The 121,896-nt window shown below is 35.5% G+C and overlaps 1 protein-coding gene and 1 long non-coding RNA gene across 2 annotated transcripts; both read left to right on the top strand.

Moving 5' to 3' along the window:
• The first annotated feature begins 519 nt into the window (after window positions 1-519).
• On the top strand, window positions 520-33,670 carry LOC144253513 (uncharacterized). Its single transcript, XR_013343297.1, has 3 exons — window positions 520-649; window positions 22,611-22,737; window positions 32,619-33,670. It is a non-coding gene; the product is annotated as an uncharacterized LOC144253513 (long non-coding RNA).
• Window positions 33,671-37,001: 3,331 nt separating this feature from the next.
• Window positions 37,002-57,282, top strand: LOC113189194 (uncharacterized). The gene is given in 5 exon segments (XM_077796471.1): window positions 37,002-38,586; window positions 38,589-38,681; window positions 55,084-55,204; window positions 55,271-56,573; window positions 56,575-57,282. Coding segments are annotated over 5 exon segments (3,228 nt in total). The 3' UTR covers window positions 56,701-57,282.
• The last annotated feature ends 64,614 nt before the right edge of the window (window positions 57,283-121,896 follow it).

Genomic DNA, 121,896 nt, shown 5'->3' with positions numbered 1-121,896 from the left:
TGCCTTACATGCTGTTTTCATTGGATGTTGTCGCTTTAGGAGGTTGCTTCCCAGTTCAATCTGCCTCCTAACAAGAGCAGAAAAGTTAAATGAAATTTCATAGTAATTGTCACTATATGACTTTCAACCATGAATAATATACAGGCATATGTAATCCATAAACGGAAATTACATTATATGCAAAGTTAAATAAAAATGTTATCCTGTTTGGAGGCTCTGGGGTCCAATTCCCAGACCTCGGAAAAAAAAATCCAAAAAACCAAACAACAACAACAACAACAACAACAACAACAACAACAAAACCAGGATGCAACCAAGAACCTGCCATTCTGGCCCTATTCATGCAAGGATTGGACATAATTCCCTGTCACTCAAAAAGAAGGCTTACTGGGCTCATATTGGGGGTGGGTGGGCACCCTCCGAACCCCTGTCCAATTAGGAGCACTTCCTGACAACTGTCCAATCCTGTGTGCAGCCAGCGAGAAGGGGGCGGGCTTCCTCGATCTCGTGGGGTCCTTTTCTCCCATGTCTGCCATTCCTACTGTTCAGCTGTAGGATCGTCTGTCACGTTTGGAGTCCCCGGTTGCGGTGCTGTGCGGGTGCTGAAGATCCCTGGGTCGTAGGCTTGGCTTCTGAGCACGAGGAAATGGTGAGTGTGGCGTGGCATCCGGATCCTGAGAGGGAGGCGGGCGGCGGCGGCGGGCGGCAGGGGGAGGGGAAGCAGAGACTGTTGGAGCCGTGGATGTGGCCTGAACGGGAGCCGGCGGACGCGACTCCAGGCAATCTCGCTCTGCTCGGCAGGCTTGAGCTTCGTGGCAGAACCGCGAACAGCTTTCCCCACCCAGGGGCACCCTCAGCCCCGACTCTAACCCTATCTGGCCGCCGTGTGCCTGCAGCCAGTGTCTTCCCAGATGTGGTGGCTGACTGGGGGCAGGATTATCTTCATCCAGTCTCCACCTGCGGGTTTCCCGCGGAAGAGGAGGTGTAGGATATAGGGAACTCGCTTCTTCCTGAGCTAGCTTGTTTGCATTTTTACTTCATTTTTTTTTCTTTACTTTCTTTTTGTAAGTATAGGTATAGTTTCATAATATGCATGGATGTCAAGTAAGGCGAAGTACTTCTTTTGCTCAAATCATTAAGTTTCTTGGCTAAATTCATATTTATTTTAAGTTTGTGGATGAATGTCAGAACTTTATGCATCTTTATTTAAAATTTATTTATTTTTGCATTATGATTTTTTATTTGTTTTGATTAGTTACACATGACAGTACAATGATCTTGACATATCATACATTTGAATCAGATGGTGTATAAATCTTGGTAATGATTTTCCTAACATGATTGTACAAGCATTCTGTTTGGATTTGCATTTATTTCCCTGTTTGCTAAAGATGTTGAAAGTTTTTCACATAATTGTTGGCCATTTGGACTTTTTTTTTGAGAGGTTTCTGTTTCCTTTATTTGCAAAAATAATGAATGGATAATTTGGTTTTCTTTTCATGTTGAGATTTTAAAATTCATCATATATTTAATGTTAAACATTTGCCAGATTAAAAAATGACAAAGAATTTCTCTCATTCAGTGTGTTGTGTCTTAATGCTGTTAATTTTTTTTCTTTGCCAAGCAGAAGCATTTTTATTTTGATGCCATATGTTTGTTCTTGATATTATTTCTTGAGATATAGGAATAGTTTTGAGGAGGTTGCTCCTACTGCTAAATGTTTTGAGGTTATCCTTAGGTTTTTTTTTTTTTTTTTTTTTTTAAGGAGAGAAAGAGAATCTTAAAATATTTATTTATTTATTTATTTTTAGTTTTCTGCAGACACAACATCTTTATTTATATGTGGTGCTGAGGATCAAACCCAGGCCACAAGCATGCCAGGCAAGCTTGCTACCACTTGAACCACATCCCCAGCCCCACCCTTAGGTTTTCTTATAGAAGTTTTTAAATAGTTGGGCTCATTTTCAAGCCTTAAATAGATTTTGGGTTGATATTTACATATTGTGTAAAAAGGACTTCTCTCCAAAGCATATTTGGGGATCTTTATTATTAATTAGATGGTGAAACATTTCTAGGTCTCTGTAGCTCCTGTTTTGCTTAATTGTCTCTGTTTTTGTTCCAGAAACACACTGCTTTTGCTATTATGGCTCTGTGGCATAAATTGAAGTCAGATGTTTTGAGGTTTTCAGGTTTACAGTTTACAAATTGCTTGCTATTCTGGGTGTTTCATTATTCCATATGAGACTGAGGGTTTTTTTTTTCTTCTAGTTATGAGAATAATATCATTGTTATTTTGATCAAGATTATATAGAATCTGTTGGTGACTTTAAGTAATCTGATGGCTTTATTCAGTCTATAGATGACTTTAGTTTACTTAGTTTATTTAATGTAGATGGCTTTAGTTTATATGTAGATGGTTTTAATGTTTTCAGTGTTTTGTAATTTTTCTCATGGAAATTTCTTCTTTCTTTTGTTAGACTTATTGCTAAGCATTTTTAAGTTATTTGCAATAAAATGAATTCTTTATTTCTCAACAGATTCATTATTGTAGGAAAAGTTATTGATTTTCATACATTTCTTTATTCTGTAACTTTGGTGCATTTTTTTATCACCAGTAGGAATCTTCTGGTGGAAACATTAGGATTTTCTAAGTTTAACCTTATGTCATCTGTAGACATATAATTTGAGTTCTTTCTTTCCTATTTGTAACCCTTTAATTTTTGCCTCTTTCCAAAAGCTCCAGCTAAATTTGAGTATTGTACAGGAGTGGTGGGGGTGGGTGTCCTTTCTATTTTTCATCATTTAAAGGCACCGCATTCAGCTCTTCCCTATTCAGTAGAAAGTTGGCATTAGATTTGTTATTTTTAGCCTTTGATGTTGAAACAAATTCCTTCTCTTCACAGTTTCTTCAGGTTGTATATCCGGATGTGATATTGAATTTATGTCAAAGGCTTTTTTTTTTTTTTTGCATCTATTGAGATGATCATGTGAATTTTATATTTGGTTGTATTTATGTGGTGTATTATATGTATATTGATTTGAGTTTGTTGCAGTTCTGCAATAAAAACAACTTTATCATGCGGTATGATCTTTGTAATGTGTATTAAATATGGTTTGGTTTGCTATCACATTGAGGGGGTTTTCATCTAAGTTCATTAGTTATATCGGTTTGACATTTTCTTCCTTCAAGAAGTGTTCTTATTGGGGCTGGAGATGTGACTCAGCGGTAGCGCGCTCGCCTGGCATGCGTGCGGCCCGGGTTCGATCCTCAGCACCACATACCAACAAAGATGTTGTGTCCGCCGAGAACTAAAAAATAAATACTAAAAATTCTCTCTCTCTCTCTCTCTCTCTCTCTCCTCTCTCACTCTCTCTTTAAAAAAAAAAAAAAAAAGAAGTGTTCTTATTTTGCTTTGGTTTTTATCTGGTAGTACTGGGGATTAAACACAGGACCATTCAACTCCGAGATTCAATCCCAGTTCTTTTAATTTTATTTTGAGACTTGGTATTAAGGTTTTGATGTGAGGTGTTCCCCAAATGCTCATATGTGAGACAATGCAAGAAGGTTCAGAGAGGAACTGATTGGATTGTGAAAGCCTTAACCCTATCACAGTGAATTAATTCTTGCATGGGATTAACTGAGTTGTCACTGGAGGGAATAGTGCATTGGGATCAGGGATTTGGGGTATATATTTGTGTCTGGTAAGTGGAGTTTTTCTCTCTGCTTTCTCATCACCATGTGAGCTGTTTTCCTCTGCCACACTCTTTCTTTCACCATGATGCTCTGCTTCATCTTAAGCCCTGAGGAATGAAACTGGCCTTCTTTGGATTAAAACCTCTAAGACTGTTGGCCCTCAAATAAACTCTTCATCCTGTATAAATGTGCTCATTCTTTTAGTCACAGTGGTTAAATAGCTACTAACTAAAACACAAGGTCTTTCTAAATTACTGAGGCTGGCTTTGAACTTGTGATCTTCCTGGCTCAGCCTCCCAAATTTTTGGGATTATACGTATGCAACACAGTTTGGGATTATAGGCATGCAACACAGCTGGTCTCCTGCCTGGTTTTTAAAATCATGATGATACTGGCTTCATAGAATGAATTGGGGAGTGTTCCTTATTTTTCTAGTTCGAGGAATAACTTGAGGAGCATTGTGTTAATTCCTCCTAATGTTCTGGTAAAAGTTAGTATTGAAGTCATCTTGTCCAGGAGATTCTTTGTTGAAAAGCTTGGTATTATTGCTTTATTTGCATTAGTTTTTTTTTTTTTTTTTTTTGCGGGGTGGGGACGTACTGGGGATTGAACTCAGGGGCACTCAACCACTGAGCCATATCCGTAGCCCTCTTTTGTATTTTATTAGAGACAGGGTCTCACTGAGTTTCTTGCTAAATTGCTGAGGCTGCCTTTGAACTCATGATCCTCCTGCTTCTGCCTCCCTAGCTGCTGGGATTACAGGCATATGCCATTGTGCCCAGCTGCATTGAATTTTATTGTTATTTTATGTTTTCAATATGCACTTGTTAAATTTTGGTAAGTCATGCATACCTTGAAATTTAACCATTTCTTCCAGTTTTTCCAATGTATTAGAATATGAGTTTTCTAAATAGTCCCTGATAATCCTTTCAATTGCATTGGCCTCTGTAGTGATATTGCTTCTTTCATCTCTAATTTTATGAATTTCTCTTTCCTATGATTTGTTTGTCTAAGGGTTTATTCATTTCATTAATGTTTTTCAAAGAACCAATTAGTTTCTTCATCAATCCTTTGTACTCTTTTTATTCTCTATTTCATCTCTTATCTTTATTCTTTCCTTATACTCAGTTGGAGAATAATTTGATTTTTGTCTTTATAAGACTAACAGATGTATTACTAGGTTATTTTGTTTGTGTCTTTCTGGTATTTTATGTAGGAACTCATAACTGCATTTTCTTTTTTTAGAACTTCCTTCATGGTGTCCCAGAAATTCTGGTATATAGTATTTCTATTGTTTGAATCTAAGATTTTAAAAATTTCTCTCCTTATTTATTTTATGACATACACTCAAAAGTATTTTATTCAGTCGCCATGTGATTGTATAGTATCTTTAATTTTTCTTGCTACTGATTTCAGGCAATAATGACCTGACAAGATACAAAGCATTGGTTGCACGTTTTTCTCTGTTAGGACTTCCTTTGTGGCCTTCAATATGACCTATTTTGGAGAGAGTTCCATGAGCAGGTTAAAATAAAGTGTGGTCACCTACTGTAAATTGAAATATTTTATAAGTACTTGTTAAGTCAATTTTGTATGTAGTATGCTTTAGCTGCAGGCCATATTTTTTCTTCAAAAATTAGGTCTGATTTTGTAATTGAAAGGTAAATTTGGTCATGTTTAATCAGTTTCATATGATCGTAGTGAACTTGGAATAAAAGCTGTGGCAAACCTGTGAGAGTTGGACTTCGAAAAAGTGGAGTTGGTAATAAAATTATAGACAGAAAGAAGGCTATCTAAATTGGATTTTGTCATGAGCATATATCTGCATATTTGTAAGGACAATCTAAAAATAAGTTGTCAAATATTTTCTTTGTTCTCTACTTATTTGTCAGGGTTGTGTTTTCCTATTATTGTTTGTCAGTGTGGCTTATTCCTCATAGAGGTGACTTGTATAATTGCTTCTGTATGAATATGGGAATGTCAGATGACAGCATTTTTTGTTCGTTTATCCTGGCACAAGTTTTTGTGTAGTGCGTGGTAGATACAAATGAAGGCCTATGTTCTAGTGTAGATTAGAGTATTATCAACCCTAAGCTGGAGCCAATGCAAGAATGAGGAGACAGTAAAGCCCAGAGAACTGAATATTTGGTGAGATTGATGACATTGATCATTAGAGAAACAAGGTTTGATTTTGGATTAGATATGCAAGCGATTATACAAGACATAAATGCAAAATAGTACAAAGTTTTGGCTGAACAATGGAATTCTTAACATGTGTCAAGAAAATAATAATAATTATGATAATAATAGAATATTACTTGAGATATGAGAAGATTATTTTAATAATAACAAATGGCTTAAAACAATAAAACAATAAATATGAGAAAGAGTGACAAGAGATGATCTTCCAAAAATAAAGATTTGAAACATACATTTGTGTCGGGTTTATGACTCTGTGGTATAGAAATTTCCTTGCTTATGAGGTAACCTTAGTGTAATTCCTACCACTTCCAAAATAACAACAAATAAAAAAGGAAATTTTCTAATTACAACATTTAGTTATACATATTGTGTTTATTTTGCCAAAATTATACATGGTTCAATTTTATTTTCTCCCTTTTAATCCTCATTACCTTCTTTTCTCTTCCATCTTTCCTCCTCATATTCTCCTTAGTCTAATCTACTAATCTTTCTCTCATTTATTTCTTTTTCATTGGTACTTTATATATACAAAAATATGTAATTGACAGTGTTATATTCATGTATGCAAATAATATTTTGTTCAATTCTGTCCACATTTTTCTCCATTCCTGTCCCTTCTTTTCTCAATCTCTAATCTCCCCTGTATATTTATGATATCCAATCACATTTTCCTAGTTTTGCTCTAGCTGACACATATGAGATAAAACATTTTACCTTTGATTTTTTTAATCTGTTTTACTTAGTATAATATTCTCTATTTCCATCCATTTACTGGCAAATGCTAATATTTAAAATTTCTTTATGATCGTGTAAAACTCTGTGTGTGTGTGTGTGTGTGTGTGTGTGAGAGAGAGAGAGAGAGAGAGAGATGGATGAAGAGAGAGATTTCTTGATGCATTCTTCTGTTGATGGGCATCTGAACTGCTTCAACAATTTGGCCATTGTGAATTGTGCTACTATTGTGCTACTATGTGAATATATGAAAATATAGTTTAAGTTACATTTAGTTATGTATATAGGGAAAATTGACAGATATCCAATATTCATGACTATTCAGACATGTTTTTCTCATACAAATATAAATGAGTCATAAGAAGAAAATAACACTTCCTAATGATTTTATATATATATATATATATATATATATATATATATATATATAGCGCCATGGCATAGTAATGCAAATGTTTTTTTATTATGAAAAATAATTTTTATTCAGAAACTATCACTTGCATTTTTGTGTGTCTCTTCACAATACATGACTGTAGAATTCATTTTAGAATTGACACATTGTACAAAAATGGAGCACAAGTTTTCATTCCTCTGGCTATACATGATGCAGAGTCACAAAAGTAGGGTAATCATACATGTGTATAGGGTAATAATGTTTGTCTAATTTTATCATCCTTCCCATACCCACAGCATTTTGCCTCCCCTAACTCCCCTCTGCACAATCCAAAATTTATTCATCACCCCCCACCTCCCTTGATGGATCATCATTGGCTTATCAGAGAAAACATTTGGCTTTTGGGTTTTGGGGGGTTTGGCTTATTTCACTTAAATTATATTATCTGTAAATGCCATAATTTCATTCTTCTTTAAGGCTGAGTAATATTCCAGTGTGTATGTGCACTGATTTTTTTTTTTTTTTACCCATTCATCTATTGAGGGGCATCTAGGTTGTTTCCATAGTTTAACTATTGTGAATTGAGTTTCTCTAAACATTGATGTGGCTGTTTCACTGTAGTATCGTGATTTAAAGTCCTTTGGGTAGCTTGGTCAAATGGTGGTTCCATTCCAAGTTTTCTGAGAAATCTCCATTCTGCTTTCCGTAGTGGTTAGCCAATTTGCAGTCCCACCAGCAATGTATAAGTGTACCCTTTCCTCCCCATCCTCACCAACACTTATTATTGCTTGTATTCTTCATAATTGCCATTCTGACTGGAGTACGAGGAGATCTTAGAATAGTTTTTATTTGCATTTCTCTAATTGCTACAGATGTTGAACCTTTTCCCCTATGTTTGTTGACTGGTGATATTTCTTCTATGAAGTGTCTGTTCAGTTCGTTAGCCCATTTATTGATTGTTTTTCTTTTTTTTGGTGTTAAGTTTTTTGAGTTCTTTATATATCCTGGAGATTAATTTCTTTTGCTGAGAAGCAGTTTTTAGTTTGAATGTATTCCATTTATTTATTTATTATTATTATTATTTTTTTTAAAGAGAGTGAGAGAGGCAGAGAGAGAGAGAGAATTTTTAATATTTATTATTTATTGGTAGACACAACATCTTTGTTTGTATGTGATGCTGAGACTCGAACCCGGGCCGCACACATGCCAGGCGAGTGCGCTACTGCTTGAGCCACATCCCCAGCCCTGTATTCCATTTATTGATTGTTGGTTTTACTTTTTGCACTTTAGGGGTCTTGTTAAGGAAGTCAGTTCCTAAGCTAACCTGGTGAAGAGTTGAACCTCGTTTTTCTTCTATTAGGTGCATGCATGGTCTCTGTTCTAGTGCCTAGGTCTTGGATACACTCTGAGTTGATCTTTGTGCAGAGTAGGACATAAAGGTAGAATTTCATTTTGCTACATATGGATTTCCAGTTTTCCTTTCACCATTTGTTGAGTAGCTGTGTTTGTCTAGTATGAGATAAGGTGTTTATGTGGGATTCTCTCTGTGTCTTCTATTCTGTACCATTGGTCTACATGTCTTATTTTGGTGCCAATACCATGTCATTTTTGTTACTATTGCTATGTAGTATAGTTAAGGTCTGGTATTGTGATGCCTTCTTCTTCACTCTTTTTGCTAAGTATTGTTGTAACTACTCTGGGCCTCTTAATTTTCAAAACGAATTTCATGATTGCTTTTTCTTGTTCTATGAAGAATGCCACTGGGATTTTAGTAGGAAAAAATTTTGGTAGTATTTTTTGCCCTTTTTTATTGGCAGTGGATATGACTGTTCTCTGCCTCCTGTACAAACTTATGTCTTCTACTTTCTGGTAAAATATGCATAAAATTAAATTTACCTTTATAACTCTTTTTAAGGGTAAAATTCAGTACCATTTGGTATATTCACAGTGTTGGAAAACAATCAGAACTATCTAGTTCCTGACATACACACACACACACACACATACACACACACACACAACAACCAGTGCCTTCCAACACCCATTTCCATTTTCTTCCTCCCTCATGTCCTGAAATGACTGACACACATTTTTTTTCGATGCATTTACTTTGTCATAAAATCAAAATAATTTGACCTATGTAGTATGTGGCAAGTTCCTCTAATTTATTTTCCTTAACATGATACTTTCAAGGCTATTTTTGCTATATATTTTAGCATATTCTAATTAACGTATTGATGAATAAAATTGTTTGTGGACATACTAAATTTTAGTTATCAGTTGTGGTTTTTATTGTGTCATTTGCAGTACTTTGGATAAATCCAGGTGCACTCTACTACTGTACTGACCAACATTTCCAGACCTCTTTTTTTTTTTTCTTTCTTTCCCATTTTGAGGCAGGGATTCCCTAAACTGGCTTAAACTTGTGATTTCCACTTTTTACCCTCTAGAGTTCCTGGGATTCTAGGTTGCACCACCATAAGTGACAGTTATCAGTGAATCTGCTATTAGATATTTGGGTTGTTTGCACCTTTGGTTATTATTATTACATTTTGTGTGTGTGAGTGTGTGTGTGTGTGTGTGTGTGTGTGTGTGTGTGTGTTCGCATGCGTGTGGTGCTAGGGATTGAACACAGGCCCTTGTTCATGTAAATTAAGCACTCTAGCACCTGAACATGGCCCCAGCCCAGTATCTTTGGTTATTTTGAATAATTGAACTATAAATTTTCATATACAAATTGTTTTCTAACTATGTTTTGAGTTATTTTTGCACATATCTGAGGTGAATTCTGATTTATTTTGCAATTCATTATTTATTATTTTATAATTATTTATATATTTATTACTTATAATACATGAAGGTGCTTTCCATTCTACTTGTACCATTTTACATCCTCCCAAAGGTGTATGGAATTTTCAATTTTCCATAGTTTTGATTTTGTTTTGTTTTGCTTATTCCCAGTTTTAGGTTTTGGTAAATTTTAATATTTTTTGTTTATAGCACAAAACAACAACATTTAGACAGGTAAAAGATCAAAGAATCTGTTACATATGGCTCTGAAGAGAAATGTCATGATACAAAGGAACACAGAGGGTTTATGCAGTCCATGGTTATCAAAGACTAGTTCCCTAAGACACAGTTTGTACATTTCAGTTTATATCAGATCAACAAAAGTTTATGGAACCTCATTGATCGAATAAGTGAAAAAATTTGGGTGACTCTGGAATGTGCAAGTTGTCCCTAACAGTATGGTCTCTGGCATTTGTGTTTATATGGAGTATGCATATGGGCACTGCAGTGTGAAAGCCTGAAACAGAAGTGTTGTGTGCGTGGCTCTAATCATATTTTCAAAAAGGGGAAATAACTGGCCTTCAGCTCAGCCTACAAATTTGTTGACACAACTTTTCAAAAACAAGAAAACTGTGTTAAAATTGTCTTTTTACTTCCCTGGTAATATAATATTATGCACAGGACTTTTATTTTAGTAGAGATTAAACATTTTTGTTGAATTTATTTTTGCAGCCAAAGGCTCCATTGCCAAATCTAAATTCATGAATATTTAATTTGGCTTTTGTATAAATTTTTATTATTTTGGCATTAAAATTAGGTCTGTGGTTCACTTTGCTATAATTATTGTACAACAATCTCACTTTTTGCTTGTAAATAAGCATCCATCTTAACCTTATTTGTGGAAGAAACTGTTCTTTATTAAATTATCTTGACAGCCCTGTCAAAAATAAATTGTCCTCAGGTGTATGGCTAATTTCTAGACTTCAAGATTTTTCTCTTGCTCTATTTTTAAATTGTATTCTGTTAATCTCTTAAGCATGATATTTATTTGAAGCTTTGTTAAGGTTATCAGATTCACTGTGATCACTAAGGGATATAAGACCTGTTTTAAATGAATGATATTAGAAATTAATAAGAATTTTTAATGAGAATAATGCCAATAGAACCTTCACATTTTAAAGAACATAGTTTCTGCTACACGTGGCAAAAAGAGAAACTCATTGAATTTTTGTTTTTTCCATAAAGATGACATAGATTAAATTCCCCAGATATCGTATAGAATGTCAGTACATTATTATGGTCTCACTGCAAACTGTTGCATTTATTTTTGTGTTTTTGGTAATCAAACAGGGTCTTTCACATACCAAACAAGTGCTGCACTATTTACCTACAACCATAGCCCCACAAATGTTCTTTTTTAAACTTTTTTATAAGTGAAAAGCTTATAGAATATTCTATATTAATGCACATATTATTCATATTACAAATAATTATACTCATAACTATTGTAGCCTGTATTCACTGAGTATAAAAGTTGTGGGTGTAATAAATGAAAATAGTACATTGCCTAGCTCAATTTGAGTTCTTTTAAATATCCATTATATATTTTCTCTTTGTTTTTTTTAAAAACCTATAATTATTTAAAGCAAAGATGATAACACTGTATTGTGAAAATTATAATGCACAAATACAAAACATTTCTTGAAAAAAATAAAAACAGTCCAAATTGTTCATATATTTCCCTTATTTTGATAGTGTAGTAGTTATGCAAATTGTAATATGTTAAGATGCATATTGTAATCCTTAGAACATCTAGTAAAAATCAAAATCTACCACATTTAAATCCTGAGTAAAGAAATTAAAAAGTTTACAACAGGTATTTGTTTAAGAATGTACGTAGGCCATGTAATCCTAATAGTGCAAAATGGGAAATAACTCAGATGTTTTTCAATACTGGTGTAGATGAACAAATTGCCATGCATTTACCCAATAAAACACTGCTGAGAAATACAAAGGAGGATATTACTGAAGCACACACTCTTGCTTAATGTCCCAAATATTGTGTACTGAAACAGATGTACCAAAACTCATGTATTTTGAATGATTTTCTTGGAATATTGTAAATATTCTATGCTTAACAGCAATAAAATTTTTTTGGTGTACTTGTCAAAACTGCACAGTTAATATTTGTTACATTAAATATGTGTCCATCTGAACATACCCAAAACTTAATAAAGTGGGGTTTGGATGGGAAGCAGGTAGGGACATAGAAAAAGTAAAAATAGCAGATAATTAGCAGATGTTGAATCTAGATGCATATTATACTATTTACTTTATTTTACATATTTTTAAAATTTTATGTAATAAAACATTTGTATCAATGTAATTAGTTGATGTATACTAGTTCTTATAATCTTGGTTGCTTATTGGATTATTATAGAAGGAACTGATTATTGGTGTATTCTGATCAAGACTGATTTTATTCCTTTGTTATGCAAAAGTGTTTACTGTGTGAAAATTTATGAATCTTCATATGAATACTTAAGTCTCTGTGTATTTTTTGTGTGCACATCATATTTCAATGCAAATGACAAATGTGATTGATTTGCCCAAAGTAAAGTATCTTAGAATAACAGCAACAATTTGGTTTTTTCTTTAAAGTAGGACATGTTTACTCTTCTTATGGATTTTAATATTCTAAGGCATTTATATATGGCCTAACCCTGGTGGAGGAAGAAATGTTATCTATTCATTTCATTTTGGCCCCCATTTGGTAAGTGGCCTTGTTACCTCGGGACTGGGGTTGTGGCTTAGCAGTAGAACACTTGCCTCTCATCTGCAAGGCCCTGGGTTTGATCCTCAGCACCACATACAAATAAATAAATAAAAGCTATTGTGTCCAACTACAACTAAAAACAAACAAATACGTGCATACATACATACATACAAGTTACCTCATATTAGACAAAGGTATTGAAAATGCACACTGGAGAAAAGATAGCCTCTTCAGCAAATGGTCTTGGGAAAAGTGGGAATCTATATGCAATAGAATTCAAGTTAATTCCTGTTTCTCACCCAGCACAAAAATCAACTCTTAGTGGATCAAAGACTTAGAAATTATACTAGAAGACTTGCACCTACTAGAAGAAAAGGTAGGTCCAGTGCTTCAACACCTTGGCACAGGAACTGACTTCCTGAACAAGACTCTAAAATAAAAAAATGAATAAATAGGGGCTGGGGTTGTGACTCAGAGCACCTGCCTGACACATGTGAGGCACTGGGTTCAATCCTCAGCACCACATAAAAATAAACAAACAAAATAAAGATATTGTGTCCATGTATAACTAAAAAATATTAAAAAATGAATAAATGAGGTGGCATCAAACTAAATATCTTCTTCACAGCAAAAGAAACAATAACACTGAGATTAGCTCAGTGGCAAAGCATCTGTCTTGCATTTGTCAAGTCCTGGGTTTTACACTGAGTTCCAAAAAAAAAAAAAAAAAAGAAAAAAAAGAGCATGAAGACATAATCTACAAAATGGGAGAAAATATTTGCCACCTGGACATGTTGTTAATTTCTAGGATATACAAAGAATTCAAAAAGCTTAACACTCCCCTCAAGGAGGGGCAGGAATTATGTTTCATACTTAAACTTAACCATGACTTCTCCACCAGTGGTGCCAAAGGTGTTTACACAAATAGGAACAAGATGCACATCTGAAGGAAAGCAGATGTGTGCAGTCAAGGGTCTTATGCAAAGTGAAGGAGATTATCAAGTGGCTAGTTGTCATGACTTTACTGCATTCATTTTCCTTTTCCCCAAAGTAAACCAATGGTGGAGCAATTCATACCATAAAGGTAGAGAAGACAGAAATTCCCTGAAGCAAAAGGAGCCTTGGTAGTTTCTGGGAAGGTATCTTTCTTTTTCCCCTTTACTTAGAGGAAAAGCACCTCCAGTTCAACTTGAGGCAATCTTACCCCATCTCCTAATTTTCCAGTGATTAGGCTTCAACAGGCTTATCAACCAACCACTTGGTATCCTCTATAACGGAAGCAAAATTACACAAGAGTTCCAGGCCTGCTTATGAAGATTGAAGCAGGTGCACTCTCAGATCCCCTGCTAGACACCAAATTTGATACAGATGTTTTGGTCCTTGTTCCGATACATCAGTAATGAGTACAAAGTTTAGAGAAAAAGGAAAATTGAGGTTTTATTGCTTTGCTACCAAAGGAGGAAATTCAGTGGATTTCTGTTTTAGTATCTGTGTTTTTAACTTTTAGGGGAAAAGGGGACCAGGCGATTTCAATGGGTACACTCCAGGTGGCCCTTTCAGAATACATAATTTACTTGTAGTCCTGAGAGAGTGGGTGTCATTTCTTAGATCTTTATTTTTTAGTTCTATTTGTTACTTTGGTTATACATGACAGTGATTTTTGACATTTATACCAATTTGGAGTACATGGATTTCTTCATTTCTGTGGTACAGGCTCTGAAGGATGGAGAGCTTGTTTAATGACAGGAAGGTCAATCTCATTTTCTTTATGGCTATAAAGATATAGTGGATATAGAGACAAAGGGAAAAAAGTTAGTTTTAAAATAAGCCACAGTGATAGAACAGCAGGGGTTATGATCAAAGCATGAAGTGGACTTATTTCCCCCCGCCCCATAGGAAGGAGCAAATAAAACACAAGGAAGTTCAGAATTGGAGGCACTGATGAAAATTGGAGAATTTAGATTGAGCTAGACATAGTGGCACATGCCATTAATGCTGAGTACTTGGAGTAGGGCAAGAAAGTCACAAGTTCAAGAAAAGCTACATACTTAAGACAGGGCATAAAAAGAGTACATTTTGGCTTAGGCTGAAGCAGGTCAATTTTAATGGGATAGAAGGAGGGAAATTAAAGCCATGTTTTGTTAAAATTATCTTGTTCTTGCCACTGGGTAAAACGCTGTCCAGTAAACTGTTTAGGAAAGAATAATTGGGAATATGCAAAATCAGTGCCTTGGTTGTTACAGATAAAATTGGGAGCACCATATATGTGATAATAGGGGGTTACTCTTTGCAGTAAACGTCTGTAGAGCTTATTCACCCATTGCACTGCTTATGGAGTTTGAATTGTGATGTTTTTTCTTTTGATTATATGGACAGTGTTATTTTTATTTGTCTCCAAATAGTGTTTCATAAATATTTTACACTTTACATGAAACAGTGTATTGTACAAAATAGATTGACACAAATTGACTGGTAAGTATTAGTGAAACATATCATCCATGGTGCCATGCATGCATGTGTGTTTATTCCTTAGGAACATTTACCCTTACTTTTCATGTGAATATATATTACTTTGTATTGATAACCTACAGCGTTGAGTAAACCTACATCATTGAGCACTTTCCTATGTGATCTTATTTTGCTTAATCATTTTGTATGTTTATTACTGTTATCATTTTTTACATATTTCACTAATAATTCATTTCTATTTATACTCTTTTCACATACATATTTTCTCTCAGGTAGCATTATCTCTTTTCAACTCCTCTTATCTTTTTATGGACTTTTAAATTTTAGTGGAGTTTAATTTATCAGTTTCTTCTTTGGGCTTGCTTAATTTTCTAAAAAAAAAAAAAATCTTCAGGGACCAGAGGGGATATTAAGCTCCGAAAATTAAAGCATATTATTCCCATGCCTCATCTCCAGAGAATGGCTTTTTCTGGAGCTACTCTTCATCAATTAGAATCTGGAATGTATAAATGTATATTCTTCTGCCAGTAGGTTTTCTTTTTGAAATGTGTTTCAAACAGACTCCTTATCTAAGTGAGCTAATAAGTTATTTTATTTAATTTAAAAATAGTGCTTCTGTCCAACTCCCATTTTTATGTGTTTAATAATTGTTTTCCTTTTGTGAAATCTTTGGTTTTCTTTGATGAAAATAGACTGAGATAACAATTGTTAGAAGCCTTGATTGTACAGCCACCGGCCTCTACTACCTCCTTCCTTTATATGGTAGCCAGTTCTTTCTTGTGCAGTTCTGTCCAGAGTCCAGATTTTTCTTGTTTGAATATTATCTCTGTAATATGACATAGAGACAATGGTGATTCCATGTCTGAAAGAAAAATAAAGGAGTAGCCCACTAAAGGAACGGTAAGAAATCTCCCAGTTCTTGAAAGCCAAGATAAAGCTCTGATAAAATGCAAAGGTCCCTTGAAAAGAAGAAACAGGTTTAAAAGAGCTTCAGCTGAGGATGTATTATTCTGCCATCATTCAGGCGGATTTGAAGTGCATCTACTGTTATTCTATGTCTGTGTGGGGCCTGGAACTCTGTCTAGTAATGAATTCTTGGTGTGAACTGTTAAACTGGGTCAGGAGTCATAAATGAGGGGTCGTCCTTCTAAAGCCTCACAGCACTTTGTCTATCATGCCTCTGGACCTCTGGAGTGTTCTCTGCTTGTGAGGTCCATGTAACTCTGTAGAGGCCTCTTCTGAAGTGCAGGTCATGCAGAACTCTAGAAAGCATGCTGAAATACCTAGAATGCCAGATAGTTAAGAATATGTTTAGCTGGGAATACTGAAATGATGAGGGTAGCTCATTGAAGTAAGGGTGAATCAGCTGTGGAGAGACTGTGTCCTGCCTAAAATTATTGTTACATTCATCTGATCAAGGACCACTGCTTTGACCTCATGACCCTATGACCCTTCTGGGACATGCTGTGGCAGGTGAGCCAGCAGCTAAAACTTCTGGACAGTGTCTGCCAGGAGCTATTACTGGATATTTCTATGTCTCCACAGTTTGTGTTGAGTACACAAAGAGTAGCTTTGTTGACTGAGGACATTAGTTCTTCCTTTCTCCTCAGGGTTCATTCATTTTCTCGGATTCTTTCACAATATGAGAAGCAGGATTTCAATTTGAAGACTCCCATTCCCTCATTCTGACTGCTCACTGAGCTGACATTGAAGCCTTCAATTTTGAACTCTTTCCACAAGTCCTCAAATATCTTTTTTCCTTTCCCTGCACTTTTTGAAACTGGCATAGTGTTTTAATTGTTATTTCCCCACGAATAATGGATGATCCTTTCAAAAATAATTGTTTTAAAGAGGGTAATGTTTCTCATGGTAAGAAAGGAGAGAACGAACATTCACTGGATTCTGCCTTTCCCACTTTTGACTTTCTTGGGCACGGTCACTTTATCAGAATATCTTTGACAACTGTTATGCATTCATCTAGGATGTCTCCCAAATCACACATGTTGTAATCATGGTCCCCAGTTGCCTGAAGGTTAAAAGATAGACTTTACATTGTTTCACGAGTGCTCTGTATCTTCAGTATATTAGCCTTACTAGACTTGTGGAAAGACAGAACTGGTTGGAGGAAGTAGGTCACAAGTGTAGCCCTGAATCTGATTACCTTCTCTCAGTAATTTGGTCTTCCTTTGCTGCCTGGTTCCCTAAAGCTGAACACCTTTTCTCCATGTCCTTCTTCCATGATGTTTATGCCCTGGTAGGAATGAGCCTACCACGGACTGCATTCTCTAAAACTATGATGTAAAATAAATGTTTTCACCTCTAAGTTATTAGTTTTAGTTGTTTAGGTCGTAGGAACTGAAAAGCTTACTGAAAGAGAAACTTTACTAAGTGGAATGCCCTGATCCACTGTACCTGGTCATGGATTTGAGAACTGTTTGCTGCATAGCCTTGGTACCCACAGGGGCCATTCACTTGGATTGTCAATAGACTATCAGCCTCCTTATAAAATCTTCCTAGAAGACATCCTGAGGGTTGCAGTGGAGACACAGGAAAAATTAGTTGTCCTGTGGCTTAGAAGCATCTCCCATTATTCAATTAATCTACTTATGTAACTGCTCCATATGTATTCTTTCCTTAGCCTCAATTCACTGCAGATAGAATGTATTCTCCTGTCTTAATTTTCTCTGAGTTGTGAATGCAAGAAGTTTATCCCAAAGTTCCAACAAAACCCACACACAGTTGTGCATATAAAAGTTCCACAATGTATTTCAGTGAGTAAAAAAAGGGATGGGAGAATATCTTAGATGCCAGGATTTTCTTGACTATACCCTTGGATCCTGCATGTGTGTTATATTCAGCACTGTTTCCCTTGGCTTGTCACCTTAAGACAAAATGAAATACTAAGGAAGACAAAGACAGACAAAAACAAACAAAGGACCAAAAAAACAACAACAAAAAAACTTGTTTCATGTTTAACTTTTTTCTAACTGTAAAGTATATTTTGTTTCTGTAGCTTCAAATGTAAAAGATATAACCAAAACAACTGGATATAACTTGAGTTTTAGAAAATAAGTTGCCCTTACATTATATAAGAATATTATTTGGCCTTCTTCTACCCAAAAGTGTTTTTAGTGGTTTCTCATGTGTGCTCTATTTGGTAGCTTATTTTAGATAAAATTCCATGGTTTATCTATAAGTAGAAAAAATCTCTCTTCCATTTTGGCTCAAGAAAAACAAACTGGATTCTTTGAAATTGTGTTGTAATTAAATCAGTGAATTCCAGATATATTAAATAATCTGTTCCTTTTCTTTGAACCCTTGTAAGAGTCAAGCGTATATATTATTATCTGGACATTTTAAGCTAACATTAAATCATGTGAGATATGGTTTGGGAAATCCTAGAATTATTCACATATGATTTCTATTAATGATTTGTTATTGTGGAGATAGCACCAAAATTATATATTTTCTGGGAAAATGGGTGCTTTTGTTTGTTGATGTTTTGAAATATAAAATCAGCCCTGACAAGTTATGGAGTCCCTGTTTTAAACAAACAAATAAATGAAAAATACATAATATTTCAGTGGATATTTTTCGGTAGTAAATCTGTAAATTGACACTAGTTTCAACCCCTAATAGAAAACAAAACAAAACTCACTAAATGTGAATATTTTTATGTATTTACTCATTTAATGGGGTCTTTTCTCCTTTAAAACTATATGAATAAAATTTGGAATCAGGGAGGTCTGAGCTAAATGACTTCTAGTTAAATTAATCTTGAACCTACAAATAAGGTCTTTGAAGACCCACATGTTTTGTTTCTTTAGAGGCCTATTTTCAAGATGTGGGTTTGAATTGTGGGCAGTCACCTCTGAGAAAGAAGCCTCTGGAAGGACAAGGGAAGAAGACATGCTTGGTCTCCAGTTGTGTAGCCCAGGTCAGAGGCTGCATCAAATTTACCTCCTAAAGTACTTCATGTTTAGAACTTGCAGTCTTCCTTTTCTATCTTTCACATCTGTGTTTAGCATATTTACCTACTTTACTTCCTTTGCTTCTCACAATAGTCAAATTTAACTCTATATTATATATACCCACATATATCCCCTATATTGAGAGCCTTCCTTCCATCTCTTACACTTTTGTAAATTCATGCCATGACTGCATGACCTGCAAGCTTGAAAAAGTTTTCTTTTTGAAAAAGGAGCATAAAAAATCTTGGTATTCTAGACTTCTGTTGGGGATGTTTTGGGCTCACTGAACATTGCTGAAGAAATGAAACATGCTTTGTTTACTTTATGTTTAGATGTTCCATTGTCTTTAAGTACTTGAGAAATGCACATCCATTGTCCCTAACAACTTAGCTAGCCCTGAAAGGATGCAGTAATTAGGACAGATTCATTCCTTAGAATGCCAAAGAAAGCCTACTGACATATCCTTTAGAGCATAAGAGTTGTGTAAAGCTAAAAAATTGCATAAAATTAATGTATTTTATGAGTAGACTGACATTGGGCTTTACATTTTATTATATTTTGACTTGTCCACTGATATCATGGCAGTGATATGTCCTTCTATGTCAATTGAGACTTCATACCAATCTGCTCTTGCACAGATTTAGCCTTATTTGCTTGGCCCAAATCCTCTCAGATTTTCTCTTTAAAGATAAACATTTTCTTGTTTTCATTAAGAACATTGTCAAGAGTTTTCTAAATAACCTTTGGAAACCATCATATTTGATACAGAATCTCTTCTTTATAACTTTTTTTTTGTGCTTCTCTCTGGACAGTGAATGTTCTGCCTGTTTTTTACCAGAGGTGTTTGCTTTATTATTGGAGGTCATGAAGCCGACCACAACCTGTAGGCTTTCTTTTTATTTTGCTTCCAGTTCCCAGACACAAACCACAAAAGTTCCATGCATTGTCAGTTAAGTAAACAACAATCATATGATTGAAATGTCTGAAAATTATGAAATACATCTCAAAACAAATTATAAATAACAAGGGAAATTGAAGAATGTTCAAGACTCACAAATGTAATTCTTGTTTATTTTTATGTTTAAATGTGATTATCTCTATAGTGTCTTTTAAAAAAGGCTCAATCCCCATAGATTTATAACTTTTTTAAAAACCAAATTTATTATTTTACATGAAAATGTATCCATTTTTATGTATACAAAGTTAAAATTTTTCGTATGTTCCCATAAAATAAATATCATTTCCTTGACTTGATTATGTCTTCTTAACATGTTTCTATGACTCTTCTTATTTATAATAACTCTTGCTCTGAAAATTGTTTCAATTTATTTTGAACTTAATGTTTATCCCCCCCCCCCATTACAGGACAAATAAATTTTGGTAAATATCAGGTTGTACCATTTAGTGTATATTTCAGAAAATGTCATAAAAGATAAATACTATTATTACTATCAGACCATTTTGGTTGTTATGAATCAATATGTGAAAAATTCTTAAGAGTAATATGTGTAAATGTTAAATGGTAAAAAAGGATTGTCATTGTTGCTTGTTATTTTAATAACATTTATGAATCCCATAATATATTTTAAACTCACATTCATCAATGAATGTTCCCCTTAGGTCTACCTAAAAGTTTCTTATATCATTGTTATTGAAACAAACTGTCAGATACAAATATGAGCACAATGCAGGAGAGGTTACACACCATGCAATGGATTCTGTCATCAGTGTTGGTATAACTGCCTATAATACTGACAACATTGGTATCAACACAGTGGTAAAGAAACCTGCAAAACAAATAGGGGGAAAAAAACTCCTTGAGGACTATCAGATAACTGATTCTTCTTTGAGAGAAAAGGGAGCAGCAAATGCAAGTATGGGAAGAGAGAAGGATGAATAGAAGAGGAAGTAGAAAATAAAGAAGCAAAAAGGAAAAAAAATAAATGATTGAAATGGTAGGAGTCACCTATACGAAAACCTTACCAGGTGGAGAAAATTTTGTTAAATGTACCTATGTGGAATTCCCTGCATATTTATCAGTATTTTTAAAATGTACACAATCCTACAAAGTGACTGTCATACATTTTATGACAAATATTTCACTTCTAAGGAAAATAATCAGTATCCTTGCCCCCTTTAGAAATATGTTGTTATATTCTCAGTAAATTTATATTTTCCCCAAAATATGGCCAGCACGTTTTTTTTTTTTTTGAGAGAGAGAGAGAGAGAGAGAGAGAGAGAGAATGAATTTTTTAATATGTATTTATTTATTTTTTTTAGTTTTGGGCGCACACAACATCTTTGTTTGTATGTGGTGCTGAGGATTGAACTCGGGCCGCATGCTCGCATGCATGCCAGGGAGCATGCTACCACTTGAGCCACATCCCCAGCCCCCAAAACATTTTTGTAGGAAAAATCAAGCTTACAATTCATGTGCTATGCCTCTGATTAAACTGTTGTAAAACTAGTTTGATATCTGTCATCTTTCAGAAAGAAGGTTACTTATCTACATAATATTTGGTGTTTACTAACCTTAGTTCTATTTATAGTGTGAAAGAATGACTTAATATACGGCCTCCTTTTTGTGCACCAATTGTCGATATTTTTAGACACTTCTCATATTTTCCGTGTGTAAGCTAAACAAAAACTATAATTCTAAACTAAAAGAATAGTCAGATAATATTTTAAGTGTTTCAGAAAACAAGAATGAAGTTGATCATGGAAATGAGGTTCTATAAAAATTATTTTGTACCTTATGTGTTGGTTCTGAAATGAGATTTTTGAAACATTTGAAAGAAAAACAAATTCATCCGCAAATCTTTTGCACTGAAAATGGTATTTATTAATTAAAGGCCTAGGCATTTTTTTTCAGTATGATTGTTACTGCATTAAAATTTGAAGTGACTATTTTCAGCTTAATTGGATGAAAAGTACCTAAGAAATTATTTTACCCTATGTTCTTATGTTTTTCTGAAAGGCTAACACCTTGTAAAAAATTTAAAAAAAGAGAGAGATTGAATTTACTGATGGCTAATATACTTTTAATTTTGGCTTCAGCCATTGCAATTTATCAAAAAGCCAATAAATTCTTAAAAGGGAAGGTACTATTTGTAATCAAGCCAAATAATATGAAAAATTTAGGCACAGCCCAGGGTGTGTAGACAGGATAGTTTCCACTTTGGTAGAAGCTAAGTTTAAGGCACATATACATATAAATAACTAATACCTAATGGCATTTTGTTTTTGCTTACTGATTTTTAAAAAATCGTATTTTTTATAAATATAGTCTATTGTAATCCTTCCTGAACCTTCATTGGCTAGTTTATCGGACTTTATAAAAAAATATCTAAAGAAAGATCTTTGTGTATGAATTGGCCTTGAATGTTTTCATTGGGCTTGTTGTTTAGGATTGTAGATTTGTGGAGATTTTCATAAGGCCAAAGGTAATGCACTAGTTGATAAAATAGAAATAAAACTGAATAGGTCAATTAACAAAAACTATGAATAATCATATGGTCAGTGTGTTCTTTACTTTCCTTATTTATTAATTAGTCTCTGTATTTATTATTTATCTTATTTCAGGAACTAGTGACATTCAGGGATGTGACCATTGATTTCTCTGAAGAGGAATGGGAATGCCTGGAACCTGCTCAGAAGAATTTATACAGAGATGTGATGTTAGAGAACTATAGAAACCTGGTCTTCCTGGGTGAGGATAACTTTCTTCTGGATTTCTAAATAAGTATTAATATTTAATTTTCTTTACTTGAAGAATACTTTTTTACATCTAAAACCTAGTTTTATTTATTTGTTCTTTTTTAAACTTAAATTTTTTTTCTAATTAGTTTTATATGAGAGTAAAACACATTTTGACACATCATACATAAATAATTTGAGTATAACTTCTCATTCTTCTATTTGTACCTGATGTAGAAATACAGTAGTCATGTAATCATATATTCACCTAGGATAAAACTGATTCATTCTACTATCCTTTCTATACCTTTCTTCACTCTCCTCCATCTAATCTAAAGTACCTCTGTTTTTCCCTACCTACCCCCTTAATGTGAATTAATTAGCGTTTGCATTCTAGAGAAAATATTTGGCCTTTGGTTCTTTGGGATTGGCTTATTTCACTTAACATAATTTTTCCCAGTTGTATCCTTTTACCAGCAAAGCCATATATCACTCTTGTTTTTGGCTGAGTAATATTTCACTGTGTAAATGTACCATTTTTTTTTTTATCCATTCATCTATTGAAGAGCACCTAGGTTGGTTCCATAATTGAGCTGTTGTGAATTGAGCTCCTATATACATTGATGTGGCTATGTCACTATAGAATGCCAATTTTAAGTTCTTTGAGTATAAACTGAGGAGTGGGATAACTGGGTCAAATTGTGTTTTCATTACAAGTTTTATTTTAAGGAATCTCCACACAGCATTCCAGAATGGTTGCACCAATTTGCAGTCCTACTCCCCACATCTTTGCCACATTCATGTTGCTTGTGCTCTTAATAGTTTTTATTCTGACAAATGAGAGGAAGTCTAAATGTAGTTCTGATTTGCATTTGTCTAATTGCTGGAGATGTTGAACATTTTTTCAAATATTTGTTGATCAATTGCAATTCTTCTGTGAAATTTCTTAGTTCCATTTATTGATTGGGTTATTTGTTCTTTTGGTGTTAAGTGTTTGATTCTTTATATTTCCTGAAGACAATGCTCATTCTGAAGTACATGTGGCAAAGATTGCTCCCAATTTGTAGTCTGTCTATTCATGTTCTCATTTTTTTTTTCTGTAAAGAAGCTTATTAGTTTGGTGCCATTCTATTTATTGATTCTTGATTTTACTTCTTGCAGTTTAGGAGTCTTGTTAAGGAAATCAGTTCCTAAACTGACATGGTGAAGATTTGGTGCTATTTTTTCTTCTATTAGGTGATGGATCTCAATTCTATTGCCTAAGTATTTGATCCACTTTGAGTTGATTTTTGTGCAGGATGAGAGATCGGGGTTTAATCTCATTTTGTTACATATGGATTTCCAGTTTTTCCAGCACAGTTGTTGAAGAGGCTATCTTTTCTCCAATGAATGCTTTCAGTGCTTTCTTTCTAATATAAGATAATTGTAATTCTGTGAGTTTATGTGTCTTTTATTTTATACCATTTTTCTACATGTTTGTTTTGGTTCAATTGCATTCTGTTTTTGTTACTATATCTCTGTAATATCATTTAAGTTCTGGTATTGTGATGCCTCCTGCTTCACTTAGCTTTCTAAAGGCTGCTTTGGCTATTCTGAGCCTCTTAATTTTCCAAATAAATTTTATGATTGCTTTTTCTGTTTCTATGAAAACTGTAATTGGCATTTTAATAGGAATTTTGTTAAATCTTTATAATGCTTTTAATGGTATGGCCATTTTGACAGTGTGAATTCTGCCTTTCCAAGAGCATGGGAGAATGGGAGATCTTTCCATCTTTCACGGTCTTCTTCAATTTCTTTCTTTAGTATTGTGTAGTTTTAATTGTAGGGGTCTTTCACCTCTTTTGTTAGATTGATTCCCAAATATATATATACACACACTTTTTTTTTTTTTTTTAATTTGAGGGTTCTTGTGAATGTGGTAGTTTTTCTAGTTTCTCTTTCATGTGATTCATCAGTGATGTAGAAGAACATGTTTGATTTGTGGGTGTTGATTCTGCATCCTGCTGCTTTGCTGAATTCATTTATTAGTTCTAAATTTTCCAGTGATAATTTTTGGGTCTTCTGAAAATAGAAATGTATTGTTAGGAAATTGTGATAGTTTGAGTTATTTTTCTGTTAGTTTCCATTTAATTTATTTCTTTTGTCTTTGTTCTCTGGAAGGGTTTTCAAGGATGATGTTAAATAAAAGTGGTGAAAGGGGGCATCCTTGTCTTGTTCCAGTTCTTAAGAGAATTCGTTCATTTTTTGTTTTAACCATTTAGAATGATGTTGTCCTTGGGTATAGCATATGTAGCATTTATAATGTTGAAGTATATAACTACTATTATACGTTTTTTTTTTGAACATATGTTGATGCTATATTTTGTGAAATGCTTTTTATGCATCAATTGAGATAATTACTATTCTCCTCTTTATATTGTTGTGATGAATTATGCTTATTGATTTCTTATGTTGAACCAGCCTTGCATCCCTGGAGTGAACTCCACTTATTTTAAATATGTTTTTGTTTGTGATTTGCCATGATTTTATTGAGAAGTTTTTCATCTATGTTCATCAAGAATATTGGTCTGCAGTTTTCTTTCCTTTATGTGTCTTTTTCTGCTGTTTGTTATCAGGATGAGCTTCATGAGATGAGTTTGGACGGTTCTCTTGTTTTCATGAAATGATTTGAGGACTGTTGGTGTTAATTCTTTGAATTTCTGCTAGAATTTGGCTTAGAATCCACTTGGTTTGTAGAACTTGGCTGATGATCCGTTTGGTCCTTGGCTTTTTTTTTTTTTTGATAGCTCCTTCTATCTTTTTAGTTGAAATTGATGTGTTTAAATTGTATGTGTCCTCCTGATTCAATTTGGTTCTGTCATATGTCTCCAAAAATTTGCCAACCTCTTCAAGATTTTCTATTTTATTGTAGTATAAATTTTTGAAGTAGTTTCTGATTATCATCTGTGTTTCAGTAGTGTCCATGATGATATTTCCTTTTTCATCACAAATTTTAGTAATTTGACTTGTTCTCTTTCTCTTAATTAGTGTGGCTGTGTTTATCTATTTTATTTATTTTTTCAAAGCAAAATCATTTACCTGCAAATGCTGTGATTTTATTCTCTCTTATTGCTGAGTAATATTTTATTGGGTGCATATACTACGTTTTCTTTATCTATTCATCAACCGAGAGACATCTAGGTTATTTCCATACTTTAGCTATTGTGAATCTTGCTGCTGTAAACATGGATATGGATGTGTCCCTGTAGTATGCTGTTTTTAAGTCCTTTGGATATAGACCAAGGAGTGGGAAACCTTGGTCAAATGTTGGTTCTATTCCCAGTTTTCCAAGGAGTCTCCATACTGCATTCCATATTGGCTGCACCAATTTGCAGTCCCACCAGCAATGCATGAGTGTGCCTTTTTCACCACATCGTCATCAACTTGTTTTTTGCCTTTGATTTCTTCTGCTATGCATTGGTTGTTCAGTGTTAGATTAGCTTCTGTTTTTTTTTTGTTGTTGTTGTTTGTTTGTTTGTTTTACTTTATCATTGATTTCTAATTGTTTTTTCCATTATGATCTGTTAGAATGCAGTGTATATTCTCTATTTTTTAAAAATTTTCATAGAATTTTTTTGTGGCCTAATATATCTTCTATTTGGTGTTGGGGTTGTTGTTCAGTGTTAGATTGCTTGTTTAGCATGTGTGAGGCACTGGCTTAAAATGTTAAGCACCAGTTATAAATAAAATGGATAATATAAAAATTGAAAAAAAAATCTACAGTCTATTTTAGAGATGCAACCATGTGCTGCTAAGAAGAAAGTGTAATCACTTGTTAATGAATGAAATACTCAATATATTTCTTTTAAATCTAAATTGTTGATTGTACTTTTTAGTTTTTTGTATTATTCTTTGGAGGATATATCCTCTGGTGAGAGAGGTCTGCTAAAATTACCCAGTATTATTATGCTATGGTCTATTTCATTCTTGAAATTGAGAAGGGTTTGTCTGGTGTGTGTAGATGCTCCATAAATATTAACAAGTGTTATGTCTTGTCGATGTATTATTTGTTTATACAGTATGAGATGTATTTCTTAGTCTCTCCTGATTAATTTTGGCTTGAAGTTAACTTTATCTGTTATGAGGACAGAAACTCCTGCCTGTGTAGGAAATCCATGTGAGTGATATATTCTTTTTCATCCCTTTGCTTTTATTCTGTGGATGTCTTTGCTTATGAGGGGAATCTCTTGGAGACAGCATATCGTTTGATCTTCATTTTTAATCCATTCTGCCAGTGTATGTCTTTTAATTGATGACTTTAGTCTGCTTACATTCAAGGTTTTGATTTAGATATTATATGTATTCTCAGCCACTTGGGTTTATTTCTGTTTTTTAAGTTGAAGTAATTTCTCCTTTGATTGATTACTCCTGTAGTATAATTCCTTCCATTGCTGATTTTTGCTTTGTTTTTCATTTTATCTTCATGGGATATTTTGTTGAGAATGTTGTGTAGTGCGGGCTTTTGAGTTGTGATTTTTTTTTAACTTTTGTTTGTCATGGAAGTTTTTTATTTTATCATCTGATCTGAAGCTTAATTTTTCTGGATATAGTATTCTTCATTGAAATCCATTTTTTCCCTAAGAATGTGGTATTAATATCCTAGGACCTCTTATCTTTGAATGTCTGGCTTGAAGTCAGCTGAGATCCCAATTTCCCCCCACTCCATATGTAATCTGATATTTTTCTCTCCCAGTCCTTAAAATTCTATCCTGATTCTGTAAGTCATTTTCATTATAATGTCTTGGTGTGGGCCTATTCTAATTATAAGCATTTAGTGTCCTATAAACCTCTTCTATATGATCTTCCATTTCATTCTTTAGGGTTGGGAAATTTTCTGATAGTATTTTATTGAAAAAATTGTGCATTCTTTTGGTTTATATCTCTGCTCTTTCATTTATTTCAATAAATCTCCATTCTGCTTTTCATGCCATCCCATATGTTTTGGATGTTCTGGTCATGGTTTCTTAACATCTTCTCTGCATAGTTAGCTTTATTTACAAGATTATGTATTTTGTCTCATTGCCTGAGTTTATGTCTTCCAAGTGGTCTAGTCTTTTGCTGATTCTTCTATTGAGTTTTTATTTGATTTATTGATTCCTTCACTTTGAGGATTTCTACTTTATTTATTTTTATTTATTTTTTTATTATTTTTCCTTCAGAATCTCTGCCTTTTGAAGTGATCTGGAGGGTTGTCTTGAGCATAATGCTCCAACCTCTAGATTGCTGGAGTGCAAGAGGTAATATAATTGTCAGAATTCCTGGAGGCAGTGTTTAGGTTGAAGTAGGCTCCAGACTCTTCACTGAACCCCATTGTTTTGGAGATTTTAAATAAGCACACTTCCAGAGTCTAAGACTTACTGGTCCAGGCTGAAAGACTATACCCCAAGGATTTCACTTGGATTCCCTTTTTGTGGTGGGGAGCCAACTGTTAGTCCCATACCTCACATGCAGACCCTATAAATCCCGGTCTTGGATTCAGTCTCCAATTTCTTCCCCCTTGTTCTTCCAAAGTCCTTACCAGAAGCATCTCTCTCACTAGTATTGTAAGGAGCCAGATTGGAGAGGGAGGTGTCTGGAGGCTGAACATGACCAGTAATCTGTTAAGAGACTACCTCTCTCCATGTTTGATTTTCTGCTGGTCAGGTAAGAACACTATGTGTCATTCAGTGTGTATTTATTTATTGGGCCTGTATTTCAGGCCAAACTTGGATTTACTAGGCATTGGTTCTCTCTGCTGCTAGCCTCTTTGCTGTGGCTGCAGAATGTTTCCTTATGATGTCCTCTGCATGCTTCTTGGAGGGATGGTAGCTACTCTTCCTCAGCAGGATATTGGATACTACATCTTTCAGGTTTGTTGTATAATGTCGTTGATATCTAAATGCTGTTTCCAGATATGCTTTGGGTCTCCCAAGAACCCATACAGGCTTCTTTAATTCCCTTATCCCTCCATTGTGCTCATGGGGGAACAACTCTGGCTGGTGTTTCTAGCCTGGCTGTGGCAGCAGCTATGTTGCCTGGGATTTTTTTATTTTATTTTTTAAAATATCCAACCCCCTGACTCTCCAAGTCACTCTTCACTTTTTTTTTTTTTTTAAACCCATCTTGGAAAAGCTGCGTGTCTGCTTTTTTGTTTTCCCACCACAGAGCAGCCAGGAAGGCAACCTCTCTATCTGCCATCTTGGAAACCTCCACCACAATAATTCTTTTTATTTGTTATTTTTAGTTATGCATAAAAGTAAAACTATTTGATCCTTTATACAACCATGGAATACACCTTATTCTAATTGGGAAACCAATCTTGTGGATGTACACAATGTTGAAATTCACCATGTTGTATCCATATATGTACATAGGAATGTAATCAGATTCATTCTCCTTTCTTTCTATCCTACTTTTGTGTGTGTGTGTGTGTGTGTGTGTGTGTGTGTGCGTGCGCATGCGGGTTGGGGATTGAACCCAGGGCCTTGTGTGTGTAAGAAAAGCACTCTACCAACTTAGCTGTTTCCCCAGCCCTCTGTCTTCCTTTCTTCATTCTTTTTCTAATCCAATAAACTTCTATTTTTCCCCTCCTCACCCTCCCTTGTTATGGGTTAGCATTCACATATCAGAGAACATCAATCTTTATTTTTTTAATTGGCTCTTTAATTTAGATGATGTTCTCCAGATGTATCCACTTAAAGCAAATGTCACAAAGTTATTCTTCTTTATGGTCAAGATATATTTCATTGTTTATATATATATATATATATTACAGTTTCTTCATCTGTTCATCTTTCATTGGACATCTAGGTTGGCTCTGTAGCTTATCTATTTTGAATTGTGTTGCTATAAATATTGGTGTGTCTGTGTCAATGTGATAGCTGATTTTTAACTCCTTTGTATATATACCACATAGTGATATAACCAGGTTAAATTCCATTCCAAGTTTTTTTTTTTTTTTTCAGAATCTCTATACTACTTTCTAGAGTGGTTGCACCAATGTGCAAAATTTTGAAAGCTACCTTTAAAATGCTTTATGCTACACTACACATTAGAACAAATTCATAAATATATAGATAATAAACATTCATGTAATTCCATCTACTAGGAATTCTGATGCAGGAAGATTGCAAATTAAAGACTATCCTTAATAACTTAGGTTTCAATTCTTGCTTTTTAGGAAAAAATGGCATTTTTTTGTACAGAAAAGAAAATGTTTTATCTTTTGTATAGTGTTTGAAATTTTAATTGTGATCAAAACCACAAATAAAACTTGCTGTTTCCAACATCTCAAATATACTTAGTTCAAATTGTTATATAATATGTCTTTAGAAATTTTACATCTCAAAACAAATGAAATCTCATAAAACAAGGTTTATTTATATTCCCTCATCTCAAACACCATTCTCCATTTTGTTAAGAATTTTTTTTTAAGTTTAGCTGTCTTATTTATATTAGTAGAATAGTTCAGTATTTTTCTTTTAAAAAATTGTTTATTTTTAGTTTTAAGTGGACATAATATCTTTATTTTATTTTTATTTGGTGCTGAAGATTGGACGCTGTGCCTCTCACATGCTTGGTGAACGCTCTTTTACTGAGCCACAACCCCAGACCTACTTCAGTAGCTTCTAGTGACTTATTTCTTTTAACACAATCTGCTATGTTTTTCCTTATTATAGATTTTACAAAATTTTCTCCCTTTTTGGACTTGAAAAATATTCTATAGTTATATATTCTAAATTTTCTTATTTACTCATTTCAAGGAGTATTTGGTTTGCTTTGACATGATGTCTCTTTTGAATAATATTTTAACAATTGCAAATGTCTTAATCTGCCATAAACTTTTGGGTTTACTACCATACTCACTTAGAATTCTATATTAACTATTGAATATTGTAGCTTTGTAAGTCAGAAAAGAGCATTGTTCGGATTTGTTTGTGTTTTGAATATTTTTGAGTTATTCATAACAATTTGTAGAATATCTTTTTTATCTTTTTGGGAAAAATAACATTTGGAGTTTAATAGATATTGCATGAACTCCCAGATAACTTTGAGGAGAAGAAATCTTTTAATTTTGTCCTTCAATTCATGAAAAAGACCAAATCAACTAATTGCGAAATATTTATGCATTTTCTAACATCACTTTCACTTTTTAAAAAAATACTTTTTAGTTGTAGTTGGACATAATATCTTTATTTATTTCTATGTGGTGCTGAGGATTGAACCCAGTGCCTCACAGGTTCAAGGTGGGTACTCTACCACTGAGCTACAATCCCAGTCTCACTTTCAATTTTGATTTTAATTTTATTCCATAACATATAGGAAATGTTAATACTTTCATATTTTTTAACTTTTTATAACTGGAGTTGTTCTATCCAGTATAATATTTCATTTGCTATTGAGAACATTACTTTTGTAAATGTAATTTGTTTAAAATAGTTTTTCTGAGTCTTTCTTTTTTTCTGTTTGGTGATTCCCATTTTGTTTGACTTTCAAGAAGCTAAAGTGTTATTTTGTACTACAATGTTATTTCCTATTTTTTTTTCCAATTTTTCAATGTTTGCTTTCTATATTAGGGAAGTATGATGTGAGTTCCAAGTGTTCATATTGTTATTGTAGTAATGTAGGGGGGAAAAAGTTTCCATTTTTCAGTTTAATTAATGTATTTTGGTAATGGGGATTGAGGCCAAGGGTGCTGAACCACTGCTCCACATCTCTGGTCCTTTTTATATTTTATTTTGAGACATAATTTCCCTAACTTGCTTGGGGCTTTTCTCAGTTGGCGAGACTGGTTTGAACTTTCAATCCTGTGTCAGCTTCCTTAGCTGCTGGGTTTACATGTGTGCCATGGCACCTAGCTACTTTCATCTTCATATAATTTTCTAGTTTACCTGTCACAGTTTTCTATATTAAAAATCTGTTTTATCCCATGTAACTGTTATTTCAAACTATGTTTTGCATGTTATAATTTTGTTATTCTCTTTTCTTTTGGTTAATGTTGTATGCAGTATTCTCATTTTTTTGCATTTTATTTGTGTTTTTACCCTTAAAGCATTGTATACACTACATACAATAGTATTTTTTAGATTAAATTCTATTAGTCAAGCTTTGTGATTTGATTGGTGTTTTATAATACTGCAGGTACAATTAAGCAATTTTCTAAAAGTGAAGAACTTATTACACCTGACAGAGTTTTCTACATTTCTTATAATTGATTATTCTACTTTTCTTAATCAGTTAATTTGAGGTTCATTGATTTTCAGACTGACATGCTTTGATTTCTTTCCCATATGCCTTTGCATATTATATGGCTATTTGTTTTGTAACTCACATGAGATTTTATAAAGATTACATTATGGGGCTGGGGTTATGGCTCAATGGTAGAGTGCTTGCCTCACATGTGTGAGGCACTGGGTTCAATTCTCAGCACTGCATATAAATAAATGAATAAAATATAGTCTGTTAACACTAAAAAATGTTTTAAAAAAGATTACATTAAATACATTAAATTTACACTGTATTTTGAGCTAGTAATAAATTTAATTTGATTTATTATAAAATTTTGTTTTATCTAGTATACTTTCACAATTTTGATAATTTTACAGTTATTTTAATATTGCATATACATTAACAAGTTCATATTGATTTTTATGCTTTTATCTTTCAAATTGTTTTGCAGATTAAGTGTTTTGTCTTTGAAAGTGATGTTTTTTCCCCAAGAGAACTTTAAAATTTCATATAATTTGTGTTGCTGTGCAGATTTATTTTTCATTATAGTGGATTATTTTAGTATTTTTGGAGGCTAGAACTAGTGGTGATGCTCTTTGTAGGTATTTATATATGTTAAAAGTGTTCATTTTTCCTTGCTTTTTACAGATCAAATATTGTCAAAGGGGTAAAAGAGAAAAAAATGCCAACCAAGAACATATATTCAGAAATCCGTTCTGTATTGTAAATCTTCCTAAGGAATTGCATAATAATTATATAGAAATACCTTTCTAGGATTTACATGTTTTTTTTTTTGTTTGTTTGTTTGTTTTTCTGACCTCAAGTATTTCTCTTTTTGAAGTTTATGGAGGAACTAGAGATTGAACCCTGGAGTACTTAACCACTGAGCAACATATATAAACCTTTTTGTGCCCCCCCCCACTAATTGGAGATAATTGGACTTCTTAGGTTTTGATTTTGGTTTTATACCTCATATTTATAAATTCTGATTTTTTAAAAAAATGGTATTGGGGATGGAATTTTTTTGGTATTTTACAACTAAATTGTGTTCTCAGCTCCTGTCATTAAAAAAACAAAAGAAAACAAAAAAACAACTTTTTTTTTTTGTCGTGATGTCATAAAATTGGGGTTGCCTCAAATTTAAGAAGCTCCTGCCTCAGTCTCCCACATTGCTGGGATTATAGCTGTGCACATTAATCCTTGATCTTGAAATATAAAATTCTTCAAATGTAAAATTTTATATTTTTCAAATATAAAACTTCTGCTTGTATCAACATTTTTTCTCTGATTTTTGTTCAGTTTTCTGTATTCTGTTTTAGCTCATTAAACTTATTTTAAATTTTTATTTTCTATACTTCAGGTAATCCATAACTCTCAGTTTTTTAATGTTCAATTCCTGCTGGTTTAGTTTGTTACATTGGTTAAGCCTTGTTTTCATTTTTTTTGGTGTGTGTGTATGGTGTATTATTTTTAATTGGTTTGTCCATTTGAAAATCAGCCAGTAATGGATTTTATGGTCATTTTGGTAAATAGTTTGGATGTTATTAAAAAACAGACAAAGTGATGCATACTGTCAATCCCAGCTAATTTAGAAGCTATACTATTGTTTCAAGTTTGGGACAAGTCACAACAATGTAGTGACAACATGTTTAAAAATAAACAACTTTAAAAGGACTTGTGTCATAACTCAGTGGTACAGTATCTTTGGGCTTAATCTCAAGAATCATATATAATAAAAGTCAAAAGTAGACGTTTTTGTGAACTCGAAATGCAAATCTTAATTATGTGTCCACAGGAGATTTGATCAAGATGTTCAAGCGATATCTCCACTGTTTATTGCATTCATCATTTACAATAGTAAAGTTATGGACTCAATCTATATTCGCATTAATCACTGAATGAGAAAAATATGGAATTGTTCTTATTAGTTGTAAAAAATCTTGTCATTTATTGTGAAATAAAGCAGATCAAAAAAATTTAGTTGCAGGAGCATCTGAATTTGGAACCAACTCAGATGAGTAAATTGATGTTCCCAGGCACTGTGTTTGGTGTAGTGTTGTTCTACATCTGCAGTATTTTATTTTAATGGGCATAAGAAGGTTGAGAGTTGTGTTGGACCACATGAGTGTAGGGAGTGTATTGTCCTGTATTCCAAATAAATGCTAATAGAATGAACAAGTGTTTTCTAAGCACAAAACTGATTATTATAAGAAATAATACAGCTTTCCATTCACTTGGTGTATATATATATAAAATTTTATATATATATATATATTCAAAAATACCATGATATATCTAGTAATATATAAAGTTTAATTTGTCAATGAAATAAATCAGTATATAACAAAAATTTTTAAAATCCAAAGCAAGTCATTTACCTTGATCATCATGTGAGGGGTGTCATCTGTGTAATACAGACATAGGCTATGCCATGTTTTGAATTCTCTCTCAAACTTGTTTTTAGTGTGAATCTTCTCAAGACATGTATTTTTCCAATTAAAAATTTTGTCCATATATAGTTTTAAACAATCCATAGACCTCTGTTGAATATGTTTTATTGTCATCTAAATATCTATTTTCTCCAGGACCCTTATCATGAAAGATAGAAACCAGTTTTTAGAGTCTTCAAGAAAGTCACATATGTTTCCATATTTTGCATTTCTTTTTTTTTTTCACTGAGAGAAGAGAGTAAGTAGATTTTTTTCATAGTTGTACAGTGGTATATTACAAAGAAGGAAAGATCATGCTTGTGTTTTCCCAGAAAGTTCATTTTTTCCGAAATATTTGGGTACTGAAACGTGCCATCAAACATGGACCTAGAGCCAACATTCAAATGACTAAAATTTAAACCAGAGATGTCAGTCCTCACCCCGTCAGGAACAGGAAGCTAATATGGAGGAAAAGGATGAGTATGGATGGCCCTGCCCTGCAAACACTCAAACTGCCAGTGTGTAAGCAACTGAAGAATCTTATCCAAAAGACTGAGCAGATGGTTCAACAAAAAGGAGATATTAAATCTCCAACCACAATGTTTGTGGTCATGATAACTCTATTGAACTGTGAAGGTGTGTGGGGTCCATGTAGAAATTCATTGGACCTATTTTGCATATCCACTTATAGTACATATGATAGTGTGGACTGAAGAATCCATCCCAATATTTACTAATGATCCTGATATGATGGGATGTTTTACGGATATTCACATTACACCTATCCATGTTACTGGATTTCATTATATTGGCTTCAATGAGCAATTACCTATATGCTGGTTCCATGATAAACATGCTGGCTGTTTAAAAGTATCTTTTGAGGGAAAGAGAGTATATGGGGGACCTAGACTAGCCAATCATGCTTGCCCATGACTTAAGATTATGTGTCAGGACAGTTATTAAAATGGTACATTCTCATAACAAGCCAGTCATTTCCAAGGAACATTTACCAATACCTTACTGCTCCACTTGTTCTGCAATAGAATTTTGTACCTTTCTTAAATGGATGAAATGTGCAAATGTCATGCCAGTACGACATAAAGTTTCTAGAAATAGTGGTTATATTTTGGATCAGTCTCCAAGAATTAGTAAAGGACAAACCTGTAAGGATGCCATGACTCCTGGCAGTTTTATTGGTAATGATCTAACTTCCAGTGGAGTTGCTATTTTAAAAGATCTCTGGTGTTTAATTGCAGCCCAAGATTTTCTACATTATATAAATGGCCCTCTGCCTGACTTTGTAGGCTAGAACTGCAAATAGGTTTTCTGCTATGGCTGCTGTATTCAATCTCCTTATGCTTTAAATCTCGAAATATGTTGAAACATTATGCATGGTATATTATTGGAATGATGTGTTTGCTACTTGTTCTTTTTTGTATCATGATAATAGGTTGTTGTGCCCTCAGAACAAGGATATAGGAACCTGAGATAACTTCCCATTGTTTGCATTTAAAAAATATATACGGGGGATACACAGAAAACCACCTGTGAGCTGTGTGGGAACTAAAACAATGTTGAAGCCATTAGGCAGGAAAGTCTGGTGTCTGGAAATCCCAGCAGAAATCCTGCTGGTTTGAGAATGTGTGGCTTATGTGGCTTCTTACCTATCTCCATTACAGTTCAGAACAGCATCAGAGATGGGCATGACCCATTAAGAGCGAAACAAACTGCCTACCCTCACCCATAACCTATTATTTTGTGAAGAAGAAAGTACAGAGACAAGAATCTTCCCACACTGAAATCTTATACCTATGGATTCCCCTCGATCTATACTGCTATAAGTACAGCAAGTGCAGGCTCTATCTTTGTTGGATGCCACCCCCTTCTGATTGGCTTAACATGTCATTGCACCAACTTTGTAAAACATTTCTTCTCTTTTGTGTGTATTTCATGGTTTTAGTTTCATAGGTTTTATTTCGCAGCCCACCCATCCTTCCAACAGAAACGCCCATGTGGCATGTTTGCAAGAACATGTACTCTAATTATGGTTTTGGTAGTTCTCACAATGTAATTTTGTCTGTACATTTTTACTTAGTTTATGTATTTTTGGAGTAATGATGGCTTTGCATTTATTAAACTGTTCTCCTGCTGATGTCCTGACAGTGCTATAATTTCATATGGTACATTTGCAAAATATATTCACCTCAGTCTATTAAGTAATACCAATTTTATTTATATTTATTTTAGCCATGACTTCTCATCATACTGAAGAATTTTCATCAGAGCAGGGCATAATATATTTATTACAAAAAGTAATAAAGTAATAAATGGAAGATATGGGAAATGTGACCTTGACTATTTACCACCAAGAATATTAGCAGAAGTTTTAAGTGAGAGTGAATTTCAGAAATCATATTATAAGGAACAAAACCAATTATCAGTGACTGTTCATAATGAAAATTTTACTGGTAACAGATATCAAGAACAATTAATATCTCAGAAAATACTTCCATTTATGCTTGTTACTTTTGAAGAACTCTGTATGTTGTTAAGAATAAATCCACAGCAATTTTGGAAGCACATATTTTCTCTGAAAGGAAATATGAAAAATCTGAGAAGAGATCTAGTCCCTGTCAAGCATCAGAGCATCCATGCCAAAGAGAAGCCCTGTAATTGTAAAGAAAGTCTTAAGTTTAACAATTTCTCAACCATTTCTCAATCCCTGAAATGTCATAGCAGTGACAAATTTGGCAAATGTAAAGAATGTGTCCAAGCTTTTAATCAAAGCTCAGTTGTTCTATCCCAGAAAAATGATGTTAATGAGAGCTCCGAGAAATGTAAAGAAAGTTCCAAAGCCTTACGACAAAATTCAACCCTTACACAAAACCAAAGGTATCATTCTAGAGAGAAGACTTACAAATGTGAAGTATGTGGCAAAGCTTTTAATCGAAGATCTCTTTTTATTCAACACCAGAAAATTCGTACTGGAGAGAATCCATACAGATGTAAAGAAATTGAAAGATTACTGCTAACTGAACATCACAGAATACATATTGGAGGGAAGCCCTACAAATGTAAAGAATGTAACAGTGCTTTTAATCCAAAATCAGATCTTACTAAACACCAGAAAATTCATACTGAAAAGAAACCCTACAAATGTAAAGAATGTAGCAAAGGTTTTAATCGAAAATCAGACCTTAATAAACACCAGAAAGTTCATACTGGAGAGAAGCCCTACAAATGTAAAGAATGTGGCAAAACTTTCAGCCACTGTTCAAGTTTTATCAAACACTGGAGGATTCCTACTGGAGAGAAGCCCTACAAATGTGAACAGTGCGGCAAAACATTTAATCTAAAACATAATCTTGTTCAACACCAGATAATCCATCCTGGAAAGAAACCATATGAATGTAAAGAATGTGGCAAAGGTTTTAATTATAGATCAGTGCTTGTTGAACACTATAGAATTCATACTGGAAAGAATCCCTACAAACGTAAAGAATGTTGCAAAGCTTTTAGCCATCATGCTGGCATTATCAAACACCTGAGAACTCATAGTGGAAGGAAGCCCTACAAATGTGAATAATGTGGCAAATGTTTTAGTCAGAAATCAAATCTGGTCCAACACCAGAGAATTCATAATGGCCAGAAACCCTACAAATGTGAAGAATGTGCCAAAGTTTTTAGTCAAAGATCACTACTTAACAATCACCATAGAATTCATACTAGAGAAAATCCCTACAAATGTAAAGACTGTGGCAAGGCTTTTAGGCAATATTCATGCATTTTCCAACACCAGAAAATTCATACTGGAGAGAAGCCCTACAAATGTAAAGAATGTGGCAAAGGTTTTAAGCAAAATTCAGCATTAACTAAGCACCAGAGAATCCACACTGGAGAGAAGCCCTACAAATGTAAAGAATGTGGCAAGGCTTTTACCCAAAGATCAGCACTTACTGGATACCACAGAGTTCATACTGCAGAGAAGCCCTACAAATGTAAAGAATGTGGCAAAGCTTTTAGGCATCATACAAGCATTTTCAAACACCAGAGAATGCATACTGGAGAGACGCCCTACAAATGTGAACAATGTGGCAAAACATTTCATGAGAAATCAAACCTTGTTCGACACTCGAAAATTCATACTAGACAGAAGCCATGCAACTGTAAAGAATGTGGCAAATCTTTCAAAGATCAGTGCTTGTGGAACATCATAGAATTCATACTGGAGAGAATTCCTACAAATGTAAAGAATGTGGTAAAACTTTTAGGCATTGTTCAAGCTTTATCATACACCAGATAATTCATACTGGAGAGAAGCTGCACAAATGGCAACTTTTTAAATGAAAGGTTCTTGCTTACTGACCATAGGAGAATTTATACTGGACAGAAGATCTATGAATGAAAAAAATTTGGATGAACTTTTAACAAAATATTAGACTTTCAATATCTCTAATGAAAATAGATGCAAAAATTTTCAATAAAATTCTTTGAAATCGAATACAAAAACATCAAAAAGATTGTGCACCATGATCAAGTGGGATTCATTCCAGGGATGCAAGGTTGGTTCAACATATGGGAATCAATAAGTGTAATTCACCACATCAATAGACTTAAAGATAAGAATCATATGAACATCTCTATAGATGCAGAAAAATATTTGACAAAATTCAACATCCCTTTAGGTTCAAACACGTTTGTAAAGGCTATCTACGCTAAGCCTCAGGCCAACGTCATTCCAACGGAGAATATTTGACGGCATTCCCTCTAAAATCTGGAAGAAGACAGGTTGCCCTCTCTCACCACTTCCATTCAACATAGTTCTTGAAACACTGACCAGAGCAATTAGACAGACAAAAGAAATTAAAGGAATAACTAAAGGAAAAGAACTTAAACCAGCACTATTTGCTGATGACATGATTATATACCTTGAAGACCCCAAAAACTCCACCAGAAAACTTCTAGAACTAGTAAGTGAATTCAGAAATGTATCAGGATATAAAATCAACACCCACAAATAAAAGGCATTCATGTATATCAGAGACAAATCCTTTGAGAAGGACATGAGGGAAACTACCCCATTCACAATAGCCTCAAATAAAATAAGATAATTGGGAATAAAAAAAAAAGAGGTGAAAGATGTATACAATGAAAACTACAGAACCCTAAACAGAGAAATAGAAGAAGACCTTAGATGGAAAGATCTTCCTTGCTCATGGATAGGAAGAATTAGTGTTATCAAAATGACCATTCTAACAAAAGCACTATAAAGGTTCAATACAATTCTGATCAAAATCCCAATGGCATTCCTCATAGAAATAGAAAACACAATCCTGAAACTCAGAATAAGCAGGTGGTATCGCTATACCAGACCTTAACTTAAACTACAGAGCAATAGTAACAAAAATAGCTTAGTACTGGCTCCAAAACAGGCAGGTAGACCAATGGTACAGAATAGAGGACACAGAGACTAACCCACAAAATTACAATTATCTTATATTAGACAAAGGTGCCAAAAATGCACTGTACAAATGGTAGCATCTTGAACAAATGGTGCTGGGAAAACTTGAAATCCATATGCAACAAAATGAAATTGAATCCCTGTCTCTCACTATGCACAAAACTTAACTCATAATGGAACAAGGACCTAGGAATTAAACCAGAGAGTCTGCATCTAATAGAAGAAAAAGTAAATCCTAATCTTCATCACGTGGGATTAGGCCCCATCTTTCTTAATGAGACTTCTATAACAAAAGAATGAAAATTAAGAATCAATAAATGGGATGGATTCAAACTAAAAAGGTTTTTCTCAGCAAAAGAAACAATCTGTGAGGTGAACAGAGAGCCTACATTCTGGGAAAAATTTTTACCCCTCACACTTCAGATAGAGCATTAATCTCTAGGGTATAATAAAGAATTCAGGAAGATAAGGAACAAAACAAAACAACCCATTGATAAATTGGCCAAGGACCTGAAGAGACACTTCTAGGAAGAGGATATGCAATCAATCAACAAATATAGGAAAAGATGCTCATCATCTCTAGCAATCAGAGAAATACAAATCAAACTAAAAAAAAAATAAGAAATGTCACCTCACCTCAGTCAGAATTGCACCTATCATGAAGACAACAAAAAGTGTTGGTGAGGATTAGGGAAAAAGGTACACTCATACACTGCTGGTGGGACTGAAAATTGATGCAGCCAATTTGGAAAGCAGTATGGAGATTCTTTGGAAATCTGGGAATGGAACCACAATTTGATCCAGCTGTTTCTCTTCTTGGACTATACCCAAATGACATAAAAATTGCATACTACAGGGACACAGCCACTTCAGTGTTTATAGCAGCAGAATTCACAACAGCTAAACTGTGGAGCCAACCTAGATGTCCTTCAGGGGATGAATGGTTAAAAAAAATGTGGCATTTATTTACAATGGAATATTACTCAGCATTAAAAAAGAATAAAATCATGGCATTTGCAGGTAAATGGATGGCATTGGAGAAGATTATGCTAAGTGAAGTCAGGCAGTCCCCTCCCCAGGAAAAACAAATGCTGAATGTTTTCTCTGATATAAGGGGGGTGGTTCATAGTAGACTATTGAGGCAGAACATGTGAGGATTAGATTCTAGATAGGGAAGAGTGGTGGAAGGGATTATCAAGGATGGTGGAATATGATTGTCATCACTATACATAGTACATGTATGAAGACTTGAATTGGGTATCAACATACCTTTTATACAAACGGAGATATGAAAAATTTTGGTATATATATGTGTATTAAGAATTGTAATGCAAGTTAAAAGTACATGTATATTGGCATAAATTGGTGAGAACATACGTTGTATAGAGATACGAAAAATTGTGCCATGTATGTCATAAGGAGTATAATGCAAAAAAAAGTCAGTTTTTATTAATCTCTGGAGAATTCATACTGCAGAAAAGCCCTACAAATGTAAAGAAGATTGCAAAGCTTTTAGAAGTTGTTCAAACATTATCAAACTCCTGAAATGTCATACTGCAGAGAAGCACTACACATATAGCAAAAATTGGATTATCACTTATTAAACATCAAGGAATTTGTAGGGGAGATAAGCTCTATAAATGAGAACATTGTTCAAATACATTTTGAATGGTTCAACCATATACCACATCAGAGGAATCAGCAGAGAAATTTTACCTTTACTAATTAAAAAATAAATAAAAATAATAAAGACAAAAATCTTTAACAGATGTTCATATCTTACTCAAACCCTGAGAATTCATACTGGTGAGTTGGTACAAGTGGAAAGAATGAAACAAATTTTTCTCCATTTCCAAAACTTTACTAAACACGAGGGACTTCATAGTGCATAGAAACTCTAAAAAAAAAAAATTTAAAAATATCCAACCCCATATTTAAATTGAAACTTTCTTCATCTAAAACCTCATTCTTTATCAAATTTGGAAGACATTTTTTTCCAAAATATATGCCTATATATAGATAACAGGAAAATATTCACCATAAATACTAAAACCTTGAAAAATGTTAAAAGTAAAGTCTTATCAAGTTCTTATATTTTGATTTCCTTAAGAATTCGTAAGAGAAAGCATTGAAGCATAGAAAATGGGAAATTGCATTTAACTTTTGCTGAAAATTTATAAATAGCATTAGCTAATGTGGTAGAAATAATGAAATCCTCACAGATTTCATACTATACTGCAGATATTTCATTTCTGATTGAGAATAAATTAATTATAAGTTAAAGATGATTAAGTGTCTTCACTTCTGGAAATTGGAGTAAACCTATTTTTTTATGCTCTATTACATCAGAGGAAGACCTATCCTTATAATTTTTAACCTGTAATTTTTTTTTTGAGATTTTATAATGTTATTTTTTTTCTTTTTTGTAGTGTGGACAGAATTCATGGTAGCTTAGCCATTAAGTGATGTCCCCAGTCTTTAATTTTTTTTTTTTTGAGACACATTTCCTTATGGCCTTGGTAAGTTGCTGAGGCTGCTCTTGAAACTTCGACTATCTTTCCTGAAGCCTCCTTGATCACTGCGTAATAGGCCTCTGCCATCATACCTTGCTAATTATGAATTTTTAGTATATCCATGTTATTGTGGAATTTGTTACTAAATAAAAGTGAATGTTAGCTTGCTTATCCCTGTCATGTATTGAATCATGTTACTATCAAGGCATTCCATTTTACCAAAGATTCTACATAACAGTAAAGCATACTAAATAGTGATATAACATCTCTACTAATTCTCGATAACTTAAACTCACTTATTTGGGGAATACAATTTGTATAAGTCAGATTGCCATGCATTTCTACTCCTTGTAGTTATGGAGAAATTAAGGATATAGAGGCCACTGCATGTCTGGAGAGTCACAATTCTCCTGGGATTATGAAAACCCCAGAAACTAGGAGTCACCAATTCATATTCTGTGGCAAGGAGGGTCACTGATGCTTTCACTGGTATCCATGTACTCTGTAGTGCACTAGCCCATTCTGGCAATAGGAATGTCTGGTAACCAAAAATACTGAATAAAGTGTGCAGTTTTTCATGAAGTCTATAAGAATAAACTCAGAAGATTGACTAGATTGACTTTAGAACGAGAGCCCAATATGATACTACCTGTTTGGTCTTAGGCACAAAGGAAGGAACTCTACCAATAACATGTAAAATAATGATTGTAACACAAGAGTCTCATATCCATAGAGTAATTGAAACTCCTACATAATTCATTTCACTGGATTTTTTTATATTTAGATATCTTATATTCTACTTACAATTTGTAATGCTTATTTTGTTTTTTAGAGTATAAGATACATGGCATGACATGAGCTCACAAAGCTATACAATTTAATCCTAATAGGTCTGAATTATTATTGTTGTTACTTTCAGGTCTTAGAGGCAAAGGAAAACATGCTACCACACAAAAACAAAATTCTTATTCAAATAATCCACTAGACTATGTATGAGTCTTGGTCAAAAAATTTATCCTGTATTTTCACCATGTGTTAATCCTTTGGTCAATAAAACCCTCAGGAATATTAATTAAATTTAAATTGATTGAGAAATAAAAATAATGCAAAAAATATTGAGAACCTTTGAAACAGAAATAGTGTTTATGGTTCTTGATTATTATTTTCATCTACATAATTGTCACAGCTATGTTTCTCTACCTTTTTTGTTAATCTCTACTCCTTGTCAACCTGGACAGGAAACTTTAAAAAAATGATTTACATGTAAGAAGCCAAGCATTAAAGAAGCCAATCCCAAGAAACCAAAGGCTAAATATTCTCTGTGATAAGTGGATGCTGATCTGTATTGAGGGTTGGCTGGTGAGAATGAGAGAACTTTGGGTAAAGGGGAGGGAGAAATGGAGAGGAGTATGGAGACAGGAACGATGGTGGAATGAGATGATCATCATTACCCTAGGTATATGTATGACTACATATTTGGTTCGACTCTACATTCTGTAACAAAGAAATGAAAATTTGTGCTCTATTTGTGTACAATGAATTGAAACAGATTTTGCTACGATGTGTAACTAATTAGAACAAATAAAGAATCAAAACAGATGTATTCTAAATATGATAAGTATGTGATTTCAGAGAGAGTTACTATAACTTCCAGAAACCATAATAAGATGTTTAGTTTGAAGGAACATTGCATTATATTGCCTTGATTTATTAGAGGCATTTTCCCAGGAGTGAAGAAAAAGCAAAAAACATATTTATCATTATCAGTTTAAATATATCCCATTCTATTTAGTTAATAACCACCTTAATTTAAAAAAATTAAAAATAGATTCCAAGAAAAAATAAAAATAGAGAAAAGAAAACATGAAAGATTTTCGTAGTCCATGTACCTTTGCACATCCTTGATGAAACATCTTAATAGTGCTGTGAAGTGTACTTGAGGGCATCTCTAGATTACACAGGTTTTTAGAATAGAGTTCTCTGAATTCTATCTTTTATTTAAGTATCCTTATTGGGAAGATTTCAAAGTCACGGCCATGGAGAGGATGATGTGGCTGGCACTTCCCAGTTAGGGCTCTGAAAATCTACCTTGATAGCAGCTAGTTGACTTCAGGTGTTGATGTTTCCCTGATTTGTAAGTGTATTTTCTTCTCTTGTATGCCTATCAATTTCACCTTTTTTTCTTCATTCCATAGTATCACTAAATTAAATTGTATCTCATGTTAAGTTAGTGTCTTTAAGTTTCTCTTGCATCTGATCTTCCAAATTGAGCATGTCCACATGTATGTACTTACATACACATGCTTGTATTATACAATTAAAACAGTATTTTTATCATGTTTGTCACCTCAAATATTTTTTATTTGTATGAGGAGAAAATTTAGAATGCTTTCTTTCCTTTGAATGCGTAATACATTATCAATAGCTATAGACACCCTACTATATATTTGCCCCTCTCTCACCTCTGGTTTCATGTCTTTCCATATGATTTTTTTCTCCTTTCTGTTATCAACATGATTCCATACACTATGATATGATATGTAGCAAAGTTTGTAGTCACATCAGACTGATGGCACCCATTGATTTTGGACTTTCAGCCTCCAAAATTCTGAGTAAATTAACTTTTTTTTTTCATTATAAATTATGCACTCTTGGGTGTTTCTTATAGCAATAGAAAATGGATATTTACAGTGTCATTCAACATCATAAGAATTGTTTTATACTTATTTGTAAGATCAGACTGTATATTTACCTGCCTAGCTGTATACGGGTTAAGATACTCTATTTAACCATTTTATTTAAGCTTGATGGCTCTATTAGCATTTCATAAGGAGTTTTTTTTTACTTACCCTAAACTTTTCAATGTAGAAATATGAAGCAAATTTTTCCAAATATAAAATTATTGGTTGATAGATTTTGTTTAAAAAGTTTAATCATGTCTCTTTTGAGATTTAAGGAATACTCTTTCATGTTTGTGCCTATTTTATAAAAAAAAAGTTCCATACTTCTAAAATATGATGATACAGGACAAGCATTCCTATTTCAAAATGAAGAAATAAAGAAGTGAAAGAAAGGAGCCAGTCTCAAGAAAGAAAGAAAGTCAGAGTGGTAGAGATTAAATCCCAAATCCCCATGACCACTGTCGAGTGTATATTCTGGTGAGGTGTACTCTCCCAAGTCCTTGGAGAACTCAAGTCTTGGAACTTTGCTAGTTTCAATGGCTGAAATCTAGGGCCTTATGCTAATATCAGTGATTTTCAAACATGGTGCAGAAAATTGATACCAAGGCAATGTTTTTCTGGTAACTTCACTACAGCCTCTTTAGGAATTTTCCCATGTGGGGTTCCTGAAGGAGCAAGTGTTTGTTCTTTACTCCCATGCTTTCCTTTGTAATTCAAACAGAAGCTGCCATGCCTTGAAACTCTTGAATTCTGTGCACCTCCAAACCCAACTCTACCTGAGCAGCATGATCCAGCACTTGCACATCATGCATCTGGATCTACTTCAACCCTAGTTTCAGCTGTATCAGTGAGCAGAAAAATCCTTCCAGAGGTGATTCCAAGTGAAGGGGTTTATGGAAGGTCCCTCTGGAACTTACCATGAAAAGAATTCCTCCCTGATACATTTCTGGTTATATGATGCGGTAGGATGCAACGAAAACTTTCTGAAATATCTGAAGGCCTGTGTTTCATTTTCTTTTCAAATTACATGTTTCCTTGCATCTACGTTGATCTCTACATTCTCATATAAAAGTCAACTTTATAATTCTAAAGTTTCATTACAGAAACATCTTTATACTTAGAGATATATTTAAATTTCCCTCCTACTCATTGTTTCTCTTTTCTTTATTATTATTATTATTATTATTATTATTATTATTATTATTTCTATTTATTTATTTTTGGTACCAGGGATTGAACTCAGGGGCACTTGACCACTAATACACATCCCCAGTCTTATTATTTTATTTTTGTTTTTTCTATTTTATTCATAGACAGGGTCTCACTGAGTTGCTTAGTGCCTTGCCAACTGCTGAGACCACCATGCCTGGCTGTTTAATATTTTTTTTTTCATCCACATTATGGAAAGCTAAACTGTTTACTATTTTTGTCCATAAGTCATGAGTTAATCTTTCTAATAAATGTTTTAAAATAAAATCTTTAATAAATGTTTTACCATAACACCTGTGATTTTTTATATAATTAGTATGTGAAATTATATATGCCTTAAGAAATTTTGATTCATCAACTCTATGGTGAAAATGTATAAAATTGGCAATATTTAAAGTATTTGACTTATACCAACAATTGAATACATATATGAATTAGAGAAATATTAGAAATATATGAATTAGGTCAATTTTTTTAATGTGAAAGAGAACATGTATGCTGGGGAAATCACATTCAGCAAGAGCACAAGCACAACTGAGATGGTAGGAAAACTCAGGTTTATTACATCAGAAGACCCAGATGAGCTCTGAAATTTTGGGTCCCAAGCTGAGGTTACATAGGGCTTTTATAGAAAAAATTGATATCCTTTCTTAACCATTACAACATTGGTGGGTTTGAATTCATGACCAAAAACCATGAGTGGACGTTCCTGCAATAAACAGTTTACAGCAGCAGAACAAAGGCAGAGAAAAATCTGCAAGTGATATCTGGAAGTAGTCATTACCACGTGGAGGAATTTCTCAAGATATCTGCAAGCTTACATTCCTAGAAGCCATATTTCAAAGAAGCCATGCTTAAAAAGTTATAGTTCAAACAGCAGTGAAGTGACATTAATCTATACTCACACTAGCAATTAAGTGTTACAGCTACAATCCTACAAGGCTCAGAAATTTATAAGGTGTCATTTCATTGTCTATTGTAATAATAAAATAAAATATATTTTTATAAAAATTTTAAAAAGTCAATATTAGGTGATTTTATCTTCATTTTTAACAATTAAAACTCGGTATTTTAACACAGAAATAACTTATATAAGTTTCAATTACTTGTTGTAACACAAGGGTAAGTTAATTATGTAACTTGTAAACATTTATATTCACCTAATTAAATTCTTACAATATACCTAGATTACTTAAAAAGTATGACCTTGTTTTAGTTAGATTTTTCACTACTGTGACTAAAGGACCCATCCAGTCCAATCATGGAAGAGGCAAGTTTATTTCAGGGTTCATGGTTTCAGAGGTCTTGGTCCATAGAAGGCTGGCTCCATTCCATGAGGCTTGAGGTGAGGCTAAACATCATGGTGGGAGAGTGTGGTAGAGCAAAGCAGCTTACATCATGATGATCAAAAAGCAGATAGAAAAATCTATATAGCCAAAGCCATTCCCCAATTTCTACCTCCTCCAGTTGTACCATACCACTTCAGGTACCACTCAGTTAATCCCTATCAGAGGATTAAATCACTGGGCTAAGATTCTTAAAACCAAATCATTTCATTTCTGAACCTTCTTGTATTGTCTCACATGTGATTTTTTGGGGGACACATCACATCCAAACCAAAGCATTCCACTCCTGGCCCCCAAGAGCTTAAAACCATGACATAATGCAAAATACATTTTATCCCTTTCCACAAGTCTCCACAATCTCAACAGTTCCATGATTGCTCAGAGTTCAAATCCAAAGTCTTCTCTGAGGCTCAAGAAAATCTTGCATTGAGAGCTCCTACAAAAGTAATAGCAATGTACTACAGCCCTCCTTTCCTGAACCCTCTTGAGCACTGTCTTCACTGACTGTGGTCTTATTGGCATTCTGGTCTTATTAGCTCCCACCAGAATTTGCCTTTAAGCTCCACTTACAAGAACCTAAAGCATTTCCAGCATGCATTGCTAAGCTTCTCAAAATTCCTCCCACCAATTCCACAAGCTCAAAAATCTTCTGAACCACATAGTCAGGTTAATCACAGCAATGACCCCACCTCTCAGTGCCAATTTTTGTTTTAGTCAGCTTTTCCCCTACTGTGCTAAAAGGCCCCACCAGAACAATTGTAGAGGAGAAACATTTATTTGAGAGCTCATAGTTTAAGAGGTCTTAGTCCATAAAAGGTCGGCTTTATTCCACAGGGGAATTTGATGCACTAGACAATGACATCAAGCTGGATATATTTCCTAAAGTATTTGATTTTGTAAATAAATGTTATTCTAGACTGGGGATACAGATCAATTTGTTGAATGTTTGCCTCACATGCCCAAGGCCCTGGGTTCAATCCCTAGTGCTCACACATGTGTGTGTAAATGCGTGCACTAACACACACACACACACACAAATGCTAATCTTACCAAGGTTTCTGAAGACTTCCTGCATCACATCTCTGCGTGGATTTTATTGGGCAGGATCCAGCAAAGTCTAATCCTCCAGAATGAAGTTAATAGACATTTCCTTTTTGGTCTCTGAATTTTAAAGCATTGCACAAATATGTAGTAGAGGCTGTGTGAGTTTTATATAAGTAGAATATATACTCAAAATGTCCAAGATATATATATATATATATAAAATCTCTAAGTTTCTCTCACACACACACATACATACATATATGTGTGTATGTTTGTGTGTGTGTGTGTGTATTCTATTATTTGGTCATCAAAACTTATAAGTAGAATATATACTCAAAATGTCCAAGATAGATCTATCTATCTATCTCTAAATCTCTCTCTTTCTCTCTCTAATACATATATATGTGTGTGTGTGTGTGTGTGTGTGTGTGTGTGTATGTGTGTGTGTGTGTATTCTATAATTTGGTCATCGAAACTTATACTGTGTGCAGTTTGTCATACTCCAGCATTTCAATACTAGAACTAAACTACTCAGAAAAGCAACAGCAGAGCACACCATTCTTATTGGTAAGTACAGGGAGTAAGATGTACTCCTTGGTCATCCCTAACTTTTTTTTTATATGTTGTAACAATGCTGTACACTTCCTGTGAAGAAGAAAGATAATATTAGGCTTCCCCATAATACCTATCCTTAGAAAGGCCTATTGAAAATTTGTCCCTTTGCTCAGAATTTTAGAACAGTCTCAACAATCAAAGCAATAAGAGACTCATGGTGCCTAAGTAGTTTTATGCATTTTCTGAACGGCTTTTCTTATGAACATCTATATTTTGTTCAACTCTTATGGCAGAACATAGAGGATTAGCTGTCATCCTTCCTCAGAAAGAAACCTTTGAACATGTATTTAATAAACACCCCTCACACAAAATTTTTCACTTAGATTGTCACAATGTGTTAGTTGGAGATTAAGCTCATGCTACATGAGTAGATCAAGAGAACAATTGGAAGTTTGAAAGTGGTTTACTCCAGACCAGATTAAACCAAATGATAAGCAAGAATAATAATTAATAAACATGATTTGATAATGCATATTATTTAATGCCAAACCAGAAGTTTGAATGGTATTCTTATCAAATTTCAAAAATCTACAAGACTTTATAGTAGTCAGCAGAAACTATTCTCCCAAGCCTAATGTTGAATGTATAATAATTTTCTTAACAACAGACTATTAGATTATCTGATATATATTAATGTGCCACACAATAATGCTTCACTTAAGGATATTTTGTTCAATAGCAGGATACACATACATTAGCTCATGTGCTCTAAACAGATGAGTAAACTGTTATGTATTCATGTGTATGTCAGTTTATATAGTATCCTGAACTGAGTTCTCTGCATTCTTGCCAATCCACAATATTAAAAATGTTCCTTACATGTCTGTTATTTGTTATATTAACTTCCCTAAATGTACTGAGGGACAGAAAACTTCTTGTTAACGTGTGGCAGAGAATAGATATATCAGATTGGTTCTGTGTGTTTTTAAGAAATTGACAGAAATTATGAGCAAGGAATATTCCACTCACCAAGGAACTTAATTGTCTAACATGAAACTATTTTGGTGAGTATACACTAGCAAAAGTAGCTATGTATGTTGAATACACCCCCAGGAAAATTATACATTTTGATAGGAACAAGACCATCAAGGGTTCTGAGGCAAGAGAAGGACTTTGACATTGACAGTCATAAGTATGTCCTTTGGAATACTCTGTAATTGTTTTTCTTACTCCTTTTCAGAAACTTCATATGGAAGAAATACATCTGTGCATTTTCCATTTATCTAAGTCTGATTATAATTTATACCATAAGTTTCTGGCCTTGCAGCTCAAGTTTTTCCAGTATAAGAATTTTTTTTAATTTTATTTTTTTAAATACATGACAGCAGAATGCAGTAGAATTCTTATTACACATATAGAGCATAATTTTTCATATCTTTGTATGTAACGTATGTTCATACCAATTCATGCCTCTGTACATGTACTTTTTTGCTTTATAATTCTTATTACACATATAAACCACAAACATTCATATATCTGTTTTTATATAAAGTATGTTGACACCCAATTCAAGTCTTCATACATGTACTTTGGATAATGATGTCCATCACATTTTACCATCCTTGCTAATCTCCTGCCCCCTCCTTTTCCCTCCCACCCGTCTTCCCTATCTAGAATTCATCTAATAACAATAATTTTTGATGTCACAATGATTTAGCTAAAGGTGGAAACCCTGAATTTGGGGAATGGTCAAATCATCCAGGGCATGAATATAATTTAATGGGTTTGTGTGGGTATTGAATCTCACAATTTTTTTTATCTATTCATCTGTTGAAGAACACCTCAATTAGTTGAGCTGCTGTATACATTGATGTGGTTCTGTCATTGTTAATGCTGATTTTAAGTTCTTTGAGTACATACCAAGAAGGGCAATAATTGGGTAAAATGATGGTTCATTCCACGTTTTTTTGACGAATCTCCATATAACTTTCCAAAGTTTGCATTGCACCAGCAATGTATGAGTGTACCTTTTACCGCACATCTTTGCCAAATTTATTGTTGCTTGTATTCCTAAAAATTGCCATTCTGACTGGGGTGAGATGAAATCTCAGTGTATTTTTGATTTGCATTTCTTTAATTGATAAAGATATTGTACATATATTTATATATTTGTTGATTAATTGTATTTCTTCTTCTGTGAAGTGTCTTGTTCAGCTCCTTAGTCGTTTTAATGACTGGATTATATAGTTTTTTGGTGTTAAGTTTTTTGAGTTCTTTATATATCCTGGAGATTAGTGCTATACCAGAGTTTCAAGTGGATATATTTTCTCCCATTGTGTCATCATTCTGTTCATGTTCTTTTCTCCTTTGCTATGAAATAAATATTTTTAGTTTGATTCCATCTCATTTACTGATTCTTGATAATATTTCTTGTGCTTTAGGAGTCTTGATAAGAAGTTAGTTCCTAAGCTGACAGGATGTAGATCTGGGACTACTTTTTTTTCCTATTAGACACTGTGTTCTAGTGCCTATGTCTTTGATCCACTTTGAGTTGATTTTTGTGCAGGGTGAGAGATAGAGGTTAAATTCATTTTGCTACATATGGATTTTCAGTTTTCCCAGTACCATTTGTTGAAGAGGTTATCTTTTGTCCAATGTACGTTTCTAACACCTTTGTCCAGTATAAGGTAACTGTATTTATGTGGATTTTTCTCTGTGTCTTCTATTCTTTGTATGTATCTGTTTTGCTGCCAGTGCCATTCTGGTGTTTGTTACTATGGCCCTGTAGTATAATTTTAAGGTCTGGTTTTGAGATGCCTTCTGCTTCACTTTTCTTTTATATATATATATATATATATATAATTTAAAAAATATATATATATTTTAGTCTTTTAAGTGGTCACAATATCTTTATTTTATTTTTTTATGTGGTGCTGAGGATAGAACCCAGTGCATCATGCATGCCAAGTGAGCACCACTTGAGCCACATCTCCAGCCCTAGCTTCACTTTTCTTGCTAAAGATTGTTTTGGCCATTCTAGGTCTCTTATTTTTCCAAATAAAAAAAAAATGAAGTAACTTTTTATAGCTTTATTTTATTCATTTATTTTTAATGTGGTAATGTGGATTGAACAGAGGGCCTCACATGCACTAGGCAAGCACTCTACCATTAAGCTACATCTCCAGGCTCCAAATGAATTTTATAGTTGCTGTTTCTATGAAGAATGTCATTAAGATTTTAATAGGAAATTCATCAATTATGTTATAATATATTTAGTAGTATGGCCATTTTGACAATGCGAATTTTGCCTATGCAGAAGCATGGGAAGTCTTCCCATCTTTGAAGTTCTTCTTTAATTTCTTTCTTTAGTTGTGAAGTTTCATTGTAAAGATCTTTCACTTCTTTTGTTAAATTGTGCATCTTGGTTCTTACCTCAGGGCTAAGTTGTACTACACAGACCTAATAAGCTCTCATGAATGTCTGCATATAAATATTCATGATTCTTTCAAGACCCATGGTAACCCAAGATGAATCCTCTAAATTTATGCCAATGTACAATTTAAAATAGATTTATTGCATGATGATTATCTGCCAGACTGTGTTTCTTGAATATACTGATGGGAAAAAAATGTTCTTCATGAAGAGCTGCGAAGCAGCACATATATTCAACCAGGTAATTTTGTGTACTTTTTGGAAAATGAGAGTAATTCTGGGTAAGATACATTCAATCAGCCAGGAACTGGATAATTATAATAATATAAATCTCCTTAGGAGAATAAAAAAGTCAGAGTAGATAATTACAATTAAAAGTCCACATAGAAGCATGTATGTTGTGACACACAGAAACTCACTGTGTATAATGAGGCAGAAAGAATACCTTGACAAAAACAGTGTTATGATTTAGATGTGAGGTGTTCCCCAAAAACTCATGCATGACAGAATGCAAGAAAGTTTATATTTGAAAAGATTGGGATATGAGATTTTTAACATAATTAGTGCATTAATATTAATATTAATATTGTAATAGGGATTAATTAATATTAATTAATAATATTAATAAAATTAATATTAATTAATAATTAATATTAATATTTTAATAGGGATTAGCTGGGTAGTAATTGTAGGCATTTAAGATGTGGCTAGAGAAGGGGGGTCATTGAGGGCATGATTTTGGAATTTATATTTTGTCTGTGGTAAGAAATGCTCTCTCCTCCCCTCTTCCTTGTGGTTATGTCCTGAGGCAATTTTTTGTACCCCTTCTGTTTATTATGATCTTCTGGCATACTTTGGGCAAAGAGTAATCAAACAAGCTGTCTATGGACTGAGGCTTAATCCCAAGCACCACACATAAAAAAAAATTTAAAGTTGGATGACCTAAAGATCCAGAAATGCCAGCACTAAATATGTATCCATGAACAATTAAATCAGCCAATTGAAGAGATACCTCTGCTTTTGTGTTCAGTGCAAACATTGTTTTTAATATTTAAGACAGGGACTGAATATATGTGCCTATCAATGATTAAATGAGTATAAATATTATACTTATATACTATTATTATTTAGTTATATAAAATATTTTGTCAAAGTGTTATAAGTTATATATGCAGGACTTTGCATTAAGTAAAATATGGCAGGCATAGAGTCAGTTGCAGGAGCTTTTGATTCACATGCAGAAGTCAAAAATTTAATCAGTAAAATTTTACTCACCAGGGACTGTGTTTTGTGTAGGGCTGACATTGTTAGTCAAAATCTCCATATTTTTTATTTTAGTGGGCATAAGAGGGTCAATAGCTTTATATACCACATGGTGAGTGTAGTGTGTATTATGTTTTTCCTAAATACTAATAGAAGGAATACAATAGCTTTTAAGTGCAAAACTGATAATTATATAAAATAATGCATGTGTTGAATCATTTTAGTCATTTTACCTTGTATAAATAGTATAGGATACCATAATATATGTAGTAAATACATAACGTTGTATTTTCATTAAAAGAAATCATCATATCACACAAATTTCAAACTATAAAAATTAATTTATTATTGTTGATTGCCATTTTTTTATTTCATTCAAATATTATGGCCATAGGCTATGCAAGGTTTTTATAGTCTTTTAAATATGTTTTTAGGGAAAATTTTATAGACATATGTGTGTATATTTGTTAATAAAATTTTTGTTCATATTTCTTTTTAAGAGTCCATAACCACTCTATCCTTGTTGAATATTTATGGTATTATCACCCAAAATCTATCAGTTATTTTTATGTCTCTATGTCATGGTAGATAAAAACCAGTTTTCAGACACTCTTTAAAAAAGCCACAGATGTTTATATATGTTTTACATTTTCCTTATTCTCCTGAGAGTGACGGTAACTGGTAGATATTTACTCAATACAGAATGCTACCTTATGGAGGACAAAAGTCTGTGGATGATAAAAGTAACATACTTTCCCTCTCTCTATTGTATTCCTCTACTTACTCTTGGATACTGTGGTCTCTTCAAAAATTTGAGTAATATTCGCAAGGTAATTTTTTTTCTATACATTTTTATTGAACTGACAGATTTCTGGATTAATGATAACTTTGGATTTACTAATCTGCTACACTCCTGATGTACTTATTTTACCTTATCTTCATGTTGTGTATGCAAATATATTTATCCCAGTCTAGTATGTAATTTTTTAAATGTTTTTGTTTACTTCAGCCATGACTCCTCATCACACCGAAGAATATTCACCAGAAAAGAGCATAAAACATATATTTCACAAAGTGATAAGTGGGAAATACAGACATTTTCATCTTGACTATTTACAAGAAAAGAAAATATGGAAAACTATAAGTGAGAGTAACCATCAGGAATTGTATGAAAAATCAGGCCTTGTTCACCTCCAAAGAATTTATACTGGAGAGAAGCCCTACAAATATAAACAATGTGGCAAAGCTTTTAGTACAAAAAAAAGTCTTATTTACCACAGAAGAACCCATGCTGGAGAGATGTTCTACCAATGGGCAGAATGTGATAAAGTTTTTAAAGAAAAATCAATCTTTATTAAGCAAAGCAGAATTCATACTGAAAAGAAGACCTACAAATGTAAAGTATGTGGTAAAGCTTTTACTCAAATATCAACCCTTATTTGCCACAACAGAACTCACACTGGAGAGAAGCCCTACAAATGTAAAGAATGTGAAAAAGCTTTTAGTCAAAAAACACACCTTATTTGTCACAATAGAACTCACACTGGAGAGAAGCCCTACAAATGTAAAGAATGTGAAAAAGCTTTTAGTCAAAAAACACACCTTATTTGCCACAACAGAACTCACACTGGAGAGAAGCCCTACAAATGTAAAGAATGTGGAAAAGCTTTTAATAAAAAAGCAGGGCTTATTTGCCACAACAGAACTCATACTGGAGTGAAGCCCTATAAATGTAAAGAATGTGGAAAAGCTTTTAGTGAAAAAGCCAGCCTTATTTGCCACAACGGAACTCACACTGGAGAGAAGGCCTACAAATGTAAAGAGTGTGGCAAAGCTTTCAGCCACAAAACAAGCCTTATTTGTCACAAAAGAACTCACACTGAAGAGAAGGCCTACAAATGCAAAGTATGTGACAAAGTTTTTACTCAAATATCACACCTTATTTGCCATAGCAGAACTCACACAGGAGAGAAGCCCTACAAATGCAATGAATGTGGGAAAGCTTTTACTCAAAAAACACACCTTATTCACCACAACAGAACTCACACTGGAGAGAAGCCCTATAAATGTAAAGAATGTGGAAAAGCTTTTAGTCAAAAAACTGGCCTTATTCGCCATAGCAGAACTCACACTGGAGAGAAGCCCTACAAATGTAAGGAATGTGGAAAAGCTTTTAGTCAAAAAACAGGCCTCATTTACCACAATAGAACTCACACTGGAGAGAAGCTCTACAAATGTAAAGAGTGTGGCAAAGCTTTTAATCAAAAATCTGGCCTTATTTGCCACAACGGAACTCACACTAGAGAGAAGGCCTACAAATGTAAAGAATGTGGCAAAACTTTTAGTCAAAAAACAAGCCTTATTTGTCACAATAGAACTCACACTGAAGAGAAGGCCTACAAATGCAAAGTATGTGACAAAGTTTTTAATCAAATATCAAATCTTATTTGTCACAGCAGAACTCACACGGGAGAGAAGCCCTACAAATGTAATGAATGTGGCAAAGCTTTTACTCAAAAAATTCACCTTGTTTACCACAGCAGAACTCACACTGGAGAGAAGCCCTATAAATGTAAAGAATGTGGAAAAGCTTTTAGTCAAAAAACACACCTTATTCGCCACAGAAGAACTCACACTGAAGAGAAACCCTACAAATGTAAAGAATGTGGAAAAAGCTTTTAGTCAAAAAGCAGGCCTTATTTGCCACAATAGAGGTCACACTGGAGAGAAGCCCTACAAAAGTAAAAAATGTGGCAAAGCTTTTAATCAAAAATCCTGCCTTATTTGCCACAACTGAACTCAAACTAGAGAGAAGGCCTACAAATGTAAAGAATGTGGCAAAGCTTTTAGTCAAAAATAAGTCTTCCTTGCCACAGGAGAACTCACACTGGAGAGTAGCCCTCCAAATGTAAATAATGTGTCTATGCTTTTAATCAAAAATAAAACTTTATTTACCACAGCAGAAGACACTCTGGTGAGAGACCTTAAAAATATGAAGAAAGTGATAATGCTTTTAAAGAAAAATCAAACCTTATTAACCACAAAATTTATACAGAAAGAACCCCTTCAAATGGAAACAATGTAGCAAAGCTTTTAATAAGAAATCAAAACCTTTTCACCACTACTAAGCTATTTATTCTGCAAAGAAGACTACAAATGTAGAGAATGTAGAAACATTTTTAATTATATATCACACATTACTAGACATTCAAGAAAACACACTGGAGAGAAGCTCTACAAATAAGACCTTTGTACCACTTTTTTAAGGATGGGTCAACATTTAATCCTCTCCACTATCATCACAGCAGAGAGAAATTTTTGAAATGTGAAAATTGACAATGTGACAATGCCTCCATAATTGATTCACCAATACTCAGCATCTGAGGAAACATATTGGTTAGAGAGAATACAAATTGGATAAAAAAATGTTTCAAAGCCACATGTTTCTTAAACACTACAGATTTTTGGAGAATTCATTGTGCCCAGAAATCCTAAATAGTTAAATAATATTTCCAAAACTTATTCAAATTTTCAATTCATTGAACATTTTCAAATGCATACCAGAGTGAACATTGAACATATTTTGTCCAAAATGAATGCCTTATATAACAACAAAACATTTACAATAAACACCTTGACAAATGTGAGAGTATAGTAAAGTCATTACCTATACATTACACCTTGATGTATATGAGGATCAGTGAAAGAACTAATTTAAATATAGAAAATGAGTAGTTAACTTTAACTTTTTCTTAAATTTATTAAACATTATCCAGTTATTTGGTAGAAATAACAATCTAAAATAAATATTAAAAAATTCTCTCTCTCTCTCTAAAAAAGTAAATCATAACAAATTTTAAAAAAGCTATTTTTGATATTTTATACTGAATTTTAACGTTTTAAACTTTACTTTTTTGTACTGAAGTTTAAATTTAGGGATTTTTAAATACTGGGCCACATTCCTAAGCCCTCTCCCCACTTTTTCAAATTTTGAGACTGGTCTTGCTAAGTTGCTTGAAACAACACTCAGTTGGTGAGGCTGAATTTAAACTTCTAAAACTTCTCACCTTCCCAATTTACTTGTATGCAAGCATGGACCATCATGCCAGTTTACAGTGCATTTTTCACCTATAGTTGTATGCAGTATGTTATTATAACTAAATAGTTCCTTATATGTTAACAATCATGTATTGTATCCTGTCATTAAATGACAGACATCACAGTGTTCCACTTGACTAAATGTTCTATGTAAGAGTAAAACATACTATTGAGTAAATAATATTCTAGCATCTCTTAATAATGGATAATATAATTTGCTTAAATCAGATAATTAAAGGTTTTTTTCTTTTAGTATTTATGGTAAAATTAGAAGACTTATAAGAAGGTCATAGAGATTTAAAAATAAACCCTAGATTTTCATATATTGAATTAGAAATTTTAATATTTTATCTTCCACTGAAGTTTAACTTTATACTTTAGGTATCTCTCATCCCACTTTACAGTGAGAACCTGGGTTGTAAATGTTATTTATATATATATATATATATATATATATATATATATATATATATATATATATATTGTAGTTAGACACAAGAACATTATTTTATTTCATTTATTTTTATGTGGTGCTGAGGATCAAACCCAGAGCCTTGCACATGCGAGGGGAGTGCTCTACCACTGAGCCATAACCCCAGGTCCACTGAAGGTCAACTTTATTAGATTACCTCATGCCTGATCCTAGCAAGAAATAGATTCATCAAGATAAGTTAGTTCATAATTTTCGTGACATAATATTTATTTAGTCCAGACATGAAGACTTTATTTGATTAAACAAGCATTCTCTTTGATAAGATACCTATTTTCTATGAGAAATCCTGTGATATTTATTTAGCTAAAGAACTTTTGTTAAACTAACAAATGTACCTTGAATGGCCTGCCAATTCTTAATTCCAATAAGGAGCAATGAACACCTTTCTTAGGTGTTTACCAGTGTTAATTTCATTTTAAAGTAGATCAAAATGAATAACAATTGACCTTAAGTTCAAAGATTGTTATTGTTATAAGAAGCGGAGGTGACATACTTAAAGTTTCAGAGAAGGCCAGAGAAAGCAAAGACAAAAATTGGAATGGTGAAACAACAAGCCAGGAAACATGAATAACTGCTGGAAGTAACCCGAAGGTAGAAGAGAGGCTTGGGACAGATACACCCTCAGGAAATCCAGAAAGAACTACTCTGGCCTAACACCTTTCTTCTCTACTTTTGTTCAATTGAAATGTTAAAAAATAAACTTCTGTTGTTTTGAGCCATCTTGTTTGTGGTCTTCTGTTATGTCAGTTCCAGGAAAACAATACAACATATATTACCCTATTGCTATGATTCAGTTTATAATTTGGTGCTTTTATGAATCAATGTGACTATGTTAAGAAATGTCCTAATATATTGCAAGGTACTATTTTAGAAAGTGTCTGTGAGGGTGTTTGCAGAAGCGATTAACAATTGAATGTGTAGTCTTAATAAAATCCATGTGCTTAAATAAAAATGGAAACAGAGAAGTCAGTTAAAAGATAATGTACATTGTCATAAAAATGATGATGGGAAAGACTCATTTGTTTGTTAAGGGATGGGAGAGAGTATGAGGATTGAAAGGATAGTAGAATCAATAAGACATTATTACCCTGTGTGTACATATGATTACATGACCAGTGCAATTCTTCATCATGTACGACTTAAAAAATGAGAAGTTATACTCCACTTGTGTATGATGTGTCAAAGTGCTTTCTACTGTCATGTATATCTAATTTGAACAAATAGAAAACTAAATAAAATGATTAATTTGTTTGAACTCCTATTAAAGTCTGTCTTAAAATTTCATCTGAATCAGGTAGTGTTGTTAAGGGAGCAATATCAAACCACAAGATAAAAGAATAGTTTCCCTGTTTTTACAACATGGCAGACCTATCTGAAGTGTAATAAATCATATTTTCCTCAATAACTGAAGAAAAGTGGTAGAAGAAAACAGAAAAAGCCTTAAAGTCTCCTGAGAAAGGCTTAAGCCCTCCTGTGTCTGACTACTCTAATTAGCCTGGGCAAGCTTTAGGTGGATGGTTCCAAATATAATGGATCTATTTGGTGTTTGGCAATAACTCATTTCATGTTTTCTAGACTTGGAAAAGTAATTCCTGAAGTGTTTGGCTAAAATAAAAATGGTAACAATGAAGAAGACTGTAATAGTTTTTTGAAAGAAAAATCTAAACCTTTTAACGTTTGCTGTCCTTTTATTTTGAAAATCAGAACATGTACCCCAAATGAGTAAGAGATGTAAATAAGGTGGCTTTAAAATGATTTGCTGCATAAGCAGGAACTTAGATGTAGTGCGAGAATGAGGAAATCAATGTCTCTAGGACAATCAAATCATGGACATATTGTAAATGATATCACCACTTTGGCTTTTCAGTTGTAGCTTATTGTTGCTAGACATCAACCTCAGGGATATGTATGTGCAGTCATGGTAGGCAATCACTCTACCATGACTCTAATAATAATTTGAAATATGTTCACACTCATTGTGTATAACAGATTTTGGACTATAGCCACCAAAATTCATTGCTCCCCTATCCCTAATATGAATAAAGTTATTGTTCTCCACATTTAACTTTTATTGATATCTCATTGCAATTTTAAGATATTGATATTTTCCCCCCAATATCTCTGGTTTTCTAAGTGAATAATTTCAAAATTGATAATAAAGTACTTTTCATCATTTCTAGTAAATATGTAATTTATCTTTTCCTTTCTTAAATATTTCTGTATTCTATTTAAGTAGAGTTGAATAGTGAATTTTAATTTAATTACATTTGAATATAAACAGGAATAGCTGGCATGCTTCAGGTTTATGATTTTAATTGAAAAATAAGTGTTGTGCCATCCAAAAACAGTTCTGTCTCCTGTTTTGCAGAAGTGGTACTCATTCTTTCAACTTTCATTGCTGTTTTAATTAGAAATACTTACTAAAGTGTTCCTTCATCTACATTACTCTTTAAACTATTTATTAGACATGAATTCTCTGAAAGGGATATCTTTAACTTCTGGATTTGTACATCTAGAATGTATTTTTTCTTATTTGTTGATTCTTTTTACAAACTTTGTAATTAGTTTTTTTCACTTCCATTCATTTTTGCTATTTTTGTGCCATTTTTGAGATTTTAGTATTCATTTTTTATAATTAATAGAATGAAACCTTAAGACATTCATGTTAGGTTCCTGTAGTCCAGAATATTTTTAAAATCTTAGAATCTAATGATCTGGTTTGTAAAGTTAGCTAGGACCCAGCTATTAACCTATGTAATATGCTTGTATTTCTAATAGTAGCTGATAGTACACTTGCTGATATGATAATCCATTCATTCATATTTGTCACCTACTGAGTTACTTTTAGCAGTATGAAATTTATTTAAAGAATAGTCCTTCTTCTTGGTTCTCAAATGAAGTGCTATTAATCACTGATGTCATCTTTTCTGATTTTTTTTTATTAATTTATTTATTAGTATAGGACATTGAACTGAGGGGTACTTTTCTGCCAACTTCCATCCTGATGTTTTTTCATATTTCATTGTGACACAGAATCTCATTAGGTTGCTTAGGGTCCTCTTACCTTACTGCAATTGGCCTTGAATTTGCCATCCTTCTGATTCAGTCTTCCAAGTGAAGTCTCTTGGAGAAAATGCACATGTCAATTCTCTGGCCTTTTTGTTTGATATATTTTTTTTAACTGGGCCATGGTTATTATTCTTTCTTATTACTAGTATTATAGTTTCACTTGCCTTCTTTTTTTCCCTTGATTTGATATTGAGAAGCTGGGCAAAATGGCTCTTGCTCATAATTCCAGCACTTTGGAAGTGGAAGGCAGCAGGAGAATCCCACATTTGAAGACAGCCTGGGTACTTTAGCTTCTCAAAATTAAAACTTTTCATTTAAAAAAGACAGTATGTACAGCTCGGTGGTGGAAAAACCCTAGATTATATTCCCAGTACTGTGAGTAAGGGTGATTGACATCCACAAATTTAATAATCACTTGTATTTTCAATTATATGTTTGATAGATTTATCCCCAATAATTAGATTTACTAAGTCATTTTTTGTGGTGAGCCATTTCTGTGGACTGTGGCCGCCATTACAAGATGGCGCTGGTTTTCCCTGTAGTCTGTGACAAACAACTCCTTATCAGAATGAGTTGGCACGCTGTGACTTGGCACCCTATGAGAAAAGTCCACGTGGCAGTTGTGCATTGGGGCTTTATCTGCTTTATTAAGGCTGGGGCACACTGGAGGAGTGTTCGAGAGAGAAACAAGCTAAAAGACATGTCTAAACAAAGGCCTGAATAAACTGCTGAAGGAAGAATCCTGTGTAGTGTTTCCTTTGCTGGCGAGGGGATGCGGCAATTTTTCTTTCATTATTATTAGTATTTCAGAATACTTTTAAAACTGCAGTGTTTTTGTTATAAGAAAAATAAAGGGAGACACTGAGACAAGATGCAGAGGCAGGAAAGGAAAGAAAGAATGGCTGGCTCTTCAAGCAGCTTCATTTATTTATCCCAAAAAATTACATTGGATCATTGGTTCAATGATTACATTGTTTTACTTTAATCCCAGGTGCTCAGAGTTCTGGGTGATAAAACACAGAACCTCTTCTTGAAGGGCATTACCATAGTAAATAGATATTGAACATGTTTTAGTTATCTTACTAGCTTCACAGAGAAACTGCTGAGCATTCCAAGCATGGGAAACAGAGTGTCAGTTACCCCCCAATGAGTTTGACCTTTCTGTGGATTTATTTTCTCTGGACACTTAGCTTTCCAGGCAGAGAGCTTTGTGTTTCTCTCAGAAGTGTATAACTTCTTCCTCCACCTGGTATTCAATGGTTCTTCTTCTTTCTCAGTGTGCCTAATTATCCAAAGTAAAATCCAGAATGTTGGAGTTGCAATCTACTCTTTTCTCTGACCACCCCCCCCCCCAAAAAAAAAAAACTGAGAATCGGGCAGTTTCTTCTGATCATACAATAGTGTTTCAACTTTGGGGAATAGCTCATCTGCAGGAAAGACAACAGCTTTTCTTCCTCATTCAGTGAGGCTCTTCTTTGTTTTGCTCTCTATTCCCAGTTTTCATTAGTTTTACTACAACTAATTAGATAAATTTGGGAGCTATGTGTATATTTAAGTGAGGTTGTGGGAAAGAGAGCCATTTTGTATAATTGTTTGTGCAGAGTCTAAACTCTCTTCAGCAGGTTGGACCTTCTTGTTTTTAAAGTGGAAATATTTCATTGCTCAATGAGTAATTGTAAAATTCAGTGCATGAAATTACATTTAGATGTGCTATTTTGAAAATTAGTGGTAATTTTGGGAATAACAATTCTTTAAGGTGTGTAGGAAAAAAATCATGAGTGATTTTCAGGAATAAGTGTAGGGCCTGGGATATGACTTAATGATAGAGCATTACCTGTGTTAGATCCATATCACCTAAAAGAAAAGGAGAATGTATTTTTAAGGGAGAACAGACCATGCTTTGAAGGACATGATATCTAAGTGACATAATGGAGAATGTTGTGCCTTTGTTCTTTTTTCGTTCATTTTTCAATTTTTACAAAATGATCATAGGTTTAGAGCATTTTGAAATTGCATATGTAGAACAAAAAAACTAAAAAAAAAAATAATAAATTTTAAAAAAAGAATCTAAAGGAAAACAAGGCTCCTTGAACATTTCTTCTTGATTTATCAGATAAGCTAATTATCACTTTCCTCATACTTAAAAATAACACCAAGAATAAGTTTCAAGAGCTGTTACTTCATGCTGCATAAAAATCCTCTAATTTTGGGATATTGTTTTCCATTAAATATATAGAAAGTAATTTTTCATATTGAAATGGTGACTTAAATAACAAAATAAAACAAAGGTAAATTCAGAAAATAAAATTATTTCATAAACATAATTGTATACAAAGTCCTTGTAGACAAGTGGTGTGATGCATAATAAAGTGTATTGTATAAAGAAAAATTGCATGCATGCAAGAAACCACTGAAGATTCCCTGCACTAGTAGACATTGGATTTAACATGGAGACTGTTAAATAAGGGGTTATGGGTCAAAGATAGCATCATAGACTGTTTTTCAAATGAAGTGTATGCATTATTGTTGTTGTTGTTTTGCAGTGCTGAGATTGTATCCCAGGCTTCATAAATGCTAGATAAGTACTCTACTGCTGAGTTACACCTCTATCTCCTGAAAACATAGTTTTACTGGAATGTCACCTGGCATACAGTTATTATGTATTGTAGATTTCAGGCTATGATCATAGAGAATTTCTGGCCTAAATTATTCATGATCTGACCTTCTGAAGAAAAATTTTGCAAATTCCATTTATATAATCTTAATGCCACCAAATATATTGAAGTTAGTGGAATATGAATCCCTATGCACAATCTACCAGCAGCATTCAGGTTAATTTAAGAGTCAAATGTCACAGCATTTACCCACTAGGAATTAAAATGAAAATTTAATCATTAGTAATTTCCTTGTAACCAGGTAGAGTACCAATGTGGAAGGCAGTATTCTTCTGCAATTTAGCAGTAGCTAGAAGTATTAAAACATAATGAAGTTAAGATATATTTTCAAACTAAATGCTTTAAATATGCTTTATGTGTGAAATAATAAGTACAATAAAGATCTCACCTCATTCTCAAAAATTATTGCATACTACTTTTCAGATATAGAAATACAATTTTGGGGGAATACTGGATATTGAACTTAGGGGCACTTGACCCCTGACACACATCCTCAGTCCTGTTTCATATTTTATTTACAGACAGAGTGTCAAGGAGTTGCTTAGTGCCTCACTTTTGCTGAGGCTAGTTTTGAACTAGCAATGCTCTTGCCTTAGCCTCCTGAGTTGCTGGGATTACAGGCTTGTATTATGGCACCTTCTGGAAGATAGAATTATTAATAAGGAGTATTTAGAATATTTCTACTTTATAAGACAATTTTATAATAAATATTCTTAAAGTATATATGTGTATATATCAGTGTGTATGTATGTGTGTGTGTGTATATATATATATATACACACACACACACACATACACTATCCTATACACACCAAAAAAAAAAAACAGTTTATACAAACTATTTTTCAATATGCATCGTGTGTGTGTGTGTGTGTGTGTGTGTGTGTGTGTGGCCTGAACAGACCCCTGTGAATCCATTAAAAAAGTAATTCATTAGAAAGTAATCCAGAGCCTAATTCCATATTGTTTTTATTTTTTAAAATTATTTTATTTGTAAATAATTTTAGTTGTAGATGGACATAATACCTTTATTTTATTGATTTTTATTTGGTGTCAGGGATTGACCTAGGTGCCAGGGATCGACCTTGCCATGCTAGGCAAGTGCTCTGCCACTGAGCCACAACTCTGGCCCCAAATGTCTTTTTCTCAGTAGAGAATTCAGCTGTTTCTTTTAAACCAAAAATAAAAATGCTTTTGGATAGATGTGTTTTCAGAAAAAAAAAGTTATTTAATAGAAGAACTGGAATGGGCAGAGCTCTAGGCACTGTGAAGAATGAATTACAATTCCATGACCCGCTATCAAACTTGTTGTCATTGCTTAGCAATTATTACCCTTCTGGAGCCTGGGAAGAAAAAAAATGAGTTGAGAAGATAACATTTGAAATCATAACCATTTGAAAGAGCCAAGAAATAGGTATGCCATCTGTGGAACATGTGAATTTTTCCAACATGATAGTTGAGTTTTTATGGTTTTAATAATAACAGTAACAACAAAAACCCTGCATGTATTGAAAAAAGTAAGCTGAAGTAGCAGAGCCAAGTTAAAAGTGGAAAAGTTTCTGGAAGAAAATGCAATTCATTATGAAAAATTAAATCTTTAATTTCTTTTTACATTGAAAAATAGAAAACCAAGTTTATTAAAACAACAAATGTTCCCTTTTTTAAGAATTTTTTCTTGAGTGTTGGATGAAACTTTATTTTCTTGAACAATTATTTATATTTGGAGCTGAGAATCAAACCCAGTGCTTCTAACATGATAGACAAGTGCTCCACCACAGAGCTAGAACTTCAGCCCCAAATGTTCCCTTTTATATGTGAACGTTATCTGACTTATCTGACTCACTTAGCTGAAGTTCTCCAGAGAAATGAAATTGGCTTGTCATTAGGGTCTTCAACTGATAAAATGAAGCTTACCCACATGGTGGGTAATCCGCTTTAAAGTGCACTGATTTGAAGTTTGAGACCAGACTCGGCAATATAGAGAGGTTCTAAGGAATTTATCAAGACACTGTCTCAAAATAAAATGTAAAAATTGCTTGCAATGTGGCTAAGTGGCTAAGTGCCCCTGGGTTGAATCCCTGGTTAAAAAACAAACAAACAAAAAATGAAATTTATCAGTGGAAGAAAATAGTGTAATGTAAAAATTAGCTACATACCTCTGGTAATTTTTTTTTTATTTGTGTGTGTGTGTGCGCCAGGAATTGGACCCAGGGGCACTTAACCACTGAGCCACACCCCCAGCCTTTTTCTTAAATTTCATTTAGAGACAAGGTCTAACTGAGTTCCTTAGAGCCTCACTAAGTTGCTGAGCCTGGCTTTGAACACATGATCCTCTTGCTTCAACCTCCCAAGCCACTGGGATTACAGGAGTGCATCACCAGGCCCAGTTCTGGGAAATTTATTTTTGGCAAGGTTCTCAGGTTAATTCAAGAGACAATAGTCTTTACCATATATAAGATAGAGATAAAATTGCATATTTTCATGCAAAAGAGTGATATTGGATTTTACATGAGATTATGTAAATAATTAACTCAGAATGATTCTGTACCTAAATATAACAGTTAAAAGTATAAAAATAAAAAAATAAAAAATCCATAATCTAATGTTCTTGAATTTAAGAGTAGTGGAGACTTAGATATTCTTCAAAAGTACACACACACACACACACACACACACAGAAATAAATTTTACTTTAAAAATTCTGTGCAGAAAAAAAAGGAAAGTGAAAACAATTACAGCAGGTTTTGGTTTGTATGTTTTTGAAAGATCTGTTTGAACCCACTTTTTATCACTCAATGAGGCTTGTGAATTTTCTTAAGAGGCCTGTTGAGTCCACAGCCTAGCCTCCTCTCTTCTTTGGCTCTTAGTTTGGTGCCACTCTGTCCCCTCCAGAATCACCTCAGATCAAGGAACCCTTCTACAGGGAAACTATACATCCCAGAGCATGGAAAATTATTCAGACTGCTAAGTCAACAATGAGCCCTACTCTCCAGCTAATCTCCTATAACTTATATTTCCCCTACAGATTTTATTTGTTTTGTCCTACCCCAGACTAAAGTCTTCTGCCACAAATCTTATGTGTTCTGCGTCATAAATTACAAAGGGAGTGACCTTTGTCTCTCCAAAGGTCATTATTTTGGGTCCTAAGAACAAATAATTGTAAAGTTTTGTTTTTCAAAAAACCCTTAAATAAAGGAAAAAGAAAAAAAAAATGTAAAGATTGTGGAAAGTTGGAAACTCCAGACCTCTTGGACAACAATAGAAAATGATGCAATCACTGTGCAAATCCCTTAGTGGTTTCTAGAGAAAATAATGAATTACTAAATACACCACACACTCTCTCTTAAAGATGTGCCATAAATAAATGAAGAACATGTGCTCAGATGAGTTCTCATTTGCACATTAGTATTTATAACAGAATGATTTATAAGAGTCAAAGGATAAAATGACATAAGATAAATGGAGAATAGAAAATTGGAATATCTGCAAGGAATATTATTTAGCAATATTATTTTGCAGTGTGGGAACTGAACTCAGGGCCTCAGGCCTGCTAGGAAACCACTTTACATCTGAGATACACCCTGGTCACACTCTGTAATTATGGAGTGGAGAAGTACCTGGGAAACAGTACACTAAGGGAAAACAATCAGAGAAAAAAATGCCAGATATTTTACCTGTGAATTTGTATGCTATTTCCAGAACAAGCAAATAAATGAAAGAAAACTGAATTAGTCATCACCAGGGGCCAAGTGAAGAAGAAACAGGGAATAACTGCTGGTGGACACTGGTCAGAAGGACCTGTGCCCTGCATGTTCTGCATGTCAAATGTCTCACATAAGAGGTTTATTTTGGGTGCCAATAATTGAACCAAGAGGCAACTAACCATTGAGACATATCCCTAGTCTTTTCAAATTATTTATTTATTTAGAGACAGGTTCTTGCTTAGTTATAGACACTTGTTGAGTTGATTGGGAATCTGGTGGTGCTTGATCTCTCTTAAGCCTTCTCAATGGGAATATTTTTATGGTGTCAAAGATTTCCAAAAGATGACATTGCTTCTCACAGATTTCCAAAGAATGGCATTGTTTTTTGTAGCAAAAGCCGACCAATCAGGAAGCATTTTCTGAGCCTTCTTAGAATGTTCTTTATCTCAGACTTGGCCACATTGCCTCAGCCTGTTTATGCAATCAGGTTGGTTAACAAAATTTCATCTTTTTGTGTAGAGTGTGAGCTGCAGCTGCAGAGCCAGCCAGAATGCTGACAGCATCCCAGATGTCTGTGCTTCAGGGATGATGCTCCCTCCTCAGCTCAAATATCCTCCTCCAATTTTTCTGCCAACCCACGCTTGTAGCAACCCTTCTGAGAACCTGTTGGCTCCAAAGAATCATTTGCTGGCACTCTAGGTCACAATGGCAGATATAACAGGACAGAGAATGGCAGCTGGATTCAACACCCACAATTCAACACCCACACTGAAGCAGAAAGGATTAACTTGTTTACTCACTGATTTCCTGCTGAGCATGTGTGTAATTCAAATGTACTCTTTGCAAAGTTTGCTGAGCTCTGGAGCAACTTGTAAGCATACTGGTCACTTGGTCTATTATGCTTCTAATGATTTAAAGAATTTCCTTTCACAGAAAATCACCAAGTAGCATTACCAAATGCCCAGAGCTGCAGGAAAGCTTGTTTCTCATTTGGAAAACTTCATTGAGAGCTCAAAGAGAAAAGAGCAGCTCCCTCACTACAGATAGCAAATTGGGTTTTCTGGAAACAAACAAACAAACAAAAAAGGAGTGTCGTCCCCCCCCCCCTTTGGAGAAGAGCACAGGGAGAGCCCCATGAAGCTAATTACTAAAGTGCAGCATTTTGAATTCTGGAAAATGAAGCCATTGAGTGTCCCTGCTGAGACTGCATTTCTCTGAAAAACCTGCTTTTCTACATAGTAACTCCCAATGTTGGAGTAATTAAGAATATCATAAAGTTTAGAAAGACCTGCTGGAATTCCCCAGCTACACGCTTGAAATTGGATTAAGGTGAAGATCAACTTAAACATTAAATCTGTTGAGAAAATCAAGAATTGTGTAGCAATGCACATATTTTGGGCTATTTGAGTGGGCCAAGCTGATGCCCTGAAGCTAGTCTTGCTCTATATATTTGGGAACAGTGGCCCATTTCACTTGTTGAATATAGGCCCAGTTGCTTAAAGGGATGGTTTTTTTTTTGGTTGTTGTTGTTATTTAATATGTATTTTCTAGTTGTAGTTGGACACAATACCTTTATTTTATTTATTTATTTTCATATGGTGCTAAGGGTCAACCCAGGGCTTTGCACCATATATTTTTGTATGGTGCTAAGGGTCAACCCAGGGCCAAGCACTCTACTATTGAGCCAAACCCCCAGCCTCCCCACCATATGTTTTTTCTTTTCCACTTTTTCCTATCTCCCTCCCTAACCTGGGGGCAAAAACCAAGATTACTTTGAGTTATCTGTCCAAGAGAAGAGTCTGTCACCAGAAAGAAGTTGGAGGTGACTATCTCCCAAATTATTAAGTGAATATTAATACTCCCTAAGGCCTCACCAGGGATCCCCTTTGAGTCACCATTTTAAAAGCCCTCTTTTCCTGGACAGAATCACAGCTTTTGAGACAGAAGTCACCTATGTTTCTCCTTTGCTAGCAAAGCAATAAACCTTTTTTCTTTTTTCTCAAAAACCATGTCCTTGTTATTGGTGTATCTGGCAGAGTGATGAAACCAGCCTAATTCTCTCTTAAGATTGGGAGGCATCTCATCACAAAGGCATGAAAAGTTAATTTCTGCTTTACTAAAAATTACTGTGATTTCTAAACTTGCTTGGAATGCCTGACCATGCCTTGAACTCACTTATGCCTGGTTTTCCCTGACCAGATAACAACCCTCTCTGAATCCATAGTGGTGCCTCATAAATTCTGATGTTCGAATCTAAATTTACTCCCTAAGTGCTGAACAATTTAGACAATTAACCTATTACCTGCCTTTGTATTATGCTTGTCAAAGTCCTGTTATCTGTAAGTTCTAAAGACAACCCCTTTTGCACAATTTTTGTGCTGTAAAACTGCGCTTCTAGAGAGCTGGGGTGCTGTCTTCTATTCCCAGGGGTTTTGGGAGAGACAGCCCCAGCCAATCAGAATTTCCAAGCTTGCTTTTATTTGGATTTAAATTGGAGTCAGTGGTTATTTCTTTGTGTCATGGTTTAACACAAGGCACAACTGGAATGTAGTCTTTAAATAGCTTCTTTTAAAGCCTTCTGTTTTCTTTTTTTAAAAATTATTTGTATTTGTAGATGAACAAAATGCCTTTATTTTTATTTGTTTATTTCTGTGTGATATTGAGGATCAAATCCAGTTCCCATGAATGCTAGGCAAGCACTCTGCCTCTGAGCTACAGCCCCAGTAAGCCATCTGTTTTCTATGTCAAAGTACATTCAACTATTATTACTGCTGTTTACAGTGATCAATCCTTGCTAACCCTAACCCTGAATGCTGAAGTATAATACCTGAGAAGCACTCTGAGGAAAGTGTAGAGTGGAAAGTGGAAGGCTTTATTAAAGAATAGTAGAAAAGACTTCCTTCCGTAGGAAGAAGGGGACCTGAAATACAGAATCCATGAAAAGAGGATGTCTTCCTTATTTTATATCTAAGGTCTTCTTTGGTCCTCCCACATTTCTGTTCTTTATTTCCCTCTATCTTCCCCCCACCCCATGTGATGGGGGGATGCAGGTGAGAAGGCCAAGAACTGAGAAATAGGTGAACTCATGGTGTGGAGTGAGTGATCTGGGTTGAAAGTGCCTAGGGTGGTTTGATTAACATCTCCCTGTTTTGCTGGGAACTACTACATTAACAGTTCTTTTGCACAGGCTGGGGCCTTGGGGACATTAAATTTTAATTCCCCAGGTGTAGTTCTGGTTTCTCTGGCTCAGATCTAACTCCATTTTCTTTATGGACTCCATTTTTTATATGGTCTGAATTTTCTTTATTGGACCCATATTAGACCTGATTTACCAAACCACACTAACTATCTATCTTTAAATTTAGGTTCACTATCAAAAAAACTAAGAAGAACAATTACAACATTATAAAAAAAGGAAAGAAAAAAAGCTTTCTGTATTCCCTGTTTGGCAGACTCACAGCCTCTGGGATAGGAGTGCCTTGTGATTCTCCTTTTCGAACAAAGCAATAAAATTTCTTTTTTCTTATTTCTCAAAACCTTATTATTGAATTGGTATTGAAGACAAGGACCACACTCTTGGTAACACAATGACTAAACTTTCAATAACATTCGGTTAAGCTAAGCTGTTAGAAAAGGTTTCTAAATGGCATCAAATATATCTTAACCCTACTCCAGATTTATTTATTTGTTTTTCCTAAATGAATTTCTGTCATCCATTTAGGCACATGCTGTGACTATCTCTGTGAGATACTTACCTAATATTTATTTCTCCTTTTTCACTAAAAGCATTTATTTTAATGGAGACAATATACAGACCAAATAACATCTAGACATATATTGGCATCTGAGGGGGGATGTTTACAGTGTTAAAGAACTGGGGCTGCTGCTGAAGGCTGGGTCATTTTCCCTAACACCAATCCAATAACAAGAACATAGTTTTTAGGAAAAAGGGAAGGGTTTATTGTTTTGGTAGTAAAGGAGAAACACAGGAGACTCCTGTCTGAAAAGCTGTGATTCTGCCTATTTTCAGAAAGAGGGGGTTTTTAAAGTGGTTACTCAAAGTCTACCTTACCTATGTTCTCTGTCTGAAGTTTTAATTCACTTGCCAATTTGGGAGATAATCATTTCTGAGATTTTCTGGTGTCATGCCCATAGTCTGGATTACTTCATTCCTATGGGGGGGGTGTGTATTCAGGGACAAGTGACTCTGCCTAGGATGGGGAGGAAAGTAACCCTATTTCTCCTGAAATCAGGGAGGAGCAGAGAGAGAGGAAGAAAAATATGTCCATTAAAAATAACAACAAAGCAAGTTGCAACAGCAGAGCTGCAAGGACTATATTCAAAGCATAAAGTGCAAGGTAGAATATGGTGAGGGAGTTGCAAAGAGAGACTATGAAGCTGAATGAAGAAGCTAGAAAGCACCAGGGAGAAAAGCAAATTAAGAAATGTGGAATCTCAGTCTCCAGAGAGGTGAAGGATTCTGTTTTACCTGCAAAAATAGCATTCTATAATTATATTTGAAGAAGGAAAGAGGAGAGATCTCAGGCAGAGAGAGAGGAGAGGATGTATTACTTGAAGGAATAGCATACAGCAACTGTGGTGCTCGGACAAGAAGAAAGGTAACAGGTGGCAAAAGGAGCCCAGGGACAAGCACTTCAGGAAGGAGGCCTAGGGATGTGGGTGTCTTGAGCATGAGGACAGGGGCCTATAGCAGGCAGGACAGAGGGAGAATGTGGATGAAGAAGATAGAGGGAGAAATATATGGAGTTTGGGAACAATCAGGAGAATGGGGAGAAAGACTGACAAGAGGTGAATAAAGTTGCAAGGATGGGTAAGATCAGGTGGAAAGAAGGAATAGAGGGGAGAAAGGGAGAAAAGCAGGAGAGAAGAGGGTAGCAAAATGAGCAGGAACCCAGCTGAGATAAAGAAAGAGAATAGAGATAAGGAAGGGAATTGCAAAACTGCTGTCTATGAGCTTTATACATGTTTATATTATCGGTCTAACAATATAGCTCTCACCCAGAAGTGGATACACTCCTTTTGTCAAGGACTGAATTCATTGTGTTGAGTGTCACTCTCCTTCGTTTTCTTGAGTTGTGGTGGGTTTTTTTGTTTTGTTTTGTTTGTTTGCTTTAGACTGAATGCACCAATGGCTACTTAGCAATGAGTAGTACTACTTCACCCCCTGCCACCTAACTATGCATGAATTTTTCCCCATCAGCAAAAGGTTTCTGTGTTACCTGCAAAAATAACATTCTATATTTATATTTGAAAAGCGAGTGACTCACCTGAGATGGAGATTCGACCAAGAGATTTTATTGAGGGGCTGCCCAAAGGAGAGGCAGAGAACAGAGAGGAGAGGAGGAGAGGAAGGAGAGGAGTGGAAGAGGGAAGAAAGCAGAGGGAGGAGAGAATGAAGAGGAATAGAACAGAGGGCAGACAGGAAGAGGGCAGAGAGCAGAGAGAGAGAGAGAGCTTGCAAGCTTGGGCTTAAGAAGGGTTACCTAGGCAACGTGGGGGGTGCTGATTGGCAGGGTGACTCAGGAACTGCAAGCGGACACTGTCCTGTGGGGATTGGTTGAAGAAACCTTTGAATTTGGTGCATTTCTGCTTGGAACCCTTTGGAAAGGAGGAGGAGGGGTAAGGGTTTCCATGATGTTCTCAGAAGAAGGGGTAGTCTCCCACACACCCAACAATATTAATATCTGGCAGTCATGACCTAGAGATAGCATCAGATGCCATAGGCAGAGAGTGTTCTACAATGCTGTCCCCACTAGGTATGAAAATCTCATGAAGAACTTGGAACCCCCTACTAGGTCCTGTTAATTTGCCAGAGGGGTTCACAACCATCAGGGTAATATTGTACTTTTGTTTCTGGGGTTATTATGAAGAAAGTGGTACAGGTTACAGAGAAACAGGTGGATGGAAGAGCCATCCTAAAGATTATTTGAACCCAAGAAGGGGGTTTTTGGAACCATGAGTTACAAGAGAGGATTCTGTCAGAGAACTGGTCATTACTGGTAAAACCCCACATGTATTTTGGTGAAGGGAGAGAGGGTATTGTGTGTTGAATGTCAGAGCAGTTAAAAGAGGGTGGCTTGTTCTTGAAATAGTAAAGGAAAGAAATCCTGTCCAACCCACCTTTCTCTCTCTCAGGGCCTGTGTTCTCACTCACTACTGCCTGAATTAGATGTGCCTTTGCCCCTGGCTGTAGCAGGACCTGTGGTCAAGCCCCTGCCAACCCCTCTTCCACTCAGTGTGAATGAAGATAGTGTGGCATCCTTCCTCTCTGTACTGTGAGTATTCCCACAACAGAATTACTTTGGTCATTATCAAAAGATACTGGTATTGATCATTTATACACATGCAAAATAAAGCCTTCTTTTGCTTTTGTATTCTTCTGTCTGTGAAAAATAAAATACTCTATTAATTATATTTCTCCCTATAATAGATATGTCCATTGAAAACAACAACAACAAAACAAGTTGCAGCAGCAGAGCAGCAAGGACATATCCAAAGCATAAAGTGCAAGGTAGAATATGGTGAGGGAGTTGCAAAGAGAGACTATGAGGGTGAAATAAGAAGCTAGAAAGCACCAGGGAGAAAAGCAAATTAAGAAATGTGGAATCTCAGTCTCCAGAGAGGTGAAACCCAGCTATGTAGGGAAGGAGTAGTTACAAGAGGGTGGATTGTTCTTGTATTAGTAAAGGAAAGAGATCCTGTCCAACTTGCCTTCCTCTCTCTCAAGGCCCACCCTGTTAGCCTGTTTACCTGCTGAAAACTTGTTTATACACTATCTTCTAATTCTGGAGTAATCTCTTCCAATCAAGCTTTTTCCCAAAGCCTAAGCTGATGGTTTAATTTTCATAGTCTTTGTAATCTCAGCATTTCTAAATCCATTTTATGTGTCTTGTCTTCATATCTCTTTTTCTTTCCATAGCATATTACCCAGTTGATGACTCTTTCTTTTTTCTTAGCTCTGAGGACATCCTACCTATCTAAAAAATCTCCTTGCTTTCATTTTGTCTCCTTCCTGATTAACTTGGCAATGCCTCTGTTGGTGGGCCCCACATCCTCTTCTGTGAATGTAGGACAGCCTTCCATTTGAGCCTTGTAACTCTTCTCCCCCCGTCTGTGCACTCTGTCTCTTCCTATTATTTCTCTCTTGACTTTGACATCTTTTAAGTCTCCATTTTCAAGAGACCTCTCCAATAAACCTTAGAGTCCCATGTCTAGTTATATTCTCAATACTATGCTGAGTGGCTGAGGATATAGCTCAGCTGATAAAGTGCTTGCCTCAAATACATAAGACACCAGGTTTAATCCCAAGCACCACACACACACACACACACACACACACACACACACACACAAAAGCCCACCATGCTTGGATGTTTAAGAGGCCTTTTTACACCCATGGTCCATGACCTCCTCAACTTCCCAGACAACTTTTCCTGTGGTCTTCAGCATCTCAAGTAGGGTAATCCTGTACTTGGGGGCTTAGGTGGACACCTTCACACATCTTGAAAGTGTATAATAAATTATGACATTGGTAAGTTTTATATTTTAAAGAATAAAGAAATAAAATCACATAATAATATTATATAAATTATTATATAATTTACTAAATGTTATATAAATAGTATATAAATTATTAGATGGTAAAGGAAATTAGTCTACACTGATTGTTTTTTCAAATGTATTTTTTATTTATAGGTGGACATAATGTTTTTTAAATTTTTTCAATTGGTTTTGTTTTTTAAATTCATGACAGTGGAATGCATCATAATTCATATTACACATATAGAAGAATTTTTCATACCTGTTTGTATATAAAGTATGTTCATGTCTTCATACATGTACTTTGGATAATGATGTCCATCACATTCCTCCATTATTGCTAACCCCCTCCCCCCTCCCTTGTTTATTTAATTTTTATGTGGTGCTAGGTATCAAACCCAGTGCCTCATGCATGCTAGGTGAGCACTCTACCTTTGAGCCACAACCCCTGCTCAGTCTACACTGCTCTTTAGGCTTGGGAGTAAGGTATGGAAAGACTTGGGTCCTGATAAATTTTCTACCCCAGGGTCTCTGCTCTCATCTCCTGTGACTTCTCTACTCACCTCTAGACACACAGGCCTCTCTCCTTTTCTCAGTACAACTTTGCTCCAGCCTCAGGACCTTCACTGGGTCTTGTTCCTCTTCAGAGCCATCTGTGGCACCTGGGCTTCAGGTGGCCCATACATCAGGCTTTTGGTCTGTCATCATCTGCTCCATGGAGACTCCTGTGATCTCCCTAGCTCCAGTGAAAATTTCTACTACACCCTGCCTCACCTCTGCAACAACTCTTCACCACCCACTGTCTGGATTCTGTGAAAACAAGGTCCCAAGAAGGGGGCAGAGCAAGGTGGGATGGCCCTGGCTCTCTGGGAGGTGCCCAACTGTGGCTTTCCATTAGCATTCTGAGGCTTTTTTCAGTAAGTCTGTTTCTCCTTACTGGACATTACATTCATGGGGTGATGTACTCTACCTTAATATTATTTAAGGTCTGTGTGTAGCTTGAGTACCCTGCTCTGTATCATCCATCCTGAGGCTTGAGAATAGTGTCAGATCCCAGGGGAGGTGATGAGGGCTGTGCTTGTGGTTCATTGTGGTAAGAGCAAGGCTGTGCCCTGAAGGGGAGCCCATCACATCCAGCTTCCCACTGCTGCAGCCTGTGTGTGGGCTTCATAAAGCAAAACAAATCCAAAATAAAGGAGTCATAGAAGTCTCCTGTGGGATGTTGAGAGCTGCAGCTGAAGGGGCCCCAGCAAACTTCCAGCTTCCAGCAAACTTCTAGCTGCCAGCTGATTGGCTCCTCTGCAGTGATGTTCATTGGGCTATTTCCCCGCCCTTTCAGACCAAGGAGCTGCTCATTGGGGGACTTTTTTTGGCTCCTCCCAGGTGACCCAGCCAATCAGCCTCAAGTGCAGGAGGATTGGGGGGGTTGGCAGGCTTGTGGGAAGCCGGTGGTGGCAGTTGTGCTCTGAGGGAATTCCTGAAGAGCTCGTGTGGTGTGGTGTGGTGTGGTGTGGCGTGTGTGTTCTAAAAATAAAGTTCATTTCTGCTTGATAAGTGGCTCCTGAATTGTGCCCAGCCAGACTGCGGCATTTGGTGTCCTACACGGGGAATGACTGATGGTAAGTGATAAGGTAAACTGCGCGCCCCTGAGGGTAGGGCGAGAGGATGGGTAGCCATTTTAAGATTCTTCTTTTGGGGGCTGGGGATGTGGCTCAAGCGGTAGCGCGCTCGCCTGGCATGCGTGCGGCCCGGGTTTGATCCTCAGCACCACATACCAACAAAGATGTTGTGTCTGCCGAGAACTAAAAAATAAATATTAAAAATTCTCTCTGTCTCTCTCTCTCTCCTCTCTCACTCTCTCTTTAAAAAAAAAATATTCTTCTTTTGTTTTGTTTCGTTTTTGTTTTAAGTTGCCTGTCCCTGGAGATGTGTAAGAAGGAAGAAAAATCGCTCACATCTGAGGAAAAACTATTTGCGTCTGAGGAACAGATAGGGAGAAAGGACAGATGGACATTTCAGGAGGATAGAAAGGCTATTATAATGAATTTTGTTGTTTCACTTTTGTTTCATTCTGTTTCAGTTTTGCTTGGCGTTATCTTGTTGGGTCGTATTATAGTTATAGTAGAAATATGGGATCAGAAATTAGTAAAAAACATACCAAAAGAGTTTTAAGTAAATTGTTAGAGGAAGGAGGCATCCCAGGAAGAGCAGTCAGGGCATATGTTGATACAATACAAAAATGTAGCCCATGGCTTTTTAAGGAGGAGTTGTTAAATATATCACAATGGAACCATCAAGGTGAAGATTTAAAAAGAATAGAAAAGAAAAGCCCAGGGACTCTGCCAGTTGGCACATTGCCATTGTGGACGTTCATCTTGTTTGCTTAGTCCAAAGCCTTCAGTTCAGACAATGGTAGAGGAAGGAGAAGACATATTGATTCAAGTAAAAGAGAAGGTCTCTCGAGCTAGTCAGACAGAGGAAGAAAATTTAGAGCAGAAAAAGCCTTCAGGGGAAAAGGTACAACAGGAAACTGCTACTGACACCTTTCTATAACCAGAGGGCATAAGTGTCCAACCAACAGTGCCACCTCCATATGCTGGGAGGCCCCCAACCCCCATAGTTGATAGATGGGATCCTGAGACAGGATCTCAAATATTAACATGTCCTGTATTTGAGCAGGCAGGAGGGCAGCAAATTCACCATGCTTTAGATTTCAAAACAGTGAATCAGCTAAAAGAGGCTGTAACAACCTATGGTCCTCAAGCACCCTTCATTGTAAGCATGGTTGAATCCATTACCAACTTGAACATGACGCCAGCAGATTGGGCTAGTATGTGTAAAGCTGTGCGAAATGGAGGACAATACCTGTTATGGAAGGTTGCCAATGAGGAATTTTGCAAGGAGACGGCTAGGCAAAATGCAGCAGCTGGTTATCCTCAGAGAAATCTAGATATATTGTTAGGAAAGGGACCTTATGAGGATCAGCAGCAACAAATTGCATATGATCCTGCCATATACTCACAAATTGCTGCAGATGCGGATAGGGCATGCGAGACTTTACAAGGACTTGGAAGTTTACAAGGTCAATTTTCTAAGGTAATACAAGGAGCTAATGAACCCTACGCTGAATTTGTAGTTAGGCTTACTCAAACAGCTACCAGAGTTTTTGGGAATACAGAACAAGCAATGCCATTAATAAAACAACTGGCTTATGAGCAAGTGAATCCTTGGTGCGGAGAAGTCATTAGACCATGGAAACATGAAGATTTAAACACATATATTAAATTATGTAGAGACATTAATGAACAAGGGCAAGTCTTGGCAGCTGCAGTTCAACAGGTTTTAGATGCCAGGCCAAAAACATGCTACAACTGTGAACAAACAGGACATTTTAAAAGGAATTTCCCCATAGGAGGAGGGTTTAACAAAAGTAGGTATCAAAGGAGTAGAATACCGGGTATTTGCCCATGGTGCCATAGAGGGAGACATTGGGCTAATGAATGCCATTCTCAAACCACCCTAGAGGGTACTCCTTTATCAAAAAATGAACAAGGACCAGGTGTCTATCCACAATATAGTGGAGAAAGGAATCAGGTTCCATTTCCAAAAAGTGGACAGGGGGGGCCCAATGCTCCGGGGCCCAAGACCACAAATATACAGGGCACTGGAGGAACCCAGCAACCCCATCAGGGTATTGCCTAGGATACATTGTCCATTAGATTCCTCACTAGACAAACCAGAGGAAGCGCAGGATTGGACATTGGTGCCCGCCTCAGCCAGAACAGTACTAACTCCAGAGATAGGAGTTCAAATCATTCCCACAGGGGTAAAAGGACCTCTTCCCAAAGGAACAGTAGGCTTATTATTGGGACGCAGTTCTTCTACTCTAAAAGGACTTATGATAAGTCGTGGGGTAATTGATCCCGTTTATAAAGGTGAAATAAAAATTATAGCCAGTTCTCCAAAGGGTACATCAGTAATTTCACCAGGAGATAGAATAGCACAGTTAATAATAATACCCAGCCTACATGATAAATTTTCCAATTGTACTGTAGTAATAGGTTCCAGGGGATTAGGCTCCACAGGTGTAGATTGGGCTATGCTTTCTTTAAATTTAGATTCTTGCCCCATGCTAAAACTAAATACTCAAGGACATGAATTTAATGGGCCACTGGATACAGGTGCAGACCTTAGCATCATCTCTCGTCAACAATGGGCAAAACATTGGCCGTTACAACAAGCCATTCAAACGCTTCGAGGCCTAGGAGTGGCAACTCATCCCCATAGAAGTGCAATGGTATTAGATTGGAAGGATCCTGAAGGATGTGAAGGAACTATACAGCCATATGTATTGGATCATCTTCCCATAAATTTATGGGGACGAGATGTCCTAGATCAATTAGGACTAACATTAACAAATAACATCAATCCAAATGTGCCCACTATTATGGCTAGACAAGGTTTTAGGATAGTAAAAAGATTAGAAGAACAAGAACAACGTATACAGCACCAATACAAATAGATCAAGGAACAGACAGACATGGATTGGATTTTCAGAAGGGGTCACTGAGACAATAAAAATTACTTGGAAATCAGAAAAACCAGTATGGGTTCCTCAGTGGTCCCTGACTAAAGAAAAGATACAAGCAGCCCATGACCTGGTCAAACAACAATTAGCAGAAGGACATATACAACCTTCTGTATCTCCCCATAATACCCCCACTTTTGTCATCAGAAAGAAATCTGGTAAATGGAGATTATTGCAAGATTTAAGAGCCATTAATAATGAGATGGTTATTATGGGACCTGCTCAATCAGGGATTCCTCAATTGTCTGCTTTGCCAAAAACCTGGTATGTTTTAGTTATAGATATTAAAGATTGTTTTTTTTCCAATTCCATTTCATCCTGAGGATAGTCCATGTTTTGCATTTACTATCCCTGCATTGAAACATGAAGGTCCTGATCAGAGATACGAATGGAAAGTACTCCCTCAAGGGATGGCTAACAGCCCAACTATGTGTCAAATTTACGTTAACAAAGTAATCCAGCCACTTAGAAATCAAAATCCTGAACTACAAATATTTCACTATATGGATGATGTATTATTAGCCCACAAAGATAAAAACACATTGCTAGAATGTTATGCCACACTTACAAATTTATTAAAAAATTATTATCTAGAGATAGCAATAGATAAAGTACAATTAAATTTTCCAATTAATTATTTAGGAGTTCTATTATCCTCAACCATGGTCCGTCCACCAAAAATTCAAATATGAGTAGATCAACTAAAATCACTTAACGACTTGCAAAAGTTATTAGGAGACATAAATTGGATAAGCCCTTATCTAGGTATACCAACAGGAGAGTGGGGACCTTTATTTGATATCCTTATAGGTCCATCAGATCCAAATTTACCACAAATGTTAACACCTGAAGCAAGAAAGACACTAAAAATCATTGAAACATATATGGAAAATATGCATTTGGATTGAATTGATATAACTTTGACTTTGTTATTTATTGTACTACTAACAAAAATATTCCTACAGGGGTATTTTGGCAAGAAGGTCCATTATTATGCATACATTTATCTTATTCTCCTAACACTATTCTTACTAGATATCCTGAGGCTGTAGGACAATTAATACTCAAAGGAATAAAAGCAGCAAAGGGAGTGTTTGGAATTTCTCCCAATAAAATTATTACTCCATATACTATGGATCAAATTGATGAGTTAGCTAATGAGCTAAATACTTGGGCAATAAACATGTGCAAATCTAATGTTTCATTTTATAATTACTTACCATCAAATCCTTTATTGTCTTTCTGGTCATCGAATCCTGTAATTTTTCCAAAAATGGCAAGAAAAACACCTATCATGAATGCTCCAAATATATTCACTGATGGGTCAAATAATGGTACAGCAATAATAGTTACACCTGATCAAACTTTTTCATTTTTAGTACCTAAACAATCAGCTCAAAAGGTAGAGCTTAATGCAGTATCACAAGCTTTTGTGATGGTTATAGATTCTATATTTAATTTATTTTCCGATAGTCAGTATTTTGTTAATGCTATAATATCCCTTGAATATGCTGGTAGGATTTCCCCTTCCTCTACAGTTTTCTCTTTGCTTTCCACTATACAAAGTCTAATCTGGGACAGAAAATATCCATTCTTTATAGGACATATCAGGGCATACACAGGATTCCCTGGAGCTCTTAGTTTGGGCGATGATTTAGCAGATAAAACTACACATGACATATATATTTTCTCTACACTAGAAGAAGCTACAAATTTTCATAAAAAATTCCATGTCAATGCTAATACTTTACAAAAGCATTTTAAAATAACTAAGGAACAAGCTAGACAAATAATAAAACAATGTCAAAATTGTGTGACCTTTTTACCACAAGTTAATCTTGGAGTCAATCCTAGAGGACTGATACCTAACCATATTTGGCAGATGGACGTCACACACTTGCCAGAATTTGGAAAATTAAAATATTTGCATGTTACAGTTGATACTTCTCCCTTCATGCCGGAGAAAAAACTAAAGATATTACAGCTCATTGCTTACAAAATTTTGCCACTGTGGGCATTCCAAAACAGTTAAAAACAGATAATGCCCCTGGTTATTCTTCTACCTCTTTTAAACAATTTTGCTCATCATTTGGCATTACTCATATAACAGGAATCCCATACAATCCACAGGGACAAGGCATAGTTGAAAGAGCTCATCAAACTATTAAAATGTATTAATTAAAGTAAAAACAGGGAATTGGGAAGAGGTATATATTCCCCAAAGATAAACTTAAAATAACCCTTTTTACTCTAAACTTTTTAAATTTGAATTCATCAGGGCTTAGTGCTGTGGAAAGGCATATATGTCCAAAAAAAGTACATAAGCCCAAGGTACTTTGGAAGGATATTCTAACATGACAATAGAAAGGTCCTATCCCAGTAATTGTCTGAAGTTGGGGGTCTGTTTGTGTGTTTCCACAGGGAGAACAACAGCCAATTTGGATTCCAGAGAGATTAACTAAGGTCCTGACCCAGTGATTGTCTGGAGTCGGGGGTCTGTTTGTGTATTTCCACAGGGAGAACAGCAGTCAATTTGGATTCCAGAGAGATTAACTAAAGGGATTTCTACAGACCAAAAAGAAGATGATTTGGCTCCAATCCATAACAGCTGATATCAAGAGCTCCAGTTTGGCTATCCTTACATCTTCGACAGAACCAGGATGCTTTTTTTCAATATCTATTTTATTATTGCCCTTTCCCACATCATGAAGTTCTATTTTGTTTTTTGAGCTCATACAGACCTACATTAATGTTTTGCTGATCAGTTCTATTTTTTGACTATAGAATTTTTAAACATTGCCATGGAGATTTTACCTGTAAAAAGTTATAAGGCCTTTACTATTATGTTATGAGTTGTATGTATTATATTATGTGTGCACACTTATGATTTGTGTTGTATGTTTGTATGTACTTATGTCCATATATTGTATATGATGAGCGCTCATGAAAAAATGGATCCAAATATTTTTTTTTATTCACTTGATTTAAATGGTTTAATTTAAATTGGGTAAACAGCTGTTAAGGATTGTTTTAATATGAGAACAAAAAAGGTTAACAGATCTGTTTGTTTACTTTCACCTTTCCTTTTCATTATAATTAATAATTCTGTTCAAGATAATGTAAATTGTTCAGAAAATTGTTTTCTTTCAGTGCCTTCTGGAATGTTACATAACTTTTCCTTTAGCCATTATTGCCAGCATTCCTATCTTCATCCCAGTGCCAGTGAAGACAAAGATAAAACCAATCTACAACTTCTGCAATAGCTATCACTGAACTGCTTGCAGAACTTGCCTGGACTATGTATCACTTGTATGCATTGTGAACTCACTTGTATGCATTGTAAAGTATCTGTTGATGCAGCAAATTGTGGTAGTTTTGGGGTATTTTTGCTGATGGCGTCATTGGTGGTACAATTTTTCCAAAAGGAGCTGTTAATTGGCTTGGTGTACCCTCCTCCCTTCTGCTTGTGATGGTCTTTCAGCTAAAATTTGGGTGCCAACAAAGGTGAGGCAACAACCTCACTCCCCTGCAGTACAAAGACCTATCCACAGGTATGTCTGTATGCTAGACTGGTAGTCAATGACGGGTAAGATCCAATTGCAATGGTACCAACCTAAGACAGGAGGCTGACACTTTGAGATCAACTCATCCGATGACAGGTAAGGACCGTATGTAGTATCGGACAACCTAAGGCAGGCATAGTCCCTAAGCCACATGCTTGTTGTTTAAACAGATGGGGGAGATGTTGAGAGCCCCAGCTGACGGGGACCCAGCAAACTTCCAGCTGCCAGCAAACTTCCAGCTGCCGGCTGATGATTGGCTCACAGCGGCCCCAGCAAACTTCTAGCTGCCAGCTGATTGGCTCCTCTGCGGTGATGTTCATTGGTCCCTCTGTGGGGGCCCTATCAGACCATGGAGCTGCTCATTAGGGGACTTTTTTGGCTCTGCCCACACGACCAAGCCAATTGGCCTCAAGAGCAGGAGGAGTGGGGGGGAGGGGTTGAGAGGTTGTGGGAAGCCGGTGGTGGCAGTTGGGCTCTGAGGGAATTCCTGAAGAGCTCATGTGGTGTGGTGTGTGTGTTCTAAAAATAAAGTTCATTTCTGCTTGATAAGTGGCTCCTGAATTGTGCCCAGCCAGACTGCAGCAGTGGGCCTTCCTGTAGGAGTTACTCTCCCTTTCTTACCTTGGTGCAGTGGGTTGGTGAGGACCATCTTCCCACATGCTGAGGTCCCTGTTGTGGCAGTTTGTGGCTGTGGCACATGAAGGGGGTATGTTTTCACCATCCAGGAATAATTTCAATGACTCGTGTGACCTAAGGAAGCAGCCCTGAATAGGAAGCGGAAAAAAATGTGGTTAGGAATGGCTGTCACTGAGTCAAAGTGATGTTCTTAGGTGATCCTGAGTCTACTTCATTTTGCAGTGCTGGGTGTGGGAGTGCCTGGCCTCCTGTGGCCAACCCTGAAGACTTTTCTCCTGACAGGTGTGCCTGCACTCCCCTTGTAACTTAAAAAAAAGAATTCAAAACTCAAAAACCTTAACACCAAATAAATTAATAAATAAAAATAACCAATCAATAAATGGGCTAAGGAACTGAAGAGACACTTCTTATTCTTAAAACACTTCTTATACTTAAAACTAATACAAAGGCTTAACAAATATATGAAAAAAATGTTCAACATCTCTATGATTTTCATCTTCATTCAGAATGTCAGATATTAAGTATACAAGCAACAATAAGTGTGGTGACAATGTGGGGAAGAAGGCACACTATTTGGAAAGCAGTATGGAAATTTCTTAGAAAACATGAAATGGAATCACCATTTGGCTCAGCTATCCCACACCTTGGTTTATACCCAAAGCATTTAAAATCTGCATTCTACAGTGAAGCAGCCACATGGATGTTTATAGCAGCACAATTCACATTAGCTAACTGTGGAACCAAACTAGATGCACTTTATTAGATGAATGTTATATAGACACAATGGAATATTACTCATAATTGGAAGAGAAAAAAATCATGGCATTTACTGGCAAATGGATGAAGGATGAAGTTGGAGAACATTATGCTAAGTGAAGTAAGCCAATCTCCAAAAGCCAAAGGCTGAATATTTTCTCTGCTAAGTAAGTGCTGATCCATAATGGGTGTAGGAGGAAGGAGCATGGGAGAAACGGAGAAACTTTGGATAGGGCAAAGGGAAGAGAAGGGAATGAAGAGTGTATGGGGGTGAAAGATGGTGGAACAAGATGTATATCATTACCTAAGTACAGGTATGAAGTCACTACTGGTGTGACTACTTTGTGTACAATGATAGAAAATAAGAATTGTGCTCTGAGTACTATGAATTGAAATACATTCTGCTATCATGTTTAACAAATTAGAATACATATTTATTAATTTAAAAAAATGCAGACTAGATATATACTTTCCCCTATTTCTCTCTCTCTCTCTCTCTCTCTCTCTCTCTCTCTCTATATATATATATATATATATATATATATATATATAAACTATATAGTCAATATATAACCAAGCACATATATAATATATATAATACATAAACAAAACTTTTTCATACACCTGATTGGTTATGAGGCTCCCTTTCAAGGACCCAGCGAACTTCTTGTTCAGTTTCTATCAAGGAGAGTTATCAGTCAAAAGTATTCTCAACCCTTTACAAATTAGCAAATAACACATTTCTATGTCATTTTCTAAACATAGCTAAACAAGAGCAACAGAGGCATAAAGCAGAGAATTATTTTACTGGGAACACAGTGTAAAATGAAGACAAAAACATAATTATTTGCACCACCTTAAATCCCAAGAGAACTAGAATCTGGAATTCAGAAAAGGAAGATTCAACATTTTACATTTGCAAATGTGACTAACGTGGATGCCTACAGTGAAAAGATTATTACAAGCTTTTAGGAGAAAATTTATTAGAGTGACAGATAATGGCTAAACAATTAGTATCAGCACAGAGTCTTCCAGGTGCTTTGTCAGCTGTGTAATACAGAACTACAGGTATTAATTGCCTCCATGAAGATCATTAGTCATCTGTGTCCTCTAAAATTATTCTCATTGTAGAGATGAGAAAACATGGGTTTCTGGACACTAAATGGCAATTAAGCAGCACCCAGAGAACCACCCAGAGACAGAACTGAATAAAATCCCTTGAGGGCCCCTCAAAGGCTGATTTACTCCTGATACAGGGATGTCAGTCTGGAGAAATATTTTCTCTCCATTTTGAAGAGAGAGCATAGAGAAGAGATTCCAAGAAAAAAAATGTGTTTTAATTCTTTCATGTTAAGGAACTCTTCAGGAAAAGAGCTCTCAAACCAGATTCCATAGAAGGCTACATGCTTGAAGATAGCAGGGTGCCAAAAACATATCAGAGGTCTTGAGTGACTCAGTAAAGAAATTAATCTAAAGGGGTTATCAGAATTTGAAAAAAAATTATGTAACTATTTCTAAAAATTAATGTCTTTTAGTTGCTATCTTCACAACATATCATTAAGTAAGCAATAAATTATGTATGAGTACTTTTAGAATTTGCCAAAATATATAAACATAAATATATATAAACATAAAGTATACATATAACGCACACACACACACACACACACACACATATATATATATATATATATATATAAATATATATAATAACTAAGAGTAAAAGATTTTTTTGCTTGAAGTCAAACTCTATCTGCCTATTTGTATCTATTTTCTTCTCCTTGTAGTCAGAAACCACACACAAACACACACACACACATAAATGCAGGGAAGAGCCTTGAACTGCCCATTTATGACAGAGATATCTAAGTGTTTATCATAAAAAATCAACATCATTAGAAATTAGAGAAATATAACATAAGCCACCATCATCGACAAAATTAAGTAGTACTGATGAAGATACAAAACAAATGAATACTCATAAACTCAAGAGGAGTTTAAGTTATCTATTTGTGGAAACTGTTTTGCTATTGAAGATACATGATACTAGCCATCACAGACTTACTAAAATTATAGCATGTGTGACCATGATAATATGTAAGAACACAACAGTATTCATCTAAACAATTAAAATCCAGGGGAATAATTCAAAAGAATGTACATCTTAGAATAGACAAATCATAATCTTTGAGAAAAATGGTCACTAGGTCAAATCACATTTTTAATCATACAATATCCAGATAAAAATTAGATTAAACACTATGTATAACTTTTTTATATGTGCCATTTTCATGTGGTGTTTTACATGTGTACATGTTTAGAAAAAATGTGTAGAACTTATGAAATAATATAAATAATCAGAAGCAAATAAAAGACTCAATTACAATCCCATGTGTAGATGATAAAACTCATCATTACAAAGATGACAATTTCTCCCAAATTAACCTAAAATATATTCCACCAAAATTTCCATGTACATATACGAATATATACAGTGAAGTCTTCATTTATGTGTATTCTATAAAGAAGTAATTTTTAAAATCTATAAATAAATGGCAGAGAAGTGAAGGTAGAAACTTTTTGGTACTGAAGTGGAGCAAATTATATTTCATATTTGTATGGTTAAAATAAACCTGGATATTAAATATAACTATAATGCAATAATAAAAAAATCAACATGCTTTACTTTAAATGAAATAAGGAACCAAATGTTCTAATAAATCCACACAACATGCACACACACATACACACACACACACACACACAAAAAAAAAAAAAAACTATAGCTAAAATACTTTTCAATTATAAGAGCAAAAGAAGTAACTATACTTACCTGGCATTTGTGTATATTGTAAAATTATACTATTACAATAATCATGAAAGCATCACAATATAAACAAAATCCACATATAAATCCATATGTATGTAAACATTATGTATTTAATTGCAATAGAAAATTCTAGATTAAATCAAACATAACAAGTTCAATCTCAGCAACTTAGCTAGAACTATTCCTAAAATAAAAATATAAACACCAGGGATATAGCTCAGTAAAGTATCCCTTGGTTCAACTTCCATTAACAAAATAAATAAATAATAAACAAAAATAAAAATATAAAAATTAAAAAGGAAAGTAAGGAAACAAGATAGAAAAATGAAAATTAGCTAGCTCAGGAAAATGTGAAGTCCCTCTAAACCACAGCTCCTCCCCTTTCAGGAAAAGAAGTCTGTGGAGATTTGATTATGATAATCATCCCACCTGTCAATCACCAGCATCTGGGAATACACTGGGCTCCAGGTACACACCTGCCAGATAGTATTTTAGGCAGGGGCTGAGGATGTTTTCTGAGGATAAGGCAGTGAGGAGTCTCTTCCACTGACATGCTCCCCACTTGGATGGCCAATAGAACTGGAGGCATACTGTCCCATTGGAGGGCTCAGGTATGCAGTCTCCAGAGACTCTTCAAAGTCCCCATGTGCTATCTTCTGTTCCCACCAGAGCCACTTTTGCAGTTACAGCAGTCTCCTTTCCCAGGACACTGCACACTCACCATTTCCTGGTGCTAAGGAACCAGAACTGCTCCCAAGGAAGGTTCAGCAACTGCACAGCAAAGCAACCCTGGACTCCCAAGAATGAGAGTGAAGTCCAGAGCTGAATGGCAGAAATGGTAGACTCAGTAGAAAAACAGTGATTGAGGAAGCCTGCCTCTTTCTCTCTGGCATTACACAAGATTGGACTGTTCTCACTAAGTGTTGCTAATCTGACATTGCCCCTCAAATGTGAGACCAGTGAGCCTTCCTTTTAAATGACAGGGAATAGTATCCAATGCAGGCATGAATAAGGTTATGACAGGTTGTTTTTTCCTTTTTTTTTTCTTTTGAGGTCTGTGAATTGCACCCCAGAGCCTCAGGCTGTTCCTATTTTAAGGCAAGATTTTCTTCCAGAAATAAGATCCAATCCAAATAGCAGAACATTTGCATTTAAACTTTCATACAAGGTAATTTCAATTTATAGATTATATATGCCTGCATATTATTCAGGAATAAACATAACAATGACAATTATTATAAAATTTAATTTAACATTTTTCTGCTCTCTGTTCCTGTTTATTTGTTTGTTTATTTATTTAGGTATCAGTGATTGAACTCAGAGGAACTTTGCACTGAGCCACATCCCTAGCACCCTCCCTTTTTTATATTTTGTATTTTAGTTAAAGACAAGGTGTCGCTGTGTTTCTTAGCACCTCGCTTTTGCTGAGGCTTGGTTTGAACTTGTGATACTTCTGTCTCAGCCTCCTGAGCTGCTGGAATTACAGGCATATACAACCATGACTGGATGCTCTCTGTTCTTGTTAGGGGACAGATTGATCTTTGAACAAGGAAGAAATCCCCTAAAGCAAAAATTGGCACTGAAAACAACACATAATGCACAAGGGTAATTTAAATATTTCTAATAGTCACATTAACAACATAAAAAGAAACATATTAACAGCATAACCCAGCCTATCTAGAATAATTTTTTATGTTACTAATAAAATACTACACACTCAAGTTTGACTGTCTTTATTACAGTACCCACATTCTCTTAGTTCACAATACCCACATTTCAGTTCTGAGAGCTATGATAACCTGATGTTAGGGACTTAAAGGGCTTGGTCTCTCTCTTTATATGCTAGAGTTGACAGATAATGCTTTTTGTCAATATTTCTTCTCAAGCCCCAAAAGTATGAGAAACAATGCCCTGAGTGAGAGGAGGAAGCTCTAAACAGGAAGTGCCCCCAAACAGATTATTCTTTCCAACTTCATACTGGTTACATAGTTTGTTTGTTTGCTTGCTTTTTCTCATTGCAAATATCAGATAGGAAAAAAACAAAGAAAGAAAGAAAGATGAGGGCCCAGTAGATTAGGGACACATAGCCTGTAATCTACCCCAGCCTTGACTCTATGGTTTAAATATACAAAATACAAACTTATTTGGCAATTTGGGCTTAGCCATAACAGCCAGGCTGTAGTATCTCTTTCCTCCTCTGAACAAACTCCCACAACTAATAAGCAAGTGGACTGGGATTCAGGATTAGCTCTGTCTGATTGCAAAGCAAAAACACCTCTACCAGATCTCAGAACTCTTGCAACATTTCTTATTCACCTCAGACTTGGAAAGTAAAAATTATTCATGAAAGCATAATTTGTGGTATATGTATAGAAATACAGTCCTATAAATTACATAGTAAGACACATATAGAACATTCTCATTTATCTGTGTGATCTTGGGGCTCCAATTTCACTATAGAGGAAATCCTGGTCCAATTGTTAGAACAAATGAAACACACATGACAAAGGCACATGAGGGGAAGAAAATCTGGGATCAGCAAGTTTTACTTTAGTCAGTATTTAGCAGTGGAGTCAATGGGTGGAGCACTGGTGAGGCTACTTTTTTTGGGCTGAGGCAAGGGTCTGCGTTCCTTTTTTGTTTTTTTTTGGAACATTCATCTATAAGCTTTTAAGTATTTTTTTATTTATTTAATTTTTTAAATATATGACAGTGGAATTCATTCCAATTCTTTTTCTTAAGAGAGAGAGAGAGAGAGAGAGAGAGAGAGAGAGAGAGAGAGAGAGAAATTTTTTAATATTTATTTTTTTAATTTTTGGCGGACATAACATCTTTGTTTGTATATGGTGTTGAGGATTGAACCCGGGCTGCATGCATGACAGGTGAGCACGCTACTGCTTGAGCCACATCCCCAGCCCCCAATTCTTATTACACATATTACATATAGAATACAATTTTTTATATTTTTGTATATAGAGTATGTTCATGCCAATTAATGCCTTTATAATGTACTTTGTTTTTTTCATTTCAATTCTTATTACACATATATACCACGATTTTTCATCTCTCTGTTTATATATAAAGTAAGTTGACACCCAAAGTCTTCATACATTGGATAATGATGTTTATCACACTTCACAACCCTTGCTAATTTGTTGCCTCCTCTCTTTCCCTCCCATCCCTCTTTCCTATCTAGAATTCATCTAATCCTCTCATGCTCCCCTTTCCTACCCCCCTATGAGTCAGCCTCCTTAAATCTGAAATAAAAACATTCAGCATTTGTTTCTGTTTTTTTTTTTTTCGTATTGGCTAATTTCACTTAGCATTATCTTTTCCAACACCATCCATTTACCTGCAAATATCATGATTTTATTGTCTTTTAAGATGATTAAAATTCCCTTGTGTATATATGCCACATTTTTTTATCTATTCATCCACTGAAGGGCATCTAGGTTGACTCCATACTTTAGCTATTGTGAATTGTGCTGCTATAAACATTGAAGTGGTTGTGTCCCTGTAGTATGCTATTTTTAATTCCTTTGGGTATAGTTTGAGGAGAGGCATAGCTGGGTCAAATAGTGGTTCCATTCCCACATCTCCAAGGAATCTCCATACTCCTTTCCATAGTGGCTGTACTAATTTGCAGTCCCACCAGCAATGTATGAGTGTGCCTTTTCCCCACATCCTCTCCAACACTTATTGTTGTTTGTCTTCATAATAGCTTCCATTCTGACTGGAGTAAGATGATATCTTAGAGTAGTTTTGATTTGAATTTCTCTGATTGCTAGAGATGATGAGCATTTTTTCATATGTTTGTTGATTGATTGTATATCCTCTTCTGAGAAGTGCCTGTTCAGGTCCTTGGCCCATTTGTTGATTGGGTTATTTGTTTTTTTGGTGCTTAGCTTTTTGAGTTCTTTATATACTCTAGAGATTAGTGCTCTATCTGATATGTGAGGGGTAAAAGTTTGTTCCCAGGATGTAGGCTCTCTGTTCACCTCACAGATATTGTTTCTTTTGCTGAGAAGAAACTTTTTATTTTGATTCCATCTCATTTATTAATTCTTGGTTTTAATTCTTATGCTATAGAAGTCTTATTAAGGAAGTTGGGGCCTAATCCCACATGATGAAGATTAGGGTCTACTATTTTTATTTCTATTAGACTCTGGTTTAATTTCTATTAGAGTCTCTGGTTTAATTCCTAGGTGCTTGATCCATTTTGAGTTAAGTTTTGTGCATGGTGAGAGATAGGGGTTTGATTTCATTTTGTTGCATATGGATTTCCAGTTTTCCCAGCACCATTTGCTGAAGATGCTATCTTTTCTCCAGTGCATGTTTTTGGCACCTTTACCTAATATAATTATAATTTGGTGGGTTAGTCTCTGTGTCCTCTCTTCTGTACCACTGGTCTACCAGTGTGTTTTGGTGCCAATACCATGCTGTTTTTGTTACTACTTCTCTGTAGTATAATTTAAGGTCTGATATTGCGGTGCCACCTGCTTCACTCTTCTTGCTAAGGATTGCTTTAGCTATTCTGGGTCTGTTATTTTTCCAGATGAATTTCATGATTGCTTTTTCTATTTCTATAAGAAATGCCATTGAGATTTTGATCAGAATTGCATTAAATCTGTATGGTGCTTTTGGTAGTATGGTCATTTTGATAATATTAATTCTGCCTATCCAAGAGCAAGGTAGACCTTTCCATCTTCTAAGGTCTTCTTTGATTTCTCTCTTTAGGGTTCTGTAGTTTTCATTGTATAGATCTTTCACATCTTTTATTAAGTCAATTCCCATGTATCTTTTTTTTTAGATTATTCTTGTGTCTATGTTCTCTGTGAATGGGGTAGTTTTCCTCATTTCCTTCTCAGAGGCTTTATCACTGATATACAGAAAAGCCCTTGATTTATGAGTGTTGATTTTATATGCTGCTACTTTGATGAATTTATTTAGTAGTTCTAAAAGTTTTCTGGTGGAGTTTTTTGGATCTTCTAGGTATAGAATCATATCATCATCAAATAGTGCTAATTTAAGTTCTTTTTTTCCTATACATATTCCTTTTATTTTTTCAACTGTCTAATTGCTCTGGCCAGTGTTTCAAGAACTGTGTTGAATAGAAGTGGTGAAAGTGGGCAACCCTGTCTTGTTCCAGTTTTGAGGGAATGCCTTCAATTTTGCTCCATTTAGAATGGTGTTGGCCTGAGGCTTAGCATAGATAGCCTTTATGATGTTGAGATGTTTTTGTTACCCTAGTTTTTCTAGAGTTTTGAACATAAATTATATGTTCAAAATATGTAGCTGTATTTTGTCAAATGCTTTTTTTGCATCTATTGAGATGATCATATGATTCTTATCTTTAAGTCTATTGGTGTGATGAATTACACTTATTGATTTCCTTATGTTGAACCAACTTTACATCTCTGGGATGAATCCCACTTGATCATGGTGCACAATCTTTTTTATATGATTTTGTACTCAATTTGCCAAAACTTTATTAAGATTTTTTGAGTTTATGTTTCTTAGAAATGTTGGTCTGAAGTTTTCTTTCTTTGATGTGTCTTTGCCTCGTTTTGGGATCAGGGTGATATTGGCCTCATAGAATGAGTTTGGAATTACTGTCTCTTTTTCCTGAAATAAATTGAAGAATATTGGTATTAGTTCTTCTTTAAAGGTCTTGTAGAACTCAGTTGTGTATTCATCTAGTCCTGGGCTTTTCTTGATTGGTGAATGGGGTAGTTTTGATGGCTTCTTGTATTTCCTCATTTGATATTGGTCTGTTTAAATTGTGTATATCTTCCTGACTCAATCTGTGTAAGTTGTATGACTTAAGAAATTCGTCTATGATTTCAATGTCTTCTATTTTATTGGAGTATAAGATTTCAAAATAATTTCTAATTATCCTCTTATTTATGCAGTGTCTTTTGTAATATTACATTTTTCATCATGTATGCTGGTAATTTGAGTTCTCTCTCTTCTTCTCTTTTTTAGCATGGCTAAGAGTCTGTCAATTTTATTTATTTTTTCAAAGAACCAACTTTTTGTTTTGTCAATTTTTTCATTTTCTTGTTTCAATTTTATAAATTTCAGCTCTAATTTTAATTATTTCTTGCCTTCTACTGCTTTTGATGCTGATTCCCCCACACACCCCCCTAGGGCTTTGAGATGTAGTGTGAGGTCATTTATTTGCTGACTTTTTCTTCTTTTAAGGAATGAAATCCATGCAATGAATTTTCCTCTTAGTACTGATTTAATAGTGTCCCAGAGGTTTTGATATCTTGTGCCTATGTTCTCATTTACCTCTAAGAATTTTTTAATCTCCTCCTTGATGTCTTCTGTGACCCATTGTTCATTTAGTAGCATATGGTTTAGCCTCCAGGTGATGGAGAAAATTTTATTTTTTATTTTGTCATTGATTTCCAATTTCATTTCATTATGATCTGATAAAATGCATGATAATATTTCTACTTCTTTGTATTTGATAAGAGTTGCTTTGTGGCATAATATACAGGGTCTGGATTTTGTAGGCTTTCTTTTTTATTTATTTAATTTATTTATTTATTTTAGTTTTAGGTGGACACAAGACCTTTATGTTATTTTTATGGTACTGAGGATCTAACCCAGTGCCTCACACATGCCAGGTGAGCATGCTACAACTTGAGCCACATCTCCAACCCCTCTGTAGGTTTTCTTTAGGTTGTGAAGGCAATTTCTGGGGTTTATTGTATTGGGGTCTTGCTGAGTCATTAGCATGGGACAGGAATGTGAAAAGGGTATTCCCTGGGGCTTATCATATTGGGGTCAACAGACTGATTAATGTGGGGGGTCAGGGATCAGTCAGGTAATTGTTCCTTTTGTGTTCCTTTGCTCTGGCTGAGTCCTGTAATTTTAAATGACAAAAACTTATGGAAAATGTGCTTCAACTTATTTTCCATATCTTTCACAGTTTTTGTCAAAGGCAAACACCAGCTAGAGTTTGTCTCAACACCACTTTACATATCAAAATATTGGTTAATATTGAATATGTGAGAAATTTAATTAAGGTTTATTAATTAGAGAACAGGCTGATCTAAAGAGATTTAAAGTACCACCACATTGTCTATAGAGGCATGCAGCAGAATTTTTTTTAATAGAGAGAGAGTGTAGAGAAAAAGGAAATTAAGGTGGGACATATAAAATTACTGGCAGTACCATGAAAATTCAGAGAATTGGAATCTGGATTTCAGATGAGAAAGACTTGACATATTATATTTGGGCATGTGGTGACATGAGTGCCCATGATAAGGTCATAGGCTTCTGAGAGAAAATTATATGATAAATGAAGCCTAAGTAACCCAGATTCTTGCTTTAGCCAACCACCATTTTCTGCCTCCCAAATAAGTCTTTCCAGGTTGTGATAGTAAAAGCAAATGTGACTTCATTTTCTTTTGTGACTCCATTCTGTAAAACAACCATGCCAAGTAGAAGGGTCATGACTGGGGCAAGATGTTCTTTTCCTTTTGCTATAGAAACCTTTAAGAACATGGAACTCCCTAATGTGGCATTGTTTCTGTAACTAGAGTAATGGGGCTCTGTTTCTGTAATGGGGTTACTGGGCTAACTGTGATTGGTTAGGCTTCCCATCTCTTGACTGCACACTTTCTCTTCTGTAACCTGGCTTGCTTGACTTGGCTAGACCCCAAACATCCCTTTTGTGTTTTTCAAGCTTATAAGGAGCACCCTTGCAATTGTTCAGGGCTGATCAGGGGAACAGGTTTATGTTCTGGTCAGCCACCACTGGTGTGCTTCAATAAAGGCTTGATTCAATTATATTTGAGTCATCTGGAAGGCAGTTTATGAAACCCCAGGATGAAGCTTTAACTATAACAAGGTGTTCCACTGATGGACTCTGATGCTGAATATTGAAGAAAGGAAAGCTTTTCAATGAGAGGTTTTCTTCCCATCTCTCATCTTTGTCATGTTTGTGTCACTTGTGTTAATGCTAATCAATCCAAACACAGAAATGATGTTTCAGCCTCTTGAAAATTTGTCATTAAATTCCTGCCCATTTTGTTGGAGGCTTACAGCAGGCCTGGCAGATGCCTGGAGAAGACTTGGACCTGAGTGGCAGCATTAGAACCTTATTTTTTTTCAACTGAGGTTAATCAACATCTTAAGCCTACATTCTAGCTAGAGGCAGAAAATGGCAATCATTACAGAAGATATGAATCAAAGAGTTTAGACAGTGTAAAACCCAACTGGACATCTGGGATCCATAGCTCACTGGTGAGAAATATATGCAGTGGCCACATGATGACAGACTTGCACAAACCAAGGTCAACCTGGATGGTTGCCCTGATTTCAGGCCAGTCACCTGGGTCCCATGCACTAGGCACTCATCTGACTTCCTACAAAACCTGCAAAGGCAGTGTCCAGGTGTTCATTTTTAATTATAGCTGAATACTCTGTGTTTTTCAAGAGAAAAATTATTAAATAAATGAATAAAACAGCATAATGAACTGCTCACTCTGCAAACAGAGCTTATCTGTTTCCAAAGGGAGCTAAGTGTGCTGTCTTGCTCCCCAGGTTTCAATGATGAAAAAAGTCACATAATACAGAGAAGACTTATTGTTAAGATGGGCTCAAGTGTCTTTCTCTTTTCTTTTTTTTTAAAGAGAGAGAGGAGAGAGAGAGAGAGAGAGAGAGAGAGAGAGAGAGAGAGAGAGAGGATTTTAATATTTATTTATTTATTAGTTTTCGGCGGACACAATATCTTTGTTTGTATGTGGTGCTGAGGATCGAACCTGGGCCGCATGCATGCCAGGCGAGCACTCTACCGCTTAAGCCATCCCCAGCCCTAATTTTTTTTTGTGTGTGGTGGTGCTGGGGATCAAACCCAGGGCCTTATGCCTGCTAGGCAAGCACTCTACCAACTGAGCTATATGTCTCTCTCTTTTCAAGAAAAAAATATTTGTCTTTCATTTTGAGTCCAGGAAAGCTGATTCTAGATTTTCCTTATTTTGCAAATAACTCTATAGACTTGACAATAAAGAAATCCATTAGGAGTCTCACTGATCCACTAAAATGTATCCTGCTTCTCTTTGCCTTAGTTAAACATGGGAGGCCTTGAGAGTTTCTTCTCCCTGGGATCCCTTTTTGGATAAATGGAGATGGGATGTGGAGTTCTTTCTTCTCCTCTGTGCAGCATCCTGAACCTCTACCTTTCTCTCAGTTTCTGACATCTTTGGCAGCCTTCACTGGGGTAGATATTCAGATATATTGGAATGTACTTAAAGACATTTCATCATTAGGCTACAATGACATCAACTTAGTTGCATGCTTCTTTTAAATAAATTTGATTTTTGTTTCTCAGTAACAGCATCCAAGTTATTTTGGGGATGAGTTTTTCTCCATTCATAAAATGGAAACAATCTTTTTCTTGAATGATTAACTGGGAATCTTAAGGCACATATTCAGATTCCCATAACATAGTTATCTAAAATGAATGTTAGATGAGAAGAGGGAAGGGATCTAGGGGAAGGACAAAAATTGCGACCTGTTGGGGCAAGGAACTCCACTTTCCCCATGACATGTAGGGTAACAGAATTCAGGCCTGTCCCACAGGTTTTGGTGAGAGGGATAGGCCATTTTTCTAGCTAAGACAAGTTATAGAAAGGCCATTTCTCTAGTGAAGCCAAGCTTAGATTAGTAACAAAGTGCCAAATATCCTCCCAGCCATAGCATGCCATACATTTTTGGGAGTCACAACTTGATGTCAGTACAGTTTTGTCTTATTTTGGTTCAATTAATACAGCCATCCCTTTCAGTCATATTGGGCCAGATGCTGTGCTGAAGGCTGTCAGACTATAGCACACATGGTCTGGTCTATCTTAGAATCTTCTGGACAGTACAAGTAACATCCCAACAAGAAGCAACAACAGCAAGAGGATTAGAACTCTAGTTTTACCCTAGTCTTAATAAGCAGTATGTCAACATATGGTCTTAAACTGTGCTAATGAAGGAAATCCCTGGTGGGGTCTTGGTGATGGTGGTGGCCAGCAGGGAGAGAGACAAAGGAAGAGATACAGAGAATTGTGGCAATGGCTGGCAGCAGGGTCTGGTGACTTTGAGTTCCAGTTCTAGAAGCAAATGGTTCACTTGTGAATATTCACCCTGGATTGTAAACTGGCTGAGGTTAGGGTCAGGGCTCAATGCCCAAGCAAACAGACACATTCATTCCCATATGCATTGATCATAAATGTTCAAGCCTAAAAATTTAAGAAAAAATAACCTCAAGATGACTTGGATTCTGCAAACTTCAATGTCATTCTTCCATTATAGCCCCTTCAATGGGGCAGGGCAGCCTAGGCACACCTGGAAGAGCTTCCTAGGTTGAGCTTTCAGTGATTATTGTGTAGGGCATGCAGGGAAGAGTTGGCTGTCTGTAAAGAACATCCACCATATACATTCTGGGACATGCTGGGACTCACTATGTTGCTAGTTATAAGGAATAGTAGCCATAGGCATACTTAATCATGTCTACTTGCAATTGATAGGGAGATATAAGGGGAATTGGCCACAGGCATGTTTAGCAATGACTGGTTGCAATTGATAAGGAGTATATCTCCATGGAAATGCACAAAGAACATATATTGTTGCAATTTCACAACCTCACTTGACATTTCCAATTGACATTGACTCTAACTGGGTGTACCAATCACCAACAAACATCACAAACTTGGAACTATATTTAAACCACTTGTCCCGGCACATCAATGAGTCTGCTACAAGGACATCAGTGAGACTGGCCACACTGCTGTCCATCCCCACATGGACTCCACCATTTTCTAACATGCAACCATTGGCCAAAAAAATCACAGGACAATAACAATGTCTGCTCTTTGGCTAAGAGAACTTGCATGGCATCGGAGGTCTTTTGGGACTTGTGGATGCCCTAGGATTGTTTAATTTGCTTGTAGTGTTCAATTACTGTGCATTAAATGCTAGATCCAGCACACCCGACACATTTTTGCATTAATTCTTTATGTTTGATGATTTGTGTGGTACAATATACACTTGAATTTAAAGACAATCTACTTATGAGTAATTATTAATAGCATCAGCCCCTACAGTGTCCCAGGCAGCTCTGAGGCTCTGAGTGTGTACAAGGACTATTTCTGTGGCACAAGCTCTGCCCTTGAATTGTTTGGATCCCTGTACCCTTAGCCTCCTTGTGTCTCTCATGCCTACTAAGCTCTCCTCCTAGTTTAGTTGTGCTTGATCTGGGCAGGTGGAAATCAGCATGCCCTCCTATCCATCCCCCACTAGCACTAAGAGAGGAGCCAGAAGTGTCCAGGCTGAAGCTCATTTGAGAAACAGGGCTGAGCAACAGGAAGTAGAGTGGCCGCCTGAGACAAAGGCTTATGCCACAGCCTGCCTCCTCTAATACATAGTTATTCTATATTGCTTCCTGAGAAAGATAAATTTGAATATATATGCAGTAACTGGTTTGAGCTTCATCTTCCACAAGATGGGAAGCACTGGAGTCTTTAGTATGGCTGCAGGTGGAAAAGGTAGGCTGTTTATATTTTCTTCGGTAACCCAAGCCTCTGATTTCTAACTCCATAGAATCACTAGAATCTATCAGGTCATGTGGTTCTTTTTTCAGGGATAGAATGTCATTGTGACAAATGACCATAGCACAGAGACTAGACAATTCTAGTCTTTTCATTCTCTATCCTTGGGTCTATGAGCTCAATGTAATTTAGGTTAGAAATATTCTGAGTTGAATAAATGATAAACTTGTACCAGGAGTCGGGGGACTTTGGTCCAATATCTCTCTGTCCAAGATGGCTGTGCAAGACAGAAAGACAAGAGCACTCAGTACTGGCTTTCCTCTCTGTGAACAGCTTCTCTCTCATGCTACCAAAGGTCCTTCTTGTTTAGGAATTGGTGACTCCTCTTTCTTCCCATGGTGATTGTACTCTGGCAGACATTTGAGCAGATGCTGGACAGAAGGACAGAGGGCAAATGTGTGACTCTGCTCAACTTAATACTGCCTGGCTTCCTGGAGATACTGTGCAAACCTAGTTTCTTCTTCCCAGAGCACATAACTAGTAATTATCACAGAAGAGGTAAATTGGGAATTTTGATATGACTAAATTGTCAGGCACTGGAAGGCACCATAGCCCCTAAATATCATATGTCTGCAAGGGTATATGGTCAGAAACTAAGGATACAGTGGCCAAAACTAGGAGCCTGGTGATGAGGCCACATTTGGGGTACAACCTCCTGGACTCATCATTGGAAGGAGTTGAGACTTCCCTTATCTTGCTCAGAGTTTAAGGGAGAATGTAGGCATGACTGGAAAATTGCTTGTGGAAGATGAGAACAGAGTTTATTTGTGTTGTGGCATGACCTGCTGGCTCTAATTCTCCAAGCTGAGCCTGAGAATGGTTCACAGATGGCCAGTATTTGGTTTAGTATTTCTATGGGATTTGAAAAAAAATTGGGGGGAGAGGGTACCAGGGATTGAACTCAGGGGCACTCCACTACTGAGCCACATCCCCAGACCTTTTTTGTATTTTTATATAGAAACAGGGTGTCACTGAGTTGCTTAACACCTCACCTTTACTGAGACTGGCTTTGAACTCACAATCCTTCTGCCTCAGCCTCCTTTGCCTCTGGAATTACAGGCATGTGCCACCATGCCTGGCTAGAAATTAATTTTATTTGAGGCAATTAATACTCATTTGATTGATAATTGCTATAAATTGTTGAGGTTTTAAATACACTTTTGGAAGTGTAACAGGCAAATCAAGTTAAGAAAAATGACCAAACAAATAATAATACATGTGCCAAAATTACAAATGTGACATGGGAATAAATATGGAAATGCCTAGAAGACAGGAGTATACAGGAATTCTTCCAAACTTTGCAACTTACTGATTAGTGCAGGGTCTCTGTGAGGGTTTATCTCTCTCAGGGTGCCTTCATCCTTCCTGCTCCCCCTTATTCCTCCTTTAGGTCTCTAAGAATCTCCTTGTACCTGAGGTAGACAAGCAGTGATCTGGAAGCTGAAAACTGATTCAAAACCCATCTTTGTAGGGTGGACTTGGCTTCATATTCTGGCTATACCACTTTCAAGGTCAGTGGTCTTGGGCAGGGAATTTAACTTCCTCTCAGCCCTGGTCTCCGCATCTGTGAAGTCAAGATGTCCTGGTCCCTAATTTCTTGGACAGTGCTATGAGCTGGATACAGTGGCCAGGACCAGGAGCCTGGTTATGAAGTCACATTTGGGATACAACCTTCTAGACTCCTCATTGGGAGGAGTTGGGACTTCTCTCATCTTGCTCTCAGTGTTCAAGGAAGACTGTAGGAATGCCTAAAAAAAATTGCTTGTGCAAGAGGAGCACAGAGTTTATTTGTGTTGTGGTTTGACCTGGTAGCTCTAATTCTCCAAGCTGAGCCTGAGACTCTGCCTCAGATGAAGACGCAGATGCTTCAGATGGAGGCTTCCCAGGTTTCTGGTGAACACAGCTGTTCCCCTTCAAGTCAGAGTGGTGTCTGTCCAAAGGTTTTTATCTCTCTTCAGTATTAATATTATTGATATTTTGTCTTCCAGAATTAGCTCCTGAGCTTTCTGGGTCCCCCCCCCCTTCATTTCACTCCATATGGGGTGAGATGGCGCAAGTGACCAAGCCTAAGGAGTCAAATCACTGAAATCTCATAAATAAGAAGGCACTTAGCCTGCCAACTTGGCTTGGGCTAGTCCAGACAAATTGTTACAGAGGCCCCAAATACTCAAAGAAAGTGAGCATGAAAACCTTACTTTTGTCTTAAAGATAAAAGGGTGGTCAAAAAATGGAATGGGCACTGAAAAATGAAGCCTTTGGATCACTGATACCAGCTGTGCCTGCATTCACAAATACCCTCAGGGCTTACTTGTAAAAGTACCCCCATACACACACAACCATTACCTACATTAGTTTGGGTTGCTTTTCTGTCAATTGAAATCAGGAGTATTGACTCACCTATTGTTTTCTCTTTTTCTGTAGTAAAGGAGGGACAAGAAAATTGTAACAAGAAACAACAGAATAATGAATCTAAAAAAAAATCAAACAACCCAAACAATACATGGGAGAAAGAACTAAACAGACTTCTCAAAAGAAGAAATTCAAATGTGGCCAAATATATGAACAATTGTTCAACATCATGAGATTTCGTCTCACATCAGTCAGAATGGCAGCCATTAAGAATGCAAATAATACATGTTGCCAAGAATGTGGAGAAAAAAAGGAACGCTTTTATACTTTTTTGGGGAAAAGTAAATTAACACCACCACTATGGAAATGAATATGAAGGCTCCTTGAAAGCCTAGGCATGGAAACACTATATGACTCAGCTACACCACTCTGCACTATTGATTCTTATGAACAAAAGTCATCATGCTACATTGGTACATATATACCCATGTTTATAGCAGCATAGTCACAATAGTCAAACAATTAAAGCAGCCTAGGTGTCCATCCATGAATGCATGGATAAAAAAATGTGATATATATACACATACACACACAATGGAGTTTTATTCACATTTAAGAAAACTGAAATTATGTATTTGAGGAAAAAAATGGATGAAACTATTTACCATCATATTAAGTGAACTAAGCCAAACACAGAAAGTTAAGTGTCATATGTGATATATGGAAACTAGAGAGAAAAAAAGGAAAACAAAGCAGGGGGTAGTTCCTCTAATAATCAAAGGAAGTTCAGTAGAGGTAAGAGACAAAGGGGTGAGCAGTAGGGAGGAAGGGGGTGTTTTAATCACTTTTTTCATTGCTGTGAATGAAAGACCTGACCTGAAAAGCCATGCCCCCCAGTACACACCTCCTCAGGCCATACCCTATCCACCTTCAGTTACAGCGTAGTGAACCTCTAACAGGGGATTAATTTTCTGATTGGACTAAGACTCCTATAACCCAATCATTTATCTTCTGAATATTCTTGCATTGTTTCATGCATGAGCTTTTGGGAGACACCAAGCCTACAATCTATAACAGTGGGAAAGTGCTGGGGAGTGATATTAGCCAAATTGCATTGTTATATTGTGTGCAAGAACAAATATGTAAGCACAAATCTCAGCATTATGTGCAATTGAAACTGGTCTTGAAAATCAGAATTGGGTCCCCATGTTTTAATGATTGAATACCCAAGAAATGCTGAGAGAAGAAAATAAGTTTTATTTAAAGAATACAACACACACACACACACACACAAAGAGGGAGAGAAAGAAAGAGAGAAAGAGACAGAGACAGAAAGATCAAGAGAAAGAGTGAGATACTGTTCTGTAGATAAGGAATTCCAGAACTGATGCCTGAAAAAGTGGGGTCATTTTGTCCTTTTATATATTTTAGGTTTTCTTTCTTTTTATGTCCCCTCCTTCTTTCATTTTGCCTATGTGACCAAAGTGACCAAAAGAGTAGGAAGAGAGCCACCCAGGGGGTGAATACTTGTGTTGAAAATGTGATCCGTTCTCTCCATCAGATGTTGGAGTTACTATCAACCCATTTCTTTCTTTTTTTTTTTTGACAATCAGCTACTTGTTCTTTGCCCTGGTTTCACAACTATACTGCCTGGATAAAAAAAAAGTAAGAAAAAAACTATATGTCCATAAAAACCTGATAATAATCTAATACTGGTCACATGTTGGATCATGGCTTTAAACAACTCTAGAGACTTGCTTCTTCCTTCATGGGCTCATCTTTGTGCAAAGAAGGTAAAAAATTATGTTTTGCTACTGGCCTGGTATAAAGATGAATATAATCCAAGGGAGATTGTATTTTTTTTCCTTTGGGATTTTAAAATAAAACATTCCCATGGGATACAGGCACTATGCCTATGGTATGCAATTGTTATATAAACTGTGAAAGTGCTTGCTTTTTTTCTTTATTATAAATAACTTTTTTGTCAGGAGGCATACATCTGTAACAATTTTTCTCTAGTTTCAGGAAAACACTTTTTACTAGATCTGCAAAGCATATTAAAAATCACATCAACAGAGGCAAATAAGTGAATAAAACAGATAATATAACTAGTTGTGGATTCTCATTGGTGGAGTGTCAGAGCAAGGATCATTTCTGATTGGCCAAATGTAGTTGCTCTTTGATTCGTTAAACAAGGTGGAGGGAGGATCTCAGAATTGATTGGCTGAAAGCACAGTTTGCTTATTGGACCAAGAACCCATTAACACCTTATTCTGGAGACTGCAGGCTGTCATTGACTAGCTTATGAAAAATTATGCTGTTTGTATGGTGCAGAGACTTTCCATTTGTGTTTTTAAATTTCTAACATAGAAAACCTCACATGCATATCTTTGCATAAAACAAATAGAAATGTATATCTATCTTGGGAAGACATATAAAACCTGGCCTTGGGGAATGCGGAGGATGAGTATCTGGCATCACTGAACATTAGCATGTTGCAGTGGAGAACAAGGGCCCTTGATGCTCAGGGAAAGGTTCAACTTTTTCTCCTGGTAAACCTATCTAATAGAGTGTGTGAAGGAAAAGACAGTCCTGGCATTTATCTCTATTCTAACACTTTCTATCTTTGGGTTTCCTGAAATAGCTATTGACTAAAGTTGCAGAAATATTGACAGTGTATCTGGAGCAACATCAATAAAGACCATGTAAATGTTTTAAATTAGTGTCACAGGCCTTGTGACTTCTGGGAAACTGGGGCAGTGCAGACTTTCCTTCAAACCCTGATTCTTGTGATCAAGTCAGAAAGATTTCAGCTATGTCACTTAGAATAGCAGGCATGAGTTTATTTAAGGTATAGAACAAGGGAAAGGGATACTCTTAAAGGAAAGAGTGGGAACTCTCTCAGAAATGAGAGTCTGTGTGAGTCTTCTGAACTCCAGTTTTATTTAAGGGTCCCAGAGAAATTTCCAGAGTCCCACTCATGACCACATATTGGCTTTTGACTGACAGCTGTATGATTTCAGACTGTCAAGTCCTCACTGCCATAACCACTCTAGGTCACTTTGGCCCTTGTAGACTGATTCTCATTAGATTCTTAATCATAAAATTTTACAGATTTTATAATTAGAAGGAATTATCTTTATGTTCCTGAGTTTCAAAATCTGGTTTATAGAAAGGATCATAGAAGTCTTGCCCTTCAAGATCACTTGGGTTTCCCTTATCAACATTATTTCAGGCCTGTATTTCTCCTACAGAAAACAGAGAGTTTCCTGAGGAATGTGACATGTCGTATGTACTGAGGCCAGGCAGAGATGTATGCAAGTTGCTTCTTGAAAAGAAAGCATGTGAGAATCAGCACAATGGGGCCCACTGCATAGAATTATTCCCTTAAATCTCATGTTCTCACAACTCACATCTTTCTGTCTCTTTAAAGATAAAGCAGTATGTATGGCCTAAGTCACACTCTAGTTGGGAATCTTTTAAAGATAGGTCACAGACCAACATGAGTTTCACTGAAGAACTTCATAGCAATGCAGATTCTCAAGCCAAGGTCCAGAACTACAGTATCAGTCACAGGGATTCTAATTTTTATAATCCCTCCAGGTTCACAATTGGAGCTGACAATCTGTTTTGGTCTTTCCTTCAAGGGCAGGATCTTTTTCACAAATTTGAAAAAAACTTTTAATGCTGGCCTTATTGATAGACACCCCAGGCAGACAGGCTTCCAAGGTTGTCTAGGTCCAGTCCAGGTAGACAGATGCTGAGACTCAAAGTGCTACACACTGTGTTCTCTAGTGCCCAGGAGTCCAGAAAATCCTGTTGCAGTGTACCCTTTAAGACCCTCAACCAGCCTGAAAATGTTATGACATTTATTTCTATTCCAGAGGTGAAAGCATTGGCTAATCTGTTGTTTAAAAATCTCTTAAAGCCATGTCACTGTGCTGTGTCTACTATTGGAAGGGACACATTTTTCTTACATGGAAGATCCTGGGTTATGGTGTGCAGAACCCGTACTTGGACCTCGCAATCACTAGATGGCGAGAGAGCAGTTTCCTACTGACACCCCAGTGGCACTCTACAGCCAAGTCATCAGTTTCTCTGAGTCTCATCAGAATCCCTAAAGTGTCAGAGTGCTGAGGGTAATTTTACTGCGGTGTCCAGGAAATGATATGCACCAGGGGCATTGATTAGAGAGAGAAATGACCATGGAACTATAGTAGAAAAATCTTTTAGAATTTTATAGGTTCTAGTCCCTGAGCATGGCAGGCTGGCCTTTTTCCCACAGTCCTGAGTCCTGGGGGTGGCAGAGTTCTGGTCACAGGCCCCAATAATAGCAATCCATAGGAGGAGGGGTCAAGTTGTGACAGGCTATTTTTTTCTCGTGGTTAGTCTAATATGATTGTAAGGACAACTGGAAAAGAAAATGACCTGCCTTTTTTGATGCTGTAAAGTGTTTATTGATGGGGGGGGGCTGATGTTGTAGCTCAGTCATAAGAGTCCTCACCTGCCACACATGAGGCACTGAGTTTGATTTTCGTACCACATAATAGTAAAATAAAAACTATTGTATCCACCTAAAACTTAAAAAAATACATATTAAAAAAAGTGTTCTTTGGGAAGGTAACTGAGGAGGTGAGACAAGAACTAGCATTTGATTCTTGTGTCCAAGTCTAGCCCTACTCCAGACTGTTGTTGGCTTTTTTCTGCTCCTGTGCCTCTTCTGTAACCCAAGGTTGCAGCCATGACAGAAGAGAATGTGTGCAACAGGAATAGTGCTTGCACAATTCCTCCTTCCCAGGTGCTGCAGCCTTCCTCCACCCACCTCTGGCAGCTTTTCCTGTTCCTCAGCACTAAAAGAGAATGGGTTAACAGAAAATAAAGGACAGGCTTCCCTAATGACCCAGGCCCAGGGGTTCAAGCTATGGATGTAATTGCCCTGGTTCTTTTGAGAATGCAAGTTTGGTCTTGTTGGAAGTATACCTTGGGTTTGTTTTAATTGAGTATAGTAAGACTCACAGAAAGAAATTTGACTCTCACAGACTGGTACAGTTTTTTCAAACAGTTGTACCAAGGAATGTGGGAAGCACCAGCATTTGTCAGAAGGTAGAGAGCATGGAAGGTAAGGGAAAACATGGAAAAGTGACTTTATTTTATTTATGCAGAAAGAAAAGATGAGTCAGCACAAGCAGGTTTGATATTAGCATGAAATTATTAATAAAATTTTAATTGGCTTTAGGGGACAAGGGCAATCCCATGTAATCTGGCACTTGGACCTGGTGTAATTAGGGCATTTGGATAGTGAACTAAGAGTATGGGATCCCAATAGGGAAGAGATTGGTGATGTGGGACCTATATAAGTTAATTTGATAAAGGTGAACATGCTGGGAATATGATGACTCTCTAGGATTTAGCTTTCTCTAGAAAGGCATGCCCTGTATGCTGTGGTACATGTCTGTAATCCAAGGGACTAAAGGGACTAAGGCAGGAGGATCACAAGCTTGAGTCCAGCATGCACCATTTAGAGAGACCGTGCCTCAAAATATAATTTTAAAAAGGGCTAGAGATATAGTTGTGTTGTGGGTCAGTTATAGAATGCTCCTGGGTTCAATCAGAGTTCCCACTCCTAGTGGGCAAACAAACACAATGCACACAAACACACACTCATGCACAAAACAGCTTAAGAAGTTATGCCCTTTAGGGTCAGAAAAGCTACAGTGTCAAAAGAAAAAACAGTAGAAACAGTAAATGGCATAGTTATATTCTTTGCCATTTAACTTTCATTAGATTTCATTTTAGTCTCAATTTTATAAATTGGAAGGGTGTTTATTTTTTAAGTACAACCTAGTTAATTCTGACTGTGCTTCTCTGGATATAGCTGGGCCTTCTTCAGTACTGAGATGTCTCATTTTATTACAATCTATTTTATTGTCCTTCTCAAATATTGCATATATTTCCTATATGTACTTTTGTAAAACCTGTCTCAAGCAAATCTATCAGCTCCATTTTTCAAACAGCTAAGATGATCACTGCTACTTTTAGCAATAAAGATTTTTTTAAATCAATGTACACACTTTCTAAGACATAGTGTCTGCATAATTAATGAACTACAATATATTGTAAATGTATTTTCAAATCCAAAGAAAACCCAAAACAATTGTGGGACTCACTTTATTTTGCTATTCACCTTATTGCACTAGTCTGGAACAAAATCCACAGTGCTTTCAAGGTATGCTTCTATACTAGCATCTAGTGGCCTCTTACAGAAACCCTTGACACAGACAGCAACCACAAATTTACTGTATCATTTTCCACAGTGCTTTCAAGGTATGCTTATATACTAGCATCTAGTGGCCTCTTACAGAAACCCTTGACGCAGACAGCAACCACAAATTTACTGTATCATTTTCCACTGTTCCTATTGAAAGACAAACTTTATTTACAGTAAGAATAGCTATGCATGAAGTCATGAACTAGTTACACTTTGTGATTGTGCAATGATAGCATGCTACATTATGATCTTTAGGTTCACACAGTCCCAGTTTTAAATTTATGGTGCTACATTTAATGAAAGTTGAACTATTAAGTAAAAGAAAATAAAAAAATTAACAAACAAACAAATGAATAAATAATGTGGTACATCAGTAGTGCATTACAAAACTTAATGGCAAGTCTGTGCTTTGTTAGAAGAATAACAGTTTGGATTATTATAGTTATCTGATTCCAGGACTTTGCCCAGGTAGTTTGATTGTAATGGGAAGAAAAGAAGAATAAAAATTCCCAAGTGTATGTGATGAACACTAACTCTTTAAGTGTATATGAACACTTGAGTTTGGGCATAGCTTGTCAAAATTATAGGTAAGATTTTTCATGTGCTCACCCTGGGCCAGAAAGTTCAAACTAAACAAATTCAGAATAAGAATATGAGGGCTCGGGATATAGCTCAGTTGGTACAGTGCTTGCCTTGCATGCACAAGGCCTTGGGTTCAATCCCCAGGACAGGAAAAAAAATATGAATATTTAGTATTAATGCATTCTTCACAATCTCATATAGTAATGACTTGAGGAATTACTTTCCAACCAAAATCTAGATTTGATTTTCACTCATACATTTCATATATACCAAATCAAAACTGGAGATACAATTAAGAAAATTGAGTGTTTCATAATATTGATTTTATTTGTATATTAAAAACAATTTGTTAAAATGTAAATAGTATAAACTACTAATTAAACTTAATCATTTTTTATAAAATTTGCCTCAGTGAAGGTCTGTCCTTGTAATGATGAATCCAGCCTAATTCCATCTCAAGATTGGGAACCATCTCATTACATAGTCATGAAATCAGAGTAATTTATAGTAAAACAGAAATTAACTTTTCATGACAAGTTGTTTGAAATTCTCACTCATGCCTGGCTTTTCCTGACCAGATAACAAACCTCTCTAAAACCTTAGTTGTGCCTCATAAATTCAGATTTTGGGATATGAATTTTCTCCTTACCTTAAAATATCATGCAATGTAGATAATTAATCTACTATCTGCCTTTGTATTGTGCTTGCCAAAATCCTGTTATCTGTAAGTTCTCAAGACACCCCCCACTTTACAACTTTTTGTTCTATGAAATCTTGTTCCTAGAAAGCTGGGGTGCTGGTCTCTAGCCCATGTTAGGGGAGACAGTCACTGATCAGCTCTCTTTGTGTACACAAATGCAAGCTTGCTTTAATTTGATTTAAAATTGGAGTTAGTGGTCTTTTCTTTGCATCAGGGTTCAACAGTAGTTTGAAATGACTGATGAGATCCTAAAATCTCAATGTGTAAAGCAACAATTCATTAGAAATATAGGATTCAGTGGTGGAGGCAGTTTTCTAGAGATCCTACCACACTATTTCATGTTTATGTTTCTAAAAATTTCCCTTCATTCAAGTTGTTTTTGTACTTTAAACACTTTTACAAGCACTGTTGAAATGCAAGTAAGTTTCCCATGTTGACACATGAGTTTCATAGATTTTAATAAAAAGGGCTATAAGATAATCATAAGGTGCTTAAGTATTTGGAGGTGTGTGGTTAAAAGGTATTTAAATAGAATAAAATGTTTCAAAAAGTTATAACAACCAAATTTGATTGAATATTTTCTTTTTTCTTGACATTATCAGAGCAGTGAAGTCAGACAAGTATAGAAAAAGTAACAATTCTTACTTAATGTGTCCATGTAATTCACGTGGGCCAGGCCAACCCAAAGAAATTGATGTTGGCTTCTAAAATTTCATCCCCATAGCTTACTGTCCACATATCCATTAGTTTTATTGTTTTTAATCTTTGAGTTATTATGTTTAGAAAGATAAAAACCAAACAGTAATTCTTGATATATCATTTCTTAAAATTTACGGGAACCTCTCTGTTTGTTATAATGGGACATTAGCCAATAATCATGGTCAAAGAATACCTCATGGTGTTTATATTCAGTGTCTAGCAGAGTAAGTTGTAACATGCTTGAATATCTAGGCCCAAGTAGGCTTTTAAAATATTTGAAGAACATTTTTACACTCATGCTTCTGTTTATGGCAGCTTTTTTAAAAAAAATTTTTTAACCTACATATTTTAGTTTTCTGTATGTTGAGTACTACATTTGGATCAAATGCCTAATTGAAATTTACTGTGGTTATAAAAATTCATGAATCATTTGCATCTTTGTTACTTTTGAAAATCTTAATCAGTTGGCTAATTACCATGATTTATTAAGATGTTTACAAATATACTTTATGGTAGATGTTCTAAAATACTTTAATTTAATTAGAGAAAAGTATTGTACTTTTCAACTTCATGGTTGCAAGATTTGGTAACATTTACAAGTGTAAGATACTTTCAATTTCACTCCTTATGATTTCATTTACCTTTCCCCCCTATATTTTGGCAAAAAACAAACAAAAAAAATAGAAAGAATAGAGTTGACACAATCATCTTTTATCTCTGGGAAGATCAATTGTAACCTACTTTTTAAAAGTACCAGAAAAACTGTTTTTTGACAATTTCTATCAAATTTCATTGTGCCATTGATATGGAAACCACAATGGCTTTTGATTTTATGGGTATATTAATTCTCATGAGGATCAAAGACTTAAATTCATAGCAGGCCAAGAGATGAGCAAATACTCAGGAAAAGCTGGAAGTTCCTAGCATTCAGAACCATTTGAGTAAATGATAAAATATAAAGAAAATTCAAAGGTAACCTTATGTAGAAAGAGCCCTACACCTCATTTTCTTCATAGAACATCTAATGCTGAAACTTGTAAGTAGAATTTAAAAATAAAAATAAAAATGATTTTAGAAAAACTATGCTAACATAGATTAAAAACCACATTTATGCTTTTCATAGTGTTCACTTACTTTAAATATCAAAGTTCTTTGTGAACAATGGCTTCTTTCTCTTTTAATATTTTTACCCCATGTTTGTTAATCTGTAGTTTTATTTGTTTTTTGTTTTTTGAAACAGACTTGATTACCAACAAAAATCTTATTTCTTGATGAAATCTAGGTAGCATAAAAGAAAAACTAAAATTCTAATGTGTGGAAAACTATTTTTTGTCCATATTTAGTTTTTATTCAGATCTCTGAACTGGATATCATGTGCAAACTTTAATATCGATTGACCTAGAAACAGTCATTCCAATACTCCTTTCTCTAGATCAAAAAGCACCAACATTGTCCATTCCTGATGTCAAGAAATGTGCTTTTAGCAAGTATTACAATGTTTTCTGTTCTCTACTAAAAATAATAGCTGGGCTGGGGATGTGGCTCAAGCGGTAGTGCGCTCGCCTGGCATGCGTGTGGCCCGGGTTCGATCTTCAGCACCACATAAAAACAAAGATGTTGTGTCTGCTGAAAAAACTAAAAAAAATATTTAAAAAAATAATAATAAAAATAAATAAATAAATAAAATAATAGCTGATGTTTACTGAAAACTCACCAGGTACCATTGTGTAAAGATCTATAATATTACTTAGTTTAATTCTCAAACACTGTATCCATAAGCAAATGGAATCATAGAGATTAACATGCCAAAAGTGAAATACCATAAAGCAGCAGTGCTAGAATGTGAGAAGGGAGAGGGTACAATGCTGAGTTTACTTATGGTCTTAATGCCTACACACCTGCAAATACCTGGAAATTGTGATTCCTATAATGCAAATGGATGGAAGACACTTTCTGTAAAATCCCATAAGCTTTTCTATCTTAAGTCTAGTCTTTTCAGCTACCTCAAGACACAAGAATTATTGATATGATTATTTTTATTATGGGATTGGAGGAGAAAAATTGTGAACAGTTATGGAGGTAAATGTAGAATGTCTAGCTCACAAGAATTACAAAAAAATTCCACTAAAACTTTATATTAAAATGAACAGTCTCTAGGTCATAGTATACTTTTTCCAATTTTTACTCTCAGTCTCTAATAATATTATAATACAGAAATTGTAGAATATGTATGTTTACTGGCTTCATCGGTATTGCTATTATCATCTTCAATTGCACTAAAACCAAAAGAAATTAAATAAAAATTTATTATTATTACATTATAATTTTACATAATAGTGGTTCTCATTGTTACATATTCTCATATACATGTATTATAATTTACTTTAATTCATTTCCTTGTACTTTCCCTTGTCCTCATTACCTCCCATCCCCTGTTCCCCTTCTTCTACTCTTCCAGTCTTCCTTTAATTCATTTACATTTTTATTGGAGAATTATAATTATACATAAATGTGGGATTCACAATTCATATAGTATAACTTTTAAGTGGTATGCAACAGTTCTTTCCCTTTCCCTCCTTACCTCCATCTTGATCCCCTAATTTGCCCTACTTTTATTATAACTTCTATATTTGAGGGGAATTTAACTGATAAAAAAACAATAACTTCCCAAAATCAATTACTTTTTTTTCTACAGGTACTTCATTGCTTCCAAATTTTTAAGATGACAGGTAAATTGGGACCTGTATCCTGGAAGAAATTCTTGTGAACTCTTGAAAAATAGTTGTTTTCCTTCCCTTATCATAGAGAGATATGTTGTAGTTACATTTTGGTGTAGATTCCCCAATTTATGCCACAAATATTTTATCAAAATTCTAGTGCAAATTAATAATCAGAAGGTTGTTCAAAATCTCTCTTAACTTTAGAGAATTAATTGCTTATTAACTAAAATATGAGATTAGTGATGGCTTGAAGTGTGTGTGAGCTGAGTAGTCATTTCTGTTTATCCCACTTGGTTTTTCTATGGCTAGAAAACATTATCTTCTCTCTAGAACATTAATGTTCATAAAACAGATCTTGTTTTGTAAAATTAAAGCCTATTTGTTTTTAAACATTTTTTTATTTTAGTATAGAAAAGGCTGACAATAAACTCAAAATAATTCTCAGCAAATACTGTGACATTCCACACAAAATGGAGCAAATATAACATTTTAGCGAATAAATGAATTATGGTGTAAGGGTCTGGCGAAGCGTCGGAGGAAGAAACCACACAAGAGACTGGCTTCATGCAATTGGCAAAAGGGATTTATTGATTCAGCATGCTGAAGTTCCAGGCTCACTCAGGAAGATAGAGCAGCCCAGAGCCTAGAGCAGAGGTCAAGCAGAGCTTAAGTACACTTTTTGGGGAGGGCGGGGGGCTTTGCATATATCAGAACAAATCATTATGAGGTGCGGGAAAATTAAACAACAACTCTGAGACATGATTAGTACATTCATTGGCGGGAACAGGCTGGACAGGGGTGATTGGTCACTTCTAAGTGGGGTACACATTCAAACTGATTGGTTTTAGGGCCTCAAGGACTACATGACATACTACACAGAGTCCCAGGTTATTAGACAACCAGTGGAAACAGTGGAAATATTTACTGGGCAGTTCGGGTATTGTCCTAACAGCTACAGGGATTACAGGTTCTGGGGGTAGCAGAGGAATTTTAACAATACCTAGTCTTTCACTTTTTAACTCAGGCCCTGCAGCTTGGAAACTTTACAATGCTCGGTCTTTTACACTTTAACTCAGGCTTTGCAGCTTAGAATCAGCTTGGAAATTTTACCTTTACAATGGGATGGTGTACCAGAGACTGAACTTAGGAGCATTCAAACAAACACTAAGCCATATCCCCAGCCCTATTTTGTATTTTTATTTAGAAATAGGGTCTTACTAAATTACTTAGTGCCTCACTTTTTCAGAGGCTGGATTTGAACTTGTTATCCTCCTGCCTCAGTCAACCAGGCCACTTGGATTACAGGCATGCACCACTTACACCCAGCTAAACCCTCTCTATTGTACTTAATGACATTCACCTAGTTTAATTAAATAACTATGTGGCAGCCATTCAAATATTCATCACATTTAAGATTATTCTGTGAGCTCATTCTAATGACTGAAAGCAGTTTCCTAAGGAGCCCAAAAAAGAGAAGATGAAATGAGAAACCTGAGGCTGCCTCTTGCCTCTTGTGGCTGAGAACAGATGGACTAAGTACAAAACACTAAGTGCTGGTCTCAGATTATTTCAACAATATTGAGAGCCACAGCCGAGTCAGAATGGCCCCTGGCATTTTTTCAGAAGTAATGGTTGAGAGGCGAGCCATTAAGATGATGCTGGGTTGGTTATATATTCAATTGTATATATGACCTTTACTTTCCGGCAATAGGGCAGCTCTTGCTGCCTCGGGCGCCCGCTACTTTGGAGTTCCCCTTGAGTTCTCGCAGGGTTCAGAGAGTGAGTGTGCGTGCAGCCTGATGGGGTTCTGGGAGAGTTCCTGGGGAGTTCTGGTTGGTGTGTGGTGTTCCTGGAGGAGCCGCGTGGGTGGTGTTTGGGAGAGTTCACCGGGAGTGTGCATGGAGTGCTGTTGGAGTTCAGGCAATAAAGTTTCCTGTTTGAACATACAAGTGCTTTGTGGTGGCTTGGTGATTTGTGCCCAGCCAGACTGCGGCACAACAAATTAAATGACCAAGGACACCATCCAGTATTTCATCCATGTCTGAGAAAGGAAAAGACAACAATTTTTTTTTTTTAATTTCAAGGACTGCTTCTTCTTGGTTGTTGTTTTAGAAAATATTGTTTTTTATTAAGATGATTTGTGAATATGACTAAACATTTAGTATGAGAATGGACCTGTAAACAAGATCTAAAGTATTGTGGTCAGAAATTTCACAAGGCAGCAGCATTTGATAATTATTATTCCATCAAACATTTATGTACTATTTTAAGGGTATAGAGTTTTTACAAATAATAAATAACATTTAATAATACTAATAATAGATGACCTATGTTTCAAAATATCTTTAATAAACATATAAAATACTTATAACCTTTTATAAACTGATTACTGTTGACAATATTTAAGCCAATTGACATACAGTTTGTGACTTCATGAAAATATTCAAGAGGGCCAAAGAGTGACTTCAGAAGCACTATGTGGAAAACACATGATGTAACCTTATTTGAGATGGGAAACTTCAAAATAAAAAGTCATATACAGAAGTAGATTGTGGATACATATTTTTCCAATATACGTAAAAATAGCAATTTTGAGTGGAAAAGAGTGTATTTAAAAGAAGTTTAGCAAAACAGATTATCAAAAAAAGAAACCCGCATGGATGCTTGCAATATTCAGAGCAATAGGAAAATTTAGCTAAGAAAAAAAGCATTCTATTTTGAACATTACCATATTTGCTAAGAAAAATATCCAAAAAAAAGGATGCAGAAAAATGCCTTTCTCCTCAACAACTGACAGTGAGTTTCAAGTAAATAGTTTCTAAGGTCCTGTAGAATTCAGGAGTTTGGATATTATAGTATATGTTGTTTGCTAATTGGCCTCCAGGCTGAGTAAAGGACAGACACCTGAGAAGAATATAGTCAAGTGGAAAGAGTTAGCTGTTGGAATTAAGCCCTGTGTTCAAACTCCATCTCTGCAAATCCCAGTATATGAAGAACCTCCTGAGCCTCAGTGTTTAATATGGAAAACAACTCTTAACTTGAGGGATTGTTAGGAAAATTAAATTAGACCTATCTGATTCTCTTATTACATACTTAAAGTATAGAACCTGTCTGATATTTTTTAAATAAATAAATGATGAATGTTGTATATTTTAAAAGGAATGATTTGTTCCTCTGCAAATAGTCTACCTACTTAAAGCTTCAATGTACCCAGTGCAAAGGCTTGGATGGAGAGATTACTCTCTTTACTTTTTATAACATCTTACCCAATTTCAAAGTTGCACTGTAGATATTCCTTTCATTGAAGACATATTGTGGAACTGTTCTTCAACTGTATTTGAAAAAAATTTTGTGTGGGCATGGTAGAAATTGCCTGTAACCCTGCTTATTCAGGAGACTGGGGCAGGAGGGTCACAAGCTAGCCAAGAAAATTTCATGGAACTCTCAGCAACTTAATCATGTGCTGTCTCAAAATAAATTTTAAAAATCTACATAAAAAAGACTGTGAATGTAGCTAGATGTTATTATGCACCTAAACCATTCAACAAACCTTGTGTTTTGATTTTTTACTCTATGAATATTTAGGAGAAAATATTTTCTCATGAAAAGTTAAGATGAGTGCTGGGGATATAACTCAATTGTTAGAGTGCTTGCCTTGAAAGCACAAGGCCCAGGGCTCAATCCCTAGCACCACAAAAACAAACAAAAATAAAAAGTTAAGAAAAGCTGGGTATGGTGGCACACACCTATAATCCCAGCAGCTTGGGAGCCTGGTGCACAAGAACTTTAAGTTCAAAACCAGCCTGAGCAACTTAATAAGGCCCTAAGCAACTTAGTGAGACCATGTCTCTAAATAAAATATAAAAATGGTCTGGGAATATGGCTTAGTGATTAAGCACCCCTGTGTTCAATCCCAGGTACAAAAAAAAACGGGGAGGGGGGGTGTGAAGAAAGCCAAAGTAAAAGTTTTAAAAAAGCAAGTAAACAAACAAAAAACTTACATGTTTACAACAGCTAAGAAATTTAGAAAAATTCAGCAATGCAGACAGCAAACTCCATTGCCGCAGTCTGGCTGGGCACAAATCATGAGCCACTGAAGCAGGAACAAACTTTATTTTTGAACTGCAAGAAAACACTTCACACATGCTCCCAGGGAATTCTCCTGAATGCCATGCGGCTCGTCCAGGAACCCGCAGCTGGAAATATCTCTCCCCGAAATCCCTCCTCCTGCACTTCCCCAACCAATGGGAACTCTAGGGGAATCCCCGGGGAATCCCCAGGAGAACTCCAAAGTACTGTGAGAACTCAAAAGTAGCAGCCGAGGCGGATAGTAATGCCTCGCCTGTCAACCAATACTGTTGGCAAAATGCCAGGGGCCATACAGACTTGGCTGTGGCTCTCAGCACTCCATATTGATTTATCGAGTAGACTTTAAAATAAAATGGACCTATTTACCAGTGTGGGTTTAACTGACTACAAAATTGGTAATATAGGAGAAGTCACTTAACTTTTCTGAATATAAATTGTTTATATAATGAGAAAAATAATACCCTGAATAGTTTTAATGCTTAGTGTCTTTAAACTAATCCCTAACATACCATAAGATCCTAAGTTTACTTGTAATAAGACCATTCATGTTAATTATAAAGTTTTGCCAAATTTGGATGTAGCCCTGCCTGTGACTTATTAATGCCATGGCATAATTTAGATGTGAGGGTATAGATAAATAAAAATAAAGCATTTTCTATTCTCTGTTGACTAAATTCTCATTGTGCAAATGCATTTGTTAAAATACTGTTTCTTGATTTTTGATCAATAACAAAGAGGAGTAAAAGATAATTAAGAGACCCTTTTCTTTTGGCTGGATATTATCTGCCTTGGTATTTATTGTAGAAAACAAATGAATCCTATTAGGTATTCCTAAAACACATTCCAAATACATATTTATCCAAATGTTTCTGTACATATTGTGTACCCAGATATAGTTCTTGTTCTCTTATTGGAACAACGATAATAACCTTATATTAATAATAACTCTATATTTCTCCTTGGCCACTCTCCAACTTGAGGAACATTGAATAACTTCAGTAAATATTATTATCTAACTTGAGTAAATGTTTCAAGATATGAATTATAACACTTTCCAATGAAAACACTGTAAAATAAAATCCAAATTTCTTATGATAGCCATTGTGGTTTCAAGCTTTTTTTGATCCCTGATTCTTGATATTTTATCCTTCTGTGGATCCTTCTATGTTGTGCCATGTTTGGTTTGTCTGGCCAAGAGCATACATCAGAAATGGTGGTACATTGCTTCAAAAATCTCTTTCACTTTGAAGAAGGTGACCTACTAATTTATGAGCAGAACTGTGCAGAGGCTCACATGGAAGGAAGTAAAGTCTTGGCCCAATAGCCAGTAAGGAGCTGAGGCTGCCAGCACCCTTATTTGTAAGCTTAGAATACATCCACCTGTTGATTCTTGAGATGACTGCAAATTTCTTTTGGTATTTGAGCCAGAACCACCCTGCTAGACAATTCTAGATTCTGACTCAGAGAAAGTACATGAGATGGTTAGTTATAAAATGTTATGTTTGGGAACAATTTGATATACAATTCTTCTTCTCGGATCCTGAGTGGTAAATTGCTTGCAACAAATAATAATTTTCCCCCTGGATATCTCTAAACAATCTCTGTCTTTTATTTTACATGTTACCCTCTTTTCTCCAAAGAAAGTCAAATAATCTAATTTCCCCACATGCATGTAAAATATAATATCATGTTAAAATGTAACATCTAAAAGAATAGGGACCAGATCATCACATTCTTCACTGTATCTCCTATATTTACTCAGGATATGACAAAAAAGACCGCCTAAATAAAAATGTGTTGATTACATGAAAATTTGAATCATTTTTTTGGAAAAACAAACAAACATATAGCTCACTTTAGGTATTAACTCTAGTGATGGAGGCCACACATTTTTACTGTGAGCATTGTGTACAAAGGATATCTTTGTTATTGGAGATATAATCTAGTAAGTTTACTGCATACTATCTTCTATTTAATGATAAATAGAAGAGAGTGTGCAGTATACTTACTAGATTTTGGCCACAATAAGATGATCATTGTAGAGAAAGAGATGCCCTTTACCCTCTGGAGGCCTCTTTTGTGTTTTACCCATCCAGCAATCCAGTAGAGCCCTCCTGGAGCACACAAATGATGACAACAATTTACATGTATTGTCAAGAGCAGAAGGAATTTCCCCATAACAGAAAAAACCCTCATATCGATTAGTCACATCAAGAATTATAGGACAAAGTTTTTATAAAATTATACCTTAGAATTGGTAAGAAAGTAAGTCTATAATATTTCTAATTCAACAGCATTGTGTCATGAATTGATCACCTGGCCAATTTGACACACAATCATTTTTCATACTTCATCATAAACATTTTGAAATATAAAACTTGAATTAGATTTGTAATAAATTTTATGACGTGTTTGGTTTTTAAACAATGTGTTCTGAGGTAATTTGTTTTACAGTACTTCTCAGTATCTGAATGGTTAACTCCTTTGCATCCTCCTCTACTACATATGCCCTCTGTCTTTTAGTATAAATCCTGGTATAACCCAAACTAGATTCTAAAATTAACATTTTATAGGCATCCAAGAATCTGGTCTTCAATTGATTAACTTCTTTTATTTTTGGCAGTTTAGTGTGAACTGCAAAAAAAAAAAAAAAGTTCATTATTCCTTAAATACTACAACATGACTATCACCAACTACAGTTCAATTTTCTTCACTTGCTATAAAAACTTACATAAAGAAATCACAAATATACAGATTTAAAGTATACAGTTACCAAGATTTGCTAGATTTATTTATTTGTGTACTCTAAACTCCTATCAAAATATACATAATTATTATCAATCCCAAAAGTTCTCTTTTTCTCCTTGTCATTAATTATTTAAACTAGCAAGAATGGTCTCCATGTGCTTGCTCCTGGATTAAATATTCACTACAGACATAAAATCATTGGGTAAAAAGTTCATGAATGAGAAATCCAAATTTATTTACCACTAATTATATTAAAAATATAAATCCAAGCAGTAAAAATTTAACCACTCACATCTCACCTACTTTGGACACCTAGCATCTGATGTACAATTAAAAGAAAATGTGATTAATAAATCCCAAGGTGCTATTACCCTTCAGATATCTATAACACCTGACATACTAATAGATATATCACCTGGAAAAATAATTCCCATAGACAACTTCTCTGACTCTCTTCTTTCTCATGAGTTCCCTCAAACTTCTCCTTTGTGGATAATCCTCTGGACAATTTCAGACTATGTGGGGTGTCATTTCTTTTCTATTATTTAATTTAATTAATTAATTTATTTTTGGTATTAATGATTGAACCCAAGGGCCTGCTTAACCACTAAGCCACATCCCCAGCTCTTTTATTCTATCTATCTATCTATCTATCTATCTATCTATCTATCTATATTTTGATACAGGGTTTCTTTAGGTTGCTTACAACTTTCCCAAGTTGCTGAGTCTGGTATCAAAAATGTGATTCTTTTTTCCTCATTCACCCAAGCTGCTAGTATTAGAGGCATGTACCACCACACCCAGTGGAACATAATTTCTGATGAAACCCTGTCCCATGATTGTATCTTCATGAATGATAAGCATCCAAATCCCCCAATTCTTTATACCAGTCAATTTCAACCCCATCACTCCAGAAGCAATCAGTATTTTAGTATTTTCTTAACTGATGACTGGCCTGTGCTAGAATTTTATGTAAAACATATCAGGGTTTATGTACTTTTATATAAGATACACTTTAGTTATCCTGTTTGGTTACTCATTCATGGTACATCAGTAATGCACTAAAGGACTTTACTGAATACTACTCAGTGTATAAGTAAATTTGCCAGAGTGTATTTATTTTCCTATCTGTAGACTCCAAACTAGAGTTTTTAGTTATTATGAATAAAATATTACTAAATGCTACTTTTGTGACCTATGTTTTCATTTCTCTTGGGTAAAACCTCAGAGTGGAATTTTTGGGACTCAGATTTGGTGTCTATGTTTAATTTCAGAAATAAAAATTAAAAATGCCAGTATATTGGTACCATTTTTTATTCTCAGAAATTCCACATGGGATTCTCAGTTGCTGCACAATCCTGCCCACTTGAGAGGTTTTAAACATTTTGTATTTTAGCAAATCTAATAGATGTGTAACAGTATATTACTAAGATATTAATATGAATATCTCTGATGACTGATTTCTTTCTCCTTCTTTCTGGTATTTTGTACATCTTTATTTGTGAACTATTTTCAAATATTTTGTACACCTCTAGAAAATGGGATATGTTTCTTTATCATTAAGTTTTAAAGGGGGAACTTCCGAGGATTGGGAACATGGCGGCGGTTGCGGAGAGATCAAGTCTCTGACCTCTTCAGCTGCGCGGGCATAAGGAGTCTTAAACCATCTAAATGCTGTTTGCTCAGGATCACTAGGCAATGCTGAGCTAATGTGGGTCTGGGGCGAACAGTCTGCACCTCTCAGAACACTCACTGAGCCACAGTCGCCTGCGTCTTGCAGACAAACCGCTATGACTCAGCGCTAAACGATCCCCCTGAAACAACTGGTCAGCTTTTCCTGATACTGCGGAGGTTAATACCAACTGAACCTCCATAGGCAGTGGCCACAAGATTGAGATGGGGCTTGGGAGAGCCGGTCAGGACCCACCCGTTGCATTGGTCACCCAGCAAAGGGCACAAACTGTCGTCATTCACATGGGATACCACCATGGCAGAGAACTGACATCACCAAAATGCGGCGGAGGAGATAACTTCATTGAAACCGGTGGTGGCAGGTGAGTAACCCCCTAGCCCTCCCTCTCCAGACAGCAGGGAAAGCTTAAGGGCCCCTCCCGGCTCTCCCATGAGCACCATAGGCAGACCAAGGGAATCAGGAGCAGTGTGGGACCACGGCATGGGACCCCAGGCTACCGCTCCCACCAGTGCTGACAACTGAGGTCTCTTGCACCAGCTACCAGGGGTGTGGCTATGGGAGGCA

Source organism: Urocitellus parryii, chromosome 3 (genome assembly GCF_045843805.1).
Source record: "Urocitellus parryii isolate mUroPar1 chromosome 3, mUroPar1.hap1, whole genome shotgun sequence".
NCBI lineage: Eukaryota > Metazoa > Chordata > Mammalia > Rodentia > Sciuridae > Urocitellus > Urocitellus parryii.
The sequence above is the reverse complement of the archived record's forward strand: the minus strand, read 5'-3'. Positions and strand labels throughout refer to the sequence as shown.